This window comes from Phoxinus phoxinus (genome assembly GCF_949152265.1).
Source record: "Phoxinus phoxinus genome assembly, chromosome: 25".
Taxonomy (NCBI): Eukaryota; Metazoa; Chordata; class Actinopteri; order Cypriniformes; family Leuciscidae; genus Phoxinus; species Phoxinus phoxinus.
In genome coordinates, this window is record NC_136900.1 from 3,493,503 (window position 1) to 3,637,681 (window position 144,179).

At 41.4% G+C, this 144,179-nt stretch overlaps 7 protein-coding genes and 1 pseudogene across 12 annotated transcripts; 6 read left to right on the forward strand and 2 right to left on the reverse strand.

The window, feature by feature from the left end:
- Window positions 1-19,824: 19,824 nt before the first annotated feature.
- LOC306993728 (piggyBac transposable element-derived protein 4-like) lies at window positions 19,825-21,084 on the reverse strand (the record flags this gene model as incomplete). Its single annotated transcript, XM_079603724.1, has 1 exon — window positions 19,825-21,084. The coding sequence occupies one exon, from the start codon at window positions 21,082-21,084 to the stop codon at window positions 19,825-19,827; it is 1,260 nt and encodes a 419-aa protein (XP_079459850.1).
- A 3,928-nt stretch (window positions 21,085-25,012) lies between these two features.
- On the forward strand, window positions 25,013-25,383 carry LOC306993465 (histone H4). The gene has a single exon (XM_079603263.1). It carries the CDS (start codon window positions 25,053-25,055, stop codon window positions 25,362-25,364), a length of 312 nt encoding a protein of 103 aa, XP_079459389.1. The 5' UTR covers window positions 25,013-25,052; the 3' UTR covers window positions 25,365-25,383.
- Window positions 25,384-26,187: 804 nt separating this feature from the next.
- On the forward strand, window positions 26,188-26,845 carry LOC306993466 (histone H2B-like; annotated as a pseudogene). Its single transcript has one exon. The product of its transcript is annotated as a histone H2B-like (transcript).
- A 19,426-nt stretch (window positions 26,846-46,271) lies between these two features.
- LOC306993845 (histone H4) lies at window positions 46,272-46,583 on the forward strand (the record flags this gene model as incomplete). Its single annotated transcript, XM_079603979.1, has 1 exon — window positions 46,272-46,583. One exon carries the CDS (start codon window positions 46,272-46,274, stop codon window positions 46,581-46,583), a length of 312 nt encoding a protein of 103 aa, XP_079460105.1.
- A 998-nt stretch (window positions 46,584-47,581) lies between these two features.
- LOC306993940 (histone H2B-like) lies at window positions 47,582-48,394 on the forward strand. The gene has a single exon (XM_079604155.1). It carries the CDS (start codon window positions 47,590-47,592, stop codon window positions 47,962-47,964), a length of 375 nt encoding a protein of 124 aa, XP_079460281.1. The 5' UTR covers window positions 47,582-47,589; the 3' UTR covers window positions 47,965-48,394.
- Window positions 48,395-48,818: 424 nt separating this feature from the next.
- LOC306993257 (piggyBac transposable element-derived protein 4-like) lies at window positions 48,819-79,841 on the forward strand. The gene is made up of 2 exons (XM_079602929.1): window positions 48,819-49,551; window positions 77,139-79,841. Exons 1-2 carry the CDS (start codon window positions 49,397-49,399, stop codon window positions 78,760-78,762), a joined length of 1,779 nt encoding a protein of 592 aa, XP_079459055.1. The 5' UTR covers window positions 48,819-49,396; the 3' UTR covers window positions 78,763-79,841.
- A 1,110-nt stretch (window positions 79,842-80,951) lies between these two features.
- Window positions 80,952-88,005, reverse strand: LOC306994227 (uncharacterized protein). Its single transcript, XM_079604706.1, has 6 exons — window positions 87,936-88,005; window positions 83,030-83,085; window positions 82,724-82,873; window positions 82,246-82,407; window positions 82,073-82,162; window positions 80,952-81,489 (listed from the first exon to the last, which is right to left on the reverse strand). The coding sequence occupies exons 2-6, from the start codon at window positions 83,054-83,056 to the stop codon at window positions 81,160-81,162; spliced, it is 759 nt and encodes a 252-aa protein (XP_079460832.1). The 5' UTR covers window positions 83,057-83,085; window positions 87,936-88,005; the 3' UTR covers window positions 80,952-81,159.
- An 18,131-nt stretch (window positions 88,006-106,136) lies between these two features.
- On the forward strand, window positions 106,137-113,683 carry LOC306993998 (uncharacterized protein). Of its 5 annotated transcripts, none has more exons than XM_079604266.1 (13): window positions 106,137-106,213; window positions 107,133-107,297; window positions 110,632-110,712; window positions 110,826-110,937; window positions 111,044-111,178; window positions 111,263-111,325; window positions 111,443-111,469; window positions 111,570-111,641; window positions 111,734-111,808; window positions 112,412-112,620; window positions 112,777-112,936; window positions 113,031-113,118; window positions 113,295-113,683. In XM_079604266.1, exons 3-13 carry the CDS (start codon window positions 110,632-110,634, stop codon window positions 113,311-113,313), a joined length of 1,041 nt encoding a protein of 346 aa, XP_079460392.1. In that variant the 5' UTR covers window positions 106,137-106,213; window positions 107,133-107,297; the 3' UTR covers window positions 113,314-113,683. The 5 variants fall into 5 exon arrangements, with proteins under 5 accessions (XP_079460392.1, XP_079460394.1, XP_079460393.1 ...); XM_079604267.1 differs by lacking the exon at window positions 106,137-106,213 and adding an exon at window positions 106,233-106,805; XM_079604268.1 differs by lacking the exon at window positions 107,133-107,297 and having other exon boundaries at window positions 106,181-106,213.
- The last annotated feature ends 30,496 nt before the right edge of the window (window positions 113,684-144,179 follow it).

The window sequence follows — 144,179 nt, forward strand, 5'->3', positions numbered from 1 at the left end:
ATAACCTAGATGTGCTGTGTTTAACAGAAACCTGGCTGAAACCAAACGATTACATTGCTTTAAATGAGTCAACCCCACAAGATTACGGTTATAAACATGAACCTCGTCTGAAACGCAAAGGAGGAGGTGTTGCTGTAATTTATAGTAATATTTTCAAAACCACTAAGAAATCTAGTTGTAAATATAATTATTTTGAAGTGTTGGTGCTTAAAGGGCACCTATTATGACATTTAAAATGTTCCTAATGTTGTTTAGGGAGTCCCCAACAACAGTTTTACGTGCATGCAATGACAAAAAACACTTTAGTTGTCGTATAATATGCATTTATTTTTACCTGATTTGCTCACCGACTCCCAAATGAATCGTTCAACGACTCATTTTTCCAAACCCCGCCTTTGCGCGACGCTAATCGTTGATTGGTCAGACGACCCAGCAGTGTTTACAGAGATAATACTTATTGTTTAAAACGGAGTACAATAATGCTTTTATCAATTAAATTGTGTTATAATAATGATTATAGTCCACTGCTTTGTAGTTTGTAGTAAAAAACTAAAAATAAGATAAAGAATTTAATGTTATGCAAGCATAGCCCAGAGTTCATATTGTAAAAGCACAATCAGTCTTTGTTTGCGTTAGCCCGATGCATAAACATAACGTTTTTACAAAAAAAAAAAAAAATACAGTTATGTTACGAGGTATTAATCTATTCTATAAGACAACTCCGAAAACAACGACAAGCACTTCACATATCTCAATACACTTGCCATTGAAGACCTAGAAGCTAAACGGTGCTTACACAACAGACAAAACAATTATTAAGCATGCTACATAAAACATAAAAGCAACAATTATTAATAACACTTACAGGCTGTGATACGGAGGAGGAAGCTGATGCAAATACACTTGGAACTGAACCTTCCTTCAATATCAGGCGACTCGCGAATCCAACTTTGATTGCATTTAAGTTGGTAAAGCAATCGTCTTCAAAATGGCGCGAACAAAGCACAAGGCTCGGACTATATACTTCTGTGGTATAGTTGTATATATGAATTGTAGCCACTTAGTCTTCAAATGCTGACTTCACTTGAGTCGCACTTCAGAACATAGTGTCTCGTCGCCATGACGTTTTCAAGTTTTCCCTGCTGGCCTTGGAGCGCAATAAGTGGGCGTATCGTATTCAAATAACTTGACAAGTTGACGTCATCTAGTAAGAGAAAAAGCTTCGGTCTTCTAACGATTCATAAAAATGACTCAGAGTCGACTCTTACTTTTGAAAGACAATAACTTTATATACGGTGCACTTTCATATTTCAAACTTTGCAGGATGTTTTTGTTCACTTAGATCTATGTTACACACTACATGAAAGGTAAATTTCAAAATTCCATAATAGGTCCCCTTTAATGTAAAAATATCTAGTGTAAACGATAAATCACGTTTGAAAATTATGTTGGCTACTGTATACAGGCCACCAGGGCACCATACAGACTTTATCAAAGAATTTGCGGACTTTCTATCAGAATTAGTATTGGCTGCAGATAAAGTACTAATTGTTGGTGATTTTAATATACACATAGATAATGAAAAAGATGCATTGGGATTGGCATTTAAAGACATTGTAAACTCAATTGGAGTTAGACAACACATGTCAGGACCTACTCATTGCCGTAATCATACTCTAGATCTAATAATATCACATGGAATAGATATTGATGCCGTTGAAATACTGCAGCAGAGCGATGACATCTCAGATCATTATCTAGTCTCGTGTAAATTACTTTTAGCCAAGGCTGCAAAACCGACTCCGTGTTATAAATATTTTAGACCTATCACTTCTGCCACTAAAGATTGCTTTATCAATAATCTTCCTAATCAGTTTCATCATCTCAGCATCCATCCCGGATAGCTTAGAAGCAAGGGCGTCGTAAAGGGGTGGAAGGTTAGGACGATTCTAAGGGCCCAGTCTGATTTAGGGCCCAGAAGAGCAGACCCCCTTTTTCTTTTCTTATTTCTTTTCACTTTTTTATACATACCTTAAAAGTGCTAGGGCCCTTCATGCACTAAATGTGTATTTTGTCCGTTTTGACCATAGATTTAATATTTAAAAAACAAATAATGTATTTACTGTTTCAGATACACCTTTCCCTCTCACAATGGTTCATTCCACCTGCGCTGTCCAAGCTACGATCGCTAGTGTAGCGTCTTGCTTATTGCACTTGCTATGATGCAGCGCAGACAGTGACACACGCAGGCATGTCACATCAAAAGTCAGGGCATTAAAAACGGAAAGAGAAGACAGAGAACGCCGAAGTCGACAGTAGGCTATGTCACACAGTTTTTCAAAAAGAAAGGTAGCTTGCCCTATTCCTGTAATCCAAAACTTTCAAAGTTACTCATTTTTGTTACTACATGATGACCTGCTTTTATCTAGCTAGCATAGTAAAATAATTACTGAATTATGATTTACATCCAACAATAATAACATATCTGCTGTCTCCGGGTTATCAAGTCTCGTAGACACAGATTCAGCGGCTGCTGCACACCCGCGTCCTCCTTTCCCCCACGTCCCCCGCCCCCGTCTCAGCCGAACAAGGTGAGCATGAGCGCGAAACTTCACGAAGATTGAAGCCTCTAAACACGTCTCATCTACTGTGTTCGCCACATGATGATAACTTCACAAAATAAAAAGTAAACTACACGCTTCAAAAATTACAAAAACAGTTTGCCATGACGTGTGTTCTGTGAAGTGACAGACAGTGCTGCTGCTACGATCGATGCTGTCAGATTTGACGTTCTTAATATGAATAAAATGCCCCAGAAAAATAATATAAAATTGAATAAAACATCCCTGTAGTAACCATTGGCTATAAGGAGTTTACAAAATAGATATTTTAATATTATATAGCCTATTAAGAAAACTAAATAGGCCAATAAAAATAATTACGTGTGTGTGTCTGGTGTGTCTTGATTTTGAGCCCTTTTGGCCTAGCTAGTTTTATTCCTGGACTGATTTAATTATGGGTTAGTTCTAGCTGATGTTTCCTGATTGAGCAGTTTGACCCAGCTTGTTCATGTAAAGTATGTCAATATGTGTACATTATGTTCTGTTGTGCTTGCAATTGAAATTGAGACAATACATGTTCTCCCTTTTATGTAAACAAGTACATATTTATATATATTTTTTTCTTGTTTTTCTAGGCTTTGTACTCATCTTTAGACATTTTAACTATGCAATGTGCTAAGTATATTTTTAAAAGTATACAGGGCATGTTTATTGGGTTAAATTGTATCTGTAAAAAATATAGGGGGCCCAGAAATTTTGGTTTCCATAGGGCCCAGAATTTCTGGCGGCACCCCTGCTTAGAAGAACTTGATATTGCAACAGAAACTTTTAACTCTCTCTTTTCCAGCACTTTAGACACAGTTGCTCCGCTGCGCTTAAAGAAGATTAAAGAACATAGTCCAACGCCGTGGTACAACGAGCACACTCAGGCCCTTAAGAGAGCAGCCAGAAAAATGCAGCGCAACTGGAAGAAAACAAAACTAGAGGTATTTCGGATTTCATGGAAGGAGAGCTCGATTGCTTACAGAGAGGCTTTAAAAGCTGCTAGATCTGCTTATTTTTCAACCCTATTAGAAGAAAATAAACATAATCCTAGGTATTTATTTGAAACAGTGGCTAAACTGACGAAAAAGAAAGCTTCAAGCCCAGAAGTTTCCAAGCAACACAGCAGTAATGACTTTATGAACTTCTTCACTTATAAGATCGATAATATCAGGGACAAAATTATAACTATGCAACCATCTAATACAGTATCGCATCAGGAAGTGCATTGTAGTCTCCCTGAGGGAAAATTTGATTAATTCGTTGCTATAGGAGAGGAAGAATTTTGTAAACTCGTCAAATCATCTAAATCAACAACGTGTATGTTAGACCCTATACCGACTAAGCTGCTGAAAGAGATGCTTCCAGATGTCATAGATCCTCTTCTTAATATCATTAATTAATCTTTGTCTCTAGGATACGTACCAAAAACCTTTAAGCTAGCTATGATTAAATCGCTTGTTAAAAAAACAGCAACTTGATCCTACAAAACTAGTCAATTACAGGCCGATCTCTAATCTGCCATTTCTGTCAAAGATATTAGAAAAAGCAGTATCCTCACAACTGTGTTCCTTTCTTGAAAGAAATGATATCTGCGAGAATTTTCAGTCCGGATTTAGACCGTACCACAGTACCGAGACAGCTCTCGTTAGAGTCACAAATGATTTGCTCTTATCATCCGATCGTGGTTGTATCTCTCTATTAGTGTTACTCGATCTTAGTGTTGCATTTGACACCATTGACCACAACATCCTTTTAAATAGACTCGAACATTATGTTGGCATTAGTGGAATTGCACTAGCATGGTTTAAATCATACTTTTCTGACCGTTATCAGTTTGTAGCAGTACATGAAGAGATGTCTTATCAATCACAAGTTCAGTATGGCGTACCACAAGGCTCAGTACTAGGGCCGCTGCTGTTCACTCTGTATATGCTACCATTAGGAGATATCATTAGGAAACATGGAATTAGCTTTCACAGTTATGCCGACGATACTCAGCTGTATATTTCTTCAAAACCTAACGAAACTTACCAATTCACAAAATTAACGGAATGCAAAGCAGATATAAAAAAATTGGATGACTAGTAATTTCCTACTACTAAATTCAGAAAAAATAGAGATTCTAATTATTGGACAAAAAACTTCCACACGTAATAACAATTAGTTCACGCGTTTATGACCTCAAGGCTAGATTATTGTAATGCTCTACTGGGTTGTTGCCCTGCACGCTTAATAAACAAACTACAGCTGGTCCAAAACGCAGCAGCTAGAGTTCTTACCAGAACCAGGAAGTATGACCATATTAGCCCCGTTCTGTCAACACTGCATTGGCTGCCTATTAAACATCGTATACATTTTAAAATATTGCTGATCACTTACAAAGCACTAAATGGTTTAGCTCCGCAGTACTTGAGCGAGCTATTAACGCATTATAGTCCTTCACGTCTATTGCGATCTCAAAATTCCGGCCAGTTAATAATACCTAGAATATCAAAATCGACTGCTGGCGGTAGATCGTTTTGCTATTTAGCACCAAAACTTTGGAACAGTCTTCCTAACATTGTCCGGGAAGCAGACAGACTCTGTCAGTTCAAATCTAGACTAAAAACACATGTCTTCGGCCTAGCATACACATAACACATTATAGACTTCTATAATTCAATGTTAGGCTGCATTGTTTAGAACAGCCGGGACCGGGAACACTTCCTGTAAATCCTGATGTACTTGGTACATCATGAGAAGGATGGCGTCTACGCTAATATTAGTCTCTCTGTCTATCACGAGGTTTACCGCTGTCCACCGGAACCAGGCCGTATCCAGATCTGATGAAGGACCAGCGCCAGGACACGACGACGCCGCCGACCTGAAGTGTCAACCAGTCTCTCTTCCTCTCCACTCCGACTACAACCAACCGGAACTGGACAAATACTCTGATTCATTCTGAACTTCTGACCTGTAATGCTCCTGAATCATAATCATACACTGTTCACTCATTGGCCAGAGGAGAACTGGCCCCCGACTGAGCCTGGGTTCTCGCAAGGTTTTTTTCTCCATTCTGTCACCTGATAGAGTTTTGGTTCCTTGCCGCTGTTGCCTTGCCTTCTGGCTTGCTTAGTTGGGGACATTTAATATTCAACAAAATTATAGATCTGCCTTAAAGGTGGACGGTGATGAAATTGTTTTTTGTATTATTTTCATGTTATCCCTGTGCTTTGATACAATCTGTATTGTAAAAAGCGCTATATAAATAAAGGTGACTTGACTTGACAAGGAAATGGAAGAAAGACAAACTGCAAATATCCTTTATCATACTTAAAAAGTGTCTATGGACATATCAGAGTGCAGTTAAGAAAGCCAAGTCTCTTTGTTTATTTTTATTTGATCGAGGAACATCATCAAACTCCTAGTTCTTTTTTCGATTATTAATACAGTACTACATCCCTCTGTACAGACCTTCCGTAATCCTAATAAATCTTTATGTGACAATTTGTTTACATTTATTTTGAGACTAAAATTATAAATCTAAGAGTTCAAATACAAGATACCAGTGATGATAATTTGATCCCAATGAGTCCATTGGCCTCTTAGACTACTTTTAATTCTATTTCCTTAGAATCACTAAAGGAAATAGTTGTAAAATTCAAAACCTCTTCAAGTCCCCTTGAGATTATGCACCCTCGCTATCTAAAGTTATTAATTGATATTGTAGGACCTGGCCTTGTAACTTTACTTAATAAATGCTTGCAGTCAGGGCTGATCCCTGATAGCTTAAAAAGGGCCATAGTGACTCTGGTGCGAAAGAAACCCACACTTGATACATCTGTATTAGCAAATTTTCAACCCGTGTCTGTCCTTCCTTTTATTTCCAAGGTGATGGAAAGGATTGTCTCTCTGCAACTTCAGTCTTTCTACTAATCGCATTCAATCAGGTTTCAAATCTCTACATACAGTAGTACTGAAATGGCCCTTGTAAGAGTCCTAAATGATATCTTAATGATTACTGATTCAGGAGCTTCTGTCATTCTATAAGCATGAGCCCCGTCTGATTGGTCGTGGCGGCGGTGTTGCAACAATCTATAGAGATATTCTTAATGTTACTCAGAAAACAGGCCACAGGTTTAATTTGTTTGAAGTACTTGTGCTAAATGTTACGCTCCTAGATGTAAGAAAGAAATCCCTATTATCTCTAGCCTTGGCTACTGTATATAGGTCTACAGGTTGACGGAGCGCCTCTTGGTCTGGGCCCAGCACAACCTGCGCTCACTGAGAGCAGTACACGTGCCAGGGCACCTGAACGTAAGCCCGGACAGACTCTCACTGAACAACGTTCCTACAGTGCAACTGCTGTGGAAAACATTCTGCAGAGCAGAAATAGACTTTTTTGCATCTCAGGAGAATGCTCAGTGCCCAAAATTATTTTCAAAGAGCATGAACGCGCTGGCCAGTGCCTGGCCCCGCTGTCCGCTTTATGCTTTTCCTCCTGTCTCACTCCTACCTCAGGTGTTGGAGAGAATCAGAGAAAGCGGATGCCCAGTGCTACTCGTTGCTCCGCTCTGGACGAACCAAACGGAAATTCTCACCTTTTTACAAGAGCTGCTGGATAAGGGTAGAACCCCATCCACGCTCAAAGTCTATGTGGCGGCTATATCAGCGTTCGTTAATCCGACGCTTGGCCGTTCACTGGGCAGGAACGACCTGGTAGTTCGTTTCCTTAAAGGAGCTAGGAGGTTGAATCCTCCCAGACCTCCTTCAGTCCCCGTCTGGGACCTTTCTACGGTACTGAATGCCATGAAGGGTGCCCCATTCGAGCCTGTACACTCAGTTGAGATGAAACACTTGTCTTTCAAGACTGTGTTTCTTCTGGCTCTTGCTTCAGTGAAGCGCGTGGGGAATTTGCACGCACTCTCAGTGAGAGTGTCATGTATGGAGTTCGGGCCTAACGACTCTAAAGTCGTACTAAAACCGAAACATGGGTACGTGCCTAAGTCCCTCAACACACCGTTCAGGGCTCAGGTCATCTCCCTGTCGGCTCTGCCGGCCTCCGAGGACGGTAATAGCTCCTGTGGGCGACAATCTGAAAGCCAAACGAATTTGTCGGCCGAGAGGCTGAGCAGGGGAAACTTAAATTGACAGACGCGCTTGCTCAATGATGATGAATCCAAAGACTTCGTTTTGTAGATTTATTGCAGGAGAAACAAACAAGGTTGCGTATCCAGTAGGCTACGTTCCATAATTGCTTCACAATATGATATGGTGTACAAACGGCATTAAACAGCGTTAGAAGTGCGTTCTACAGCGGTCAACAAAAATAGGACTTCCCCCCGTCACCCCCTCTCTTCCACCCCCGAACCACACAGGTGAACAGATGATATGCTCTACTTCCTCCGCCACCACCAGGTGCCTTAATTACCGTATGTGACCAAAAAGAGTGTTCATAAAAATACAACTATACCTGGCTCTTACATTCCGGTCCCTAATTATTACAGTTATTACCCAGTAATAATTACATACATATACATTACACATGCAGGGGAAAGAAAATAAGTAAAAATTATTTATAGTCCATCATAAAAAGTGAGCCATTCTTCGGTCTTCTCTCAGAAGAAAAAAGTCAAAAAATAGTCCAGTCAATTCAGTCAAAAGTCAAGTACAGCAATCAGGATTCAGCTGACTCCTGAAGAAGGCAGATCTTGGTTACGGGCCTGCATATACGGCTGGTTTGGGTCTTGATCCAGACTTGTCTCACAAGTCCTCTTCTGTCTGGAACCACTTCAGTTATCCTTCCAACGATCCAGGAATTGCGGGGCGCAGAATCATCCACTACAAGAATGATGTCTCCAGGAATGAAATTCCGCTTGAACTTTGTCCATTTTTGTCGTTCCTGCAGTTGTGGTAAATACTCCTTAGTCCACCTTTTCCAAAACAAGTCAGCCATGTATTGGACTTGCTTCCATCTTCGCCGTGCATACATGTCCTCTTTCTGAAATAGCCCAAGAGGTAAACATGGTTTAGTTTTGAGAAGCAGAAGGTGGTTCGGAGTTAGTGCCTCCAAGTCGTTTGGATCTGTGGATTCCTTGGTGATGGGTCTACTATTGAGAATTGATTCCACTTCACAGAGCACTGTGTGAAGTGCTTCCTCGTCCAGACTTTGTGTCCTCAAAGTAGAGTTAAGGACCTTTCTGACAGAACGAATCAACCTCTCCCATGCTCCTCCATGATGTGATCCAGTGGGAGGGTTGAAAGTCCATTTAATTCCCTTTAACGAGAGTGCATCATTGATCTTTTGCAAGTTTCATCCTTCTATGGCTCGTCTCAACTCACGCTCTGCGCCGACAAAGTTGGTACCATTGTCTGACCGCAACTCTTTGACCTGTCCTCTTCTTGCGATGAAGCGTCGCAGTGCATTAATGCAAGAATCTGTGTCGAGTGATGAGGCAACTTCAATGTGCACTGCTCTTATCGCCAAACACGTGAAGATAACTCCGTATCTTTTTACAAGTCTCCTACCACGCTTAACCTCGAACGGACCAAAGTAGTCAACTCCAACATGACTGAAGGGAGGTTCTTCCGAAGAAACTCTGTCTTCAGGCAAGTCTGCCATCTGCTGTTGACCTGCAGCTCCATGTAGCCGCCGACACACCACACATCTTGCCAAGACCTTCCTTATGGAACCACTAACACCAGGGATCCAGTATTTCTGGCGTAGTCTTGACAGCATATCGTTTCTACCTCCGTTGCCAACCTCTCGATGAATATGTTGTAGAATGAGGTCAGAGATATGAAGGTCTTTAGCTAATATGGCAGGATGTTTCGTCTCTTCTGGCATGGCAGCCTTACTCAGCCGTCCTCCAACTCTTAACACACCATCTTTCAATATTGGATTGAGCTTGTACACATGGCTGTTTCTTTTTATACCTTCTCCCTTTAGGAGGCAGGAGAACTCTTCTGAGAACCTTCTTCTCTGACAAAACATAATTATTTCAATATCAGCTTCTCGGATCTCTCCCAGTGAGAGATAACCACCACAGAGCTTATTCTTGAAATCACACATGTCCTTGGTGAGAGCATCTTCCTGTTGAGTTGCATCTGACACAGACTGAGTAGGACATGCAGTGGTCTTCTTCATTTTCCAGAGATTCAAAAACAAAGCCTTGAATCTTAGGACCCAGCCCATCACTCTTGTTAGACGTGTCCAAGATGAGGTGCGATTGATCAAATAAGTCACGGCATCATTTTCATCCCTTATTACAGAAGCTCGAATTGCAGCTGATACCTTGACCTCAGGGTCTACAGGTGGAAGCTCTTGCGATTCATCCGGGTTAACAGGCCAGTCTTCCTCTGATTGCAAGAGAAAGGAGGGACCAGAAATCCAAATTTCGTTATTTAGGAATGGTTCCACCCTCGCACCTCTAGAGGCAAGATCTGCTGGATTGTGTGCAGTGTTCACAAATCTCCATTGAGATGCATCAGAAACCTTGAGAATCTCTGAGACCCTGTTGGCCACAAAGATTCGAAATCTTGAAGTTTCATTTTTAATGTATTTTAATACAGAGGTACTATCTGTCCAAAAAACAGAGTCTTGAAGCTGTAGTCTCAGCTCCTTTCTCCACAGTTTGTCCATACGAGCTGCTACAACAGCAGCTATCAATTCCATACATGGGATAGTAACAGGCTTTAAAGGTGCCACCCTGGATTTTCCCATTATGAAGGCGCTGTGTATCTGAGAGCGTTCATTACGCAGCAGCAGGTAGGTGACAGTACCATATCCTTCCTCACTTGCGTCGGCAAAATGATGCAACTGAGCAGTGGCTACTTCTCCAAAGTTCAGAGGTTTTAAACATCGTCTGATGCTAAAGCCTTTCAACCGATGAAGCTCCTTCAACCAATCTATCCATTCCTGGGCAACTGCTACTGGTATGAAGTCATCCAATCCTAGCCGGCTCCGACACAGATCCTGAAGAATTATTTTAGCTGTAAAAACCATGGGAGCTAGGATCCCCAGAGGGTCATAGAAAGAGCTGACAGTTGAAAGGATCCCTCTGCGGGTCAATGGTCTCTCCTGAATAGTTATGCTGAACTTAGAGGTGTCGTACTGGACACACCAACGCACTCCCAGTGCTCTCTCAACAGGTAGCAAGTCATGGTCCAGATCCAAATCTTTAACTTCCTTTGCTCTCTCATCCTCAGGTATTGAGGCCAACACACTGCGACTGTTGCTTATCCATTTCGTTAGATGAAAGCCACCCTTGGCACAAACAGATTTAAGGTCTTTATAGAGAGATATAGCTTCCTGTTCTGATGCTACAGAAGCAAGGCAGTCATCCACATAGAAACTGTACATGATGGCCTCAATCACTTGCTGGCTGAAGGAGTCTTTGTTGTCTTCTGCGCACCTTCGTAGAGCAAAGTTAGCGCAGCTTGGAGAAGACGTTGCCCCAAACAAATGGACAACCATCATATACTCCTCCAAACACTGAATGAAGGCTCCACTGGACCACCAAAGAAATCTCAACAGGTCTGCATCTTCCTCTGGAACTTGAAACATTGCATCAACATCAGACATCAAAACAACAGGCTCTTTCCTAAACCTGGTCAGGACTCCAATCAATGTACTAGTCAAATCAGGACCATTCAGGAGTCGTGTGTTGAGTGATGCGCCTTGGAATGATGCTGCACAATCAAAGACAACTCTGATCTTTCCTTTCTTCGGATGGTATACCCCATGGTGTGGGATATACCAAACCTTTCCGTCACTGCGTTCCAGATCTGAGGTTGGCACTCTCTCTGCATAGCCACTAGATATAAGGTTATTCATGAAAGCAGTGTAGTCCTTATGGAATAATGCATCTCTGATAAACCTTCTCTTCAGGTTGAGGGTGCGTTGTTCTGCAATGTTACGGTTGTTAGGCATGCTTATCTTTCTATCCTTCAGTGGTAAAGCAATACTGTAATGGCCATCAACTAATTTCACAGTATTGTTAGCCATTTCTAACCTGCAGTCATCCCTTGAAAGTCCTAGCTGTTCCTCCTGACTGCACTCTGGAAAGTCTGTCTTAAACTGTTGTTTCCAGAGTTCATCAAGTGTTACAGCAGAAATTCTGTTGATGGTAAATGCAGATTGATACACATCACAACATTCTCCACCAAGGGGTCCATTTACCGTCCAACCAAGCATTGTCTTGATGGCATACGGCCCTTCATCCACACTCCGGATGATTTCAAGTGGTTCCAAAGCTCTGGGTACATTCATGCCTATCAGAAGCTCCACATCTGTATCTATCTCAGGCAAGTACACATGTTTGTAGCAACAATGACTGCTGCTTTTCAAATTAATGAATCGTGATTCTCTAATACACTTCATTCGTTGTGTGACCAGACGAGAGCGTTGTCTCTTTCGTTCATTCCAACACACACACACACAAAGAGACATGTAACGTGACACCCAAACATTCCTTTCCCAAAGAAGCACACACACACCAAGACACCCACGTGTCTTGGCACAGAGAAAATAACTGCTACCATAGTCACTTTTAAATGTAATAAATATATTCCTTTTTGTGTTAAGATGTGTTTCTAAACCATAGGAAAGCATATATATGTCCTAGTGTAACATCAATCGAACTTTAAATGTCTATACTAATGCATAATAATCAAACGTTTTATTCCTGTAACCGTAACCCGATGTGTTTAGTACCATTTTGAATCTTAAGACCTAACGGAGTTGAATCTCGATAATAGACTGCAATGATATGATTATTACGATATGAATTCTCTTCAGTCGTAGAAATGACTAGTCCCGGAGCTCTGTCATAAACTACACAGACTGGGGTTTTCTGACAAGACAAAGAAAGTCTCCCGCTCCCAGATCACTGAAGGTGATTGGACAATCCGCCAAGAGAAGGCGTTATCCTTACATTCCTTAAAAGCCAAACGCTCTTCCTGCTGCGTTCTCTCGCTTCCTGCCTTCATCGTCTGCTCATCATGTGAAGTCTCCGATACTGAACTCCTCCAGGAGTTTGCGTCTTCTTTTATTTTCTTTATCTCAGTCTTTTGTTTCATTTTCAAATTCTACTTTGTTCGTTTCCACCTACGAGTCAAACGAACGAAGCCTGAATTCCTTCAGTAACATATCACTTCCAAAAGAGGCCTTCTTCAAATCTCCCGCGGACAAGCGCGCTCCGCAAACACGAGCGCGCGCACTCTGCTCCGAGGAGGACACACGCAGGCTGTTCTCAGACACATTGCACACACGACCTTTTGCAAGTATCCACTCTAACGAGTTTTAATGTTTTAAGGTTCGATGCATTTTGATGGCTCAAGGTTTCTGTGATGTCGTTGTCCTATGGTCACTCGTGACCATTCTCTCTCTCTCTCTACAACCTCAGCGCGTGCTTCGGCGCGCGCGCCCCCCCATTCACTCTCTCTCTCTCTCTCCCTCTCTCATCTGACTGTTATCCGTTTCGTCTTGTATTGTTTACTGTAAGCTATGTACATAACTATAATCGGTGTATATTGAGTAGTACTATATTCTATATTCTGTAGTTGTGCATTTATTAAAACCATATATTATAAATGACTGGCGACTGTTTAACGATCATAAAAACGAGTCAATGAGGTTCACGACCCGAGCTACCAGCTCTTATTATTTACTACGTTGAGTAGTTTTAATTTTATAAACACAGGAAAATTAATGTTCACGGCCAGAAAGTTAATATTTCTTGGAGTTTATAAGAAAGGATAGCTTTATTGAGAAATTGATCATTTAATCTGACGGTTGGTCGCTGGACGAACACCGATTTGATAATTGCATTAATTTCCCTTAAGGATTATCTCATCATTGATCTGAAATAAGATTATTGATATATGAATGAGGAATTATAATTCGTTGTGATTGATTATTCATATATTCATATAATCCACTTTCACTTTCGACAAATTTGATGTAACTGTAATATGCAAAATATTAATCATATTCATGATTAGTTATTAAAATTCCCTATGGATCATTTGAGCTAATTCATACGGACCCAGAGTCCGAGGCATATACGCTACATGTTTCAAATGAGGCCATTTATGCAAATCTTCCTGTCGAGGGATGTTACTCCTATTCACAGGCATCCTAGGTTGTGTGAAGATATCTGGCATTTCACAGTACCAGCCACTGTCAAATCCAGCCACTTCCAAGTCCGACACAATGCAACTGTCCACAATTCTTGTCACGGGGTGACAAAAATCAGAATGGGACTAAGTTCCTTGCGAATGCAGTTTGATTGAGAAATCCCCAGTGAATATCCGTCTCTATGCACTACAAATCTGTTGCCATGGCAGCAAGGCCAATTGCCCGATTGACAGCAGGTGTGGATTAATTACAGGGAGCGCTGTGAGAGGGACACGCAGCTACATGGGGCTTTAAAACAGAGAGGAAGCAGACTGAAGAGGGGTTTCTCCTCCCCACCTGGGGGTTCTCCTCCCGTGTGAGACTGTGTTTGACAGCGGGTTGTTCTTTTTATTGAGGCTGGGCTATGGAGTGGTGAAGATTGAAGCTGAGGAAGAGAAAGGAAGGATTGAAGGATTTGTCAGCGAAAACCTAAGGAATATCGTCAGCAGTGGGAAGGACGCGAGTGATGAGTATTGGATCCGTTGTTTATATGCACTAACACTGAAGTGGTGTTGAGAGTTTGGAAAGTGTGTGACACGAGTGAATTATTACACCGAGTGAATTGTTGATCTGTCTGCAACTTCTGTCCTCTCCTTGCCGAATGTGATAATCACTGCACCGTTCTTCTGCTTTTCCTGGAGTGAAGTCAAGCCCTGACCAAAGACGAGATCCGATCTGGTGGGAGAAAGACCGGTGGGTGAGTGCTGGCCCTAACGCACGGTGTGTGAGTGGAATTACAGTGCCTGAAGTGACGATTCACCCGGTTTGTGCTGTGAAGTGAAACTGTTGTGTGGAGAAGTAATAGAAGTCTGCCGTGCACTCTTCCCATACAGTCTTCCACCCGCTGCCTCCAAAGGAAGGTTTTGATAAAGCAAGAGCCCAATTTCCTCTGTGAGCAGATCCGGCTCTGTTAATGCTGAGTGCTTCACACATCGCTGAACTGTTAAAGTCGTGCTGTGTTTGTTCCAGTGTCCAGCCAAGTAGAGCGTTTCGCTCAAGTGTCCTCCCCGCCTGGTGGTCTTCACACGCCCCTGTTGGAAGCCTTTGCCCTGTTCAGAAGAAGAGAGAGGTATATCAGTTGAAGTTTCATGTACTGTTGCAACCGTTAAGACCTTCCTGTACTGATTTAGTGCTCAGCCGAAGTGGAGCGTTTCGCCCAAAGTGTCCTCCCCGCCTGGTAATCTCCACACGCCCTATGGGAAGTCTCTGCCCTGTTCAGGAAGAGAGAAGTGGTCTCCACACGCCCTATGGGAAGCCTCTGTCCTGTTCAAGAAGAAGAGAAGGGACTCGCTGGCCCCCACACCTGAGTACCTACCGAGTGACTTACCTGGACGGCGCGAGGACCTCCCCTGAGCCCCCTTCAACGAGCCCCCGGCCCGCCACGATCGTTCCTCTCCTCCCATCCCAGGAGGTCCAGGGACGCTTGACCTGCGCTGGCGGCAAGAAGAAGTTTTAATTAGGACTTATCCAATTGACCAATTTTAATATAATAAAGTACTGTCATTATTTTTATTCCCTTGTCTGTCTGGTCCTTGACACGTTCCTCGAGGTGGTTCCCGGTTTCCAGGGGTGGGTGCAGTCTGGCTTGGCCCGCCCCGACCTGTGACAATTCTCTCTTGGCCCATGGTGCGCAAAAGAATCTTTGTTTTTCTCCCAGAGAGATTCAATCTATCCATCAAACCCATTGTGCAGAAGAATGCTGAACTGCCCTGGTCCAAAAAGGCATAGGTCTCCACTATACTTTGACCACTCTTTGACTTGACCTTTACTGGTACGATGGCAAGCTTAAAATCTTGTTCGCCGGCCCCAGTAAGACCACTGGTTTGGACTGCAACCAAAAAAAATGGCCACTGCCCTCTCGGAGTTGCTCTTACTTTTCTCTTCATCTGCTCTCTTGTCCTTATTGTGGATGTGAAACATACTAGGGTACCTCAAGCCACATATTTTGCAAGAAAGACGTTTCCTGCACTCCTTACTGATGTGACCAGTACACAAACAGCCAAAACAAACTCCCAGCTTTTTCAGGAAATCAATCTTCTCACTTTGAGCTCTCTTCTCCAGCAGAGTACAACACTCCAGCAAGTGTCTACCTTTACAGTACATGCAAGTCCTTTCAAGTAAATGTCCATCTTTAACCTTATGTTCTGTTAGTGTCCTTTCAACTGTAGTAGCAGCAGTGACAAAGCTACTTCCCTTAGCCCCTGAGCGAAGTGATCTTGTCCTGCTGCCTTCTTTATTTGCCACCAACACTAGTACGACCTGTAGATTTCCAAACACAGGGTCTGTCAGGATCTTCACTTGACGTTCCATAAAACTAACAATATCAGCAAACATAGGTCTCCGGCGATGCGTTTACTGGATGCTACATGACACTGTTCGCCACTTATCTCTCAGTTTGTAGGGTAATCTTTTAATCACGGTGATCATAATGGCAGGTGTATTCAACTCACACAGACTATGAACCTCATCCATGGCATTGCAACATCCACGCAAGAACAGACTTTATGCATGTAAAGCCTTTCCATCTTCTGGCTTAATCACTGGCCATGAAGAGACCTTATCCAAATAGGCAGATGCTATCATATGCTCGTTTCCAAAGTGTTCATGCAGTAAAGTCTTTGCCTTTGCATAGCCTGAGCCATCAGTCAAATGTTGACAGCTCCTGACAAGATGTTGTGGTTGCCCCCTGGTGTACTGTTCCAGAAAATGCAAACCATCTTCAGCATTATCAGTCTTTTCCTAAATCACTTGTTCAAAAGACCGCATAAAAGCATGGTACTGTAGAGGGTCGCCATCAAATATTTGGATATTTCTTTTAGACAGCGATAAAATACATTGCTGATGCACCAGCATTGATGTTATCTCATTCTGTTTTTTCATTATAGACAACATGTGGTTCTGGTCACTGTTAATGTTCGACGATTTTCCTTGCGCCTACGGGTCGGGGATAGGTCTCTCACTGTCGTGTGTGCCTACAGGCCAAACGGCAGTGCAGAGTACCCGGCCTTCTTGGAGTCTCTGGGAGGGGTGCTGGAAAGTGCTCCAACTGGGGACTCTGTCGTTCTACTGGGGGACTTCAACGCCCACGTGGGCAACGACAGTGTTACCTGGAGGGGCGTGATTGGGAGGAACCCTGATCTGAACCCGAGCGGTGTTCAGTTATTGGACTTCTGTGCTAGTTACAGTTTGTCCATAACGAACACCATGTTCAAACATAAGGGTGTCCATCAGTACACGTGGCACCAGGACACCCTAGGCCGTAGGTCGATGATCGACTTTGTGGTCGTTTCATCTGACCTGCGGCCGTATGTCTTGAACACTCGGGTAAAGAGAGGGGCGGAGCTGTCAACTGATCACCACCTGGTGGTGAGTTGGATCAAATGGCGGAGGAGGAAGCTGGACAGACTCGGCAGACCCAAGCGTACTGTAAGGGTCTGCTGGGAACGTTTGGCCGAGTCTCCTGTCAGAGAGATCTTCAACTCCCACCTCCGGCGGAACTTTGACTGGATGCCGAGGGAGCCTGGAGATATTGATTCCGAGTGGACCATGTTCTCCACCTCCATTGTCGAAGCGGCCGCTCGGAGCTGTGGCCGTAAGGTCTCCGGTGCCTGTCGAGGCAGCAATCCCCAAACCCGGTGATGGACACCGGAAGTAAAGGATGCCGTCAAGCTGAAGAAGGAGTCCGGGCCTGGTTGGCTTGTGGGACTCCTGAGGCAGCTGACGGGTACCGGCAGGCCAAGCGAACAGCCGCCCGGGTGGTTGTGGAGGCAAAAACTCGGGCCTGGGAGGAGTTCGGTGAGGCCATGGAAAAGGACTATCGGCTGGCCCCGAAGAGATTCTGGCAAACCGTCCGGCGTCTCAGGAGAGGAAAGCAGTGCCCTACCACTGCTGTTTACAGTGGAGGTGGGCAGCTGTTGACCTCAACTGGGGATGTCATCGGGTGTGTTCCAACTACAGGGGGATCACACTTCTCAGCCTCCCTGGGAAAGTCTATGCCAGGGTACTGGAGAGGAGAATACGGCCAATAGTAGAACCTCGGATTAAGGATGAACAATGCGGTTTTCGTCCAGGCCGTGGAACACTGGACCAGCTCTATACCCTCTAAAGGGTGCTGGAGGGTTCATGGGAGTTTGCCCAACCAATCCACATGTGCTTTGTGGATTTGGAGAAGGCATTCAACTGTGTCTCTCGTGGCGACCTGTGGAGGTTGCTCCGGGAGTATGGGGTCCGGGGTCCTTTGCTAAGGGCTGTCCGGTCCCTGTACGACCGAAGCAGGAGCTTGGTTCGCATTGCCGGCAGTAAGTCAGACTTCTTCCTGGTGCATGTTGGACTCCGGCAGGGCTGCCCTTTGTCGCCGATTCTGTTCATAATTTTTATGGACAGAATTTCTAGGCGCAGCCAGGGGCCGGAGGGTGTCGGGTTTGGGAACAACACGATTTTGTCTCTGCTCTTTGCAGATGATGTTGTCGTGTTGGCCCCTTCAGACCAGGAACTTCAGCATGCACTAGGAGTTTGCAGCCGAGTGTGAAGCGGCTGGGATGAGAATCAGCACCTCCAGATTCGAGGCCATGGTCCTCAGTCGGAAAAAGGTGGCTTGCCTACTTCATGTTGGTGGAGAGTTCCTGCCTCAAGTGGAGGAGTTTAAGTATCTTGGGGTTTTGTTCACGAGTGAGGGAAGGATGGAACGGGAGATTGACAGACGGATCGGTGCAGCTTCTGCAGTAATGCGGTCGATGTACCGGTCTGTCATGGTGAAGAAAGAGCTGAGCCGCAAGGCGAAGCTCTCGATTTACCGGTCAATCTACGTTCCTACTCTCACCTATGGTCATGAGCTTTGGGTCATGACCGAAAGAACAAGATCCCGGATACAGGCGGCCGAAATGAGCTTTCTCCGCAGGGTGGCTGGGCGATCCCTTAGAGATAGGGTGAGAAGCTTGGTCACTCGGGAGGAGCTCAGTGTAGAGCCGCTGCTGCTCCACATCGAGAGGGGTCAGCTGAGTTGGCTCGGGCATCTGTTCCGGATGCCTCCTGGATGCCTTCCCGGGATGGTGTTCTGGGCGCGTCCCACTGGGAGGAGACCCCGGGGAAGACCTAGGACACGCTGGAGAGACTGTCTCCCGGCTGGCCTGGGAATGCCCCGGAGTCCCCCCGTAAGAGCTAGAGGAAGTGGCTTGGGAGAGGGAAGTCTGGGCATCTCTGCTTAGACTGCTGCCCCCGCGACCCGGCCCCGGATAAGCGGAAGAAGATGGATGGATGGGTTTGCATAATATATGTGTGTGTACTGTGCATAATGATTTATATATATAAAAACACACACAATCATGTATATATTTAAGAAAAATTGGTTATATTTATATATAACATATTTATATATAATATTAACTATATAAATGCAAATATTTCTTAAATGAATGTGTGAGGGCTGTCCGGTCCCTGTACGACCGAAGCAGGAGCTTGGTTCGCATTGCCGGCAGTAAGTCAGACTTTTTCCTGGTGCATGTTGGACTCCTTGTCTAAGTGGTACTAAAGGGACCTTGATATCGCGGCTTTACTTCCTGCTCACTTCTGCGCCGAAGCACGGTCCCAAATCTGTGCGAGATGTCAGCGCCATATTAGGACTTTGGCGGCTTCAATCGTTTGTTTTTATGCCCCCTTGTAATTCATCTGTCGACCAGTGGTCAGGTTTTGAAGATAAAATGTTTTATTATTATTCGTGTACAAAATATATATTTTTTTTTTACAAATTGTTGTGTTATACGAAGCAATTGCTTATCCATTACTCGTTTTAAAACTGTTATATTGTTTTTATTAAGTAACAACTATTAAATAAACATTGTTTTAAGAGATATGGCAGTTTAAACTGAATTTATAGATACTTTTATTGTTTTTACACAAGAAAATAACTTTCATTAAACATTAAAAAGCTAAAGAAAAACACAAGATTTTATGTAAAAAAATTGTTTTAGTTTATTTAAAAACATAGTGCACAGTATACACAAAATCAAATTAAAAAGGGTGTGTGTTAAAGGCACATTTTTGTGCACCCAGATTTGAACACACTCACACACCTTTGTGCCATTCCTGGAAACAGTTCCTGTTCAAATGAAGACACAAGTGAACGTCACATCCCTGGCATTTCCATGGAGTTAGTTGCTTCTTTCCATGCACAGCTTTGCAATGAACACACAAGCGGCGACCAGCAGTGGCAATATTTCTGACATCGGAGGTCAGCTCAGCTCCTGGAACCGGCACATGGTCACTACTGGTGTGTTTTGGTGTAACTTTCTGAGACACACCACAGAGCTCTTCAATAAGCTCTTCCATAAACTTCTTGTGCGTCATGTTGCCGTGTAGCTCCTTGTGCAATATGAAAGCGTTGGTGGCAGCAACGTCCAAGAAGTGTAGAAAGACTTTTCTGTACCACTTCATGGTTTTGTGCTGTGCAGTGTAGTACTGCAACAGCTGATCGGACGGGTCAACTCCGGTCATGTGCTGGTTGTACGCGGTCACAGGCGCTGGACATGCAAAAGTCTTTGTCCTCCATGTATCTTGTGCTTTCACTTTTCGTTGCACTCGATCTCCTGTAAAGGCAGCATGGATGGTGGAGCAAATAGACACTACTTGTTTGTCCATCCACTTCACGCACACAAGAGGCCCGTCCCGAATCCACCGGATGGATCCCCTGGTGGACTTTTTGGTCAGTGAATTAGATGAGCTCCGTGGGAAGTCCTTTCTATAGTCTCTGTACGTTCCACAAGCACCAAACTTCATAGCAAACAAGTCTGTTAAGAGCTTTGGACTTGTGTAGAAATCGTCCATGTACACATGGTACCCAGAGCCCAAAACTTTCTTGTCCAGAAGAGACATCACAGCATCATAAGAAAGCCCATGGTCTGTGGGAAAGATGTCATTGCCCGTGAACACAGAGAGGTCCACAGTATATCCATTCGACGAGTCAGTAAGGACAAAACACTTGAAGCCCAGCTTTGTTGGCTTGGCTTTCATGAACCGTCTCATTCCTGCATTTGCTCTGCATGCCACCAGTCTTTCCTTCACAGCTAAATTTCTTCTAGGATGATAGAAGGCTTTGCACGCAAGACGGATAGTGTCCATGAGGGGTTTGACCCTGAAAAGTCGGTCATGTTCAGCTGTGCCGCTCTTCTTGTCATTTTCCGTGTCTGCATCTGGGTGGCTCATGTGCAAATTCCATGAAATGGTGCGGTATCGGTCCCTAGACATTACTGTGGCGGGAAAAGGCACAGAGAAAAGACTGTCCTGCCGCCAGTAGTCAGCGATGGAGCTCATCTTCACCATGGCCATGTAGAAAACGAGTCCAATGTAGCGGTACAGCTCGCCAACACTAACATCTGTCCAACTGTATTTGCGACCCTTTGCAAGTGCCCTGGCAGCCTGAGCGTTTGTGTTGTGGCACAGATTTGACACGGCGCTCTCTGAGAAGAACAGTTTGAACAGACTCACAGGGGAGTGCGAGTCAGCGAGACTCAACTGCGGCCCAGGTTCCCGTGCCGGCAGGAATCTCCGAGGCTTTGGGGCCACGTCGACATCAGTCTCTTCTCGCCATGACAGAGTCTTCTTGGCTCTCTTTGCAACAGGTATCTGGTCATTCTCACATCTGTGGGGGAGAAAACAAAAGCTTTGTTGACATGCTGACAACAGGATCACAACAACATCCATTACTAATACATAGATAATGCTGATATATTGCCCACTCATTAAAGGGTTAGTTCACACACTAATAAAAATTTGTTCCAACCCCGTAAGACTTTCGTTCATCTTCAGAACACAAATTAAGATATTTTGTATTAAATCTGAGAGCGGTCTCACTCCTCAATAGGCTTCTATGGGATTGAAACTCGCCGGCCCAGAAAAGTGGGTAAAGACATTGTTAAAATAGTCAAAGTGACTACAGTGGCTCAACCTTAAGTTTATTAAGCGACGAGAATACATTTGTGCAAAAAAATAAAATAAAATAATGAATTTATTCAACTATTCATGTTCTTCTCTGTGGGTCTCTGAGTAAGTTCACGTAGTGTAACAGTGCAGCGCTTCTGTGTTGTACGTCAGCAGGCTCACTATTGGCCGACACTGGTGATTTGTGTGACGTACAACACAGAATCGCTGCGCTGTTACACTACGTGAACTTACTCAGAAACCCACAGAGAAGAACATGAATAGTTTAATATATATCTTTATATACACAATCACTTTATTTGTAATATTGCACGGTATGTCATCAAAATGAATCTGTCAGTTGTAAAATATCAGATAATGTGCACTTACTCATTAAGATTCTCAACCCGGCTGAAAACTGAACGATGCTTTTGTGCTGCCCCTGTGTGAGGTGCACGTGAAGGAAACACATTCCTGAGAAAAGAAAAGGTACAAGCACACATATTAGTAAACATTTGTTAGCTTAGGATGTCCAAGATGGCACCAGTGCATACATAAGTGATTGGCAATTAATGTATATGGCTGATGCTTTATGCCTGACGATTAGGCATCATTGAAACATTTACACCTCAGCAGATATTGGAGAAGGTGGCACACCAGTGCATGCATAAGTGATTGGCAATTAATGGATATATTATGGTCTCGTGCTTCATGCCTGTTGATGGGGCATTGACGACCTTATGCACGTTCAAAGCATTTACACCTCAGCAGATATTGGAGAACACAGTTAAGCTCCGTTAATGAGCCAGTATTTTACAGTAAACGCAGATGTTCTGCCGAATAATGCTATCAGATTGTGCTACCAACACTATATTTGCATTAAGGGGAGGTAATAAAGCCTCAAACCACATGAATATGATGTAAGCTAACCAAGAGTCTGAATATTTAATTTGATCTCTCTTCACAGTATAGAGAATAAAAGCTTTTTTTTGTAAGACATAGGCTACTAAATGAACACAGGACAATATCACCCATAATATTAAAAACAGTCAGATGTCAGTCTGGACCGCTCTGAAACAGCGATTGAAACGGCTAACTCTAATAACTAATAACTCTAATAACTAAAATAAGAATACATGACTTACTCTTTAGAAAATGTGTCCTGTGCTGGATCAAAGCGCTCCCCAAAATGCAGTTCTTCATCGTCAAGGTCTTCGTCGTCTTCGGACTCTGAGGAGAAAGTGAATTCTTCCTCACTGTCTGTGGTCATCTGGAGATCTTGCTCGCGTGCGTGAAGTGCCATGATGTAAGGTCAATGAAGCCAAACAAAAGTTTGATGCCAATTTTATCCTATTGATAGGGGGCGTTTACCGGTGGGTGTGGCCAGACCAGCGCTCTTTACAAACCCCTCCCCCCACCCCCCAGAATTACACATGTAATGAATGATACAATAGATACAAATATTTCACATATAATGTTCTAAATTATTCCAAAGCATCATAAGATATGAGGAACAAAAATATTAAAGAACATTTGATTCACACATTAAGGGGGAAAAAGGAAAAGAAGACATAACAGAAGTACATGTTAATGTTCTAAATGACAATGATTTTTGTTTAAAACATGGATTGCATGTTTTTTTCCCTCTTTTGTACCAAAACACATGCATTAGCCTGTAAAAGGGATTATTTCACACTCTGTGACATTCTCACATCTCCTTGTCTGGGTGAATTTATTAAAAATCATGAAACAACAAAGAAGTGTCTTCATTGAAAGACTTCATCCATATTATCAAAGATTCTCTTGAAAAACTCTTGTCAATTTTGTTAAATTGATATTAAAACCACTGAAAATATTGTATTTTATTGTAGGCATTATTTAAAGTTGTTTTGGTCTCAGTTGTGCAGTAAAAGGTTGTGTATAATGTGAATCCCCTTGAATACAAACAAATTAAGTTTGGTGAACTGAAGAAAGATTTTTCACAACATTATTGGGTCAATAACCTTTTTTAACTTGCTAAACACTTTATTCAAATGCCACATATATCATGGGAAAATGGAGTATACTGTGTTAATAGGTTAATAAATCAAGGTTTTGGTCTTGTTTAGTGCATGAACATAACTTAACCCTTTAAATGACATCTGTATGCACTGTTATTTTTGTTATTTGCCATTTTGTTATTATTATTTTTTTGTTATAGGCTATAGATATAAATTTTTCTTCATTCTATTTATTTGTATTTATTAATTTATTTTCATTTAACTTTTTGATACACAATGTCCTGGTATGGCTGCACTTTGTTCTGAATTATGTTGCACCACTTTAACCCTTGAGCGTGTTTCGTTTGTGGTTTACAGTCGGTACAGTCTTAGAGACTCCAGGCAACAAAATGTAATTTTGTAACAAAATAAAACTTTTTTTGTTGTTTTTACAATGTAATTTTACTCAGTTTATTAATCTTTTTACTTCACATTTCGACATTTTTACTCCACAAAATGTATATGAATAAATGTAAAAAATATATTTTTAATAGGTTTTTATGTAAAAAAACAACGGGACCGATTGTTATTACATTATTTGAAGTGCTTTTACTTTTCAACTTCAATCACTAGAGAATAAAAATAAAATTGTCTGCACCTCTCACTGTGAGAAAAACAAATCATGGAGGTCTTTAAAAATTCCCCTACATTTTCAGCTTCCCTTGCAGGGCAGAACAGGGGTTGTCCACCATCCTGCAGAGTTCAGCTAAAAAGTGGCATGAATGATGTTTTGCTGATCATTTTCCAGTCTTGGGTTAAACTGTATGCAGTCAGTAATGACGGTATGAGTATCAAACATAATCCTGTATTTTAGCATTACAGTTTTAATACAATCAGTCTCCATCATATATTTTCTCCATTGTTTGTGTTTCCTAATTTCCCACTATTAAAAAGGTGAAAAAAGGAAGAAAAAAAAGAACACTTAAATGTTACATAATACAGACACATTCAGGCATAAACAGAAGATAAAAGAGATGTGCCACTCTATTATTTAATCATTTTACTTTAATATTATGATGTATATTGTGTCCCTCTTCGTTTACCTTGGTGAGCTTGTAGAAAATCACTTTTCATTATAAACCAGTACTGTAAAACATGATCTTTGTGAAATACATTTCACAAATTTTTATATGAAACAATTGGTCAGGGTTGGGATTTAATCACATGTGCTCTTGCTTTTTTTTTGGAGGAGGAGAGGAGGGGGGAGGGGTTGCTATGTGACGCTGCGCTGGTTTCTGTCAGGTCCTGTAAGCGAATGTAAAACGCTTCCTTGTATCATACACAGTATCTATTTGTTGTCTCTCATTGATTGACGGAAGAATCTAACCAGAGCTAAACATGTCTGGAAGAGGCAAAGGCGGTAAAGGACTCGGGAAAGGAGGCGCTAAGCGTCACCGTAAAGTTTTGCGCGATAACATCCAGGGAATCACCAAACCCGCCATTCGCCGTCTGGCTCGCCGCGGCGGCGTCAAGCGCATCTCCGGTCTGATCTACGAGGAGACCCGCGGAGTGTTGAAGGTGTTTCTGGAGAACGTGATCCGCGATGCCGTCACCTACACCGAGCACGCCAAGAGGAAGACCGTCACCGCCATGGATGTTGTGTACGCGCTGAAGAGACAGGGACGCACCCTGTACGGCTTCGGGGGATAAACGCCTAAAACCAGGAGAAACCACACAAACCCAACGGCTCTTTTAAGAGCCACACACTCTGCCACAGAAAGAGTCAATGTTTTGACCGTGTAAATATAATTATTTTAAAACGTGTTGAGTTTGTAATCTAGAATGAAGTAAGGAATCACTAAAAAATCAAGACTTAAGAAAAAAATAATTGTTCTTTAAACATTTGTTTTAATTTTAGTTGTGATTTGTTAAGTGTTAAATGGTAATCAATTTAACAAATAACTGTTTTGGAAAAAAAATAACAATTAAATATTAGATCAAAACAGTTAGGCTACCACAGATGACAGAAGTGAAGATGCAGATGAAAATGTTATTTTAACTTGCACAAATGAGCAAATGAGCTTGTATTTGCTTTTTCTGTCATTTAAACATCTCAACAATAGTTGCACGAGGATAAACGGGTTTTAAGGGGTGTTTGTGTGTTCGTCTATTTTCTCCCAAACTCCCTCAATGGATTTATAAAGGGTTTAAAAATTACTCGATGACGCAAAATATTAGAAACGCTTGTTTTCTCAAAAAGTATTAAATAAAAGAGCGGGAAACGAAACAAATGAAACTTAGGAGAGGGTGTCGTTCAAAATGGCGCAGTGGGCGGGACTATTATTTATCCGCCTGTGATTGGCTCTTTGTCCTCTCGAGTTGTCCAATGAAATATGAGGTTTTGGGTTTGGCCTATGAAAACAGTCAATCAGAAATAAACCATATGGCTTCGAAAATTAGCATAGGGCAGTGAATAAATGCCTCTGTATCGCACTGGAGTTTACATTGATTCGTCTTGTGATCTCGCGTCATCATGCCTGAACCAGCAAAGTCCGCGCCTAAGAAGGGCTCAAAGAAGGCCGTCACCAAGACCGCTGTCAAGGGAGGAAAGAAGCGCAGAAAGTCCAGGAAGGAGAGCTACGCCATGTGTACAAAGTCCTGAAGCAGGTTCATCCTGACACCGGCATCTCCTCCAAGGCGATGGGCATCATGAACTCTTTCGTCAACGACATCTTCGAGCGCATCGCCGGTGAGTCGTCTCGCCTCGCGCACTACAACAAGCGCTCCACCATCACTTCTAGAGAGATCCAGACCGCCGTGCGTCTGCTGCTGCCCGGAGAGCTGGCCAAACACGCCGTGTCCGAGGGCACAAAGGCCGTCACCAAATACACCAGCTCGAAGTGAGGCGTGCCTGACTTCAACTACCCAAAGGCTCTTTTAAGAGCCACACATCTTCTCGGATAAAGAGCTTTTGTGTATTTATCTAATCTTGACCCCATGACAATTTTGATGAATCGCTTAATCCAACGCAACACTTGTCAAACTTTCTCGAGGAGATTTAGGCTGAACACGTTTCATAACCCTAATCTCTTTCAGTCTGTCATTAGTTTAAAAGTGAAGTTGTCTTTTTCTTTCTTGTGTATATGGCCTTCTCGCAGCATTACCCACAGTGTGTAAGTATCACCAACAACATGCCTCATTAAATGAATGCCAGACATTTTAAAGACCAATGAGTTGTTTTCATGGTGAAACCTCCAAACATTTGGTATCTCTGAAAAGCCCTGAATGTGCTCTTTACAGGACACCCAGGTTATGACATGTGGCATGTATGGCTAATGTACTAAAATATAAGATACCTTATACCAATAAAAATGAACTATACCAATGAAAGTAATGAATCCCTGTTTAAGTTTTAAGAGAAAATAAAATATATATACCTGAAAAATAGTCATAAAAGATGGATTTGCAGAAGTACAGCCACAATTGCCATGATGTGCTGACACTTTTTAAAGAATAAAGATAGTGTTTTGTACCTTTTATTTTTTGTACTATTTAAAACTAAAGTCATACACTTTTGTTTTATTGTTTTAATTTCATTAGCTGTGTCCAGATGAAAGTAAAATTTAGAAACTTTATTTCCCTGGATTTTCTATTTATATGTGTGTTTGAGTAAAATTAACATTCTACGGGACCCAGGAATAGACTTTTGTCCACTGTAGTGGACATTATATTTTAGTAAATTTCTCTGACGCCATACATGCCACATGTCATAACCTGGGTGTCCTGTAAAGAGCACATTCGGGGCTTTTCAGAGATACCAAATGTCTGGAGGTTTCACCATGAAAACAACTCATTGATCTTTAAAATGTCTGGCATTCATTTATTGATCAAATGTAGCACCCTTATGGAAATATACTATATTGTAATTATAATTGAAATTGGACTACTTTTCAATTTGTATTTAATAAACCAACATCTCAGGAAAACGTTAAGTTTGATTTCAGAACAGGGCATTGATGTCATGTCCACTGTAGAGGACATCAGGACTTAAATCATGTTTAGTGTATCAGGCATTTTGGGAGACACAAAAAGTGATTATGGAAATAAATTATACATCAACATTCCTATGAAATTTCGGATATTATTATTAAAATGTTGCTAATTTTTACACTTCTTTTTTTCATTAAATGTTGCTCCAAGAACACATTGTACAAATTAGATACAGTGTATAGATACATTACATTGAATGGGAATATTAATTTATTGCCATTTTACCCACATATTACATAAAGTAAAATGGTGTATCAATGCATTCCGTTATATGTTTCATAACATAGTTGATTTTGCCTACATATAATTTCAAGTCATTTTATTTTTTTAAACAACCGAGTTCTGGTGTCCACTACAGAGACACTTTTTTTACCATTTGTTTTTTATGCTCTTATGCAAAAAAAACTAAAAAAAAAAACTAAAAAAAAAAAAAAAAAAAAATTCTGGGTCTCAGGAGGATAAAATATTGACAACATTACTTACAAATTTCAAGTAAGAACATACCTGTAATTTATAGAGCATTTGTTTTTTAGAAAATTAACACTGGTAAAAAAAATTGTACATCGCTAATATAGAGATACTGTAGTTATTATTTAATAATAACTTGAGATACAACATTGAACAAGTAATTGTTTCTATATGAGCAATGACTGTGCTAATAACAATATCTTATTGTTCAATAATTGTACATGCTAAATAAGTTTATAGTATGAGCTTTAGATTTGTATTTGAACTAAATAGATTAGAGGGCCACCACTCCCTTTATAAGTGAATTGTTGAAACTAGTTGAAACTGGAAGGGGATTTACAGTCAAAGACCCAGAACCAGATATAATGAAGGAAGACCCGGAGTCAGAATTATAATAAATTGAAGAAAAGTTTTACTGAAGATAGTTTGCAGTTTCATCAGCAGAAATCAGCTTCAAGACCTACGAGGAGTTTGTAGGCCGCCCCGCTTGAGTAAATTTATTTTATTAGGATAAACCCCTTGAGATGCATCATCTCGTTTTCAAGGGGGTCCTAAAGTACATCACAACCATCACAAAAGAACAAAGTACAATTATACATACTAGACAAACAAATACATACAGAACCACAAACACACACACACACAAAAAAAAAGACAATAATATTAACCGAAATTTACCGAACTTTACAACCACTCGATCAAATGAGCAGAAATACATTTGAAATTGAATGTATAAAGTATATATATATATATATATGTATTTGGATCACAAAATAATAATACAATTAATTTAAATAAAAATAAAAGAAAAATTCACATTGAGTCAGCATCATACATTACAAGAGCACTCAATCACAAAGTAAGAAGACAAGGTATGCTTAAAACATCCCAAATTAAGTGATGGATCTAATATCGGAATAGCCTGGGAAAACCCAGACCACTTCAGGCAAATTTAGATTTGCTCTGCAAGTGGGTCTGGCAAAGAGCCCATTGAAACCCATTTCCAATCCGTCGAAATTGCGGCACCAATCAGAAACGTTGGGGCGGTGTCACAGAGCTGCCCTCTGTTCTCCTTGTTAACCCTTGCTAAAAACACATGCACACATACTTGGGTTTTTAAAAGACACTTTATTTACCTTGATGTACCAGCGAAGGGAGAGATGGATTACACCCACACCCACACAAACATGCACCTAAAACGAGACTGTTGTGTCTCAGACTGGCCACCTGAGCACGCATGCATGGTGGCGGCCATCTTGATTTTAATAAAAGACCGGAATGGACTTCTGTTGTGCTTTTTGTACCTGTGCTGTGTTGCATCATGGGAGTGGGAGATACCAAGTATGGTGTGTAAGGGGTGGAATTAGTTAGTTATGTCTAATTATTGTTGATTGATATAATTATATTTATACTTTTTATAATTATTGTTGAACTGAAGTTTGTGCTGTGTCATTTAAATTTGTGTGTTGAAGGAAATTGGGTTATTTGATCTTTAATACATGTTTATGGTATTTAATACATCCACATTTTATGATTGAGAAATGGTTGTTCCCATGTGTATAAATGCTCACCTGAGGAAGTGGTCAGGGAGTCTAAGACTGGTGGTAGTGAGTGCAATATCTGCTGAGTACTCTGATTGAATTGTGATACCTGATCCAAGGTGATTGTTTTGTATATTGAAGTCTTTTTCTTTATTTATTTTTTTCTTTTGATGTTTCATGTTTTGGCACCTGTGAGCACCTTGCACTTTCCTGGCTTGGGAGAATAAACTGAAAACTGGCATTTAACGTCCTCCATGTGTTGATTTGAAGAACTCTAGATGGTATCCCTAGTTGCTCTTTGACAGGCGGGCTTTACACGATGACGACAGAGCAGAGACGGTGACGCAGATTTTGTACATTACAAAGATGGATGCCGCCGTGGAACATCACAACATCACTCGTTTGAATCACTTATCACGTCTGTTTCAAGCGATTTAAAATGGTCATTTTCGTTAACACAAACAGAGAATTGCTGAGAGTCTCGAAATGTTTCTCCGTCGCTCTGCATACGTCATGTCATTCATCGCTCTGATTAGTTTTAGATCTATCCGACGTCCGTTGGTGACGCCCCTGTGGAAATGAATTGTCTATGGAGCTTTGCCAGACCCTTACTCAGTTACAACTGAGAGTGGTCTGGGTTTTCCCAGGCTAATATGGGAAGGTAAGTTATTCCAGTCTAAAGTGGCTTTAGACATAAAAGCTCTTTTGCCAACTGTCTTCTTGGCTCGGGGGACAGAAAAATAAAGCTGAACAGAGTGCTTCAACTGATAATTTGAAGTAATAGGAACAAAATACTGTTTTAAATAAAACGGGTAATTGAAATGGATACATTTGAATATTAGTTGAAGCCAGTGCCTTTGTCTTCTTATATTTAAAGATGGCCAATTCAGGGCATAATACATTGTGCAATGATGCGTGAGAAAAGGGCATCCAAGGACAAATCTGCACAGTCTGTTATAAGCTGTTTTAAGACTGGAAAGGTCAGATTTTACAGAGTTTAGGTAAACAACATCACAATAGTCAAAAATCGGAAGTATAAGTTGAGAGGCGAGTTTCCTGCGAACACTATAAGTGAAGCAGTTACGAGATCGATATAAAACATTAATTCCATAATTGACTTTACGTAAGATATGACCAATATGAATTTTGAAAGAAAGCTCAGAATCTAGCCATACACCAAGATATTTACATTTTTCAACTTGAGGCAGAGGAGTACCGTCAGAACAAGTTATTGTACAAGAATTGCTTTCAGATTTGAGTTTTTGTCTAGTACCAAAAATCATGAGATATGTTTTAGTTTTGTTAAGCAATAATTTGTTATGAAAGAGCCAATCCTGTAAAATTTTAAAATCATACTGAAGACACGCTTGAATTTGTGGAAGATCATGTTCTCTTACGAGAGTTCTCTCGTACTGCGTCGAAGACGCTACGGGAAAGATTCTTTCTCGAGATATTGAAACCTAAAAATTAATCCTTAATTTTGTTATTAATGTAAAACGCTTTCAGCAGCATACAGCCTTAGGCGGAACAGCTTGCGCGCCCATTGGCTGTTCTGCTGGAAAAGCAGCAGCCTATGCGAGGCCCCTAGTGACGCTTGACCCAATGAGGACGCTTTGCTTTGCTGATCCTTTTATGCTGTGTGTGTTTTTGTGTGTGTGTTCGCCGTTGCGTCACACATTTTTTCCACTCACAAAAGAGCAACGAGCGTCTTTTTAAAGATGCCTCACACCTCCTGCGGCTCGTGTAGAGCCCTACTCAGCGACGGGGACCACGTGCTTGTGCTTCCTGCCTGGGTGAGGATCATGCAGCTTTAGCTCTCATCGATGGCGGCTGCCATCACTGTGATTTGATGCCTACGGTGACTCTGAGGACTCGCCTGGTGTCATTCGCTGAAGCTGCACCTCTGCCCGCTGCAGTGCCGCACTGTAAAAGCGCCGTGCTCAGCGGACCCCGGAACCTCCCTCCACCACGAGGAGCTCACCGCTGCTGCCGCCAGCTTTTTCGCCCACTTCGCTGGACTTTCTACTGACGGACAAGGGCCGCTGTTTGCCGCCACGTCCGTCATGAACGAGGAAGGTGAAGCCGCGTCTGTGGAGGACGACTGCTGTTCTCTCCTCGCTTCGGGTAGTGAGAGATGGGCGAGCTCCGAGGATCTCCCCTCCCCCGCCGCTCGCGAGCGTCGAAGAAGAAAGGCCAGCATCGCTCACGCAGGCCATCGCGAAGCCTCGGCCTCGAGTGATCAGCGCCCGTGGAGCCTGCGCTTTACCGGCTGGATGGCTGCTTTTCTGCAGGGGGACGTACGTTACCGTCCTCACGACTGGCGCTTTTCTTCCTGAGTTCACGAAGAAGTCGCGAAGTCCTGGAAAGCCCCATTTCAGCCAGGATGCGTACTTCTGCTTCAGCTTGAGCAGTCGCCACACCTTCCTAGCCCGCCTAGGAAAGCAACGGTGTTCAAGTCCCGCTGCTGCCGGATTTTCACCAAAACTTTTCGCTCGCACAGTCCCAACACACGCGACCGTGCCAGTGTATACTGCAGTCACCAAACCGGCACCACGGCCCGTTTGCCTGCACTCAAACGTCGTTTTTACGACGTCCCAGGTAAATCTGAAAAATTTATTTTCTGGTGTCCCGGCCACGACCGATGGTGTTATGTGTGTAGCTATAATGCCCACCCAGTGCCCATTCGTACACACAAGCACAGCCCTACACAATACAGGGCTTGCACAAATAAAATTTGTGCATCACATGTAGTGAACGTGCCCGCTTTTCAGTGCCCACAATCACTGCATGTCCCACGTTTTCTGTAAAAACGAAACGAATGTATGTCCCGGCCACGGCCGATGGTGTAATGTGTCTAACTGTAATGCCCACGACTCAGTGCCCATTCGTATACACAAGCACAGCCCTACACAATGCAGGGCTTGCACACATAAATCGACTCATGTCGATTGTGCATCACACGTAGTGAGCGTACCCACTATTCAGTGCCCACAACCACTACACACTGCATGTCCCACGGTTTCTGTAAAAACTAAACCAATGCACGGTCAGTCAGTTCTAACAGACAGTACTCTCAGTGCTATAAATGTGCCCGCTATCACGCACCCACATTTATCCCCAGACATAACGAGCCCTACGGGGCTCGCCCCGTGCGCTCTCTCTCAACCGAGAGAGTTGAGCGCGCGCGGGTTGCCCGCTCGATTAAGTGCGCCCCCCGCCTCCAACGCTGCAAACACGGCGTCCATGTTACAGCACACGGTTGCTCTCGCGTCGCCGCCATTTCGCCATTTTTTGCCCAGAATTAATTCGACCCCTAGTTACTCGTGCAGATGCATGGGAAAAACTTCCCGGGGTTTTTCAGAGTGGGTGCTGAACATTATAAAAGAGGCTATTCGCTACAGTTCTCTCGACGCCCTCGCTGTCACATGGCGAGAGTCGAGACTACGGTAAAAACAGAAGTAGCACACCTACTTCGGGCCGAAATAGCGAAGCTATTGAGCAAAGGGGCCATAGAGCCTTTATCTCAAGCTCAGAGCGAAGGGGGTTTGTACAGCAGATATTTCCTGGTGCCAAAGAAAGACGAGGGTCTCAGACCCATTTTAGATCTGCGGCAGCTGAACGCTTATGAAGCGGAAGTTCAGAATGCTCACGACCAGAAAAATCCTTGCGCAGATTCGCAAAGGAGACTGGTTTATGACAATTGATCTGAAAGACGCGTATTTTCAAATACAAATTGCGTCACGTCACAGGCGATTCTTGAGATTCGCCTTCGAGGGCCAGGCATATCAGTACACAGTCCTGCCATTCGGCCTGTCTCTAGCACCTCGTACATTTACAGTGTGCATGGACGCGGCGCTGGCATCCCTGAGACTCGGCGTACAAATTCTGAATTATTTGGACGATTGGCTGATTCTAGCCCAATCGCGTTCAGAACTCGTACGGCGAAAGACTTTACTACTCGTTCAACCCCGAGTGTTTAGGTCTCAGAGTCAACTGGGAGAAGAGTTCACTATTTCCCAGTCAAAGGATTTATTTTCTGGAAATGGTACTGGACTCGCTGTCTATGACGGCACAGCTGTCATCACAGCGCAGACTGAGAATTGCTGCATATGATAGCATCCTTCCGCAGCGGTCGCATAGTCCCGCTCAGGAAGTTTCAGAGGACGCTGGGCCTTATGGCCTCAGCGTCATCAGTACTACAGCTGGGTCTGCTGCGCATGCGCCCACTGCAGTTCTGGCTGAAAGCGCGAGTGCCGCGCAGAGCATGGGTTTCCGGTCTTTGTCGCCTCAGGGTCGATCAGGTGTGCATGGCAGCCCTGACACCGTGGAGAGCGTCAGACTGGTACCGATCAGGTGTAAGCCTCGAGCGTGAAGGTCCTTCCGGTGGTGTCCTCAGGCTGGGGAGCGCTGCTTGAGGGCAGACCTTCCTTTGGCCAATGGTCAGAACGGGACAGGCTACCACACATAAAATGCCTGGGAATGTTGGCAGTGGACCTAGCATTGAGGCGCTTTTGTCCCCGGATAAAAGGACACCACGTCCTGGTCCGTTCGGACAACATGTTGGTAGTGGCCTACATAAACCGCCAGGGGGGTGTAAGATCCCGAAACCTCTACAGGTTGACTGTACGCCTCTTGGTCTGGGCCCAGCATAACCTGCGGTCACTGAGAGCAGTACACGTGCCAGGGCACCTGAACGTAGGCCCGGACAGACTCTCACGGAACAACGTTCCTACAGGAGAGTGGTCTCTACACCCACAGACAGTGCAACTGCTGTGGAAAACGTTCGGCAGAGCAGAAATAGACCTGTTTGCATCTCAGGAGAATGCTCAGTGCCCGAAATTCTTTTCAAAGAGCATGAACGCGCTGGCTAGTGCCTGGCCCCGCTGTCCGCTCTATGCTTTTCCTCCTGTCTCACTCCTACTTCAGGTGTTGGAGCGAATCAGAGAAAGCGGATGCTCAGTGCTACTCGTTGCTCCGCTCTGGACGAACCAAGCGTGGTTTCCAGTATTGATGCAGCTGACGAGCACTGCTCCATGGCCGATATCGGTGAGGAGGGACCTCCTCTCTCAGGCCAAGGGCTCGATTTTGCATCCTCGCCCAGAACTATTGTCCTTACATGCGTGGGCTATAAACGGGTACCCGCTAACCTCCCGAAGGGAGTGCTAGACACGATCAAGCAGGCTAGAGCCCCGTCCACTAGGCGGCTCTATGCCTCTAAATGGTCTGTGTTTTCGGGTTGGTGTTCAGCCCGGGGTCTATCACCCCTACATTGCGGGGAGACAGAAATTCTCTCCTTTTTACAAGAGCTGCTGGATAAGGGTAGAACCCCATCCACGCTCAAAGTCTATGTGGCGGCTATATCAGCGTTCGTTAATCCGACGCTTGGCCGTTCACTGGGCAGGAACAACCTGGTAGTTTGTTTCCTTAAAGGAGCTAGGAGGTTGAATCCTCCCAGACCTCCTTCAGTCCCCGTCTGGGACCTTTCTACGGTACTGAATGCCATGAAGGGTGCCCCATTCGAGCCTGTGCACTCAGTTGAGATGAAGCACTTGTCTTTCAAGACTGTGTTTCTTCTGGCTCTTGCTTCAGTGAAGCGCGTGGGGGATTTGCAGGCACTCTCAGTGAGAGCGTTATGTATGGAGTTCGGGCCTAACGACTCTAAAGTCGTACTAAAACCGAAACATGGGTACGTGCCTAAGTCCCTCAACACACCGTTCAGGGCTCAGGTCATCTCCCTGTCGGCTCTGCCGGCCTCCGAGGACGGTAATAGCTCCCTTTGTCCAGTCAGGGCATTAAGAGCTTATGTGTCCCGCTCCGCCGCTTTTCGACAGACGGAGCTGCTCTTCGTTTCGTTCAGTGGGCGTTCTAAGGGACGAGCCGCGTCGAAACAAAGCCTGTCTAGATGGGTGGTGGATGCCATAGCGCTGGCCTACGCATCGGAAGGTTTAACATGCCCACTGGGCATCAGAGAACACTCTACGAGGGGCATGGCCTCCTTGTGGGCTTGGTATAGTGGAATCTCGTTGCAAGATATCCGTATGGCGGCAGGCTGGGCCTCCCCGTCTACATTTATAAGGTTCTATAACCTAGAGGTTCCCGCGTTGCAGGCCAAACTACTCTCGGTCTAGAAGACCCAAAACGGTGTTCCTGCCCGCCTTGCGGCCCAGACCACCTAATGTTCTAAGCATCACTCACTGACAACTGCGTCCTATGAGCATGCTATGACCCGCCATATATATTTATTAATTAACGTATATATGCTATTATGTCCTTCGGGGCACTTTTATAAAGGGATGATGCTATTCTAGCCGCTCTCCCTATAAACTCTCTGTGAGTTTTTTGTGTTCAGGCACTTTTATGCCCCGGGCGCGCGCACCCTGGGGTGTCTGTGTCGAATCAGAGCACGCACAGCGTTTTACACGGTGTTCCCGTAGCGTTTTCGACGCAGTACGAGAGAACTCTCGTAAGAGAACGTACTCGGTTACTAACGTAACCTCGGTTCTTTCTAGAAGAGGAACGAGTACTGCGTCTCCGTGCCGTGCATGCCCACTCTGCGTCGTTTCATTGGCGAAAATCAGTGTGTGGCAACCTCGCTCGAGCATTTATAGGCCTAGGCCACGCCCGTTTCGGAGACTAGGGGCCTCGCATAGGCTGCTGCTTTTCCAGCAGAACAGCCAATGGGCACGCAAGCTGTTCCGCCTAAGGCTGTATGCTGCTGAAAGCGTTTTACATTAATACAAAATTAAGGATTCATTTTTAGGCTTCAATATCTCGAGAAAGAATCTATCCCGTAGCGTCTTCGACGCAGTACTCGTTCCTCTTCTAGAGAGAACCGAGGTTACGTTAGTAACCGAGTACGTTTAGATGTATATAAAACGGTGTCATCGGCATAAAGTTGAGCACAACAGTTATTAAGAATTGATGGTAAGTTGTTAACGTAAATAGAAAAAAGGAGTGGTCCCAAAGTTGAGCCCTGGGGCACACCTCTTTGCTGAGTTAGCAGATTAGATTTATTTCCATGTATGATTACACATTGTTTACTATTATGGAGGTATGCGCTTGCAGTTACACAGATCACAGCAGTTATACTCTTCACAAGTCAGTCCATCTCCAATAATGCAGTTGTTCCTTAACCTGTAACCAAGAAGACTAACACACACACCGACACACACACACACCGACACACACACACACACAGTTTTTCCAAGGTTGGATTTGACCAGGCTCCAACTATAAACAGGAGAATCTTCTCAAAACATCAAGATAATACATTCTTTCTCTCAAGGAGAGGACACTTATATAACACAGTAAAGTAAAGCTTTAACAAATAAATGGTACTTTAAACTATTGGTTCCAATGACCCTTATGTGTTTTAACACTTTGAAGAACTTTCTCAAACAAAACAAGTCCATATAATATCTGGAAGCCGGGCTAAATGAGCAAGCGCTGTTACTGCATTCACATATCAAATACAGACATTAGAGAATACATAAAAATAACATTTCAGTGATCACACTGGTAACTTCTAACAAAGTAAAATCTCATAATCCTGAGAAGTAATTCAACTCATGTGATATTTAGAAGGACAAATATTGATTAATACCTTGATTATAATCACTCATTAGATATACAGTGAAGTGGATTCCAGAATGCACCCCATTCGAAACAACAATCAAATATTTATAAGTTATCAACTTATCAATGTGTTTTTGCTACAACTTAAGTTAATCATGTTGTTTGTTGGTTGACGATAATTTAATTAGAAGTTGTGACAAAAGTTTGATTGATGCAAAGTTTGTTTAATTTGTTTTAATAGTGATTTCTGTGGACTAGACAGAAAATTCCACAATACTTTTGCACACAAAAAAAAAAAACACCCGCCAAATCCAATGAGTGGATAATTCCACTGTGAAAAAGTCTGCAGATTATTGGAAAAAACGACTGGAGAGATTAGCAAAATACAGACCATAAGGTTTTTGAGAGACTTTAAACAATGGTCCAATAAAAGATAAGATGTACAGTTTAATAAAATACACTGCAAATATTATGCTAAAAATCAATTACTTATATATATTTTTATACAAATGATTGCTCTTTAAGTTATGGTCTTACTTTGTCAATTCTGAGGTTGGTGTTGTGTCTAATTATGACCATGAAGATGAGAAGCCAGAGGAAGTGGATTTGAGGCAATGTTTATTCATTGGAACAAAATAAAGATAAACAATGTTTACATCCACACCAGTCATGGCGCTGGATGTCTTTAATGGTGGGGGACCATGTTATGCAACAGCTGGTGCAACTCACAGCTGGCAATACAAAGTTGTAGCGGCCTGTAGGGAGCATTCATTAAAATCAATAAATTAAGTAATACTGTTAATTTACCTCAACAGAAGAAGGAAACAGGCCGTTGTTTCTAATTCCCTCTTTCTGATAAGTTTAAATGGTTATAGGAAAAGATTGCAAGAAGATGTTGTGGAAAACACATAATGCACTTGAAATGTAGGTACTGCGACCTTGTCGTGCTCGTACATTACAACAAAATACCGCTTGGAGGATTTTTACAATACTGAACGTAAAATCTTTCAATTGGAACTATCTATTCATCTTATAAGATTATCAAGTGTATATTATATTATCAATTGTCAGGGTTTGTTTTGTTTTGAATGGCTCAGCTAAACAGGCCAATAATTAACTACCATTATTCATTTTATTTATACTAATGTCTAATTAAAACGTCTACAAATGTATAAAACCAGAGCCCGTCTACGGAGAGCCTGGCCACTCCCTATTAAGTCCTATTGTACCGAATTTTGGTTGTATTTCCACCAGAGTTCCACTGGGGGCGATCGCCCGAGTGCAAAATGCATGGGAGTCTATGGAGCTAGACGGCTAAATTTGTCTCTTTCACCCGTTTGCCGTTGAGAAATCACAGATTTGATTGTAGGTTTTGCAAGTTCAACATGGGTTATAGGTCGAAAGTTGAATGAATAGGTGATGAATGAACGCTGATTGGTCAGTGAAGGACTGATTACGACCAGAGATGCTTGATGGCATCATTGCTTAATGGCAACTCTTCTAGCACGTGTATACATGTGTCAGCTGTGTTGTCGATGCCTCAAAAGAAAAGAAAATGCACAGTGCGAAACCACCAAAATGACTAAAGGATTGCCGTAAAGCAGTATCTCTGGTCGTACGATGTGTATGATGTCATTGATATTTTAAAATACTTTTTAAAGCAAATAAGTGACTCCAAAAAAATCTAACACCCAATGTGTAATTTCAACGAATACAACATTCAAATTAGACAAAAAATGATATCCTGAGAAAAGTGGATGTTGAGGAGTATAGCTCCATAGACCTCCATTCATTCTGCACTCGTCCTGTGAGCGCCCTCATGTGGAGCCAGAGTGGAACTGCAACCAGTTCAGAAGCCGGAAGTTTACTGAGAGTGGCAGTTCTCCCATTATTAGACATTCTCTGATAAAACTGATCAGAGATCAGGTAAAATCAACCCGTTTTCTGTCTTTTCACACTCTTATAAACTGGGTGACTGACAGCATTTGAACAGGATGTTTTTCTCCTCTTTGTCTTACCATGAGGCTCCAGTGCTCAGGTTACCTGGACAGTAAATGTGCCACAGAGAACGATGGGAAGATGTCCAATGGATTATGCTGGCAAAAGCAACAACAGTTTTTGGGGAAACTCCTTAATAGAGAATACAGGGAGATGTTACCGGTTCTGAATTTCTCAAAATAGTTCATGAAGGTCTAAAATCTCACATATTTAAAACCCCATAGCATCTGAGGGTTTGGATCCTGAAGATGTTGGACATGCCCTAACATGTGTGCTTCAGCTTCATCATCTTCAGCTATTAACATCAGCTATTTATACCATAAGGCAAACGGCTCCTATACTGCATTCAGCCCAGATTGTATTACAGTAATAAATGATACTTTAATTTTCTTAGAACGGCAGTATGCAAGACAGTGTGGTCATACTGTGCATTAATGCACCCGGGAGATATTGATCCGTTCCCTAATGGGTCTATGAATATGAAAATTGAGAATGTGAGGAGACTTTTTTTTTGTAGTTTATTAAAAAACAGTGCACAGTATACACAAAATCAAATAAAAAAAGGTGTTAAAGGCACATTTTTGTGCACCCAGATTTGAATACACTCACACACCTTTGTGCCATTCCTGGAAACAGTTCCTGTTCAAATGAAGACACAAGTGAACGTCACATCCCTGGCATTTCCATGGAGTTTGCTGCTTCTTTCCATGCACAGCTTTGCAATGAACACACAAGCGGCGACCAGCAGTGGCAATATTTCTGACATCGGAGGTCAGCTCAGCTCCTGGAACCGGCACATGGTCACTACTGGTGTGTTTTGGTGTTACTTTCTGAGACACCACAGAGCTCTTCAATAAGCTCTTCCATAAACTCCTTGTGTGTCATGTTGCCGTGTAGCTCTTTGTGCAATATGAAAGCGTTGGTGGCAGCAACGTCCAAGAAGTGTAGAAATACTTTTCTGTACCACTTCATGGTTTTGTGCTGTGCAGTGTAGTACTGCAACAGCTGATCGGACGGGTCAACACCGGTCATGTGCTGGTTGTACGCGGTCACAGGCGCAGGACATGAAAAAGTCTTTGTCCTCCATGTGTCTTGTGCTTTCACTTTTCGTTGCACTCGATCTCCTGTAAAGGCAGCATGGATGGTGGAGCAAATAGACACTACTTGTTTGTCCATCCACTTCACACACACAAGAGGCCCGTCCCGAATCCACCGGATGGATCCCCTGCTGGACTTTTTGGTCAGTGAATTAGATGAGCTCCGTGGGAAGTCCTTCCTATAGTCTCTGTACGTTCCACAAGCACCAAACTTCATAGCAAACAAGTCTGTTAAAAGCTTTGGACTTGTGTAGAAATCGTCCATGTACACATGGTACCCAGAGCCCAAAACTTTCTTGTCCAGAAGAGACATCACAGCATCATAAGAAAGCCCATGGTCTGTGGGGAAGATGTCATTGCCCGTGTACACAGAGAGGTCCACAGTATATCCATTCGATGAGTCAGTAAGGACAAAACACTTGAAGCCCAGCTTTGTTGGCTTGGCTTTCATGAATCTTCTCATTACTGTATTTGCTCTGCATGCCACCAGTCTTTCCTTCACAGCTAAATTTCTTCTAGGATGATAGAAGGCTTTGCACGCAAGACGGATAGTGTCCATGAGGGGTTTGACCCTGAAAAGTCGGTCATGTTCAGCTGTGCCGCTCTTCTTGTCATTTTCCGTGTCTGCATCTGGGTGGCTCATGTGCAAATTCCAGGAAATGGTGCGGTATCGGTCCCTAGACATTACTGTGGCGGGAAAAGGCACAGAGAAAAGACTGTCCTGCCGCCAGTAGTCAGCGATGGAGCTCATCTTCACCATGGCCATGTAGAAAACGAGTCCAATGTAGCGGTACAGCTCGCCAACACTGACATCTGTCCAACCGTATTTGCGACCCTTTGCAAGTGCCCTGGCAGCCTGAGCGTTTGTGTTGTGGCACAGATTTGACACGGCGCTCTCTGAGAAGAACAGTTTGAACAGACTCACAGGGGAGTGCGAGTCAGCGAGACTCAACTGCGGCCCAGGTTCCCGTGCCGGCAGGAATCTCCGAGGCTTTGGGGCCACGTCGACATCAGTCTCTTCTCTCCATGACAGAGTCTTCTTGGCTCTCTTTGCAACAGGTATCTGGTCATTCTCACATCTGTGGGGGAGAACACAAAAGTGAGCATGCTGACAACAGGATCACAACAACATCCATTACTAATACATAGATAATGCTGATATATTGCCCACTCATTAAAGGGTTAGTTCACCCACTCATGAAAATTAGTTCCAACCCCGTAAGACTTTCGTTCATCTTTGGAACGCAAATTAAGTTATATTAAATGTGTTGAGCGTGCATAAGGTCGTCGATGCCCCATCAACAGGCATGACGCACGGGACCATAATATATCCATTAATTGCCAATCACTTATGCATGCACTGGTGTGCCACCTTCTCCAATATCTGCTGAGGTGTAAATGTTTCAATGATGCCTCATCGTCAGGCATAAAGCATCAGCCATATACATTAATTGCCAATCACTTATGTATGCACTGGTGCCATCTTGGACATCCTAAGCTAACAAATGTTTTTGGAAGGGCAAACTGCCCTTCCAGCGGCTGGTGAGAGAAATCGCTCAGGACTTCAAGACGGACCTGCGCTTCCAGAGCTCCGCTGTCATGGCCCTGCAGGAGTCCAGCGAGGCTTATTTGGTCGGCCTGTTTGAGGACGCCATCCACGCCAAGAGGGTCACCATCATGCCCAATGTTGCCAGGGTGGCGGTTTTCCCGCACAATTGGGCTATTTTAAAAAAGGAGTTGCGGGAAAAATTACGGAGTCGCGGGAAAAATTACGGAGTCGCGGGTTGCGTTTTTTTGGGCTACATTTATAATGTACCGCGGCCGCACAAAAAAAAAAAAATTGACAAAGATAAAATGAAAAGGGAACCTTTTATTAGTGGGTGTTGATTCCGGGAATAAATACTTGGCAACAAACGCTGCAGCTCGCGAGACGCGAGTAAGCGCGTCACATGTGCTTTTGACTCAACATCACAAATCATCACGTCCCTCACATGAGAGCGTTGTAGAAGCATCTTTTGTTGTCCGTGGATGAATAAGCAGCATTCTAAAATGTCAGGTAAATGGGGAAAGTATGGAAAGAACTTAAAGAAGTATCGCAAAGAATGGGAGACAGAGAAAGGATTAAAGGAGTGTATATTGCAAATGTGAAGTAAGAGCTCACCACGGTGATCTAGCTCATGCTGCGACTGAAAAACATTAAAAAAAACTTTCTCAAATATTAATTTAATTTAATAACAAATTATCCTTTCGACAGAAGTGAATCAATCAAAACTAACTTTAGCTGGAAAATAACATTCAAGAACCGCTATAAAGACAAAAAAATATGTTACCTTAAATTATACGTTTATCACTGTAAAGCAGCTTTGAAACTATCTACATTGTTAAAAGCGCTATATAAATGAAGATGAAATGCCAGAACATTATTTGACACTGGCAGTTCCTTTGTAAGAAATAATGTAAAATAAAACAGCCCTGAGATTGTATATAGTTCTGTTCAAAGCTGTAATCAAAATGAGGCTAGACAGTTAGACCATCTAAGAAAATGTTGTGAAAATTTCTGGAAAAAGAGAAGACAAACAACAACAAAAACAAATGGACAAGTGTTCAAGTTCACCCAGTAAGCATATTTGTAATAATATTGATAAAAGCCAGTGTATGTTAATTTAATTTAACAGTGTGTTAATTTTAATATTGATGCTTGTGTGTAAACAGAACAACCGCAGATCTGGAGAGAAAAGCATCAGAGAGAAGTGCTGAGAAGAGAAAAAGTTAGTACAAGTTAGTAATACTGACTAGGGTCAGAAAATATCAGAGAGGACATTATTTTACCTTTATTGTATGAGATTGTGTATAAAAAAAACACACAGTGTGATATTAAGAATTTGTGTAAGGCAAAATGGCAAAACTTTTAACTTAAACGTACATATACATTTATTTTAAGGCCCTTTGTGGGAATCCAGCCGTTGTCTAATCTGATTGGACACTGGAAAATTGGGCTAGTTTTCATTCCATTTGGGCGGGTTTTGAGTTGTCATTGGGCTGGAAATATTTCTGGGACCTGGCAACCCATGCCCAAAGATATCCAGCTGGCCCGCCGCATCCGCGGAGAGCGCGCTTAAACCCACAATATATACCCTGTAGCTGTAGTAGGAAGTCTGCTGCATGTCTGGCAGTGTCTTCAGTCTATGTTTAGACTGTTTCTGGAGAATCAATTCAACCCTGACCGATGGCATCACCTTGCGGAAGACCGAGCAGCTTGTCGTTCTGCGCTGACAGAGGGCACAACTCTGTCCTGCCATGCTTACACCAGCTTTTGCTCAGAAAGACGGCATGTTAGACAGTTCAGATCGGCGCTGCAAAAGGCCTTGGTACTAAAAATTTTTTTCAATGAGACAACTTTACTTGTTCTGTTCTCTCTTTTTTTTTTTTTTTTACACCAGTTGGTGTGAAATAATATAGCATTGCCTGGTTTCACAGACAAATCTTAAACTTAGCCCCAGACTAAAATGTTGGAATTAACATTAGCCAAGCTTAATAAGTGATGAAAAATGTTTTACTGTTACCTTTTGTAAACTACTGTTACACAATACAACATTCAAGTATACAGTCTAGACAACAAATGTTAACTCGTACTTAATTATAGCCCACAGAACAAAAAAAAAAAATAATAATCTGCTCGTGCTCGAGGTTAAAGGGAAACTTCAGGATTTAGCATTAAGCTTTGTATCAATAGAAAACCTGTAGTATTTTCAAATTACCGTACTTCCCTCCTTCATATCCCCCTGAGACCAGAGATTTATGTATTTTTTTTGTCTGTAAAGAATCTTCCGATGACTCAAAAATCGTCATTTTGCATCATCAGATGATTTTTTTGGCAACAGACTAGAGACTACAGCCAGTAGAAGGCGCTAGATCCGCATGTTTTACCAGCCTATAGAGGCATCTTTTACTTGGAAGCTAAGCTAACGGGTTCTTGTTCTGTGGAGAAAGCTGAGTAGTAGCGGTTACCATCCTCTTTTTCCCGGACATGTCCGGCCGTCGAGATCGTCCAAAATGTCCGGGATTCGGCTTTTGCTTTCTGCAGTCGCCATTCATTGTTTACATGCACACCTTTTGTTTCAATCTGACTGAATTAATCCCGATTGGTGAATCTGAATGTAGTGTTTACATTACATGAACGCTAAACAAGTGATGGGTTAATGTGCGTTTTAAAATTGCTAAGAACAAATTCCCGCTCCTCCGTGAGAGATACGAGACCGGTGCGTCTCACAGGTGTCACTCATCAGTAATCACGCCACCGGCCTCGCACCGTTCTCCCGCGGCCGTCAGCCTCGTCCTGCTCGCCGCAGTAAACATGATGAATGGCGACTGACTGGAGAACGCAAAACCGAATCCTGGACTTTTTGGCGATCTCGAAATTCCGGGCAGACTCGTCACGGAGACTCAATAGTAGCCTAGCCTTGTTGTTTAACTGCGCTCTCTTACCGGTAGGCGTGGCTTGGGAGTGGCCTCATACGGCAGTGGAGCAAGTGCATTCTGGGAGTTGTTTTCTTTCATTCACATGAGCCACAAATACATTTTCTGGCCGTTCTCAGTCTAGAAGGCTCCAAATTAAACAATAATTTAACATTTCTACATAAATGACCCATTTTAAATACACATTCCTCTTTACAAGCTGGATTCCACCATATCTTTATGTACACAATATAAATATTTTACATTGTAATCCTTTTATTTGGCATGTTTGTGTGCTGTTGCACGTCCCTGTGCATTTTTAAAATACAAAAATACAGTAGTTCATTTTGATACATGATGTGGCTTCTGTATTTTGTAATTTATTCTGATACACTTAAAATTAAGGTATTTGGTATTTTATTTGAAAATACATTTTGATGTATCTTTGCCCAACCCTGACTGTTATTATCATCGTGATTAAGTCTCTTTTGAGTATGTGGTTCATGACTTGGTTCAAATGTTTTCATGGTGCTGGTGCTGGACATTCAGACTTTGGGGATTTGAGTTTAAAAATTGCACAAATGTTAATAATCACATGTTAAACTGATGTTATTATATTTAGTTGACTATCTTTGCGCTTTCAATGTCATACATGCAGCAAATTTTGCATAGTCCTATTACTTTTTTCTGCACCAAATAAAACAGAAAATGTATGACTTTTATATAAATATATAAACTTATCCTGGGGGATACAACTTATGAAATCTATCAAAATATATATCTAAATATATAAAATATATATATAAAAAACCCTCTAGATTATTGTCTAAAGTGTCATGAAATGATGATTGCTGATAATTTCCCACTCTGGCCCGTTTAAGGGTTAAAATGTATAGGCCTGTTCAATAAAGTTGTGAAAGAGTATCAAACATTTTCCTGCACTTTGCAGTTTTACAAATTAAACAAATTTGAATTTGTCTTTCTCCATTGTTTGTGTTTTCTATATTCCCATTAAGGGAAAATATACACTTAAAATATACATGTACAAACACACACAGGCATAAACAGAAGATAAAAGAGATGTGCCATTCTATTATTTAATCAATTTACTTTAATATTGTGATATGTCGTCTTGTGTCCCTCTTCATTTACTTTGGTGAACCTGTAGAAAATCACTTTTCATTATAAACCATACTGTGATTTATATGATCTTTGTGAAAATACATTTTATGAAACCTGAATTTTGGGATTAAATCATATGTGCTCTTGCTATATTTTGGGGGAGGAGGGGTGTGTGTGTGTGTGTGTGTGTGTGACGCAGCCCTGGTTTCTGTCAGGTCCTGTAAGCGAATGTAAAATGCTTACTTGTATCACAGTCAGTATCTGTTTTCTGTCTTTCATTGATCGACGGAAGAATCAAGACAGAGTTAAGCATGTCTGGAAGAGGCAAAGGCGGTAAAGGACTCGGGAAAGGAGGCGCTAAGCGTCACCGTAAAGTGTTGCGCGATAACATCCAAGGAATCACCAAACCCGCCATTCGCCGTCTGGCTCGCCGCGGCGGCGTCAAGCGCATCTCCGGTCTGATCTACGAGGAGACCCGCGGAGTGTTGAAGGTGTTTCTGGAGAACGTGATCCGCGATGCCGTCACCTACACCGAGCACGCCAAGAGGAAGACCGTCACCGCCATGGATGTTGTGTACGCGCTGAAGAGACAGGGACGCACCCTGTACGGCTTCGGGGGATAAACGCCTGAAACCAGGAGAAACCGCACAAACCCAACGGCTCTTTTAAGAGCCACACACTCTGCCACAGAAAGAGTCAATGCTTTGACCATGTTAACCATATATAATTATTTTAAAACGTCTTGATATTTTAATCTAGGATGAAGTAAAGAATCACTAAAAAATCAAGACTTAAAGTTTTTTTTTCTAAATCGTAAGGTGTGATCTGTTATTGTTAAATGTTAATCAATTTAACAAATCGACTGTTTTGGGAAGAAAAAAAACTATTAAATATTAGATCAAAACCGTTACCACCGTTAGCCCTTTATGACCTGCCATAGAACAATTCCGCCAGATTATATCTTAGTATTTTTACATGCTGTGCTGTCATTCTTTAGAGCATTTTCACATCAAAACAATCCTTACACCCCCAATTTGAAGGCTATCTTTGTAATAAATCAATAGTAACTAGATAAAAAGCTGAAAAGTGCAATAAACCAAAAAATTTGGTTTCTGAAGTGAAGATGCAGATGAAAATGTTATTTTAACTTGCACAAATGGTCAAATGAGCTTGTATTTGCTTTTTCTGTCATTTAAACATCTCAACAATAGTTACAATAGTTTCACGAGGATAAACGGTTTTAAAGGGTGTCTGTGTGTTCGCCTCTTTTCTCCCAAACTCCCTCAATGGATTGATAAAGGGTTTAAAAATGACTCGATGCAAAATATTAGAAACGCTTGTTTTCTCAAAAAGTATTGAATAAAAGAGCGGGAAACGAAACAATGAAACTTAGGAGAGGGTGTCGTTCAAACTGGGGCAGTGGGCGGGACTCTCATTTATCCGCCTGTGATTGGCTCTTTGTCCTCTCGAGTTGTCCAATGAACTATGAGGTTTTGGGTTTGGCCTATGAAAACAGTCAATCAGAAATAACCCGTATGGCTTCGAAAATTAGCATAGGGCAGTGAATAAAAGCCTCTGTATCGCACTGGAGTTTACATTGATTAGTCACTCTTGTGATCTCGCGTCATCATGCCTGAACCAGCAAAGTCCGCGCCTAAGAAGGGCTCAAAGAAGGCCGTCACCAAGACCGCTGTCAAGGGAGGAAAGAAGCGCAGAAAATCCAGGAAGGAGAGCTACGCCATCTATGTGTACAAAGTCCTGAAGCAGGTTCATCCTGACACCGGCATCTCCTCCAAGGCGATGGGCATCATGAACTCTTTCGTCAACGACATCTTCGAGCGCATCGCCGGTGAGTCGTCTCGCCTCGCGCATTACAACAAGCGCTCCACCATCACTTCTAGAGAGATCCAGACCGCCGTGCGTCTGCTGCTGCCCGGAGAGCTGGCCAAACACGCCGTGTCCGAGGGCACAAAGGCCGTCACCAAATACACCAGCTCCAAGTGAGGCGTGCCTGACTTCAACTACCCAAAGGCTCTTTTAAGAGCCACACATCTTCTCAGATAAAGAGCTTCTGTGTTGAATTATCTAACCAAAGAGGATTTTGATGGATCTGCTGAAAACATTATCAGATCTTTAAGGAGCCACTTTAGAGCAGCCTTAACTCGGTTGTATAAAAATGTATTCGTATAATTGAGGGCGATATGCTATTTATTCAAACCGAATATGCCTGATCAAATAATATGGTTTGTGAACATAACCATTTTTATGCTGGTATGTTTGTGTCAGTGTGTAGCTGATAGCTAGCTAGGCGATGCGTTAATGTCATGACATTCTAAACGTTTTAAAGGAGGAATCGCATTTAGCTTTACCCAGTTGGTTCCCACACCGCATATGAGATGAAGCGCAGTGTAGGACTGCGGTCAAGCCAGCTAACCTTACCCCAAAATGCTGTCAATAGCCGTCGCTATATTTCCCGGTTCGAGCATACACCAGCTTTTACGGTAAGACCGTCATATCTCTCTCTCTCTCTCTCTCTCTCTCTCTCTCTCTCTCTCTCTCTCTCTCTCTCTCTCTCTCTCTCTCTCTCTCTCTCTCTCTCTCTCTCTCTCTCTCTATCTGTTATCAATCTATCTATCTTTAAATAAGTCCTCCAAAATTCATAAATATGTTTTGTCTTTACATTCAGATTTTTTTTTTTAATCCTAGTTTTAAATTACCACCAACTCATGTCAACTGCACCGTTTCAAGACATTCTAATGTTGTATTGCAAAAGAAGAGCCCTCCAACATTTCATAAATACGCTGTGGTCTTCATTCATTTATGAATTTTGGAGGGCTCTTATTTTGGAATACAACAGAATGTCCTGAAACGGTGCAGTTCACACTGTGAGAAGGTGTACTCTGGTGAAATTAGTTGGTGGAAACTAATTTCCTATCCTCCTATAGGATTAAAAAAAATGACAACACAAAAGCATAATTTATTAATTTGAGGGCTTTTTTTCATTTATTTTTATATACATCGTAATAACTGCTGTATGCACGAACTACGAAATATAGTGGCGAAATATAAGTTTACAGTGTATTTCGGGATGGCGGCTGGCTTGTTAGCTACAGCAGAACAGATATTGTGGAGAATCAAATTTGAGGTGGGGAAAAGTGTATTTTTATATATAAATGTTTTGCGTGTGACTAAGTATATGATTGTTTTAGTGGGGGATAGATTGTCCACACTCCGGATCAGAAGATGGCGGTAATGCACCAACCACCGTCAAACAAGAAAGAAGAAGAGGTACCAAGCCAACGTTACTCACTCCACACAAGTGGCGCTATGCATCTTTTACGATGGTGTGTAGCCCGCCAAGAAGCTGAACGAAGAAGAAGAGCACCAGCCGCCAAAACCCGAACAGAAGCAGCAGTTTTGTTAATTTTCCATCACGATGGCACGGCGCACACGAAAGCGAGCTCTCCAGGAGAACATAGACAGTGAGGAAGAGTCAACCTTTTCCTCTGAAGAAGACGAAGACTTTGAAGATGAACGCTTGCATTTTGAAGACCGATTTGATCCAGTGGAGGATAACGTTACCAACAACGAGTGAGTTGTTTACGTTCCGTGTCCGTCCACTGACTTCAGCGCGTTATGTGTTGTCCCGAGTTATAGGAAACGCTTCATAACGCTTTTTATACTTTCTATGGTTTAAAATAAATACGAACTGCTTCAGTGGCCTAGTTTAGGCAAGCTTATGTTCGGTGTTACTGTGAAAGCCTGCATCGTGAAAAACATTTAAAACTAATGTTATATTGTTTCATATCCTTCATAGATTGTTCGCGGCTTTGCTTTAACGTTAGCTCTTTACACGAATATATTTAACCAAGTAAAGTAAAAAGCTTCGTTGGAAAAGTTGTAGTAAATCAATGGTAACTTGTACTTAAATAAATAACATAATACAGTTCAATTTGTATTAACATCCTAGAAATTCAATAAAGGTAAAATTATGCTTTTCATATCAAATGAAATATGGGACGCGATTTGTTACGTATTTTACACAGACCTACACACAGCTGAACACCGGGTTGTGCAGTGTGGAGAATGCTAGTAGCGAGAGAGAGAGAGAAAAACTACAACAATAGGCTAGAGAAGCTCACTTGTGCGTGATTGCATTGTAGCGTCTTCCTGATCTCGAGATCAAGTGCCAAAAGCGCGAGTTTTTTTTTAAAGGGGTCATGACATGAGAAACCAAATTTGCCTTGATCTTTTGGTATATAAGAGGTCTTTGTACCATTAAAACGTCCTGCAAGTTTCATAGCTTAAGACGTCCTCCCCATTATAAACGAATCATTTATTTAATCAAGCTCTAAATACAGCTCGTTCTGGATCCATGGTAAGAAGTGACGTCACGGTACGAAGTGACGTACCAGCGTTTGCATATAGACCGCCTCCGGCACAAGACAACTACGCTTTAAGCGCAAGACAACTACGCTCACTTCGTATCGTTGTCGCGCCCGCGCGCCGCGCGCCTCACAAGTGTTCAGTCGACGGACAGCGAGTGGGCAGAGTGGGTCTGTGTACAGGGAGATTACGACGCCGCAGATGTGCTGTTCCTGGCTGTGGACAAACAACATCTTTGAATACGCTGCGACAGATCCAGTCGTCAGGGAAAAATGGATGCACTTTATTTTTTGCGGACGTCCCAGTCACGGCAGTGTTAGTTTAAGCGTTTGTTCTATACATTTTAAGGATGACTGTTTTGAGCTTTGCCAGAAAACTGTTGCTCAAAGATAAGTCCGTGCCGTCTATTCTGGGCTCAACAACGACGACGCAAACTGTAAGTAATGTATTTAAAACTTTAAACTACTTTTTAAATACGCTGAAAGATCCAGACGTCAGGGAAAAATGGATGCACTTTATTTTTTGCGGACGTCCCAGTCACGGCAGTGTTCTATACATTTAAGGATGACTGTTTTGAGGAAAAAATCCCAATATGATGCTTGGCTTTGCCAGAAAACTGTTGCTCAAAGATAAGTCCGTGCCGACTCTTCTGGGCTCAATAACGACGACGCAAACTTACTTTTTACCATGGCTAATAGAGCCCTGCACGGGCTTCAAATCTAGGCCCTAGCCCGGCCCTGGCCCGAGACGCTCAGGCCCTAGCCCGGCCCGTGTCCGACAGCTCATCATAATTATCAGCCCGAGTCCGACCCGAGCCCGGTTTTTTTTTTTTTTTTTTTTTTTTTATATACACAGCTGTAGCCTGGCCTAGGGCAAACTAGCTATTTGCAGCCATTAAAATAGGTCCGTTTTGTTAGTTATGTTTCTTTTCATTTCTTTATTAAGTTAATTTAGACAAATGTTCGGTTTCTTTTTGTTTTTTTATTGACGACCAAGCAGCCGACAGCGAGTTAAACATGTTTGATCCATTTAGCCTCTCAAATAAACACTTTACTTGGCTACAATAAAATCCATAAAACACCTTAAGCATATCACACATACAGTTATAGTTTAAACGTTTATTATCATTTTTTAAAAGCTGAGGCGCTCTGCTCACAGTCGCAACAGCGCTCGCAAACGAAATGAGCTATAGCCTACAATCTAAACAAATCAAATAAATGGCATTAAATTAAAAACAAACATGCAGATTATCTTACCTCAAAAATCAAGTCTTCACTACAGAACATGGCCATTCTTATTTCCAATAGTTTCCAACAGACTGATGAAAATAAAGTCGTTTTCAAACGAAAACCAACAAGACAGCCCCTAACATGGCTAAGAACAGTTTCTTACAGAGCATCGGGAAGAAGAATCACATCAGCCACAGTGGAAGGTTTTAATCCAGTCGTACTTTTTTCTTGAACTATTCCAGCTGTGCTGAAGTCACGCTCGCTATACTTCTGCTGCTGGCGGGGACACTAAAAACAGCGAGCCGGTCGCGCAAATCTTGGGTCGTGCCGCCGGGAAACCTGTGTGTGTGTGTGTGTGTGCGCGCTGCGCGCGAGCAGACTCATGTGTCAGTCATATGTCAGTGTGATAGGTTTAAAACGTCTTTCTATGTTTGTTTTTCCATCTTCAACTTCTCATATTTAATTTTAATACATGTCTGAAATAGGCTATAAAAAGAAGGATACGCCTAAAACAGGCCCGAGGCCCGGCCCGCGTGTGAACTATGACGTGAAAATTGGCCCGAAGCCCGGCCCTAGGGGCGTAAATAAGTCGGGGCCCGTCGGGCTCGGGCTGAAATGCAGGGCTCTAATGGCTAATATAAACACATTTGTATAAGAGAATCTTGAAAATATGTCGCCTTTCTAGTAGGCCTACATGTGATAGAAAATTAAAAATGTTGCCTTTATCAATGCTGCATCTTCAAAGATGGCCTGTCTGTGCATGCATTTTTGTCCGTGGTACACCCTATCATTTCATTGGAATTAGTTAAATAATGTTAAACTGTTAGCAAATTAAGCTATAGGATAATTATGCAACAATAATCCGTTTTCAAGTGTCTCGGGTTATTTTTTTTTATTAATTCAAAATAGTTTCACTTTCCATGTGGACACGGGCTGATCCAGTCTTCGTTGTTGTGGTGATGGTTCATTTTCCTCTGATTCCTCCTCTGATTCCGGCTCAAACATAATAAGGTTTTATCATTGCAAGAGCCATCGCTTCGCATGCATCACCCGCTATTAAACAGTTACGCTGAATCCGCAAACGTTCTGGCTGGGGGCGTTAATAATTGATGCATAGGCACTGACGTTAGCCAATCATAACAGTGGGCGTTAACACTGAACTCTTAAAGGGGAAACACCCCCAAAACAGACTGTTTGAATCAGATGATGAGAAACAGGGTGGGAAAAGGTCATAAATCACTACATTTTAAAAGTTTTTTGTAAAAAAAACTATAGTAATACTATAATTGCACCTAAGGGAACATAATAATAAAATAAAAAAAACCATGTCATGACCCCTTTAACATGTCGAGCTCACTCCCGCCAGTCAAACGCAAGATGAGGCTCTCCAAATAAGTCTGAATCGGGAAAAAGTTATTAATGGATATGTCACGTGACTATACTGAATATTAATGTCACCAATAAATATATCACTAAGTGATTGGTTGTTGCTCAGCGTTACCAGATGCATACATAATTTATTAATATGAAATTCAAATGATGAATAATGATACAACTTTTTTTAGGATTGCTTCAAATGTAACATCATGTAACTGGTTTCTAGTAACATGTAACATGAATCTTAAATCTAAGTAATTGAGTATGATAAAACTAAAGCAAACCATCTTCATTAAGCAACTGAGTTGCCTATTAGTAAATATTCCATGTTCATTTCAGGCCTAGATTATTATTATTTTTTTTCTAACAGTTCTCAAGGAGAGGAGATTTTAGTCTAACGCAGTAAAGACTTTAGCTACGACATGGGCACTTAAACTATTGGTTTCAATGACCCTTGTGACCTATAGGCTTAGTCATGGTGAGCTATAAGAACAGATTTTATGTTTTAACACGGTTAAGACCTTTCTCAACAAAACAAGTCCATATTTCATTTCTGGAAGCCGGGCTCAATGAGCAAGCACTGTTACTGCATTTCACATATCAAATACAGACATTACTGACATGTTCTTTTCATGTATTCTCTAATCACACATGGCAACTTCTATAACAAAGTAAAATCTCAAAAGCTTAGAGAAATCATTCAACTCATTTGATATTTAGAAGGAAACATATTGATTAATACCTTGATTATAATCACTCATCACATTGAAGCAGCAGTGGATTCCTGAATCCCCCCCTTCAACTTTGAAACCGTTAACTACCAATTGCCCTCTGAATGTATGAAATCTGAAAGGTAACATCTGTGTCTGATTTTCAACTGAAGCATTGTGCTTTACTATAAATAGCTTCTCACTCATGATGACACGGACTCAGATAACCGCATTTAGCTGACCCTGAACGGCATTCAGGACTGGTACACTGCATTTTTATAAACTTGTAACAGTTTAATTTTATTATCTATCACGAGCCCAGCTTACGACTTTGCCAGAGATGACATGCGTTTTCAAAAAATAATATATATATTTGTCTTTTACCCACACCAGGGAATTTAGAAGAACAAATTTCCAATCAAATTGAGTCTCAGTTACACTGGCAGTTTCACTTTTGCCATTTAAACCCTCTATGTATGAATGAAAGGCAGGGCTCGATATTAAGCCTTCGGACAAGTAGCCTACATTTGTCATTCAAATGTCAGAGTAAAAAAAGTTGCTTTTCCGAAAAAAGGTGTCTTGTGTAATTTATTCTAAAGAAATATTATCATCAGTGTTCAATCAGCTTATATATATATATTTATACTACAGGAATGTTTGTTAAATGTTGTGGTAAGCATGGATACTGTCATGTAAAAAAAAAAATTCAGACTCTGTCTGACAATAAAGTAAGTAAGTAAGTAAGTAATGCTTGAATCTGATTGGTTGACGAACGTTCTGAGGTGTGCAATTATTTTCAGGGAACCGCACGGCTAAAGTAGTTCCGGCAGGTCTTAACCGCATTACAGTTCCATATCACTGCGCGTACTTAACTGTAATAACGGACAATACGATACAATTCATAACAAGAAAAACCATGCAGCCCCATGCGCTTGATCTGCAATTTTCAATGTCTAACTTCACAATTAATTGAAACATGCAGTTTCATTTTAATAAATAACGTATAGTCCTATATATAATCAATAGAAAATTAAACTGAATATTTCAAATTGATAGTCCTGCTGCACGGGTTTTCGTAATTATTGCAGATAATATAACAAATAAATAATTATTGATAGGCTATAGTCTACTGTCACTAATAGAAAAAAAGAATGAACGAATTATTTAAAACGAATTGAATGAATAAATAAATAAATAATATTGACGCACATCTCTCTCTCTCTCTCTCTCTCTCTCTCTATCTCTCTCTCTCTCTCTCTCTCTCTCTCTCTCTCTCTCTCTCTCATAACTGCATTAATAACTGCATAAAGCCGGGGACACACTTGCTGTAAGGCCGGTTATGAATGTAATTTGATACTTATGACTGATCATGCACGCGTTTTCAGCGCGTTCAGTGTGTGTTCACAGCGGTGTTTAAAATATGCTGCATTCACAGTCAGAGAATGTTTCTAGTCGTTAAGTGTGTGTCCAGCATTACTCTGCTATCAGCGGCTCAAACCTCCGCTAACTCTAAAATGACGTTTTGGAATTAGCAACGGAGCCTGGGTTTAGATGCGCAAGGAATTAGTCCTACATACAAGAGCGTTTTAATGACAAAAACTTTACAAACGTCTTGAAATACATCATCTGAACAATATTTCGAGGTGTGGTAACTGTAGTATAAGCGGAATAATTGACTCCAGGCCGTTGAATTATTATAAAAATAATGCACACCCGAGGTGTAACGGCCACTCCGCTTCGCGTCGTGACCGCATTACCACCTCGGGTGTGCATTATTTTTCTAATAATTCAACGGCCTGTCGTCAATTATTCCTTACATATATATATATATATATTTAAATCTACATATTGTCATATCTACACCTTTTAAGGGCATTTCCCTCCCTAATCTTATTAAATGTATGCTTCATATTTCATTTCAAATTCTATAATACTCACTCATTAGATATATTGAAGTTAGGGATGCACGATGTATTGATTTAGCATCGATATCGCGATGTGCGCATCCGCGATAGTCAGATCGCAGGATATGTGATTGAGTATAGCACTGATTCTCAAAGTGTGAATACATTTTCAACCACATAATGTTTATTTTGGGTTTTAGACATTTAAAGTAAAACAAGTTTGTAAAATGCACATTGCTGTCTATGGAAGCGGCAATACTAATCCTTTCCATTTTAAATTTCTAAATTTAGTATTTTTTTTACATGCATTAGAATATGTCCTGTGTAACTTTATATTTTTCTGAGCAAAAAATAATTAATACCATACATTTTTACTTTGATTTTAACTCAAATGTAATTCAGTGTAACAATATTTTTATGCAAAAAAAAAAATCTTACCAGACATTTTTAGAAAAACTATAATTTGATGACATATTACAGGACTATTTAAAGAGCACAGTGAAGCCTCCAGGCCAAATACTAATTATTTGTCATTTTAAATATTCATACTTCGCCAATATCCTTTGAACCATTAGGTTTTACCCATTTGTCAGCAAGAAGTTTTTGTAAGGAAGTGAAAATCAATTAAAATCCAATAAAATGTTATAGGGGCACATATTCTGAGCTGTACTTATTAAAATATGTCAAATGTATATATATTTTTACATTTTTACAAACATGTATCTGTTACACCGAATAACCATGGTTTGTTACTCTATTTTCTAAATTGTTGTCAAAGTCATTCATTGTCATTGTTCCCATTATTGCAGTACTTTAAATATTATTCTGTATCATTAAATTCCTGAGCAAATCACAGAAGCAGATGCTGAAAAGAACACAACAATTTATTCCACTATGCACTCAAATCATGTAAAAAGATGCTGATTATGCAGTATTACCACCAGTTCAGTTCATCTAATTTCATTAAGAACTTGGAACAACACCAACACACTAGTGGTCGACCGATATTGGTTTGATGACCGATATCTTTAAGAGCAGGGTGGCCGATATATGTATATGTGTGTGTGTGTGTGTGTGTGTGTGTGTGTGTGTGTGTGTGTATATATATATATATATATATATATATATATATACCATTTAATCAATTATATATATATTTATATATATATATATACCATTTAATCAATTATAAGTAAATTAGAAAACAAATCTTTAAAATAAACATGCTTAAACTTTAGATGGCAACTTCTTGAATCTGCAATCCTATTACAGGCAAAATTCGCTCTCGCTGCCTGCCAACGACGCCGTGGAAAGATTCGTGAATACTCTGACATACATCGAATGCTCATCCTTTTTTTTTACTTTATCGTTATTTTTGCAGAAAATTGATAGATGGAAAGAACTTAATTATAGTGACATGTTTGCTAACGAAATAAACCAATTAAATGCCATTTGTGTGGTGTGGCTTTGGTGTTCATGGTTAAGTGCTATTCTAATTTGCATTCCCGCTGAAAAACAAGCGTTCTAGCGTGAAAATGTTGCCTATAATAGTGTTGCGCGCCTTCTTATTAAATTCAAATGATCAACCTCTCCTTTTATTTTGCTTGGGAACTAATGTGGTCAGAACCAAAGTTTACAGGACTGCGTTCCCTGGAATCCTCTCAAACAGCACTTCTTCATTCCGATTGGTTGCCGCCGAACCGCGTCATAGCTCATTACCATAAAGTTGACCTGACTTAAACTCTCCTCGCCGTCCAAGACGCGCCGCCCTCGCCAGCTCTCATTGAAAATGAATGACTTCCGGCCACTTTGACGCTCTCGCCAGTGGCGGTGTGAACGCACGTTTACACGAAGAATAAACGTAGAATGGACCTGGACGGCCAAAGGTGAAGGCTGTCTGGCCGCTTCGTAAGCAAGTGAGATAGCCTCAACTACTCACTTGCTCATTATCTGTTCAGATGCAGGGCAACCTAACTTGGGTAACCCAAAGCAGACAAATAATTGCTCTTACCGTATTTTTTCATAGTTTTGCTGGCTTTTACATTTATTATTTCACATTTAGAAAAGAAATGGAATGATGTCTAAATAAAGTGCTGGCAAAACGAAATATAGGCTAGGCCAGGGTTCCTCAATAGGCGGCCCGCCGGCCAAATCTGGCCCGTGGGAGAAAAATGTTTGGCCCGCGCTTATTTCAAGATTGTCATGGTAACATCAGCGTAAGCACGTCATTAGCATTAAAATTCAAACGCGCAGTATCTGACAGCATTCGCGCACAACGAATATATGCCAAGTGTTAAAAAAAAGAAAAGTGGACACAGAAAATAGACAATTCAAATCTGAATGGACTGAACAATTTTGTTTTATGTTGCCTGACCACCACAACGCAAAGCCAACGCGTTTGTTATGCACGCAGATCGTGCCGTCTGGCTGATAAAAATATCTTCGTCAACGAACCTTTATCGCCTGACGAAAACGAGACGAGACGCAACGTAAATGCTGCAAGTTTAGTTGTAAGTTAGGCTAAAGCGCGTTTGACACGCGCGGGTTATTTTTAGTTTCACTTTCTCTAGCAGCGCAATATCAGACATAGCCTAATTGTCTCGCCCCTGTGGAGGATAAAATTCGCTCTTAAGACCAATTTACATCAAGTAGAAATCATGAAGATATCAGAAAAGAGATCGATGGTCTCTTGCTCGTGTCCCACATCCCTCTCAAAGCTCTCACATAGTGGTAGGCTATATCACGCGTCTTTGTGTGGTAATATAAAAGGTTTTTTTTTTTTTTTTTTTAAACAACCCCCCAACCACCGTCACTAGTTGGTCCATTAACACTGAGGTGGTAAAAAAGACTGCCACCGTCACAGCCCTAAATATAATAAGATAACCTTGTTTGAAATACTATATTGACTGGGTTAAGTGGTGAGTTAAATGGTGAGTACATGCCAGTTAATACTTTTAGTTTGATCCAAGTAAGAACAATAAAATATTAATGCTGATAGGTCTAATAATTGAATCTGCTAATTGGGGAAGTTGATGAGATGAGATCCAGTGTGGTGATGAGCAGGATCAGTGCAGGACTCCCATGCAGACATGGAGATCCAGAGTTGTTGTTTGTTCATTTGTTTTTAATATCCACCATGCAAAGTTCTTTAGTTTTCTGTATCTGAAAAATGCTCATAAAAAAAATGAATAAAACAGACTAATGAGAAAAAGAAAATAATAAATAAACATAAATAAAATCAGAATAATTATATTGTGATTTGTGACTCTTTTAACAAAACAACAACAATAATAGCAGAGCAAACATTGAGGCCATAACATTGTGGTCGGTGGCCCTTGGCTTTATATTGTCGACAGAATTTGGCCCTTGGTAAAAACTAATTGAGGAACCCTGGGCTAGGCTATGGTTTACATTTTTTGCTAGACAGACTTTGTTAAATGTTGTTATCTCAGAAAAAAACAAGCACACTTTGAAATAGTAAAATTTTCATCAGGCAGTGATTAAATGATGTTCCATATTTATGTTTACATAATATAATGTTGTTTTATTATTTTAATTTAATCTATGTTGAGGACCCCTAGAAATCTGGGCGGACGAGAACCGAACTGAATTCTGAAACCCTTTTCTATAGTGTGCAGGACCCACTGTGAAATATGTAGCAGTAGTTTCCACACTGCCAGAAATTCTACTAAGGGCACCAGTCTCTCGAGACTGGCCTCTGGATTTGGTTGAACAGAGTCACTTCGGTGTCCTGAAGCGGCGAACCGGCAGGGAAACCGAACTGGCAGTGTTGCGACCCTCCTCAGAGAGTCGCACCCCAGAGGGCACCGAGGAGAAACAATTTCTCAAAACTAGGGATGTTAACCGATGGCCGTTTGACTGATGGTTGACCGTATCAACGTTAACCGATCAAAGTTGTTGGTAGTCGGTAAAAAACAAACAAAGTGATCTCTAAATTAGTCTATTATAGACAGTGGACTAAACGCTACTACAGTTAGCCGTCACATTCCAAGATCTTTTTGTGTGAAGTGAACAAATCCCTCTAACTCAATTTTTCATAACTCGCCTGTTTGTACTTACCAATAAAAACATTTGGCGCGAGGTCACAGTGTTTAGGTTCACAAGGTTTGCGAAAAGTAAAGGCTACAGGCTAACACACTCGAGGTTAGCGCCAGGGCAGACGACAGGAGGAAGCGTGCAGAAAATAGTAGTGTGTGGGACCATTTCACCAAACAGAATGACACAGATGTAACGTAAGTTGCAACTTGTGTGATACAGTGCTTAAATATGAAAATACATTACAAATACATTTCAGTGGTAACAGATAAGGTGATGATGATCATCATCTTTCTTTATTATTGTTAGCACTAACGTTAACGTTATCCCTTAAATGAGCCGTGGCAATGTTTCAAATGAGCTTCTAATGCTAGACAAACGCCTTTATTTTCAACGCGATCGCCTTGTACCCGAACCATTTCGAAACTAAGGAGCCATTTGTCCGGTGCCGTGTGTGTGTGTGTGAGCGGGAGGCAGAGCGGCAGAGAGATGCGACAGAGTTGCGAAATTGCAGGCGCGGCTCGAAATGGCTGTTATTTCAAATAGTGTAGCATATTTTAAACTAATCGGTTAACCGGTTTCAACTGGCTAATGAGGCTCGGTGGTCGGTCAAGAATTTTTTTAGTTTTCGCCATCCCTACTCAAAACCGTCCCTACCCCGGAGGGGACCACCCTCAGAAGCCTGCAGCCTCTGCGTCAGGGCCAAGCGGCAACCTCCCTGTCTCTCTCTTGAAACCAACACGGAAGTGAATTAAACGGCAGTTCATCGACTGGCCGCTTGAGGCTGGCTGCAGAAGGGAGTCAAATCTGTATCTCCCCCATGTTAAAATGCCCAACTTTACAGCAGAAAAAAACATGTTTACAGCCTGGCTCTCTATGTGGTCTATACAGCTAATTTTGCCCTTCATAACAACTGTGAGGGGGGTGCATTTTTTTATAACTCACCCGTTTAGTTGATTAATATTTAAAGTTCTGCAAAATTAAGGGTGTGTCCACTTTTGAGTGACAGGTGGATTCCCGCTGATGTAAATGCTAGCCGGTTAGCCGTCACTTCACCTCAGCAAATTCCAGCTGCTGAATTTGCCATCTCTGCCGTGTTTGTGCTTTTATTCGGGATTATTTCATATAATTTAATACAGCCATTACTTCGCCCACGGCTTTGGATTCCGCCGTTGTCGTTGAGTGTCGTTCGAGAGAACCAGCGCTGTATTCCAGTTGTTCTCCTCTGTGAACATGGACTAATGGATGTCTGACAATTTCGTTGCTTTTTGGAGTTTTCAGATTTAAATACGTCTATAGATATAAAGGCTACACTCGTTCTGTGGTGCCGTTGCTCTGGAACAGATTATGCTTATGTTCCGTCAGATGAAATCCTGCAGGTGTCTGTGTTTCTCCGTCCATGCAATAAATGCACATCCTTGAATGAGCGCGTATTTCTAGCGCATTTAACGTTACTTGAACTTCACAGGTAATATATCTATGTTTTGACCCATTTGAGAATTGAGATGCGGCCAAAATCAGAATTTAAAATGGACTGAATAATAAAGCTCTCTACGAACTTGACGAGCGATGCCGCGCTGACGGACCAGAGACTGTAATAAAATAGTGACTGACATGTATGCACATAACCACGGTCACACACACACACACACACACACTCGGAGTAATATTGTATTGTAAAGTTACTGCATAATACATTTTCAACTAGCAGAATAGCTGTACAGAATCACGATACACAGTCTCACTTGTAGCTATGTCTTTTAACTATTATAATATTTCGAAGGGCAAAAACAGGACCTTTTAATTGGCAATCTGATTTTAATCATCAACTGTCACTTTAGCGCGAGCCCCTGTGCAGTCGCAGACTTGGTACTGTGAGTAGCATATAGCATTAGCTCCCAAGCTTGAGCTAACCATGGAGCTAACTCCATAACGTCGCGCTAGGTGGGCGTGGCTTCAGATAGCCAGGCTCCTCAGCTCCGCCTCTTTGCCCATATTCTGTTATCCGGGAGTGACAAGCGGTGACGCGAGGCCAAGATGGCGACGGCCGGCTCCGCCCACTTTAGGCTTCAAAAATGCTCTTCAGAAACCTACGGGTGACATCACGGACACTACGTCCATATTTTTTTACAGTCTATGGTCAGGGCTTCTTCTTCCAAGCTTTTTTAGAGATAAAACAGTCCTCAGATCTTGCATATCTCTAACTGGCTAGTCCCTCCCCGGTATAGTTTATCTGTTGCACTACGAAATGAATAGCGTCAGTTAGGGTTGGGCGATATGGCAAAAATATCATATCACAATCTTTTCAGGAAAATCACGATTCACGGTTTTAACACGATTCTTATTCATATTGTTTTTACTATTTTGCAAGTGACTGAGCATTACAGACAAACTAATATCCCTATTTTAAAAACAAAGCCTTATAGGTAACAAAATATTTGAAAAAAGAATGGCAGACATTTAGGCCAAAGTGGCGAAGATAAAAATCTTTGTCATTATTGTCTTTGTTATTAAAATTAAGAACAAAGATACACATTACACATACACAACTTTTTTTTCAGCTACAGTAGGTAACAGTAGCATTGAAGAAAGTAATTAAATGAACAAATATGAAAATAGAACACAACATAGATTTCACTGTATAAATTATATATTGATTCTTATTAAAGCTACTATTAAAGTTCGTAGTCAAAAACAGTGAGTGATTTCCTCTTTGTGTTTTGTTGTTTTATTAACATTAAAGCAATAGTTCTCCCAAAATGTTATATTGTCATCTTTTTCTCTCTCAAGTTGTTTTAAACCTCAATAAGTTTATTTCTTCTGTTGAAAATAAAAGTTATTTGGAAGAATGTGGGTTTTCATTTTTGGGTGAACTATCCCTTTAAGGACAAGCGGTAGCATGTTTACTATTGGGCTACTGTCGCTTTAAGACCAGCACAAAACTCGTCTAATATACACGCATTTGACAAGGAGATTTTCTCTCAATTTTCTCTGTTTGCTTTAACTTTAGACATAACCAACTTTATGTAAACCTTGTGTGTATTTGACAGTGTTAGCGCGCAATAAGACTCGAAAGATAACTTAGTCTAGTAAACAGATGCTGTTAGACAGGTGCATGTGCGCGTCGGTTGTATGTGCTAAGAAAAGCGCATGTTAGAACAGCGCTTCAGCACGTGAATGACATGTTTTAATCAACAAGGCTTTAAAGCACATGCAAATAATGTACTTTTGTGAACTGCAGTGTCCCGTTCCTCTGCGTTAACATTTGATGTGAATATACGTCGTGGTCGTGCTGTACAGTATGTTGAGACGGAGGTGCCAGAACTGCAACTGATAGAATGTACGATACTACGATATTTCTTCAAAGGTAGATCATTGAGACATTTTAATAGACTATGTGCACGTTACCATATGCTACTTCCGGCTGCGAAACCGATAGGGGGGGTCTAGTTTCCGGCAGCCTGATGGACGACGTAGTAGAGGATGTATATTCCGCCAAGAAGGCTACAGTACCCCACGTTGTGTAATCCCCTTTCTCTGGTTGTGCAGTCATTACTGCAGGGGCTCAGTGCAACTTTCACTGTGTCATTGGGAGAGCCCTATTCTCTTGGAGATAATCCTCAGAAAACGTGTAGTGGGAATTCTACTGTAGTGACTGACATTGCAACCTAAAGGATGCAGCGGGACATGCATATCTTCAAAGCAGGGATAACTGCATATCTTCTAACCGGATAATCCAGGCTACGAATAAAAGAGTTGAAAGATGTGTAAAAAGATGGGAAAATTAAAAAGAATAAGAGAGAAAAACGAGTGCTTTAGAAGAGAAAGTGTTTCGTCCAATCATTGATCGTGCTGCATTGATTGACACTCCAACGAGCCAATGGTAGCAGCGCACTGAGACTGCGCCGGCGACACTGCCTGTCAGAGACATTGAGAGAGAGAGCGAGTCAGATGAAGCAGGATCTCCAGACACTCCGTATCAAAGGATAGATGTTGAGAAAGAGAATTATAAATGCAATCAAACGATTACAGTTATGAGTGAAAGTGATAACTTTGAAGAGCTGACGACGAAGTGAGAAGACGACGAGACAGAGAATCGAGAATAAAAGCCGATGTAGATACACGGAGCACCAAAGCACCGCAGATAATCTTCCTATTGAATAAGATGTGACTTTTTTGCCTTGGTGAGTTGTTTTCTTATATTGACTTGACATTTCACAAGTTTTTTTTTGTTTTAGGTCCATTGCGAACGATTAAACTAACTTAACACCGGTCCACTGATGTAAACAAGACGGCAACCGGAAACGAAGTACCCAATTTCCGCCCTCAAGCCGGAAGTTAGCATTTTTCTCGTGCACAGAGCGAATTGTCCACGATCAAAAACCGTGATATCGCACACACCTAGCGCCAGTGCTGTTTTACATCCTCACATTCATCCATGTCCATATACTTTACCGACCAGTGCTGCCTAATAATATTTATCTATTATTTATGATGGCTGGTGGGTAACGTCGGGGTTATGATGACGCTGACTCAAGAGAGAGGTAGCTTGCAAAGCGTCTCTTTAACCAGAGGCTCTGTCATACCATGATACTAAATACCCTTAACATTACTATAGTAGAAGTTTGGGGATTAAACGCATAAAATAGAAACCGGTTTATTCCACGATCTCGACACCTCAGTGTGGAGATAGGGAAAAAACGGGACCCGCGCCTCGGGGAACGCGAACCGAACCGTCCTCCTCGAAGAACGCCCGGCGGGAGCGGACAGTCAGTCCCCTCGACTGAGGGGAGGGGACTGACAGCAATGCGTTGATCGGCTCATGAGGTGCTTAAAGATTCCCATCCATATTTCACAATGATTTATTGCTTGTGTTTGTTGAATAATATAAAAGATAAAGAGCTTAAAAAATAATCGCATATTAAATCGCAATATTGGTAAAAATCATCGCAATTAGATTTTCCAAAATCGTTCAGCCCCTAACGCATACACAGAGTCAGACAGACAGACAGACACACACTCACAGTCACAGTTACACGCACACACACCAACTCACCAATTGCCAGATGTAGCCTATGGCCAAAACATTGGAGCCTGGTCCAGTTGTTGATGGAGATTGCCTTCACTATGTTTGATCCATTTTCTGTTATACATGCCATTTTCTCCTCTTCCAAACTCCAAGATGCTAGGGCATCCTTCAGTCCCTGTGCCAAGATCTCCCCTTTGTGGTCGTCGGGGAAAAAAAGCAGTCTGTAGGCACTTAATCTTAATGGTGAAATCAGTCGCTATGAAGTGGACAGTTAGGCTCATGTACTATTGTTGTACATACAATGGGTACATGAGTATCATGTACTCATGTACCATTGTTCGGCTGGACCATAAATCTGTCGTTGCTGAAAAATAATCTGCTTGCTGCACATCTGCCTCGACTACAGTCCGCACTTTCTTGTATTCTACATTGTATATTGGAACCATATCTTTTTCTAGATGGTAAGCAATGACTTCTGTTGTTTCCTTACTCCTACTGTTATGTGGGTATGGCGTCGCATTGTACAAGGTGTCCGTAATAGATGTCTGCGTTTTTGGACGACTTTCAGACCTCTTGCCTTGTACAGGGTCCCCGCGGATCCTTAAAAAGTATTAAAAAGTCTTAAATTCGATATTTAAAATTTAAGGCCTTAAAAAGTCTTAAATTCTTATTTTTACTTATGAAAAGTCTTATTTTTACCTATGAAAGGTCTTAAATTTTAGATGACACTTTGACGACGTATCTAAATGCTTTCCAAATGAAAACTATCTAATCAGCGTACGTATTATTTTTATTATTCTATCTTTGTGGATTTGCTTGTTCACGTGACAATTCGCGTCATTTACGGCAGCGTATTAGCCTGCGTCTGTCTCCTGCACCCGAGAGGAGAGGATAAGAGAACGAGTAAATGTCAGTTCAATAGTAAGTTCATTCTTTGTGTTTAGGATTGTCTATGAACTATGATGATATTGTAATCATTGTTTTAACTACGTACGAGGCACCGCGAGTTCGAGCTGACATCGCGTTTGTCTCTCATGCTTGCTTTCACTGCGTGATGTGTTAGTGCAGTTATAGATATGTACCCAAATGAGTTTTTGTCTTATATTTCTATCATATTAGGTTGTTATATTAGAATATCACGAGCAAGAGTGCCGTTTTCCTGTGCACAATTGCAAATGTGCTATTTATTTTATACAACAGTTAAATTAACAATAAAGTTAACATTGTGTGTTACTTTTTATATTGTCAATATTGTTTGTTTCCCCCTTTATTTCGCCGACGAGAATTTCATAATGAAACTGTAGTCCAACAGACAGCGATTCTTTTTTAAAACTGAAATCCGCGTTTTGAACGAATCATTTGATTCAATTAATGAATCGGCCGTTTGAACAAATCGTTTGAATAAATGACTCCAACAACTCGCTTATTAAGACAGTGACTTACTGCCACCTACTGGCGGGTTTAGTTGCAAATTTAAAGTACCCTTTAATTAAAATGTTAAAATTATGAATAATTTCATATTTAAATATTGAATAGCTTTATTTATGCAATTGCAAATTAAGTGTAAATATAGTAATGCCAGTCCGGATGCCGTTTCTGTGTCACCTCTGCACTGCAAGGATGGTTTTTAATTTAATTATTTAATTTGACAGTGGTACGGTCTTATTCTAATAGAATTTAATTTGAATGTTAGAATTTGACATAAAAGGTAATGCATACCTCTAAATACGTTTAGAAATAATTTCCATATTTAGGTGAAAATGCCCCTGGAAATCAATTTAAGGTGGCAAATATTGCCCCTTAATAAAAAATGTATTTCAGTCACTACTGTGAACTGACCACTGCATAGATAGAATATGTTAAATGAATATCTTTGTGAGTCTGCTGTCAACAACAGGCCTAAACCAGCCATGGTACCAGTACAAAATCAGTAAAATATCATCTAATTATTATCAACAAAACTTTGAAAATATCGAGATATATTTTTGTTAATATTGCAAACCCCTAATGTACGGTATTAATTTTTATTTCTTCAGGTCTTAAAAAGGTCTTAAAAAGCCTTAAATTTGACTTAAAAAAATGTGCAGATACCCTGTTGTACGTCCATCCATCCATCTTCTTCCGCTTATCCGGGGCCGGGTCGCGGGCGCAGCAGTCTAAGCAGAGATGCCCAGACTTCCCTCTCCCTAGCCACTTCCTCTAGCTCTTCTGGGGGGACACCGAGGCGTTCCCAGGCCAGCCGGGAGAAGTAGTCTCTCCAGCGTGTCCTAGGTCTTTCCCGGGGTCTCCTCCCAGTGGGAGGAGTTCTCTTCCCGGGAAGGCGTTCAGGAGGCATCCGGAACAGATGCCCGAGCCACCTCAGCTGACCCCTCTCGATGTGGAGCAGCAGCGGCTCTACTCTGAGCTTCTCCCGAGTGACCGAGCTTCTCACCCTATCTCTAAGGGATCGCCCAGCCACCCTGCGGAGAAAGCTCATTTCGGCCGCCTGTATCCGGGATATTGTCCCAAAGCTCATGACCATAGGTTAGAGTAGGAACGTAGATTGACCGGTAAATCGAGAGCTTCGCCTTGCGGCTCAGCTCTTTCTTCACCACAACAGACCGGTACATCGACCGCATTACTGCAGAAGCTGCACCGATCCATCTGTCAGTCTCCCGTTCCATCCTTCCCTCACTCGTGAACAAAACCCCAAGATACTTAAACTCCTCCACTTGAGGGAGGAACTCTCCACCAACCTGAAGTAGGCAAGCCACCTTTTTCCGACTGAGGACCATGGCCTCGGATTTGGAGGTGCTGATTCTCATCCCAGCCGCTTTACACTCGGCTGCAAACTCCTAGTGCATGCTGAAGTTCCTGGTCTGAAGGGGCCAACACGACAACATCATCTGCAAAGAGCAGAGACGAAATCATGTTGTTCCCAAACCCGACACCCTCGGCCCCTGGCTGCACCTCGAAATTCTGTCCATAAAAATTATGAACAGAACCGGCGACAAAGGGCAGCCCTGCCGGAGTCCAACATGCAACGGGAAGAAGTCTAACTTACTGCCGGCAATGCGAACCAAGCTCGTACAGGGACTGGACAGCCTCAGCAAAGGACCCCAGACCGCATACTCCCGGAGCACCCTCCACAGGCCGCCACGAGGGACACAGTCGAATGCTTTCTCCAAATCCACAAAGCACATGTGGATAGGTTGGGCAAACTCCCATGAACCGTCCAGCACTCTGTAGAGGGTATAGAGCTGGTCCAGTGTTCCACGGCCTGCACGAAAACCGCACTGTTCCTCCTGAATCCGAGGTTCTACTATCGGCCGTATTCTCCTCTCCAGTACCCTGGCATAGACTTTCCCAGGGAGGCTGAGAAGTGTGATCCCCCACACTTGCTTTGTACGGTTTCATAATTTTGCACTTTGTTGTTTGAGCTGCTGGTAAAGATTTGTGGTGTTACCTTGCGGTGCTGCAAAAAGGGCATTTTCACATCAGACTGACCCTCGTCTTCTTGCTTGAATCCAAAATACTTCCACACCACCGAATGTGAGCCTTTTTCGGAACAAGTTCGGTTTGAGACTGAGTGGTTGGCTGATTCTCGTCACTAGGACCTGGGTTTTCATCAATATCCATTTTGTTTATTTCCGAACTACCGTGCTCGCTCGACGAGTGAAACACGTGACTAAAAGGTGCTTTATCATTGCCTGAGGGTGAAGCCCTGAACTATGTGAGAGCTGTCCTTTCAAAATAAAGCCAAAATTATTATTATTTTTATTTTATTTTTTTATCGAAGTGATTTAAAAATTAAATCGTGAACGGGTTGAATCGAGATCGCGATTTTTATAACGATTTATCGTGCAGGACTAGGTCTAACATATTTGTAACACCGAGTCTGCTTTGCAGCCTGGGCTAAATTAAGCATATACGAGACTAGATAATTTAATTTATAGTTATTTTTCATTCTTGTTCTGTTCTTAGCCTAAATTTAAAGGATTTGTTATGGAGTGAGGGGAAAATAGCCTAGGCTAATGTTTAAAAATGTTTTGTTTTATTTAGGCCACCGGTATTTAGGATGCATAAATTAATGGAATTGTTTACAATTACGGGGTTAGCGGGTGTTTTTGGAGTAGGATCAATTTCTATTTCATGAGATTTAGGGCTAGGTGATAAAACGGTATCGGTATTTATCGACGGTACACCATTGTCGGTAACGATATAAAATGTTTTTGATATAGTGCTCGATATTTTCATTAAAGCAACACCAAGTAGCTTTTGCTCTCGGGGTCCCCCTACAGTTAGGAAACAGTATTGTCTTCTACTACTGTCGCAAAATCTGTCATGGTTACACCAGGGGATATACGTGCATTTGTTGACAAGCCGATACCCCCGAACTCTGCAGTAGTTCTCACGTCTTGGGCAGACTGCCTGCGTTGCGTGTGAAATGTCTTCATCCCAGGTACAGTGGCATATGGCAGCATGTCATATGAACAATTTCATGGGTTTTATTTTTTTCAAACGCCAAAAGATCGCGTAGCTCACGTTTACAAGCCAGCGTCATTATAGTAGCCTATTGGCTACTGTTTTGCATAATGAATATGCTAATTCAATTCAATGTTTGTGTGGTAGGTAATAGCCATATTTCGTCAATATTATAATATCAATGAGGTATGCCGTAAAGCAGTCGAATATTGTAGTTCTGTTTGTGCTCGGGTTACTACCCGAACCTCCTTGGTGCCAGTAAAAGCGATACAGACCCCGTCAGGCTATGGCAGACGTGTCATTCAACCTATTGTAAGTCGATGTACCATCACAAGGGTCTTGGAAATATATTATGAAGGTTGAAAAACTACTTGGTGTTGCTTTAAAATGCTTGCGCATCGCCCGTAGATCGCCCGTTCACATATCGCGTCTAAACGCGTGGAAAGCACGGCTGTGTCGCTGTCTCCTTCTTTCCAGAGCGCTTGCGCTCCCGTCGTGTCTGTCGTTGCTATGCAACCATGAACTGCGCTCTACACATGTTGACTGAAGGTGCGTTCCATTCGACCGTAAGTGGGCTGCAAAGTTAAAGATGGCGCGACCACCACAACGTTGCATCAAATGGTAAACGTACTGAAAGCAGAACGAAACTGCCCTTCTCATTATGTTGTGCTTCATGGACCGTTTATCAGTTTGGACCATCAATATCAGTGCAGCGTGAGACTATCTTGTTCAAGCGACACTGTTATTACACAGCGCTAAGAGATCCAGTAAAGAAAGCATTTGAATTCGCCACTGAAGTAATAACATTGCTGCGAGATCTAGTGAGAAGCATTCAAATGTCTTTGTTATTATAAAAGACATAAATAATGTTTGTTTACATTTTATTTAGTTTTTGACTGCTAAAACGAATATAATTTGTTGTTTGCCTTTAATGTCGATAAAAAAAAAACTGGTTTAAATTCAAAATAAAAAAAGGTTATAAAAGAATGTCAACAATTATCGATACTGAACGATATGAAAAATTATATACTGAGAATTTTTTTAGCTATATTGCACAGCTCTAATGAGATTACTTCCTCTTCTTGTACGGGTTATGTTTCTCCATGTCGTAAACTAGGGACTAGGCTTATAAACCCTGAATTTGTAGGGGTGTGATATTAAAAGACGATTGTTCTCTTACGTAGAGTTCTCTCCTACTGCGTCAAAGCGACGCTACAGGAAAGATATTTCTTTTTCGAGATTGAAGCCTAAAAATTAATCCTTAATTTTGTAAAATATGTAAAACGCTTTTCTGTAGCATACAACCTTAGGCGGAGCAAATCGTGCGCCTATTGGCTGCTCCGCCAGAAAAGCACAGCCTATGCGAGGCCAGTGACGCCGACCAATGAGGGCGCCTCGCGCCCTCTGCGTCACCTCCCGCCGAAACGGGCGTGGTCTAGGCCTATAAATACGAGCATAGCTGTCTCCACTCTGATTTTCTATTCTTCACGAAGCTACATGCATCGTAGGACCGGATTCGAGCCACCACAGCCGTCTGAAACAAGCACCTCAGCAGGACGCGCCTCTTACCTGAAGCCGCTGGTCATCGCCGCCTTCAGACGCCGTTCCCTGCTGCGCTTCTCCGGCGTGGAATATCCTTTACATTATGTGTGTGTGTTTTGTGTGTGTGTTCGCCGTTGCGTCACACAGTTTTTCCACCACTAAAAGAGCCGAGCGTCTTTTTCAAGATGCCTCGCACCTCCTGTGGCTCGTGTAGAGCCCCGCTCAGCGACGGGGACCACGTGCTTGTGTTTCCTGCCTGTAAGGATCACGCAGCTTCAGCTCTCGCCGATGGCGGCTGCCATCACTGTGATTTGATGCCTACGGTGACTCTGCGGACTCGCCTGGCGTTCATTTACTGAAGCTGCATCTTTCCGCCCGCTGCAGTGCCGCGCCGTGAAAAGCGCCGTGCTCAGCGGAGCCCGGAACCTCCCTCCACCACGAGGTGCTCGCCGCTGCTGCCGCCAGCTTCTCCGCCCGCTTCGCTGGACTCTCTGACCGACGGACAAGGGCCGCTGTGTGCCGCCGCGTCCGTCATGGACGAGGAATGTGAAGCCGCGTCTGTGGAGGACGACTGCTGTTCTCTCCTCGCTTCGGGTAGCAAGGGATGGGCGAGCTCCGAGGATCTCCCCTCCCCCGCCGCTCGTGAGCGTCGACGGAGAAAGACCAGCATCGATGCGCTTACCGGCTGGATGGCTGTTTTTCTGCAGAGGAACGTACGTTACCGTCCTCACGGCCCGCGCCTTTTTCTTCCTGAATTCACGAAGAAGTCCCGGAAAGCCCCGTTTTCAGCCAGGATGCGCACTTCTGCTTCGAGGAAAGCTACAGTGTTAAAATCCCGCCGTCGCCGGATTTCACTAAAATGTCTCGCTCGCACAGTCCCAACATACGCGACCGTGCCAGTGTATTTTTGCAGTCACCAAATCGGCATCAATGCCCGTTTGCCTGCACACAAACGCCGTTTTCACAACGCCCCAGGTAAATCTGAACATGTATTTTCTGGTGTCCCGGCCACGGCCGATGGTGTGATGTGTGTATCCGTAATGCCCACGACCCAGTGCCCATTCGTACACACAAGCACAGCCCTACACAATACAGGGCTTGCACACATAAAATCGACTCATGTCGATTGTGCATCACATGTAAGTTAGTGAACGTGCCCGCTTTTCGGTGCCCACAATCACTACACACTGCATGTCCCGTGGTTTCTGTAAAAACGAAACGAATGCACGGTCAGTCGGTTCTGATAGACAGTACTCTCTGTGCTACACGGTGTCCCGGCCACAGCCGATGATGTAATGTGTGTAACTGTATGCCCACGACCCAGTGCCCATTCGTACACACAAGCACAGCCCCACACAATACAGGGCTTGCACACATAAAATCGACTCAATGTCGATTGTGCATCATATGTAGTGAGCATGCCCGCTTTCAAGTGCCCACAATCACTACAAGCTACATGTCACATGGTTTCTATGAAACGAAACCGATGCACGGTCAGTCAGTTCTAATAGACAGTACTCCCCAGTGCTATAAATGTACCCGCGTTCACGCACCCACATTTATTCTCAAACATGCCGAGCCGTACGGGGCTCGCACCGCGCGCTCTCTCTCTCTCAGCTGAGAGAGCTGAGCGCGCGGGCTGCCCGCTCGATTAAGCGCGCCCCCGCATCACGCTGCAATGGCGCCCATGTTACAGCACACGACTGCTCTCGTGTCGCCGCCATTTCGCGACCAGAGCCCGGTTTTTCAACCCGTGCAAGCACAGCCCCGTACAACACAGGGTCTGCACACATAAAATCGACTCATGTCGATTGTGCTTTACATGTAGTGAGCGTGCCCACTGTCCAGTGCCCACAACCACTACACACTGCACGTTCCGCAGTTTCTGTAAAAACGAAACCAACGAACGGTCAGTCAGTTCACAAACACAGTATTCCCGGTGTTATAAATGTGCCCGCTACCACGCGCCCACATTTATTCACAAATATAACGAGCCCTACGGGGCTCGCCCCGCGCGCTCTCTCTCAACTCAGAGAGTCGAGCGCGCGCGGGATGCACACTGTGTTAAGCATGCCCCCCGCCTCAGACGCCACGGCGTCCATGTTACAGCACACGGTTGCTCTCGTGTCGCCGCCATTTCGCGACCAGGGCCCAGATTACATTCAACCCCTAGTCACGCGTGCAGATGCATGGGAAAGACTTCCTGGGGTCTCAGAATGGGTGCTAGAGACAATAAAAGAGGCTATTCGCTACAGTTTTATCGACGCCCTCCCCGTCACACGGAGAGAGTCGAAACCACGGTAAAAACAGAAGTAGCACATCTACTTCGAGCCGAAATAGCAAAGCTATTGAGCAAAGGGGCCATAGAGCCTTTATCTCAAGCTCAGAGCGAAGGGGGTTTGTACAGCAGATATTTCCTGGTACCGAAGAAAGACGGGGTCTCAGACCCATTTTAGATCTGAGGCATCTGAACAAAGCGCTAACAAAGCGAAAGTTCAGAATGCTCACGACCAGAAAAATCCTCGCGCAGATTCGCCGAGGAGACTGGTTTATGGCAATAGATCTGAAAGACGCGTATTTTCACATACAAATTGCGTCACGTCACAGGCGATTTTTGAGATTCGCTGTCATCACAGCGCAGGCTAAACAACCTGCAGATGGCGAAATCCTTCCGCAGCGGTCATATAGTGCCGCTCAGGAGATTTCAAAAAATGCTAGGCCTCATGGCCTCAGCCTCGGCAGCTCTACAGTTGGGCCTGCTGCGCATGCGCCCACTGCAGTTCTGGCTGAAAGCGCGCGTACCGCGCCGAGCATGGGTTCACGGTCGTTATCGCCTCAAGGTCAATCAGGAATGCTTTTCAGCCCTGACACCATGGAGAGCGTCAGACTGGTACCGGTCAGGTGTAAGCCTGGGGACTTCCTAGAGCCTGAAGGTGGTGTCCACGGACGCGTCCACCTCAGGCTGGGGAGCACTGCTCGAAGGCAGACCGTTCTTTGGCCAGTGGGCGGAACGAGTCGAACTACCGCACATAAACTGCCTAGAAATGATGGCAGTGGACTTAGCGCTGAGGCGTTTTCGTCCTCGGATAAAGGGACAACACGTCCTGGTCCGTTCGGACAACACGTCGGTAGTAGCCTATATAAACCACCAGGGTGGCGTGAGATCCCGGAACCTCTTTAGGTTGACGGAACGCATACTGGTATGGGCCCAGCACAACCTGCGCTCGCTGAGAGCAATGCATGTGCCTGGTCATCTGAACGTAGGACCAGACAGACTCTCACGGAACAACGTTCCGACGGGAGAGTGGTCTCTACACACACAGACAGTGCGTCTGTTGTGGAAAACGTTTGGCAGAGCGGAAATAGACCTGTTTGCAAACCAGGAAAACGCTCACTGCCCGGAATTCTTTTCGAAGAGCACGAACGCGCTGGCCAGTGTCTGGCCCCGCCGTCCGCTCTATGCTTTTTCACCTGTCTCACTCCTGCCTCAAGTGCTGGAGCGAATCAGGAAAAGCGGATGCTCAGTGCTTCTTGTCGCACCATACTGGACGAATCAACCTTGGTTCCCAGTTTTGATGCGGCTGAAGAGTACTGCCCCGTGGCCGATCCCAGTCAGGAGGGACCTCCTCTCGCAGGCCATGGGCTCGATTTTGCATCCTCGCCCGGATCTATGGTCCCTACATGTGTGGGCCATAAATGGGTACCCACTAACCTCCCTAGAGGAGTGTTAGACACGATCGAGCAGGCTAGGGCCCCGTCTACTAGACGGCTCTACGCTTCCAAATGGTCGGTGTTCTCTGGTTGGTGTTCAGACCGAGGTCTGTCACCACTTCAGTGCGGGGAAACGGAGATTCTCTCCTTCCTGCAGGAGCTATTGGATAAGGGGGGAACCCCATCCACGCTCAAAGTCTATGTGGCAGCCATATCAGCGTTCGTTAATCCAACGCTTGGCCATTCACTGGGCAGAAACGACCTGGTGGTCCGTTTCCTTAAAGGAGCCAGGAGGTTAAATCCTCCGAGGCCTCCTTCAGTCCCCGTTTGGGACCTTTCTACGGTGTTGAACGCTATGAAAGGGGCCCCTTTCGAGCCTATTCACTCAGTTGACATGAAGCACCTGTCTTTCAAGACCGTGTTTCTTTTGGCTCTCGCTTCAGTGAAGCGTGTGGGGGATTTGCAAGCGCTCTCAGTTAGAGCCTCTTGCATGGAGTTCGGGCCAAACGACTCTGTAGTCGTGTTGAAACCGAAGCATGGGTACGTACCTAAGTCCCTCAACACACCGTTCAGGGCTCAGGTCATCTCCCTGTCGGCTCTGCTGGCCTCTGAGGACGGAAATAGCTCCCTTTGCCCGGTCAGGGCATTAAGAGCTTATGTGTCCCGCTCCGCTGTTTTTCGACAGTCGGAGCAGCTCTTTGTTTCGTTCAGTGGGCGCTCTAAAGGGCGAGCTGCGACGAAACAGAGTCTATCTCGATGGGTAGTGGACGCCATTGCGCTAGCCTACGCATCTAGAGGTTTGGAATGCCCTCTGGGCATTAGAGCACATTCTACGAGAGGCATGGCCTCTTCGTGGGCTTGGTATAGCGGAATCTCGTTACAAGATATCTGTATGGCGGCAGGCTGGGCCTCCCCGTCTACATTTATAAGGTTCTATAACCTAGAGGTTCCTGAGTTGCAGGCTAAACTGCTCTCGGTCTAGAAGACTATGTATAGTGTTCCTGCCCCGCGCTGCGGCCCAGGTCACTCCTATGTTTTAAGCATCACTCACTGACAATGTGTCCCATGAGCATGCTATTACCCCTCATATATATATATATATATCTATTATTACATATATATGTTATTATGCCCTTAGAGGCACTACTATAAAGGGATGATGCTAATTTTTAGCCGCTCTCCCTATACATTCTTGGTGTAGGCGCTTGTATACCAGGGCGCGAGCGCCCTCGGGTGTCTGTGTCGGTCCAAGAGCACGCACGGCGTGTTACAAGGGTTCCCGTAGCGTCGCTTCGACGCAGTAGGAGAGAACTCTACGTAAGAGAACGTACTCGGTTACTAACGTAACCTCGGTTCTCTCTAGGAGAGGGAACGAGTACTGCGTCTCAGGCCGTGCGTGCCCACACTGTGTCGCTTCAGTGACGAAAATCAGAGTGGAGACAGCTATGCTCGTATTTATAGGCCTAGACCACGCCCGTTTCGGCGGGAGGTGACGCAGAGGGCGCGAGGCGCCCTCATTGGTCGGCGTCACTGGCCTCGCATAGGCTGTGCTTTTCTGGCGGAGCAGCCAATGGGCGCGCGATTTGCTCTGCCTAAGGTTGTATGCTACAGAAAAGCGTTTTACATATTTTACAAAATTAAGGATTAATTTTTAGGCTTCAATCTCGAAAAATAAATATCTTTCCCGTAGCGTCGCTTCGACGCAGTACTCGTTCCCTCTCCTAGAGAGAACCGAGGTTACGTTAGTAACCGAGTACGTTTTCTGCCACCACATTCGTACGATGGGATTGGTGGAGGGGATATTTATTTATGCCTCATATGTTGATTAGAATCCCCATTGGATCGCAATAAGAAATTATTTCTGGTATTTTTACATTGATGTGAATAATCATTATTTGATATATTTATATATATTTTTAAATTATTTTATTCAACCCAAATTTGATTTAAAATGATTAAATGTAACCAAACAACACATCATTTTGATCTATTGTCTGCATCAATCCTCACTACTTTGTAAAATTGGTCTCCAAGGTCTGCCCAAGCTATCTCTAAAATCCAACACGGAAGTGACACGGAGAGTGAATTTTTTTATTTATCTTTTTATATATCTTATCTGTTTAAATTATATTAAGCCTTAAAGTTCTGCATAGCCTAATTAAGGACTTGGTCACTTGAGGGACAGGTGGATTGCCGCTGCTGTGACTACTAGCCGTTTTTCTGCTGTCTGTTAGCAGTCAACTCAGCTTGTCCCGCCTTCTTGCACATTTTCGTTAATCCAAGAGTGAATCGGGATGACATGTTGCCAAGATGGCGACGGGCGGTCACAGACACTACATCCATATTTTGTTTGCAGTCTTTGGCTGGGACCTGATTGGCAGGGGTGTCCTTGAAGGGAACTATCCTGCAGAGTTTATCTCTAGTACTAATTAAACACCTGAACCAGCTAATCAAGGTCTTTAGAATCACTAGAAACTTCCAGACAGGTGTGTTGGAGCTAAACTCTGTAGTAAAGTGGCCCTCCTGGAGCAGGTTTGGACACCCCTGTGCTAGGCCAAGCTAATAGCAATCTGGCCAACCTATGGACCAGCTTGGCTAAGACAATGGCAATCTGTCCAAGCTGGTCCACGAACTCAGTCAAGCTGGTCCAAGCTGGTGATGCTGATGACCAGCTAATGGTCAGGACCAGTCACCAGTTAAGGCTGATATTAGCTGAAATTTCCAGTACATCTATGTTCTTGTCAGCATTGTTGTTGTTGTTTTTTTGCAGATGTGAGGATGACAGTGACAAGATACCTGCTGCAAAAAGAACCAAGAAGTCTTTGTCATTGAAAGCAGAGACTGTTGTAAAGAGAGCCAAGAAGACTCTGTCATGGAGAGAAGAGACTGATGTCGACGTGGCTCCAAAGCCTCGGAGATTCCTGCCGGCACGGGAACCTGGGCCGCAGTTGAGTCTCGCTGACTCGCACTCCCCTGTGAGTCTATTCAAACAGTTCTTCTCAGAGAGCGCCGTGTCAAATCTGTGCCACAACACAAATGCTCAGGCTGCCAGGGCACTTGCAAAGGGTCGCAAATACAGTTGGACAGATGTCAGTGTTGGCGAGCTGTACCGCTACATTGGACTCGTTTTCTACATTGCCACAGTGAAGATGAGCTCCATCGCTGACTACTGGCGGCAGCACAGTATTTTTACTTTGCCTTTTCCTGCCACAGTTATGCCTAGGGACCGATACCGCACCATTTCATGGAATTTGCACATGAGCCACCCAGATGCAGACACGGAAAATGACAAAAAGAGGGGCACAGCTGAACATGACCGACTTTTCAGGGTCAAACCCCTCATGGACACTATCCGTCTTGCGTGCAAAGCCTTCTATCATCCTAGAAGAAATTTAGCTGTGAAGGAAAGATTTGTGGCATCCAAAGGAAATGCTGAAATAGCACGGTACATGAAAGCCAAGCCTACTAAGGTGGGCTTCAAGTTTTTTGCCCTTACTGACTCGTCGAATGGATATACTGTGGACCTCTCTGTGTACACGGGCAAGAACATCTTTCCCACAGGCAATGGGCTTTCTTATGATGCTGTGATGTCTCTTCTGGACAAGAAAGTTTTGGGCTCTGGGTACCATGTGTACATGGACGATTTCTACACCAGTCCAAAGCTCTTAACAGACTTGTTTGCTATGAAGTTTGGTGCTTGTGGGACTTACAGAGAATATAGGAAGGACTTTCCACGGAGCTCATCTAATTCACTGACCCAAAAGTCCACCAGGGGATCCATCCGGTGGATTCGGGACGGGCCTCTTGTGTGCGTGAAGTGGATGGACAAACAAGAGGTGTCTGTTTGCTCCACCATCCATGCTGCCTATAAAGGAGACCATGTGAAAAGGAAAGTGAAAGCACAAGATACATGGAAGAAAAAGACTTTTCCATGTCCAGCGCCTGTGACCGCGTACAACCAGCACATGACCGGTGTTGACCCGTCCGATCAGCTGTTGCAGTACTACACTGTCAAGCACAAAACCATGAAGTGGTACAGAAAAGTCTTTCTACACTTCTTGGATGTTGCTGCCACCAACGCTTTCATATTGCACAAGGAGCTACACGGCAACATGATGCACAAGGAGTTTATGGAAGTGCTTATTGAAGAGCTCTGTGGTGTGTCTCAGAAAACCGCACCAAAACACACCAGTAGTGACCATGTGCCGGTTCCAGGAGCTGAGCTGACCTCCGATGTCAGAAATCTTGCCACTACTGGTCGCCGCATGTGTGTTCATTGCAAAGCAGTGCATGGAAAGACACAGCATACACCTTGGAAATGCCAGGTATGTGACGTTCACTTGTGTCTTCAGTTGAACAGGAACTGTTTCCAGGAATGGCACAAAGGTTTGTGAGTGTGTTTTGAACAGTATTGGAAGATCAGCCCCAAAAAGAGCTCATGATATCTATTATTTTGTTTATTGTAACACAGAATATGTGGTGTATTGTTTATGTAGGGGTGGTGGTTTTTAAATTGGAGAATGAAGCAGTGTATGAAAAATAGTATCTCGGATCATAAAAATGTCGTTAGAAAATGAAATGAGGATTATCCAATAGTGAGACAGGTTGCACACAACAGCAATCTAGCCTCGTAGTGGAAGCATTAGAAACAGTAGGTAACACACACACACATCTATACATTTACTTACTTTTATTTCACTTCTGGAATTATGGAATTACTAGATTGTTCGTTACTGCACTATTTTGGTCTGCATGTTGTCTGTTAAAAAAAAAGAAGAAGAAAAAAGAAACAGTAGGTAAAAATATAAGAGGTGGAGTCTGTTTAAAGTTATTATTGCAATGAGAACTATTGCCTTCATCTGATGTGTATGTATATGTATACATTTCAATGTGGTAAATATATAGTTTTTTTTAGTGGTGTACTTGAGTTCATCATCATTTTTTTTTTTTTTTATAATATTTTTAAATGTTTTCCTTATGAATTATCCAGTTGAATAAATAATTTGTTTTAAATAATTTGAATCTGGAGTGTGCCTTGGTCTATTGTTTTTGTGTGAGTATTCTGCCCTCGCAATACAACGTCTGCTTTGTACGGCTAGACAGATAGTTAACAGCAATGAAGAAGAGATACTCCAGAAGTCTTGTTGAGGATTGATGTTTTATCTTTTGTTCTTTTTTCTTCCTCAGTTTTATTTCTTAAGTTTTTCTCCATTTTAAGTCTGTAAAGCCCCTTTCACACAGAGATTCTGGAAAAAACACGGATAATGTGACCTGGGATTTGTCCTGGGATCGTTTGATTTTGGTTCATTCACACTGCCAGTGATTTTCCGGGATCTGTGAGCTCCGCTGCCTCACCATTGGTGTGTTGTATTACTCTGCACGAACCAATGGGCGTGCAATTTACTGCATGATTAAAAAGGCTTCAGAATTCAGAGAAAAAAATTAGTTTTCCCCATAACAGCGTCTAGCGACGCAGTACACTGTAAAAAATATCTACTTGGTTCTACTTAAAAGCATAAGTTAAGCAGCTGCCTCAAAATTTCAAGTAAAAACAAAATGGATTAATGAATTGTTTCAACTCATTATTTTGAGTCTTGTTAAGCTGTGAATTGCCTTCTGCGAGTCAACATGACTAAACAATTATTGTTGTTTCAACTTTGCTATGCAAGTTCAAAATAAAGTGAACTCATTAATGAGCATTCTGTTCACTTATCCCCATTAGTGGGTTCAACTTAGTAATTTCAATTAAGTAATGTCTTTGAATTAGGGTATCAAGTTAAGATGATCTAAAATAATTTCTTGTTTTAACTTAACAATTAATTATAAACACACACACTTGTGTACAAAACATTTTTTTTATTAAAACCAATGTTAAGCCAATACAGCCAATACAACACTATTCATATTCACCCAATAGAAAATACTTTCCATTAAACACATTAGCTTTTCCTTACACAACACTCTTTGTCTCTGGTAAGTTTAATATCAGTTTCAACTGTTTTATATTTTAATCAGCACAAAGATTCATTTAAATTTTACTTTTATAAATCATTAATCGTCTTAATCTGTGATGAACCCTGTTTCTGTGTGTATTTGTTTGTGGTGTGTGTTTGTATGTATGTGTATGTGTGGTGTTTGTTTGTATGTGTGGTGTTTGTTTGTATGTGGGTGTGTGTGTTTGTGGGTGTGTGTGTTTGTGGGTGTGTGTGTTTCTTTGTGTGTGTGTGTGTGTTTGTGGTGTGCTTGTTTCTTTGTGTGTGTGTGTGTGTGTGTGTGTGTGTGTGTGTGTGTGTGTGTGTGTGTGTGTGTGTGTGTTTGTGTGTACAAAACATTTTTAAAAAATTTTTAAAACCAATGTTAAGCCAATACAACACTATTCATATTCACCCAATAGAAAATACTTTCCTTTAAACACATTAGCTTTTCCTTACACAACACTCTTTGTCTTTGGTGAGTTTAATATCAGTTATATTTTAATCAGCACAAAGATTCATTTAAATTTTAAATTTCAATATTTATACTTTTATAAATCATTAATCGTCTTAATCTGTGATGAACCCTGTTTCTGTGTGTGTGTTTGTTTGTATGTATGTATGTGTGTGGTGTGTGTGTGTTTGTGTTGTTTTTGCGTGTGGTGTGTGTTTGTTTGTGTGCGTGTATGTGTTTGATTGTTTGTGTGTGTGTAAAACTTCAGACTGCAGCTGGTTGTTTTCAAATATTTGAGACTTGATACATGTCAACAGAAACAAAGCAAAAATGAATTCCAATCGTATTCTTGGGTGGGGCATGGTTTACAAATTGTACCTCAGGAGCTTGTTTCGGATGCCGTGGACTCTGGCAGAGGCTTGATCTGGTTTGATCTTCATCACTACCCTCTGAAGGAACTCAAAGGAATACTTCATGGCTCGTGGATACTCAAGGTTAACGCAGTAGATGATCCCCAAATGCATGGCAAAGCTGGATGGCACATCCTTAAAGTTGTGAAGCACAACAGTCTCCTCAACCACAACTGCCTCATTGAAGACCTCACGTGGAAATACATCCTGGTTTTCACCTTCATAGCCTATCAACAGGCCAAGTTGCATCCCCTCCATGGCTGCAGTCAGAGTCTCACCATGGGCCTTGAAAAGCAGAAGAAAAAAATAGTGTGAATGTTTGGGTCAAGAAGTGCATGCTCTGCAAAGCTACTTAAGTCTCAGTGATCATAAGCCTTGTTTTCAAACTAATAAAATAGTCTTGGTTGTGAGTGTGCATGTTTGTAGGGGCAATGTTGCAAGGTTACTGCAAGGGTGAAAACTTCAGTGTCCTCTCAGATCTGGGTTAAGTGTATGTTGCACTGGGTTCTCTCCCCATCCCTATTCTACCCCCCCTTTCTCCTCCCCCAACATTGTTCTACCTCTCCCTCCTCCCATCACCACTATTCCACCCAACCCTCATCCTCCCCATCCCTATTCTGCCCCTCACCCCTCCCTGCATCATCACTATTTTGCTGCCACAGGACTTTATCAAGACCCATGAGTGTATCTAATCCAAGCTCTGTGTTAAAGGTTGTGTGTGTGTTTGTTTGTTTGTTTGTGTGTGTGTGTGTGTGTGTGTGTGTGTGTGGGGTGTAGTGAGGTGAGTGGTGTGTGTGTGCACGCAAGTGTATATGTGGGTGGGTGCGTTCGTATATGGGCTGTTATGCATGACAGAAAAAGGTCTTACGTCACACATCCTGATGATGTCTGATGGCTCTTCTCTTAGGTAGTGTGGCAGACCCAGCAGAGCAGCAGTCCTTCTCCTTTCGTTTGTGTCCTACAAGACAAAAATAAGCAGTGTTGAGATTTTATTGCGAACATCTGGTGCCCAATTTTACAATTCTCAGCTCGTCTACTCACGTCTTTCTTCAGACAGTCCAAAATGGCTTTCAGTGCAGGCTTCTTTGCCGACTTGGTCGCAGCTTCGTACACTTCCAGCAGTCTTGGTGTCAGGTCATCAAGTCCATCGAGGAACGACTCAAGAAGGTCTGTGCTTACGACTCTTTTGAACTCTGCCCGAACCTGAGGAGACAAAAAAGACAAAAAGGTTAAGAAATTAGAGAAAAGATTTTTCAAAGCATAGAGTCACAATTTAGTAAGATAAGGTGGTCTGTTGTCAAAGGCTTTCATCCACTCAGTAAAACTAAACACAATCCTCTCACTTATCTGTATGCACATTCACGCCACCATTCGGACTAAAAAAAAACATTTCTGAACGGACCACAGTACAGTATCAGACATCTCTCTAGTACTTACTGGAGAGAATCTCATACATTGATATCCAGTCATTGGATTATGGTAAGTGATTAATCTTAGGCTGTGTTGTCTATTGTTATACCTGTCTCTCACAGAACATGGCCGGCCATCTAGCTATGACATCCCCAACGAGAGGTTGATCCCCTACGATCTCCTTTCTGCGCTTGGAGAACGTGGCAGACATCAGCTCATCTATCTGCTGGTGATCTGGGTCTTTTTTCAGCACTTCCATCTGAATTTGATTGCACAAGAACAAAGGGCACATACTAAGACAAAATAGTAGGCTTCACAGACACAAAAGCAAAGTGTAGGTAGTTAGTATAATATAGGCAGGTATGTATGCAGTAATATTAGACAGGTATGTGTGATGTGCATGTGTGTGATGTACCTCCATCATCCTCCGCTTTTCTTCCATGTCTTCATCACTCAGTCCTTCAGGGGGATCTGGACAGTCAAAAAGTATTGATTTATTTTATTAATAAATTTATTTATTTCCCCAAAAAATAAAATAAATATTCTTAATGACCCCAAACTTTTGAATGGTGTTTAATGTTACAAAAGCTTTAGATTTCAGATAAATGCTGTTATTTGTAACTTTCTATTCATCAAAGAATTTTGAAAAAAAATTGTACACAACAGTTTTCAACATTGATAATGATCATGAATGTTTCTTGAGCATCAAATCATCATATTAGAAGGATTTCTGGTGGATCATGTGACACTGAAGACTGAAAATTCAGCTTTGATCACAGGAATAATTTACAGTTTAAAATATATTAAAATAGAAAACAGCGGTTTTAAATTGGAATACTATTTCACAATATTACGGTTTTTGTTTGTATTTTTAATCAAATAAATGCAGCCGTGGTGAGCAGAAGATAAAAATCTGACTGACCCCAAACTTTTGAACGGTAACGTTAGTGTAACTTAACGTTATTTGGCCTTGACATACGGTCTATCAGAAATGGTGTTTTCTACAACAGTTTACAGTGAAAACTGGTATTGTCTCAGATGAAGCTTTATCAACCGTCTCTGACTGAACTAAAAGACTGCAAACGTGTTCTAGCTAATAGGCAGTGGGCCAAGTCTGTTTTTCTCCTTTAGTTTTCGATTTGATAGATCTCCTCCAGGGAACTGGTTAATTTTTTATAACTGGCTTTATCAATTGTTGTTGAGCACATTACTGCTTGTTTCCAACGTCAATTGTTGCACATTAAAAATATAACGTAGATATAATCTCGCTAGCTAACCACAAAATGTTAGCCGGAGTAAGAACCAATCAAAGCTCGTGTTGTTACCTTGTCAACTTGAGTTGACCAATCACGTCATTATTTGAACCGGTGCCCGAAGACCCGGATGTGAACTGAACTCGCGGGCGCGGCGGCCGGTCAGTGGCGACTCTGGCGAGTCCTCCGTTTTTTGGCTACAGTGTATGGCTGCACCACACATCGTGGAAACGGTAGGTAACTGATTAGCACTAGCATTATCCGAAACATTGTAAAAAGTCTGAATGCATTGGTATTGGCATATGTTCGCCGAATGCTACACACGTGGGTAATGCTAAGCTATTTGTCGTTTTAAATGTAGTATACGGCAAGTTGGCTAGTGTTGGCACCTGAAGTAACTTTGTATGGTAGGATCAGCTTTTTTTTCTGTGGATACCACAAGCTAATTATTTATTTAACTGTGTGTTGTAAAGAGTTTATCAAGGGCTTATTTGCATTTGTCTTAAAATGTTGATTATGACGCTGAAGTTTTTTTTTTTCGTCCAGAAGAAGAAAGTTTTAAAGTTTTTTTCCATCGTTCAGCCCCTTCCGTGTAACTAGCTAACAGTTATATGAATTTATCTTATTTGAAGTGAAGCTTATGTACTGCGAGAGTATTTCCCAAACATCTCCAGGAGTAAGTTACAGGATACACGTTGTCCTGCCTGTTTTAGACAACTCCCTGCTCCAACACAGATGATTTAAACAGCTTCCATAGTTCATAATGAGTTGACAGTTTGAATCCGCTATGTTGGGGCTGGGAGATTTCTAAAACACACACGGTTATATAGTTAGCTTACGTTATCTCCTGATTCCTGTCTAATCGCACATTGTATTTTGTATATTTTGCATGCGTTTCCTCTCCTGATGGTGAAGCCGGCATCTGTAGGGCAGAAGGCAGACGCTCTTGGAACACCTCACTTGGGTGAAGTAGGCAACGTATTAACGGTATCTCCATGAGGCAACGTCCAGGTTGGATTTATTTTGTATAGTTGGCTAATGTTATAGTAAGGCAAACATTAGATAAGGGGTTTTCAAAGTCTGAGACTGCGTGCCTTCAAACAAAGCATGGGAAACGACGTGCCCCCCACCACATTTTTAGTTTACTTGGTAAGTTTCGCTCAATTCCTGGATGCCTTTGGGATCATAATTATATATTTTTTATCCCATAGGCACTCAACATTTGAGCCAAAATAGCCTAATATTGCTGAACATAACTTCTTACTGCACCAAACAGTTATAAACAAAGGTCTGTCCTAAGGCATTTATTAGTTTCAGCCTGATGAGGGGAAAACAGTTCCCAAAAACTACTGTATCTGAACTCTCACACATGTGGGCTATTCTGTGTGATCTCCTTTTGATAACTAATGCAAGTAATGAAATAGTTTCACTTCCATTGATCCTCCCCTGACACTGTTTGGAGCCCCCCTAGGGAGGCCCGCCACACACTTTGAAAACCCCTGAGTTAGATTATCAACGGCTAACTAGGGCTATTTAGTGAATTTACAACACCAGACAAAAACGAACTTGAACCAGATTAACTTTTATTAGTGTCATGTTATTTAAAGATGTACTCAGGCCATGGCTGCACGCTCACAATGTTGTGTGTTTCATCCTTAGACAGCGTTGGTGCAGTTCCTACATATGGCGCTTTTCCACTGCATGGTACGGCACGGCACGCTTTGGTGCTTTTCCACTGCATGGTACGGCTCGGTACGGCACAGCACGCTTTGGCGCTTTTCCACTGCATGGTACGGTACGGCTCGGTACGACACAGCACGCTTTGGCGCATTTCCACTGCATGGTACGATACGGCTCGCTTTAAATGGTACCACCTCTGTTGAGGTTCCAAGCGTACCGTACCGATACTAAATGTGACGTGAAAACACTGCAGATCACTGATTGGTCAGACAGAATAGTCACTTCAGCGTCATTGAATTTGCGACACGAGACACTAAACCCGCTAGATGTAAATAGCCAGACAACAGCCAACGCGGTAGCACCTGTTTTTAGAGTATTTACTTGACAAAAGAGGTAAAAAAAAAAATCAAACAAGAAATGGCTGAATCGTGGTCAGTGGACGAGGTGCAGACGTTCCTCTCGTTGGTTGCCGAGGAGTGGATCCAGCGAGAGCTGGATGGGGCAACACGGAAGGAAAAAGTGTTCCAAGAAGTAGCACAGCTCTTAGCCGCACACGGCTACCACCGGACCTACAAACTTAAAAATTGTAAAAAAACTAAAAAGTGACTACCGAGCCAGTAGAGGCGGCAACTATTAACGATCAGTCCCACCCACTTTGAAGCGGTACTAACTGCAGTGGAAAAGCAACCGAGCTAAAGCGAACCGAACCGTACCGAGTCGAGTCGTACCACGCACTGGAAAAGTGAAGCGAGCCGAACCGTTCCGAGCTGAACCAAGCCGTACCATGCAGTGGAAAAGCACCAATAGACACATGTCTGTGCATGGTAGCTGGTGCTTTCTACATGTGCAGTTCCCCCCCACACATTGTAATGCTTTGCACTGGCAATGCACAAGCTCCAAGACACTTTTTGGTGCTGGTGGAAATGTCATCCAATGAACTGCATAGAATTCCCCCTCGATCCTCCATCCATGCTGCATTGGGGGAGGTATGTCTGGCAGGCTTTGCAAACTTCTCCTGTAGAACAGAGGAATAGAAAATATTTTGGTATATATTCCAGTATGAATAGGATGAATTGTCAGGTAGACAAATATGACAAAGAATGTGTTTATCAAAGGTGGTTACTTTTAATCTAGTAATCTCACTGTTTAGATTTGTAAGAATACCATGTAATGTCTTTGTTTCAAATAAAACATTCCTTTAAAAAAATGACTTTTGTGTTCAATTCATTGTCAACCTTACACTATTCACTGTAATCTTATATTGAATATGCTTTTTGCCCTTGTTAAATCTCCAGCTTTTCAATAAAATGTTTAAGATAAAGTGTTCAAAAATATACATGAATAAAAAATCACTTTGTGTAGTTAAGATTCACTGGTAGTGTGAGGTTTATTTAACATACTTTCTTAAACTAACTACAATACACACATACATAGCCAAAGTTACATGATCAATACACAATTATTTTAATAGAAAATTTGCAGAATTTATGGATTTGATACATACCTTCAGTATCTTTGGCTGCCATTTCTCTCCTCCTACATGCTCTTGCAATGTGATCTTTATTGGTGAAGAGCATGTAGCATTCCCTATGGAAGCCCACATTAACTGGCACATCTTGGGCTCTCCAGGTTTCTGTTAAATTGAATGTTGCTATGGCTTTTTCAGCTATTAAACTCTCAGCAGTGTTGAGGTTAACCCATTTCTGGGCACACTGAACAAATGATGCCCAACTTGTTTGAGAAAATAAGGTTATTGGGCTTTTTGCCCTAGAAGCAACGTATACAGCACTTCATATTGTCGCACACCGGCTGTCAATCGCGTCCCGCTTTGTTGTTGTGCGGTCTATGTAAATTTCTATGTATGTCACGGGTGATCAATAACCTTAGAGGTCTTCTGACGGTAAGTGCACAATGTATAGTATAGCTCGTGCAGACAAAAAGTATATAAAGACTATTTAAATCGCAGGATTTCGTTATAAAGAGAGCAAAGTTACTGTATCAAATATGTTGGTTGTCAAGGAGACGGGTGATTTGTTTACGTTTTCTGGCGCTACGATTTAGTAGTTCTACAAATTTGCCCGTTTAAAAATGTAAGCGTTTAAATCGATATCTTCATAAAATGTGCACACATCAACGTTGGAAACAATGATTACACTACTTATAATAATTTTTACATGCCATCTGTAAACAAATCACTTAGTTCCTTGGCAGGGATCTGTGAAATTCACAATTTCGGGGTCCGGCCCACGGCCTATAACATTAACGGCCGCTGAAATGTGCCTCGCTTAAATGACATCACAGTTGCCGCACATATCAAAAGGTAACGTTAATCGTGTTATTGGTTTCATCAACGCACATTCATAATATCTACAAAACACGAACACTTACCAATAGCGAAGTTGTTCACGCCAACCCGATCGTCTTGTCTGATGGAAAAATGAGGCACCTGGCCGTTTGAAGTGTGACTGCTTGCAGGCGCGAAAAACGTGCTTGTCGTGGCCTCGTCGTCTGTAGTCTCCCGCACATGCGCAAAGAGCTGTCCTCCGCTTAATTTAAAATGGCAAGTTCATTCAATCACCTGTAATTTGTGATTCATTGAAGTCAGGGCCGGATTAAGAGTTCAGAGGCCCCTGGGCACAATGACTTGTAGGACCCCCTCAGCATCCTCCCCCCCCCCCCCCCTCAGCATCCTCCCCCCCCCCCCCTTTAACTTAATATACAAATGAAATAAACAGTGCTTTATTTTTTCAGCTACAGTATGTGTATTTTACAGCATGGAAGAAAGTCATTAAATTATATGAAATATGAAAATAAAACACAACATAGACTATTTTTTTTCCTACTATGGTCAATGGGGACCAGCAACCGCCCAGTTAGCCACACTCCTCAAAATATCTTCTTTTGTGTTTAGCACAAGAAAGAAATTAATACAGGTATGGAACAACATTAGAGTGAGTGAGTAAATAATGACATCATTTTTATTTTTGGGTAACCATCCCTTTAAGGACAAGCGGATGCATGTTTACTATTAGGGCTACTGTCTCTTTAAGATCTGCCCGCGACGAGTCTAATATACACGCAGATTTGTTTCTTATTTTTTTCTACTGTTCTTTCACTTTAGACATAACCAACTTTGTTTATGTAAACCTTGTGTGTATTTGACAGTATTAGAGCAATAAGACTCGAAAGATAACTTAGTCCAGTAACGGGCGCTGTTATACAGGCTTTAGTGCATGTGCGCGTCGGGGTGTAACGTTATTGCGCTCAGAAAAGCGCTCGTTAGAACAGCGCATCAGCAGCGAACGACATGTTTAACCGGCAAGGCTTTAAAGCACATGCAAATAATTAATTTTTATAAACTACAGTGTCCCGTTCCTCTGCATTTCATGTGAATATACGTCGCGCTGTACAGTATGTTGGGACGGAGGCGCCAGAACTGCAAACTGATAGAATGCACGATCCTACGATATTTCTTCAAAAGCAGATCGTGGAGACATTTTAATCCTGATATTTGACATAATATTTGACGGTGCCCAGGGCCCCTTAGATGTCCTGGGCCCCTGGGCAATTGCCCAGTTGCCCTAATGGTTAATCCGGCCCTGATTGAAGTAACTTATGAACCTAAATTGAAAGATTGAAAACTCAAACAATTGAGCTGAAATTTCATAACACATTATGTTATGTCTGAGTTAATGACATATATAAGTTATCATAACTTTTTGATCAGATTATTTTTTACAGTGTACGAGTAAGTATCAAATGGGAACTATTGTAAAATATATAAGCGGCTGAAATAAGCTAGACAAACATTTTTCACTCCTCATAGTGGATCAGACAACTACGAGATCAAAGGTGGATGATATGTGCTGTCGTCATCAGTTTTCTTTCTTTATTATCCCCAAGGAGGGGCAATTTGTTCGACAGTAGCCATTGGCACAGCCAACACATAAATACAGTAAAAGATACAAAAATAACACAATTAACCCATAATGTCATCCTGGAAAAATTACAAATTGCGATGTTTAGAGCTGGTTCAAGTATTTAACAGCTAATGGTATAAATGATCTTGTGTATCGATTTGCCTTTGCCTTTCTAGAGAAGGCAAACCTTCTCCTTGACGGCAAGAGCCGAAACTCGCGTGTAGAGGGTGATAAGGGTCTGCCAAAATGGCATTTGTTCTCCGAACACACCTAATCTGGTAGACACCAATGATCTTCCGACACTGTTTAACAAAACTTCCCAGCCTATTCTTTGTAATCAAATTAAGATTGCCGAACTAGCAAATCATTGAAAATGTGAGAATTGACTCAACAAATGATGAATAAAACATTTTCATAAGGGAACTTTCAACATTAAAACTCCTCAATTTCCTTAGATAAAACCGTTTTTGATTGACCTTTTTGCAGATCCTATCTGTGTTGGCCTCAAAGGTCAGTTTATCATCCAGTATAATTCCCAGGTACTTATACTGACTGACAGTCTCCACTGCTGAGCCATTTATAATGGTACATAGCAAGGCAGATGGTTTCCTACGGAAGTCAAACCACATGTCTTTAGTTTTAGCGACATTTAACAGTAGGAATGACTCCTCGCACCATTCTATAAAACGGTCCACGACTGGACCATGGCCCACCTCATGGTCCTGCAAAAAACTAAGTATCACTGAATCATCAGCATATTTAATTATGGATGATGATTCAGAAGTACTACGACAGCAATTTGTATACAATACAAATAACAATGGTTAAGACACACCCCTGGGGTGATCCAGTAGAGCAAACTAGGGCCTCAGACAAGGTGCCATTTACACGTACTCTCTGTGGCCCCCTTGTCAGCCAGCCAACCAACCAACATATAGTACCAACATCTATTGCAGGAATTTCAGAGAGCCTCTGAGCAAGAATATGGGGCTGCATGCAATTAAAAGCTGATGAGAAATCAATAAAAGTAGCCAGTACATTTGTCTTTGTGCCCTCTAAGTGCCCCGTAACATGGTCCAGCAGTGTTGCTGTGGCATCCTCCACCCCTTTGCCTGCCTGATATGCAAATTGGAGTGGGTCAATAATATTATGTGACATAGCAAGCAAGCTCTTCTTTACAATCTTTTCTAGCCCTTTCATGACTAATGACGTAAGAGCCGTTCTTCAAGTCATCAAGTTGTTTTTCCTATCCTACCTTTTGTCAGTGCAGTCGGTTGACATCTGCGCAACTCGGACGCATTTCTAACCGGCATGCATCTCGCAGTGATCGATTCTGTGCAGACTTTTCCAATCCACATTATCTTTAAAATATACTGTTCTGAATATTTTCAGAATATGTAGAACTGAATTGACAACTTTTATGGTTTGTATGCACTCTGTTTTAAATAAAGATTGTGTTCAGAGTACGAAGTTTATGATTTATTTGTGTAGTCCAATTCTTTTATGGTTTATATGTATTTATATATGATTAAAAAAACATCTCTACATTCATTTGTTCTAACTTCAACACAACTGACGTAAAAACCCAACATTTTCAGGGCAGGCATTTGCTGTTGGATAATCGCCCTCTAGTGCCAAATCATCACAATTTCAAAATGCAGTTCGAAAAAGGTATGACTTACTAAAGTCTTGTTTGTTGAAATCACGTGACAGGTTAATACGGGCTCCAACGCACCAATATGAAACAATGGGCTGAAATTGACCCTTCGCTAAGCCCCGCCCTCCTTAGTTACTGTCGCTACGCCTGGCAAGCTTTTGCGCCTGGCACGTCTATTACAGTGTGTATGCACCGGTGCCAGACATTCCCAAGGAGATAATTAGTCATTTTTGGCAAACAGGTGAAATATCTGAGAGAGGAAGACAAAAGGGACTGCAGTGTGCATTCGAGGAATATATCCAAGACATAATATGCAACCGATTAGAGAATAATTTAATCAAAATTGAAGCTAAAGCCTAACGTTAGTCCCAGTGCAAGCAGCAGCCGCCTCATTTGCCGACCATTCAAATGGGAAACACACAAATTGAGGAACAGCTGTTCATGCACAGCAGGGCAAGTGAAATTTTAAAATAAATTATAATCTAATAATTCTAAATCAAACAGTTTATCCATAAATCTTGTGGAATAACACTAACACCGGGAGAGCTGCGATCGGATTGGGGTAACGTAACCTTAAAGTTACTCGGGTAGTAAGCCGTCAATTAACAAAATGCTTAAATATATTTTATAATATATATTATAAGTATGTCAGTGAGCCTCCGTCTTGCCTTTAATCGTCTTATTTTAGTTAAACTTTATTGTCCTTAAAGGCAATTATTTGTGTAGACAGCAGTAGTAGCAGTAGTATTCACATAATAACAACACAACACATAAATTATTTTATGTTCAAATATATGCATAATGAACAAAGAACCGTCATTATTTCCAAGCAATAGGTGTTTTTGTTAATCCTGTCGACATTTAGTTGTGAATGGGGCGTCCCACACTGCCTGATCCACGCCAGCATTTCTCCCCTCGGCTTTTAGGTTTCTGGAAGGAAAAAAATTCCACCCCACCGTCCAAACTTTTAGGATACCAGGTATCAGATTTGCACAATCCATACGCACAACGCTTCGGCATGTTTCCCTCGCTCGAAAGCTTGACAGACCTCCCGCGCCTAGTTACAGTTGCTAAGCCACGATTTGCCAGTGGCGGTTTACGGGCGTGGCTTAGCGAAGGGTTAAGCAAAAAATGGCCATGTTTTATAAAAAGGTTGACAAAACTAAATAAAAACATAGAAATTATGTAAGATAACGTTAATTTAGTTGTAGATTAATTACATTACATTAGAATACATTAGAAAAAAAAAATGGATATAAGAATGTAATCTACAACTAAATTAACGTTATCTTACATAATTTCTATGTTTTTATTTAGTTTTGTCAACCTTTTTATAAAACATATCCATTTTTTTTTTCTAATGTCACAAGGAATAATCTGTTTTACTGCTTTGCACGATTCTTTTGTAGTGTGGTTTTGGTGTAGCTTACTAAAGTGTACTAAAATAAACATTCACGAGTGTACCTGACTTCTTCTCACCGCTGATTCCTGATGGTTTAGAGGACAATTACACCGAGTCGCACCCTGTCTTTTCAAAGAATAGTACACCGGCGAGCGCGAAGTATAAATGCCTCGTGGGGAGGCGCGCGCGCAGTCAGCAGAGGCGCGCGCATGCGCAAACCCATAGACGGCTCTGACAGCGCATAGACTGCTTCTTTTTCCGTTCTGATTGCCGCGCTTGACTTTTAGGTGTGTAACCTTTATTATTGTTCGGTCTGAAACGGCGCCCAGTGACGGATGGTGTAGCAATATTGTTGTCCAGGTGGAAATCGGGAGAAATTCGGGAGAAAGGTCGGTCCGGGAGATTTTCGGGAGGGGCTTTGAAATTCGGGAGTCTCCCGGAAAAATCGGGAGGGTTGGCATGTATGCTTCGAACTAGCTCATCACCCGCATGCCGAATTTACTGATTATCTGCTGTCTGGCTTAAAAAACGGCTTTAAACCCGGCTTAGAATGCCCGCTTTCCCAAAATATCATATGTAATAATCTCCAATCCACCCTTATAGAACCTGAAGTTGTAGACAAACTGATCAAAAAAGAAGTTGAGTCAGGCTTCATGATCGGTCCTTTCGACAATCCTCCATTTAATCTGTTTCGTATCAGCCCCATTGGAGTGGCTACAAGGAAATTATCGGGTATCTGGATTCAGACAAATTCCAAGCATTCCTCCCCAAAGAAAAAATCGACCGAATAATCCTCATCTCTTCTACTTTCCTTGAAAAATCTATTTTTTCAAAACGCGAACTCCTGTCCCTGCTCGGTCATCTAAACTTCGCAATGCGCATCATCCCGCAAGGTCGCCCCTTCATCTCGCATCTCCTCTCACTCGCGTCCTCTGTCCACTCGCTAGAAGACTGCATTTCTATAACTCAAGCATGTCGCGACGAACTCAGGCTATGGTTAACATTTCTAAAACAGTGGAACAGTCTATCCTTTTTCTACAACAACCTCGTTTCTTCCCCCACTGACATCATATTGTTCACAGACGCCGCCCCGTCAATCGGGTTCGGGGGATTCTATCAAGGTCGTTGGTTCGCGGCTCCGTGGCCACCACAGCTCCAGGACATATCTCAATCCTCAGCTCTATTCGAGCTTTACCCATCTCGTAGTAGCAGCTTTCATGTGGGGAAAAGAATGGGCCGCTAGTAGCGTTTTAGTGCATTGCGACAACGACGCAACAGTGCATTGCATTAACAAAGGCCGTTCCCATTCACCCGCTCTGATGCCACTCTTAAGGCGTCTCATCTGGATTTCAGCTTGTGACCAATTCATTATTATTGCTAAACACATCCCTGGGTCAAAAAAACAAATCGCTGACTCTCTGTCTCGGTTTCTGTTTCAGAAATTCAGGATGCTGGCTCCAGAGGCGGATCAATTCCCAACTCCAGTTCCTCGCTATTCAGAACTAATATTCCCGTAACCCACCCGTTAAAACCCTTGCTTGACGCAGCACTCAACACTATCCTCCAAGCAGTATCTCCCAGGACCCTTCAATCCTACGTTACTGCTTGGAGATGTTTTGAAACATTCCATGTCTCTTATAACTTGCCTTTCTCTGATTTTTCTCTTCTTTCAATCACCTCTTTTATCTCCTACCTTAACATCATTAAGGGTCTACAAGTCGGGTCCATTAAAGGTTATTTGAGCAACATCCAGTTTTCAATCTCAATCTCCTCTTTCCTGTCTCCTCTTTCTGTCCAGCGAGCATTGGTCTCACAGCGGACGGAGTGAGAACTTTTCCAGTAGAGCACTTACGTTTTCTCTTTCATCCAATGAGCATTTGGTCTCACAGCGGATGCAGTGTGAGAAAATCTCCTGGGCAAGCACTCAATTTCCTGTCTCCTCTTTCTGTCCAGCGAGAATTGGTCTCACAGCGGACGGAGTGAGAACTTTCCTAGTAGAGCACTTACGTTTTCTCTATCATCCAGCGAACATTTGGTCTCACAGCGGATGCAGTGTGAGAAAATCTCCTGGGCAAGCACTCATTTTCCTGTTTCCTCTTTCTGTCCAGCGAGCATTGGTCTCACAGTGGACGGAGTGAGAACTTTCCCGGTAGAGCACTTACGTTTTCTCTTCCCAGCGAGCATTTGGTCTCAGCGGATGCAGTGTGAGAAAATCTCCTGGGCAAGCACTCATTTTCCTGTCTCCTCTTTCTGTCCAGCGAGCATTGGCCTCACAGCGGACGGAGTGAGAACTTTCCCGCGAGCATTTGGGCCTAGCGGAAAGCTCAAATTCTCCTGATCGTTCATTGTAAAAACTACAACCGCTCCCTGTTCGCAGACCAACAGGGGCCGTCAGTCCAGGCAGTGAGCCACCATCACGGGCCTCCCCGGTCAAGCATCCAGGCTGCCAAACTCGGCACTCATTTGGGGGGTCTTTAGTCTGGCGGCTGTCCTCTGCTCTTTAGCCTTTGGGGGGAGTACTCTGGGTTCGGGCCAAACTCTGAGCTCGGAGCCCTCCCTCCGGACAGCACGCCAAATACGCATTAAACCTTACCCCTTCAAATTATATGTAAGTGTGAACTCGTGAATTAGTAGTTGTGATGTGGGTGTGTCCAGCGACATGACAATAGTTGAGTGAAGTTTAACGTGCTTCGATCATCTTACTGTGGCGTCTGGGCTATGTGGCTAACAGAAATGAAAGTGCTGTTCAGTATCGATTTGCAATTCGTGAGGACATTTTCTTCTTTATTGATGATATTGAGAAGACCTGAGAATCTCCCACTTACTGACAGATTCTCATATTCAGAAGAGTCTGACTGGTGAACAGCAGGTCTGGGATGGACAGTCTTTCATTACCCGAGAACATACTCTTTTGCACATGTAGTTTATGGTATTTCACTTTCTGTGAGTGTGTCGTATAGGTCAGATGCTCTGGACTTGAGGTCAAGTGAGGTCAACACACATTAATTGAATTCTGTAGTACTTTGATCAGCTCACCTCATACTTGTGTATTCCAGATCGTCTGTTCATTATTTTCCTTGCACTGTCAAAAAAGGAAACAATTTAATTCATATATAGATAATGATATCCTTCTGCATTAGTTTGAAAGTAAATGATATGTATACTCCTTTATTATTTCATTTACATTATAAATAGTGTGTGTCAGGGTTCTGCCCTGACAGTCTTGTCTCTGTTTAATGTTTCTTTGTCTTGTGACTGAGCACATGGCTTTGTCTTTGTTTGTGTTGGTCACTCCCACCTCCTTGTTTCCCTTTACCACGCCCCCTTGTCTAATTGTGCTTACCTGAATCCTCATGTGCTCTGGTTCCTTTATATTGTGCTCCTTTCCCTCATGTCTCGGCTGGTTCGTTTCGTGTGTATGTAGTGTGTGAGAAATGATTGCTTGTCTACTGATCTGTTTAGACTGCGTTATTAATTTGTAGATTCTGGTGGTATATAATTATTGTATAACAACTGCACTTTCAAGCATTTTCAGACCATATTAAGCTCTACAAAACCACCTTAAATACAACTCACTCGTCCTATATCGCTAAAATGATCAATAACGCAAACAACAGGCCTAAAACACTATTTAGCATTGTAAATAAGCTTGTTCAGGCACCCGCGCACAATGCCTGTCTACAAGAATCTGACGACTTGTGCTGTTCTTTTCTGCAACATTTTCAGGGAAAGCTGGATGCTTTACATGGGACTTTTAGTGATGAACCGACCACTTCTAGTTGTGAGCAAGCTCAGATACAAACACTTAACCTCATGTTGACCAACCCCATCTTGATTAGTGAATTGATACAGAAATCCAATTCTTCTTCTTGCCGGCTGGATTCTGCACCTACAACCCTTCTGAAACGCTGTACCTCTGTCATTTCTGCACTTATCTCACATCTTGTAAACATGTCTCTTCTCTCTGCCTCTGTTCCAGTCTCACTAAAGACGGCTGCAGTTACTCCTATTCTTAAAAAAAACAAATCTGGACCCAACTGACTACGCTAACTATCGCCCAATCTCTAATCTACTGTATGTCTCAAAAATTATAGAAAAGGTTGCCGCCACTCAATTGCAGTCATACATATGTCTCAACAATAGTTTTGATTTATTTCAGTCTGGTTTTCGCCAAAACCACAGTACTGAAACTGCATTAGCAAGGGTTATCAAAGACCTCTTACTCTCTGGTGACTCAGGAAACCTTTCCTTACTTTTACTACTCGACCTCAGCTCAGCTTTCGATACTGTCTGCCATAAAGTCCTACTCATGCGCCTCTCAGAGATTGGTATCTCAGGAGCCGCGTATCCTGGTTTTCCTTATCTGACAGATAAGGGTGTCACGATTTTAAATCGAAATCGATCGAAATTAAGTCACACCGGACGAGAAGCGCCGCGTCTTTGACCCTCAAGGTATCGCACACACCGGACAAGAAGCGTCGCGTCTATGACAACTCGAGGTATCGCACACACCGGACGAGAAGCACTGTGTTGCGTCTATGACAACTCAAGGTATCGCACACCGGATGCGCACTTTCTCAGTTTATGGCCTGCAATATTATGTTTAAGAACATTATGGAATTAAGATCATTTCTATGTTATGAGGCTACTGTACAATTAAATACGTTGCTTAGTCTTCAGTCTGAAGCACTTTATCTCAGAGAGCGTCTGTTAACTGAATGTAGGCTATCCTGAAAATCTGATAACATCAGCAATTTTCATTCAACCAGCTGATTTCTGTAAATGAATGTAAAACATGTATATTGCAGCACAGTGTAAAAAAAAAGAAGAAGTAAAAACCGAGAATCGAATCGAACTGTGACCTTAGAATCGAAAAATGTAATCGAATCGAGGATTTGGAGAATCGTGACACCCCTACTGACAGATAGGAAATACTACATCACTATGCACAATTACAAATTTCCCACTGTCACTCTAAAACAAGGTGTGCCACAGGGATCAGTTCTTGGCCCGTTACTATTTATTATTTACATTTTGCCTCTCGGACAAATTATTCGCCGCCACGGTTTTCAATACCACTACTACGCCAACTATATCCAAATATATACTGCTTGCCGACCGGATTCTATTCACCAGACCACATCACTATCATCATGTATTAATGAATTAAAGACCTGGCTCAACTCCAATTTTCTCAGTCTGAATCTGACTAAAACAGAAATATTTATCACTGGCCCTCCTTCTCAAACAAAAAATTTAAGTAATATCCCCAGACTTGACCTTGAATCTACATCAATATTTCCATCTGCCACTGTCAAAAATTTGGGTATCATTCTTGACCCTGCACTGACGTTCGACGCTTACATTACTCAACTTTGTAAAGCGTCCTTTTTTCATATGTGCCGTATTGCCAAACTCCATCCCTATGTCAGCCCAAAAGACGCTGAAACGCTAGTACACGCGTTCATCACATCTCGTCTCGACTACTTTAATGTTATTTTTTCTGGACTACCAGCACACTCTATCTCACGTTTGCAATATATTCAAAACTCTGCCGCAAGACTACTAACTTACACTAAAAAAACTGCCCATATCACTCCAATTCTGTTTAAACTGCATGCACTGGCTACCTGTGCTATCCCATATCACTTACAAAATTCTTCTGCTTACCTTTTAAGTCACTCAATGGTCTTGCTCCAGCATATCTCTCTGACTTACTCTCTCCTTATATTCCCCCTTGAACTCTCCGATCTTCTGGCTGTGAACTCCTATGTGAGTGGAGATTTCGTCTATCGTCTATGGGTGGCAGGTCTTTCTCTGTTATAGCCCCTATATGGAACTCTCTTCCGTTGGCTCTCAGGACAACAACCACGTTGCATGAATTTAAGTATAAACTCAAACCACATCTATTTAATCAGTATTTCCAGTCATGAAAATGTTAACTTGACATAACACAGTCACTATGTTAACTTAGGTACCAATCTATTACATCTTTACTCCGACTGCTCACCATGCTGTCTGTAGCTAATGTTTGTTTGTTGCCTCTGTTTTTATGTTTGTATTGCAATGTAATCCAATCTGCAACTGCAATCGCTCATTACTTGGACTGGGCAAATGTCCATTGTCTGTTTATGTGTAAACTGCTTGTTATTTACTATTGTGAAGCGTCCTTGAGCTTGGGAAAGGCGCTATATAAATTAAACTTATTATTATTAACTGTGTAATAAACGTATTGGCTTTAAATAAATGGGGGCTATCAAAAGTGTGTAAATCAATACTTTGGTCATAATAGGAGGGACAATATTTGTATTCTAAAACTGGCTGGATTTAAACCATGGGTTTGTATATCTCTCAAAATGTCACGCCAAGATTCAAACCACTTCCTGAACCAGTCTGAAAGCTCCCGGGATTTCTCGACACAGGTTATGAATCATCGGCACAGAATGTAACATTTTTCCTGGCAGTGTGTATTTTATTCTTTTGAGTTTGCTGTAGTCTAGTTCGTCTTTTGGTCTAGTTTCTAAAGCCTTATTTTTTGGGTTCTATTTTGATTTTCTCTGTTTGTAGTTCCAGTTATTTATTCCTAGTATTTTCCTTTTTGTTTATATATATATATATATATATATATATATATATATATTATTATTATTACATAATTATTTTTTCTCTAGTGACTAGTCACTGTGCTTTTATTTCTGTTTTGCTTTTTCTTGTTGTTCTCTCTTGTTGTGTTTTATCCGTTCCTGTCCTCCATCCTGATCCTCCCTGGCTGCTGTTCTCAAGACCGGACAATGAGACTGATGCAGCTCAAAGTTTCCAACCTCTGGTTCTTCCAGCTACTGCATGTTGTCGTTATCTGGTGCTACTCATCTCCTCAGTTCCAGCTTTGCCCGGGTCGGATCTCATCTGTCTTCGCTTTCTCCTGTTGACTGCCCTGTCCTACTGTTTGGATCGTCCTCACTTTTAATCCCTATTGTTCCCCATGTCTTGTCAATAAAATGCAATCCCTTGGTCATTCTGCATCTGGGTCCTCTTTCTCCATTAGACTGACAAAACCGTGACAGAATGGTGATGAGGAATAATCCTCCAGATGCTGCTGTGTTCACAATCACATTCCTACCAGCACCATGATGAACTGAAAGAGGAAGATCATCATAATTGACTTTCCAAACTGATGAATGATGTGAAGATACACGAGTGTGCTAATAAAACCTTCACCTGTGACAGTAGCGTCTGATCTTTGAGATCCATGTTGATTGTGTGCCTAACAGTTGAAGCGTCCACTTTGTAGTGCATTGAAACTCTGTCCAGATCCAACAGTTGAGGTTTCATTCTCCTTAAACCAACTCAAGTTCAGTTGGTTTGATTCATTGCTGCAGCTCAGAGTCACTGAATCTCCCTCCACTATTACACCAGATACACCTATCAACATATGTTCCTGAGAGGGTCTACAATTTTAATCTTTAAATAATGTCATTTAAACACAATGGGTCTCATTCATGAAACAAGAGCAGAACGATTTTTTTGTGTAAATCGTGTATAAAGTGGTTTTGGCGTAAATTTTTGGATTCATTAAAATGTTCGTATTTTCCAAATGTTAGTTGGTACGAAAGAAATCTACACCTGCTCCCAGCCACGCGTAAATAGTGCGTTTAACATTCAAACTTTTGCTCATTAATAAGGCTGCATTTTAATTCACCTTAATCGGGTACATATTTACACAGCATTTTGAAAAAATATTATATATAGTAATTACATACGGTTTTTCTTTTTACTTTTATTATGAGAGCCAGTAATAGCATCTGCAAAGGGAATACTTTAATCAAATAATTCATTGCTTTCAATAGGGCTTGGCAAACTAATAGCCCCCTTAATTGTTACGGAAATGGTTTCCTATAAAATGGCCAAAATCAGGCATAACAAGAAACATTTACGATTGTTGATATAGCGCTTTTGCTAGATTTGGCTGATAGAGTGCAGCGCAAAAGGCGTATTTTCAGAGACCGCGCAGACTTACTTGCCGAGAATGATGACTGGTTAATTAGTCGTTTCATGCTACCCAGACCAGTTCTTTTGCATTTATGCAATATATTGGAGGCCAATCTTAGAAGGCAAACTAGAAGATCCCACAGCATTCCAGCACACTTGCAGGTGTTGTCCGTGCTTGTTTTTTTGGCAACAGGAACATTCCAGCGGGAGATTGCAGACAGGTCAGGGATATCTCAGTCACCCATGAGTCGCATCATCCCAGATGTTCTTGATTGCATAATGGGGCTAATGCCCCAATTTATCAAATTCCCCTATAACCTTGTCCATCAGTTGGAGGTGAAGCAAAGATTATTTGCTATTGCAAACCTGCCAAACGTAATAGGAGCTATTGATTGCACACACATATGCATCAAGGCGCCATCACATGATGCATTACCATTTCTGAATAGGAAAAACTATCATTCCATCAATGTCTGTTTGTCAATCACTGTTATACAGACGAGAAAAGGTTTGCAAAATAATATTGGCCTGCTCCGTTCTACACAACATTGCCATGGAACATGGTCTGCCAGACCCAGAGGGTATAATTAGACCTGATCATGGTATGGCGCCTCCAAGGTTGCCTATCCGACACATAGACCTCTTGTTGCAATTGCAAAGCGACAGGAACTAATTCTACATTTCTAAGAGTATGTATGCATGCATTAAAAAGCAAGCGCACAAAATAGTTTCAGTAAACTTTATTTCTTATGTTTAATAGCATCACATATTTCTGATAGGCTTACATTTATTTATTTAAATGTGTCATTTATTGCCAGCACAGCACTTCCTGACTGAAAGCCGTCTTCTGTGCAGAGGCAACACTGCGGGATGCTGCTGGATATACCGGTTCAGGGGCCGTACGATGAACGGATCCGGTTGCCGCTTCAGTGGTCTCATGGGCGGACACAGTTGGCATTTGTCTGTCTTTACAAAAAAGTAAAATCTGCTCAAATGTAAACTGCTTTGTGTATTTCCTCTAAAATTATATTTTTTATTTTACCATGTCAGCTGGCCCAAAAAAAAATAATGAAATGTAGCCTTACCATCTGATTGTGCTGAAGTGCTTTCCTGCAAAGGGGTTTCATCACTGTCACCATTGGGAATTATACCCGACAGAAAGGTTTTGCCAATTATGCTAATGATGCGTTCATCACATGTAGATTTGCTCGTTGATGATGGTGTCCTCCTCCAGTTTGAATACGATTTTTTCGAAATGAACTAATTCGTTTTTTTGCAGTCAAGCTTCATGTCGAACCATTTTCTTTTCACTTCTGGGACTGTTCGATTAACAGATGAAACTTCATTAACTGCATCTGTAATATGCTGCCAAGCTTCCTTTTTTTTTAGGACCTGAAACACCACTATGTACGCTTGAAAATAAAATGTGGCGTTTTGAATGAACTTCTGATAATGAAACTTCAATTTCTGCATCTGAGAAATTTTTCTTTTTCATTCGCTTTTGAGAAGACATGTTGAAATCTTTCGTTTGGTGTCATAAGGATTTATGCCAATATATAGGGCATATATAGGGCATATATAGTTGCCCATATATAGTTTAATGGGCGGGATTTATGGTAATTGAGAATGAGCATGCACGCATGTCCCATTTACGACTGATTGGAATTCATTAACACACACATTTCACTATCACATCTGACGTTTACGAAGTATTTGTGAATCAGGAGAAGAGTTTTCGCGCTTCTCTTTAGGCGCAAATCACTCAAATATTTACTCGTATATTTACGAATGTTTCATGAAACCCAATCTCTGGATTTTAAAAAGAACAAATGAATCAGTACTCACACATGACATACAGCAGGAGAAATGTGATTGTGTCCGTCTACAGCACAGTTATATCTGCTTGCATCCTCTCTTCTGACTGACTGCAGTAGTAGCTCATTGTTTCTGTCTCTTCTCTCAGTTAATGGCTGAGTTTCTGCACCAGAAGAATGTTGCTCTGTCAGTCAGAGCGCAGCTGCTTTTACATGTCAGATTGACTGAATCTCCCTCTATCACTCTCTCAGGAGACTCCACCTGAAGATCTGAACACAACACACACATTATCTAGTGCTGAGATTTTTTTTCAGAAAGAGTAAAAGAAATTCACTCACAACATCCTCAAACCATGCCATAAAATATCAACATGCAAAACTGTTCCATTGTCCATTCTATTGTCCATCCAATATTTGTCTTTGAAAGTAAGAGAATTGTAAAGCTACAATGCCTGTTACAAATAGTCATGGTCAATGAGAAACTCCTCCAGGAGAGACACCTCTGCAGACACCATGGTCCCCCCTCATCCTCTGTGGCCATGATGTCACCAACCCCAAGACATGTTGTGAAGGATGGCACAGGCTGTTGTGACCTGAAATTATTAAAAAGTAGATATATATTTTTAAAAAATGTATTTACTGTATTCTTTTCTGTATTTTTCAAATGTCTTTTGAATTCACGTATGTGAGGTACAAAGGTGTAGGAAGCTTTGCAGGAAGATGGCCCTCATCATCACAAAAGCACGCTCTATAATGCAGCGTGCCCGGGAATGATGAAGATTAAAGCGCTGGGCTCCCACACAACTGGCCTCAGGGAGGGATGAGAGGGAGTGGGTGTCGGAGACATGGGTACCCTCCGTCTGCGAGGATAAAGTGCCCCGGAGGAGGGTAGTGTGACCTGTAGAGTGGGCTGTGGCGGTGCACTCTTGCATCATGGACTGACCCAAGTCAGCCCACGTAGGTGTCAATGAAGCGGCCCTGATGGTCATTACATGCACAGTGAGATATTTCAAGCCTTTATTTGTTATAATTTTGATGATTATGGCTTACAGCTTATGAAAACCTTTTCACTATATTCTAATTTTGAATTTCGGGTTTTCGCAAGCTGTAAGCCATAATCATCAAACTTATAACAAATAAAGGCTTAAAATATCTCACTTTGCATGTATTGAGTCTATATAATATATTAGTTACACCTTTTAAAGTTGAATTGCTGAAATAAATGAACTTTTGCACAATATTCAAATTTTTTCGAGTTTCACCTGTATTTCAAACCTTAGTTAAGCAAAATTATCTTGCATACTTTAATATACTTAAGGTATCAAGAGTAAAATTAAAGGTAGGTTATGTATTATGCAGGGAAAAAAAACTCCTTGTCAGGGTTTTTATGATGGTTTTGCATTTATATTAAGCTACTGCATTACTGTGTATGTTGCATTTTACTTCTGAATCTTTTCAAGGTTAAACTATAACTTAAAAGGTTAAACTATAGGCTACTTGTGTGTAGTTTAAGTAAGGGTTAATGCCGACGAGGTGTCCATTGTCAGGTTTTAATGGACGACGGCGAGGTGTGAACCGGCCGACGCGCAGCGGAGGTCCACTCCGCCGAAGTCCACTCTTGCCTCCGCCGAAGTCCATTAAAACCTGACAATGGACACCTCGGAGGGCATTAACCCGCTTATACCATGGTCACTTGCCAAATAAAATATTTTTAAAACATTAGTTTATATTTTAATAAGGCTAAATCTAGTTTTTACAAATAATAACTTGCCTGACGGTTTATTTAGCAACCAGAGATATTTATAGTCCGCTCAGCTTGTAGAACCCTTCAGGTTCAAAAATGCTTTTTTTTTTCATGAAACACAAAGGTAGGCATAGTTATTTTTTTATTACACATAAAACAATTAATCAACCGCACCGTGGAATCAGCGGTGTAATTTTCAAAGCTGGAGTCCATTTCTTTTTGAACAATAAAGTCTCTGAGTGTATTTACTGCCCATTTCACACTTCACTGCTCCAGGATCGATTGCTCCTGTCTGCCTCGCTGTGACTGCTGCTGCTGTGAGTTTGTTTGCTGCGTCTACGCCTCGTATTAGCTTCGTATTTCTTTCTGTTTTGAACCATCATTTATTATCTTTTCTAGTTGTTTATACTACTAAATACAGCTTACCCAACATCTCAGATTAACCTGACATTGCTAGCTTCCGTTATTGTCAGCACAACACGCTAACTCGCTAACCTTTTAACGCACCATCCGTGCGCTCAGTTATTTATTTTTCTCTCGCGCGCTTTGAGTATTTATTTTTCTCTCGCCTTTGAGGTCATAAAAGCCCAGGTGAGTAAGAATCAGTCAACAAACACGGTGAGTAATGTCTTCTCCTGTTATTGTCACCTGCACTTCATGTCACATGTTTACCATAGCCAGGGCAGGACCTAGGGTGCTGGGGGCCCCTGGGCTTGAGTTTATGTTTGGGCCCTACTATCGCTACAATGCACACCAGCCCACATTACCCTCCCAGCTCCCACAGTCCCACCCACAGACACTGGTATTCAAATGTGAAGTTAGGGGGATTTGGGGGCATGCCCCCGAGAAAATTTGTATTTCTCTGACCTACATGCGCACAGGTGGGCGAACATGCCGTCTGGGACGTCCACCACTAGCATCATACTCTGGATGTAATTCCATCTCTGACGTAAACCCAGTGATCCGGCTCGAAGGACCATCAATGAAGTGAAGATAATGGGTAGACGCTCAGTCTAGGTGCTAATTCTGGGTTTATCACCAGGTTCACTCAGATGTGTCGGCCAGAACACCACTTAAGGCCAAATATTCCAGAGTATGAAAGGAAGAGCTGAGAGAAAGTTCTTATTATTCTGTTTATTCTTCGCTTTTTCTTGTGTGAGTGAGATTGAGGGTGAATGTAATTTTGAGTGTATGTGGTTTCTATAAAGAGAGAAACAAAATACAGATGAATAAAGGAAACATGCATACACTCATTCCTCCTTAAGCACTAATATACATTACAAACATAAAATAAATAATAGTCAGAATATGACTATATATCTCTTAAACTCTAAGAATGTAAGCAGAAAGAAAGGATTCAAACACTTATATGGGATTCTCAGATTTCCTACCATAAGTTACCAATAACGTAGATATAACCCCACTAACACAGAACGTTTAGGGAACGTTAGGGAACGTTAGTTTATGGTTCTCTAAAGGTTAGTTTGAACCAAACCAAAAACGAACGTTTAGGGAACGTTCCCTCAGGGTTATAACGTTCCCTAAACGTTAAGGGAACCAACCAACTAAAACGTTCTCCTGTGGTTGCACTGTACCTCCACACAACGTTCCCGTTTGGTTGTTTTTGGTTGTTTTTGGTCATGTTTATTTAAACAAGCTCCATTTAAGTTTTTGACGTAGCATATAAAAGGTTTGCAGTCAGTTGATTTAATTCACTCAAAAATGATTGGTCTTATGAAATCCAAGTAAAATAAGCAGATTATCAAAAGAATATATTTAATTTTAGACTGATCAATTTAGCAAACAATACTTTTGTGCCTGATTTCGTTTTTTTTAAACTGTATTAGTTGAAAATACTTCAAACAAGAATCTATCAATCGAACGATTTTCACAAATAAGAAAATTCACTTCCAACAAAGTAGCTAAGTTCAGTGTACAAATTCAACCGTTACACCCCCACGCCAGTAGGGGCAAGTGCCTCTGTTTTCAGGTGACCGACTGAAATCCTGTCCTGTGTACTGACTTCCGTGTTCTGCGATTTACACCAAAGTCCTTCTGGATACACAACTTGCCTGGGAATCTGTCTTCTTTCAGTGGCTTTCGTGTAAATGGACGCTCAAGATAAATTGTTTGAGCACAGGTATGGAGCCCTTAACGTTATAGTGCTAGTTCATTTTTTCGTCTCTTTAGAAATACACACGTTGCACCCATTGTTTGTGATTTTCACGTAGGATAATAATAGTTCGGTAAAATATTTGTCGAATACTTTTCTGCTATCACTGTTAGAATACATTCAGAACATGTTTAATTTATTCCTGTACCGTTGGCATTTTACACTCACTTATTTGCATGTATGCAAAGCAAGGCTTCTGATTAGGTGGCAATGGCGTCAATGCGTCTCTATTCAGTCATTTTCAGACATTCCAATGCCTTGTTAAATGTGCTAACGTTATAGCATTGTGTGTCTGATCGCTCCTCTATTAGCTTTAGAAACTGGTCAGACAATAACAGCTATAGTCTACATAATCCTATTACTGAAATTGACAATCTAAAACAGTGAAATTAAAAAAGCCATTTCACTACATGCTAATCTTGAGCAATTTCATTTTCAAAGAACAAAGACCTTTTCTCACACCAAACAACGACGTACGACGTCATCAGAAAGCGCATTTTGGGAAATGTGTGGATCCGTCCGTTCGCATTTCTGTGTTTCTATGCATGTAGACATTGTGGTACGTGTATGTTTTTACGTATGTTTGCCTGAACCATGTTTGTACAACTAAACGTAGCACAATTTGTGTGTATATATTATAAAATAATCTGTATAGTGGATGTAATGTCCGTCCGTAATGCTCGAACCATGATGCATCTGTCTGCTTACTCGAGCACATACGGATGTGTAATGTCACACACTGTAGCATACTTTTACGTTTAAACAGTGCATTAAAAAAACAAACTCCATATCTAATGTTTAAGAAAGAAATAACATATATTCGTGGTCGGAGATAGCAACACTCCATTTTAGTTTAAAATTACCCTCTAAAATGCTGATTGGCCAGGTTTGCTGACGTCAAGGCATGTGACGCAACACGGACGTCCCTGATTGGCTGGAGGAAATGGATAAGTTACGTAGAACTCAGTAGACCGTTCACTATCAGGAAGTCTTGGAAAAACAACCAACAACGACCAACAACAGCAACCATCGAGCTTCACATTCTCAAAAAGTAAGTGAAATACGTTACAGTTTCATGGTTGTAATGCAAGGGTTTGGGGTTTAACTTTAAGCCGTCTTTCTCGTGGGGCTTTGTTATATTGCGGTACTGCGCATGTTCATATGACTGTTCTGGGTCCTGTAACGTTAGCCATGGTATTATCTTATGATACAGCCGAGGGATGTATGTAATGTTATGTATGCTGAAAAGCCTGTTACATGGATGTAACGTTAACGCCATTAACGGTAGCGTTTCCCAAAACTGCCGGGGCTATTGGTTCAAGGTATAATGGAGCTAGGTAGAGAACGTTAACTTAATATCTTATATGTCCCTAAGACTATAAGAGCCGATGTGGGTTTAACGTTAGGGTTTAACACTTATCTTACGATACATCTGAGAGCTGTATGCTGTAAAGCCTATAACGGATATATTGTAACGTTAATGTATTATGTATTGTAATATTGTATGTTGTATTAAGAGAAGCTCTGTTCACGAAACTGCAGGCTAACCTGACTTTACTAGCTAGTAGAGCGACAAAGATTTCATCTCCTTGGTTGTCTAAATATATCCATCGTTTATTTAAATAAGCATGTAAACGACCAGTAACAACATTAGTGAATATTTTAGACAATGAAACGCCGAGTTCATGAGTTCGCTATGTTTACCGTGGATGTTTACCGTGGATGTAAGAGACACGAGAGACAAGCTCATGAACGCGCATGTTTTCCAGTTTTGTCGAGAGTAACGCTTTAAATAGACTGCATAAAATTGTTTTATTTATATAGCGCCTTTCCAGGGCTCAAGGAAGCTTTAAAATAAACAAACAACAATAAAGGCAACGAAATTATTTCATGCACAAACTATAGTACATTTACACGCCTGACCAAACAGTGGTTATTATTAAAGCAAACCTGTACGCACTGAATTGACTGTGATATGAACGATGTAAATTCTGAGTGAGTATATATTATTCTAATGTTTTTTCTGTGCATTGTCCCTGATCAAAAAAAAAAAAAAACTTAAACTTAATTGACAAAGAAAGCAGACAATTGTGCTTTGCATATATATATTACGCTTTGCGTATATATTGGGATTTGTTTGAGTCTTTGTTTCATTTCACCAGGAACTCCTAGGTTACATTCAATTTGTATACAATGAGTTCAAGGACAGAGCGGCAGGCCTACACAAAGCGATGGAAGAGGGCACGACGAGAACAAGCACGACTGGTAAAGACGGAGCAAGAATTGTCACGCCTTCGCCAACATCAAGAACCACAGCTACAATTGCAAGATGAGTGTGAAGAGGAGCCAGAGCTCATGGCAATGCCAGCAAGTTCTGTCAGCAGCTCTGAGGAGGACAGCAGCAGTGTTGCTTCTGCAACTTGGCAGTGTTTTTCAGACCTGGAAATGTGGGACACGCCCATGGACAAACCTATGGATGAGACCAGTGACTCCTGCAGTGAGGAACACAACCCACAAGGTTCACTCAGGAACTTCTTACAACACTGGGCCTTACAACACCAGATTCAACACTCTGCTCTTGATGATCTTCTTGTGGGACTGAAAGCAAGTGGACATCCAGAGTTACCGTCAACAGCCAGAACCCTTCTATCAACCCCGAGAGATATCAGGTCAACCACAGTATCGGGAACGGAGTATGTCCACTTTGGTTTAAGGAGAACTCTGGAAGGACAACTCAACCAGTACCCAGGGGAGGCGCTGAAAAAAATAAACACACTGGAGTTGTCTCTCAACATTGACGGACTTCCGCTATTCAAAAGTAGCAAGATCAGTCTGTGGCCTGTCTTGTGTGCCATCCATCTGACTCCAACTCGTATTTTTCCTGTAACTCTAACTTCTGGTCCTTCAAAACCTAAGGATTTGGATTTTCTCAATGGTTGCAGAAGTGCAGGATCTGCTTGTAAATGGAATTCAAGGAAAGAAGGTTTTGATGCGTTGTGTTGTATGTGATGCTCCAGCCAAGGCAATGGTCAAAGCAATCAAACTGTGCACTGGATACAATGGATGTGACAAATGCACACAGAAAGGGCTATGGGTGGATGGCCGTGTAACATACCCTGAGGTTCAAAACACCCTGCGAACCAATGAGATGTTTAGAAGAGAGATGGCTGCTAAGGAAACAGAGGGGCTTACAGTTTCCCCGTTTCTGCAACTTCCCATTGATATGATCAAAATGTTTTCCATTGACTACATGCACCAAGCTTGTTTAGGTGTAATGAGGAAACTGCTGGTGGAATGGGTGAGGGGGAACAGGCAGGTCAGACTGTCTGCTGGACAAGTTCAAGAAGTCAGCAGAAGATTAGCTTGTTTGAGAAAATCTATTCCAAGTTGCTTTACCAGGAAGCCACGGGACTTGGAAGAAGTGGACCGATGGAAGGCTACAGAGCTGCGTCAGTTTGCCCTGTACACAGGAAAAATTGTGCTCAAGGACATTCTGTCAAGCCCGCTGTATAAGCATTTCATGACTTTCAGCGTGGCACTGAATATTTTGGTTTCACCCAATCTGGCACGCAAACACGCCGACTACAGCAGAAGTCTGATGGTGTACTTTGTGTCAAAGACAGCAGAGCTGTATGGCAGGCACTTCATGGTGTATAATGTTCATGCCATGCTCCATTTAACAGATGAGGCAGAAACTTTTGGATGCCTGGATGCATGCAGTGCCTTTCGGTTTGAGAACTACTTAGGACAACTGAAACGTCTGGTCCGATCGGGAAGAAGACCACTAATTCAAGTGGCAAAAAGGCTCTCGGAGATTGAACGGTGTCAGAGCCGCACCATTCCAGCACAAAGAAGGAAAATCTCAAGACCAAACAATGCATACATCTTGGAAGGTGACACATGCTGTGAGGTCATTGAGGAGAGGAAGGACATGGTTTTGTGCAATGTGTTTGAGAAGCTGGAGCCTCTGTTCACAGATCCTTGTGATTCAAGAATCACTGGGTGCTTCAGGGTGAAAAAGAGGGACTGTTTTGTGAAGCTGGTGCCAGCATGTGAACTCACAAGACAGGCTATTATGATTGAGGAGCCACAGACCAACATTTTCTTGACAGTCCTGCATGATTTTTAGGACATATGCAAACAACTTTAGCCCCATATCTGTCAACAGCACAACCATGAACCATGACAGGGTACATAATGTACATGCATATCTCTATATGGTTCATACTGAATATTCTTATATTTCTGTTTTTCTAATATTACTGTTCACTGAAATTAATTTTTTTTTTTCATTGTGTGTATTTGCTGTATACACTTGAAATTAATCTTAATGCAATCTATGTTGTTCTCTTTGCCATGCCAATAATGCTGTTGTCTCTTAACAGATGAAGAACTTCACGATTGTTGAGTTTTCAGACAGTGCTATGGAGGTTGTGCCATCTTCATGGGTGGACAGATCTACAGGGGTATGGAGTTGTTGTGTAGATTTCTTTTTCTTCATCATTTCTTTTACCATTCTAAATGTTCTCCTCACCACATTGTAAGAAATTATCTGAAATAAAGTACATTTTTCCAAAAGGCCATCCTCTGCTACTGGACTGCACATAATGTGAGGGCCCAAGTCAGCGCCTGCCATTTGCCCAACAAAAGCTGGGCCAAATATGCAGTCAAGAAAATCTGGCTGTGTACAGGTGACTTATTGGTGCTATACTATATATAAATAAATACGTTTTCTCTGTATGGAAATACTGCTTTGTTCGGCTACTGTCTCACAAAAACTTTGTTCTCTTAATGTAGATTCCTACGACAAAGCCATGAAAAAATGTCGGCGACTGATGGACACTTCCAGCATTGAGACGGAAGACGATGCGAGTGTCCACAAAAGGCAGTGTAAACGCCCAAGGAGGTTCATGACGGATTCTTCAAGTGATGGTAAAACCTTAAGTACAGACATTATTTACACAATGAAAATTTTCTTTTAGCAATCTGTAAAAAAAATTTGGTCTTTTATTTCAGATGAATCTGTTCCACAAATGAGAAAGAGTGTGAGAACGGAGTGTGTGTCTGGAAGCCCTGTCTGTAAGTTAACATTTAAGAAACCTGAGTCATATTTCCTACCATGGAACTACTGACATTCAACCTAGTGCATATCATGTGACTATTCTGATGTGTTTGTCTCTTCCTGCCTGTTTTCAGGTCCGCAGCTGCCTCCACCACCTGCATGTAAGTTTTTTTTTTCTTTTTTTTTCTTTTCTTCCTCCTCCATTTGCAAGAAACCTACCATAAATGAAGTGACCAATATTCATATCTACTTTCTTTTTAGATGAGTCAACACCACACAGAAAACCAGCCGGTCGCCCAGAATTGGATGGGTCTATTATGACGCAAGCTGAGGGTACAGTGGCTTTGTATTTTCCATTTCCAATTAAATACTATTTCATGACAAGGAACTTGAGAGTAACTTGACTTTTTTGTTGTTGTAAACAGCAGAACTCATCACACAGAGGGAGGTGAGACATCACACAGAGGGAGGTGGCTCAGCCATGGAGACGGAAATGAGAGGTAAGAAGACTCACTTAAAGGAACACACCGACTTTTTGGGACTTTAGCTTATTCACAGTATCCCCCAGAGTTAGATAAGTCCATACATACCCTCTTCATCTCTGTGCGTGCCGTAACTCTGTCTGACGCACCCACCGCTAGCCTAGCTTAGAACAAATACTGGAAGTAAATAGTTCCAGCTAGCATACTGCTCCCTATAAGTGACAAATAATGGCAACATTTTCCTATTTACATGTTGTGATTTGTATAGTCACAGCGTGTACAAATAACAAGGTCACATGTGAGACAGCCATCTTCTAATCATATACATACTCTGAACTATATTCTCAGAAGGCCGAAGCACTGCTACTTCTGCGGAGTGATTTACTCCAACTCTGAGCGAACTCTCTGCTCCTCACCACGGGGCTTCTCAGGGGCTACAAGCAAATCACTCCCCAGAAGTAGCAGTGCTTCGCCTTCTGAGAATATAGAATATAGACTTAGCTAACTCTGGGGGATACGGTGAATAAGCTAAAGTCCCAAAAAGTCGGCGTGTTCCTTAAGTTGTTCACATATTCAAGTAATGTATAACAACTAAAACTAACATAATTAATTTTTCCATAGCCATGTGGACATCCATTACCCGTATGGCACAGCGAATGGAAAAGATGGAGCAGAGGCTGGATGAGGTGCTCATGCTCTTAAGGAGCTCCCAGTCCCAGTCACCTCCCTCTGCTCCTGTCGATGATATGTTGCTGTCGCCCTGCTCAACAGTCACAGAGCTGGAGGAGTTTGACAGGAGTCTCGGGCAACAGGAGAGGAGGGAAAAAATGGTAATTAAGTTGCCATAGTCCTGCCCTAAGATTAACACTAAATAATTGCATAACTTCAAATATCATTATAACTGAACTGACAGCTCTTACAAAATGAGATTGTACAAGCTCTCCACTTTGTTCTACATGTATAATTTGTATTTCTATGTTTTACAGCAACTTTTCCTGACAACTCTTGGAGGTTCGACCAGAGGTACTGCCATCCGTCGCATGCTACGGCGAGTGGCAACCAATGACGTCCTCAAACAGTTTAGTCTGCGGGGCAGAAAGGCAAAGAAGGCCTTCCAGGACCTGACAATCTGCAGGGTTATAACAGGCAGGTGTTATTTTATTGTTCACATCAGTATTATGCTTAGCTTGGAGGTTTTAATTTGACTTGTAACTTTACTTCATTTTGACTTCTACTCTAGCGGCCTTCCAGAAAAACTTCCCGGGGGTGACTGCAGCAGAGACGGAGGACTTGATTGGGCAAGTGCTGAAGTTTGCCCCACACAGACGGTAAATTAGAATACTTCTATGTGATGTTCATAATTATCAAAGTAATGGGAAAACTATCAATATTTGTCATAATAAAAAAAACAGGGTTGTTAGTAAGGCAATTTGGTAAGGCAACGTTGCGTTTGTCACCGTGTTCATTCTCAGTATGACATATCAAACTTTTGTTTATTTTTTAGGCCAGCTGAGAAGGACTGAGAAGGGCTGATCGGTCAAGACAATGGAGCTCTTTTTTTATTTATTTTTTATTAAACAATTGTATTTTTGCCACTTTGGCCATTCACTTTATTGTCCCTTTTCAATGTGAAATTTGTCTTGGACTCAAAGCTGCATTTATACACAACATATATACATACACACAACAACATATGCACAACAACAAATGCACATTACATTATCATTCCAATATGCATCTTGCACTCTTCATCACACTCTTTGTACTTAAATTTCTGTTTTATTTGTATAGTTGTAAAACTGATTCTATTCTTGTATATATATTTTTTTAGGCCTTTTATATTTTTTGTATTTTGTAATTTTATATTGTCTATATTAAAGTTTTAAATCCCATCAAGTTTGCCTGTTCATTCATTCCTGCTAACATATAAATTCATTTCTGCTTGTATAATAATTAATTCCTGCTTATGCACAGACAGTTTAAAGTAATAATAAAATTGGTACCATTGTTAGATTTTTAAAGGTTAGTGGAATGTAAAAAATAACCTTAGGGGAACGTTCTAGGAACGTTCCCTAAACGTTGCAACGTTAGGGGAACGTTCTCGGAACGTTCCCTAAAGGTTGCAACGTTAGGGGAACGTTCTAGCAACGTTAGGGGAACGTTCTAGGAACGTTCCCTAAAGGTTGCAACGTTAGGGGAACGTTCTAGGAACGTTCCCTAAAGGTTGCAATGTAACCAAAAACGAACGTTCCCGGAACGTGAAGAAAACTTTCCATGGGAACCAAAACCTAACCTTAAGGGAACGTTCCCGCAACCAAAAACGAACGTTCCCGCAACCAAAAACGAACGTTCCCAGAACGTTCTGGGAACCATAAATTGTTACCTGGGAACCTTCTGTCGTCTATGATATATTTCAAAGCCTCAATAGCGGTCCAGATAATATTTAACACCACTTCATATTTGCTCAACCAAAGTACTGAACATTCATAACAACAAATAGTAAAGTATAAGCATGTCTAAACACGATGCTGTGACATATTTTGACCCGACGTACTGAATCAGATGGACCGAAGCTAGAAAGTAACGTACGAACGTGGATATAATCAACACAACGGTCGCGTAGCGACCCTTAAACTCCTAACTCTCATCCATAGCAAATAGCAGAAATAACAGCAGACAAAGAAATACAATCACGAGTAGGGGAGAGTGGGGTAAAATGAGCCAGTGGGTAAGTTGACCCACCCCCTGTTTCTAGGCAAGTATGCACATTTGGTGTCATGGGACCATACATTTTGAAAGGCTCCATCATTTATATATTGCTGTGAAGATGTGAAGCACATGGGACAAAAGGGAAGTTGTCTTTTCCACAAAAACACCTTTTTTGCTTGATAAAGTAAATTTTCTGCATTTCAGGTATATTAGCCGTTTTGTCACAGCAAATTGATCTAGGTCTAAAGTTGTGTATGGTACATGTTAGTGATTTGACAACATTTAAAACCATGTGAATCATTAAGCTAAAGGTTATCCAGAATTGCTAAGCTAGGTCGTTTTTACCAAAAATGGTGACTATGGGGCAAAGTGAGCCAGATGATGTGGGGTAAATTGAACCAGTGGTTCAACCTTTTTGAAATGGAGAAAATCGACTGAAATGTGTTGAAATAAAATGTCTTTGTATAAGCAACATATTAAACTGCAATTAACATTTATATGCCCTAATATTTCATAAAAACGATAGCCTACAGTCGGCCGAAATATGAAAGACAATATTTTGTTGACTGGTTTTGGATAAATTATAAAGTTTTTTAAAAATAGACTACTGCTACATCAAATAAGGTTAGCAATTTCTGCTCATATGCCTATATATACAATATATATAGCCTATATTATATATATATATATACACAGTATTTTTTTTTTTTGTCAAAATAAAGTCATCAACTAAGATGTTACTATAGTAGCCTATTTGTTCCAATGTAGGCTATATTCAAATAAATTAATACATATACTAAAATGTAGGCCTATAATTTATTTTTTACAAAGAAAGAGTACACTTGAAATATTGTTGAAATTGTAACTGTTGTTGTAATTGTAATCTTTTTAATAAAATAGCAAAACATATATTTACAAGGTAGATGTAAGCTAAATCTTAAAAGGTCAATATAAGCCTTCTTTATTATTTGTATTGTGCTTTATATGAGTGACACATTTGGGGAGAAGATTTTGTTTTTTTAATAACCATGCATAAACATTATTCTCTCAAAAATACGAACATGTACATACATGTTGCTCACATATTATGGTAGCCCTGTTTTGTGCTAAATAGTGCATTTCCACCTTTGCCATTAATATGTGTATAAGCAACTGAAAAAAGCACAAATGTCAGGGCATTTCAAAACATCCCAAGGGCCCCAAAAACACCTCAGACCCCAGAGGGTTAACATTGTTTAGAAAGGTAAGTGTGTTATTAAATTATTATTTTAAAGAGGCAAGTTTTTTTATATTATTATGCTTGCATAAAAAAGTGAAAGATAGGATGGTCAATTTACCCCCAGACGGCTCAATTTACCCACTGACTGAATCAACTTACCCCTAACCTGGGGTAAGTTGATTCACATGTACACTTTTTTTTCTGAGGTCATATTTTCAAGGCTCTTTGTCATAGGTGCATTTTTTATTTTTCAGTTTATAGGCAACATCCCAAATTAACAGTGGATGTCTTCATTGTACTTCTGTCTCAATTTCCCTTGCCTTGAGATCCACATAAGTAAAAACTGGCTCATCTTACCCCACTCTCCCCTAATGCAGCAGATATACTTACTTTCCTCATTTACGCACACTCTGAAGAAAAGTGTCCCTCACAATTATCATCCGACCGACGATCTCTATCTTACAGCATAACAACTGTGACAACCAACCGTCGATCTCTATCGTACTGCATACTAACTGTGCAACGTCAGATATACTATACAAACCAGCGCGCGCTTTACCGTCACAAGCACTGAATACACGGGAGTAAACATGAAACATAAAGCACAATATGGTCTGAATCCTAAATAATTAGTACTAAATAAAAGCAAAACTGACATAACTTTGGGGCCTTTTCTACATGTGTGCAATTTAAGACTTTTGAAGGCCAAAAATTAATGGATAAGAAACAGCTTTAAAACCATGTCAGTGGGCATTAGATTATTTGTCAATACCTGCTCTCTCCTCATCTCGCATCTTTCTTTTTCTCTCAGTCTCCTTATCCTGCCCTATTTCTTCCCCTCCTAAAGCTGAACTTTGACTGATAGTCTTTTTATTTTCGTCTGTGTCAGTGAAGAAAGTAAACATAAATAGGCTCAACTGATATTTATGTTTTTTATGAATACTTTTCTTAGACAAGTTAATTTACTCAAGGCTACCAGGAAAGCTGTAGCCTAAGTCAGTATTGCCAATAGGAACCTTCTACAAGCTTTGGAATTTGAAAACGTCTGTTTTTAAATGTTAAAAGGATTTTAAATAATACAAATTATGCTACGTTTAATGTGGTTGGTGTAATTGGCAGACGCGTTCCCTTGGGCATCATGCGCTGTGGAAACGCGTCAAAGCAGCTATAGCGCACGTAGGTGATTTTGAATGAATATTTTATGTCCATATACAATGATTAGTTACTGTTAAAACTAATTAGCGGGGTAAAGTTAGTTTTAGGTTCGATATTCGCCAGACATTCGTTTTTCCATGTCACTGCTCTATAAAGTCGGCAGTCTTACAGATATATCAATACCAGGATTACTTTTAACAGTAGTCAATCAATGTATGTCGACATGAAAAATTCGTTAAAAATAACCTTACGTGCATTATAGCTGCATATTTATACCTGAGAGTGCTTTAACGCGCTGTCACGGCTCATAATGCTTGAGGGAACGTCTGCCAATTACACCAACTGCGTTAAAACGTATAATTTTTACTAGTTAAAATTACTTTTTATACTTAAAAAAGGACATGTTTAAATTCCAAAGCTTGCAGTGGGATACAATTAGTAACATCGACTTACCAGTGACATTTTGCCAATACCTCCCATACTGTACAATATACAAATATGAATATGAAAATATTACTGTAATTCACCTAAAGTGTTTTTTCATGTTTCAAATGTTATAGTAATTCTCTAATGACCAGACTGACTTACTACAGATGACATTTTAACAATACATCCCTTACTGTACGTACAGTACACAAATATTGATCATAAAAGATAACTGTAAATCACCTACATATTTTTTATTATATTTCAAAGGTTGTAGTAATTCCCTAGTGACCAGACTAACTTACTACAGGTAAAATTTTAACAATACATCCTTTACTGTACGTACAGTACACAAATATTGATACTAAAATATTACTGTAATTCACTTACTTTTTTTTCATATTTCAAAGGTTGTAGTAGTACCCTAGTGACCAGACTGACTTACTACAGGTGAAAATTTAACAATACATCCTTTACTGTACGTACAGTACACAAATATTGATATGAAAATATTACTGTAATTCACTTACTGTTTTTTTTTCATATTTCAAAGGTTGTAGTAGTACCCTAGTGACCAGACTGACTTACTACAGGTGAAAATTTAACAATACCTCCCTTACTGTACGTACAGTACACAAATATTAAAATGAAAATATTACTGTAATTCACCTATAGTGTTTTTTCATGTTTCAAAGGTTGTAGTAATTCCCTAGTGAGCAAACTGACTTACTACATGTGCAATTTTGACCATACCTCCCTTACTGTACGTACAGTACACAAATATTAATATGAAAATATTACTGTAATTCACCTATAGTGTTTTTTCATGTTTCAAAAGGTTGTAGTAATTCTCTAGTGACCAGACTGACTTACTACAGGTGAAATTTTGACCATACCTCCCTTACTGTACATACAGTACACAAATATTAATATGAAAATATTACTGTAATTCATTTAAAGTGTTTTTTTTATGTTTCAAAGGTTGTAGTAATTCCCTAGTGACCAGACTGACTTACTACAGGTGAAATTTTGACCATACCTCCCTTACTGTACGTACAGTACACAAATATTAATATGAAAATATTACTGTAATTCACCTATAGTGTTTTTTGAAGTTTCAAAGGTTGTAGTAATTCCCTAGTGACCAGACTGACTTACTACAGGTGAAAATGTAACAATATGTCCCTTACTGTACGTACAGTACACAAATATTAATATGAAAATATTACTGTAATTCACCTATAGTGTTTTTTCATGTTTCAAAGGTTGTAGTAATTCCCTAGTGACCAGACTGACTTACTACAGGTGAAAATTGAACAATAAGTCCCTTACTGTACGTACAGTACACAAATATTAATATGAAAATATTACTGTAATTCACCTATAGTGTTTTTCAAAGTTTCAAAGGTTGTAGTAATTCTCTAGTGACCAGACTGACTTACTACAGGTGAAATTTTGACCATACCTCCCTTACTGTACGTACAGTACACAAATATTAATATGAAAATATTACTGTAATTCACCTATAGTGTTTTTTGAAGTTTCAAAGGTTGTAGTAATTCCCTAGTGACCAGACTGACTTACTACAGGTGAAAATGTAACAATATGTCCCTTACTGTACGTACAGTACACAAATATTAATATGAAAATATTACTGTAATTCACCTATAGTGTTTTTTCATGTTTCAAAGGTTGTAGTAATTCCCTAGTGACCAGACTGACTTACTACAGGTGAAAATTGAACAATAAGTCCCTTACTGTACGTACAGTACACAAATATTAATATGAAAATATTACTGTAATTCACCTATAGTGTTTTTCAAAGTTTCAAAGGTTGTAGTAATTCCCTAGTGACCAGACTGACTTACTACAGGTCACATTTTGACCATACCTCCCTTACTGTACGTACAGTACACAAATATTAATATTAAAATATTACTGTATTTTACCTTTAGTGTTTTTTCAAGTTTCAAAGGTTGTAGTAATTCCCTAGTGACCAGACTGACTTACTACAGGTGAAAATTGAACAATAAGTCCCTTACTGTACGTACAGTACACAAATATTAATATGAAAATATTACTGTAATTCACCTATAGTGTTTTTCAAAGTTTCAAAGGTTGTAGTAATTCTCTAGTGACCAGACTGACTTACTACAGGTGAAATTTTGACCATACCTCCCTTACTGTACATACAGTACACAAATATTAATATGAAAATATTACTGTAATTCACTTAGTGTTTTTTTATGTTTCAAAGGTTGTAGTAATTCCCTAGTGACCAGACTGACTTACTACAGGTGAAATTTTGACCATACCTTCCTTACTGTACGTACAGTACACAAATATTAATATGAAAATATTACTGTAATTCATCTATAGTGTTTTTTGAAGTTTCAAAGGTTGTAGTAATTCCCTAGTGACCAGACTGACTTACTACAGGTGAAAATGTAACAATATGTCCCTTACTGTACGTACAGTACACAAATATTAATATGAAAATATTACTGTAATTCACCTATAGTTTTTTTTTCATGTTTCAAAGGTTGTAGTAATTCCCTAGTGACCAGACTGACTTACTACAGGTGACATTTTGACCATACCTCCCTTACTGTACGTACAGTACACAAATATTAATATTAAAATATTACTGTATTTCACCTTTAGTGTTTTTTCAAGTTTCAAAGGTTGTAGTAATTCCCTAGTGACCAGACTGACTTACTACAGGTGAAAATTGAACAATAAGTCCCTTACTGTACGTACAGTACACAAATATTAATATGAAAATATTACTGTAATTCACCTATAGTGTTTTTTCATGTTTCAAAGGTTGTAGTAATTATCTAGTGACCAGACTGACTTACTACAGGTGAAATTTTGACCATACCTCCCTTACTGTACATACAGTACACAAATATTAATATGAAAATATTACTGTAATTCACTTAAAGTGTTTTTTTATGTTTCAAAGGTTGTAGTAATTCCCTAGTGACCAGACTGACTTACTACAGGTGAAATTTTGACCAAACCTCCCTTACTGTACGTACAGTACACAAATATTAATATGAAAATATTACTGTAATTCACCTATAGTGTTTTTTCATGTTTCAAAGGTTGTAGTAATTATCTAGTGACCAGACTGACTTACTACAGGTGAAATTTTGACCATACCTCCCTTACTGTACATACAGTACACAAATATTAATATGAAAATATTACTGTAATTCACTTAAAGTGTTTTTTTATGTTTCAAAGGTTGTAGTAATTCCCTAGTGACCAGACTGACTTACTACAGGTGAAATTTTGACCAAACCTCCCTTACTGTACGTACAGTACACAAATATTAATATGAAAATATTACTGTAATTCACCTATAGTGTTTTTTCATGTTTCAAAGGTTGTAGTAATTATCTAGTGACCAGACTGACTTACTACAGGTGAAATTTTGACCATACCTCCCTTACTGTACATACAGTACACAAATATTAATATGAAAATATTACTGTAATTCACTTAAAGTGTTTTTTTATGTTTCAAAGGTTGTAGTAATTCCCTAGTGACCAGACTGACTTACTACAGGTGAAATTTTGACCAAACCTCCCTTACTGTACGTACAGTACACAAATATTAATATGAAAATATTACTGTAATTCACCTATAGTGTTTTTTGAAGTTTCAAAGGTTGTAGTAATTCCCTAGTGACCAGACTGACTTACTACAGGTGAAAATGTAACAATATGTCCCTTACTGTACGTACAGTACACAAATATTAATATGAAAATATTACTGTAATTTCCCTATAGTGTTTTTTCATGTTTCAAAGGTTGTAGTAATTCTCTAGTGACCAGACTGACTTACTACAGGTGACATTTTGACCATACCTCCCTTACTGTACATACAGTACACAAATATTAATATGAAAATATTACTGTAATTCACCTATAGTGTTTTTTCATGTTTCAAAGGTTGTAGTAATTCCCTAGTGACCAGACTGACTTACTACAGGTGACATTTTGACCATACCTCCCTTACTGTACGTACAGTACACAAATATTAATATTAAAATATTACTGTATTTCACCTTTAGTGTTTTTTCAAGTTTCAAAGGTTGTAGTAATTCCCTAGTGACCAGACTGACTTACTACAGGTGAAAATTGAACAATAAGTCCCTTACTGTACGTACAGTACACAAATATTAATATGAAAATATTACTGTAATTCACCTATAGTGTTTTTTCATGTTTCAAAGGTTGTAGTAATTATCTAGTGACCAGACTGACTTACTACAGGTGAAATTTTGACCATACCTCCCTTACTGTACATACAGTACACAAATATTAATATGAAAATATTACTGTAATTCACTTAAAGTGTTTTTTATGTTTCAAAGGTTGTAGTAATTCCCTAGTGACCAGACTGACTTACTACAGGTGAAATTTTGACCAAACCTCCCTTACTGTACGTACAGTACACAAATATTAATATGAAAATATTACTGTAATTCACCTATAGTGTTTTTTGAAGTTTCAAAGGTTGTAGTAATTCCCTAGTGACCAGACTGACTTACTACAGGTGAAAATGTAACAATATGTCCCTTACTGTACGTACAGTACACAAATATTAATATGAAAATATTACTGTAATTTACCTATAGTGTTTTTTCATGTTTCAAAGGTTGTAGTAATTATCTAGTGACCAGACTGACTTACTACAGGTGAAATTTTGACCATACCTCCCTTACTGTACATACAGTACACAAATATTAATATGAAAATATTACTGTAATTCACTTAAAGTGTTTTTTTATGTTTCAAAGGTTGTAGTAATTCCCTAGTGACCAGACTGACTTACTACAGGTGAAATTTTGACCAAACCTCCCTTACTGTACGTACAGTACACAAATATTAATATGAAAATATTACTGTAATTCACCTATAGTGGTTTTTTCATGTTTCAAAGGTTGTAGTAGTACCCTATTGACCAGACTGACTTACTACAGGTGACATTTTGACCATACCTCCCTTACTGTACGTACAGTACACAAATATTAATATGAAAATATTACTGTAATTCACCTATAGTGTTTTTCAAAGTTTCAAAGGATGTAGTAATTCCCTAGTGACCAGACTGACTTACTACAGGTGAAATTTTAACAATACCTCCCTTACTGTACGTACATAACACAAATATTAAAATGAAAATATTACTGTAATTCACCTATAGTGTTTTTTCATGTTTCAAATGTTGTAGTAATTCCCTAGTGACCAGACTGACTTACTACAGGTGAAATTTTGACCAAACCTCCCTTACTGTACGTACAGTACACAAATATTAATATGAAAATATTACCATAATTCACCTATAGTGTTTTTCAAAGTTTCAAAGGTTGTAGTAATTCCCTAGTGACCAGACTGACTTACTACAGGTGAAATTTTAACAATACCTCCCTTACTGTACGTACAGTACACAAATATTAAAATGAAAATATTACTGTAATTCACCTATAGTGTTTTTTCATGTTTCAAATGTTGTAGTAATTCCTTAGTGACCAGACTGACTTACTACAGGTGAAAATGTAACAATACGTCCCTTACTGTACGTACAGTACACAAATATTGATACTAAAATATTACTGTAATTCACTTAATGTTTTTTTCATATTTAAAAGGTTGTAGTAGTACCCAAGTGACCAGACTGACTTACTACAGGTGAAAATGTAACAATAAGTCCCTTACTGTACATACAGTACACAAATATTAATATGAAAATATTACTGTAATTCACCTATAGTGTTTTTTCATATTTCAAAGGTTGTAGTAGTACCCTAGTGACCAGACTGACTTACTGCAGGTGAATTTTTAACAATATATCCTTTACTCTAGGGGAAGTACACAAATATTGATACTAAAATATTACTGTAATTCACCTAAATATTTTTTTCATATTTCAAAGGTTGTAGTAGTACCCTAGTGACCAGACTGACTTACTACAGGTGAAAATTTAACAATAAATCCTTTGCTGTACGTACAGTACACAAATATTGATACTAAAATAATACTGTAATTCACATATAGTGAAAAAACACTATAGGTGAATTACAGTAATATTTTATTATCAATATTTGTGTACTGTATGTACAGTAACGGATGTATCGTTAAAATTTTACCTGTAGTAAGTCAGTCTGGTCACTAGGGAATTACTACAACCTTTGATACATGAAAAAACACTAAAGGTGAATTACAGTAATATTTTCATAATAATATTTGTGTACTGTATGTACAGTAAGGGAGGTATGGTCAAAATTTCACCTGTAGTAAGTCAGTCTGGTCACTAGGGAATTACTACAACCTTTGAAACATGAAAAAACACTATAGGTGAATTACAGTAATATTTTCATATTAATATTTGTGTACTGTACGTACAGTAAGGGACTTATTGTTAAATTTTCACCTGTAGTAAGTCAGTCTGGTCACTAGGGTACTACTTCAACCTTTGAAACATGAAAAAAACACTATAGGTGAATTACAGTATTATTTTCATATCAATATTTGTGTACTGTACGTACAGTAAGGGAGGTATGGTCAAAATTTCACCTGTAGTAAGTCAGTCTGGTCACTAGGGAATTACTACAACCTTTGAAACATAAAAAAAACACTTTAAGTGAATTACAGTAATATTTTCATATTAATATTTGTGTACTTTATGTACAGTAAGGGAGTTATGGTCAAAATTTCACCTGTAGTAAGTCAGTCTGGTCACTAGGGAATTACTTCAACCTTTGAAACATGACAAAACACTATAGGTGAATTACAGTAATATTTTCATTTTAATATTTGTGTACTGTACGTACAGTAAGGGAGGTATTGTTAAAATTTCACCTGTAGTAAGTCAGTCTGGTCACTAGGGAATTACTACAACCTTTGAAACATGAAAAAACACTATAGGTGAATTACAGTAATATTTTAATTTTAATATTTGTGTACTGTACGTACAGTAAGGGAGGTATGGTCAAAATTTCACCTGTAATAAGTCAGTCTGGTCACTAGAGAATTACTACAACCTTTGAAACATGAAAAAACACTATAGGTGAATTACAGTAATATTTTCATATTAATATTTGTGTACTGTACGTACAGTAAGGGACTTATTGTTCAATTTTCACCTGTAGTAAGTCAGTCTGGTCACTAGGGAATTACTACAACCTTTGAAACTTGAAAAAACACTAAAGGTGAAATACAGTAATATTTTAATATTAATATTTGTGTACTGTACGTACAGTAAGGGAGGTATGGTCAAAATGTCACCTGTAGTAAGTCAGTCTGGTCACTAGGGAATTACTACAACCTTTGAAACTTGAAAAAACACTAAAGGTGAAATACAGTAATATTTTAATATTAATATTTGTGTACTGTATGTACAGTAAGGGAGGTATGGTCAAAATGTCACCTGTAGTAAGTCAGTCTGGTCACTAGGGAATTACTACAACCTTTGAAACATGAAAAACACTATAGGTGAATTACAGTAATATTTTCATATTAATATTTGTGTACTGTACGTACAGTAAGGGACATATTGTTACATTTTCACCTGTAGTAAGTCAGTCTGGTCACTAGGGAATTACTACAACCTTTGAAACTTCAAAAAACACTATAGGTGAATTACAGTAATATTTTCATATTAATATTTGTGTACTGTACGTACAGTAAGGGAGGTATGGTCAAAATTTCACCTGTAGTAAGTCAGTCTGGTCAATAGGGTACTACTACAACCTTTGGAACTCGAAAAAAACATTAATTATAGGACTTCGGTTTGCACAGTGGGCTGAATTTGCAGACGGTCCCTAAAGCAGCCTATGTGAATATGCAGCGAATATCGAACCTAAAACTAACTTTACCCCGCTAAACTAATTCTGCTATTGATATATCTTTGCAAGACTGCCGACCCTATATAGAACAGTGGCAAGGGAAAATAAATGTCCGGCGAATATCGAACCTAAAACTAACTTTACTGCGCTGCAACTAACTTTACTTGATCGTTTGCTCCTCAGAGATCGATTGCTCCTGTCTGCCTCGCTGTGACTGCTGCTGCTGTGAGTTTGTTTGCTGCGTCTAAGCCTCGTATTAGCTTCGTATTTCTTTCTGTTTTGAACCATAATTTATTATAAATTCTAGTTGTTTATACTACTAAATACATCTTACTCAACATCTCAGATTAACCTGACATTGCTAGCTTCCGTTATTGTCAGCACAACACGCTAACTCGCTAGCCTTTTAACGCACCACCCGTGCGCTCAGTTATTTATTTTTCTCTCGCGCGCCCGCGCCTTTGAGTTCATAAAAGCCCAGGTGAGTAAGAATCAGTCAACAAACACGGTGAGTAATGTCTTCTCCTGTTATTGTCACCTGCACTTCATGTCACATGTTTACCATAGCCTTCTCTGTCGGCAATATAGGATTTATATGTGATAAATGCAAGGAGACAGTCAGGCTGACGGAGAAGATTTCAGAACTAGAGACACGCATCCAAACTTTAATCGAGAATAGTAAGAAGAGTGCTAGAGCTTTAGATACTATTTTGGATGCGCCTAGCCTAGTGAACTCTTTACATGAGTCGGTTCCGGCTGAAGTAGAGCCCGTGCAGCAGGGCAGATGGGTGACAGTGAGAGATCGCTCTAGTCGCGGATCAAAAAACCACTTTTCCGTTCCGATAACAAATCGATTTGCCCCACTCAGTGAAACACCCACTGAGAATTATTCTGATTGTGCCCTAGTTATTGGCGATTCTATTACACGGAACGTGAAAATAGAGACACCAGCCACCATAGTCACATGTTTGCCGGGAGCCAGAGCGCCTGATATCAAAGCAAATTTGAAAGTGCTGGCTAATGCTAAACGTAAATTCTCTAAGATTATTATTCACGTCGGCACTAATGATGTTCGACTTCGCCAGTCGGAGATCACCAAAATTAATATTAAAGAGGTGTGTGAACTTGCAAGTACGATGTCAAGCACTGTAATTTGCTCTGGCCCCCTTCCTGTTCGGCGGAGTGATGAGATAGTTAGTAGATTGTGTTCACTCAATGGCTGGCTGTCTGGGTGGTGTCCACGAAATAATATAGAATTCATAGACAATTGGAAAAGTTTTTGGGGCAAACCTGACCTGTTGAAAAGAGATGGTATTCATCCCTCCTGGGATGGTGCTGCTCTTCTCTCTAGTAATTTGGCTCATAGTCTTAGAGATAAAACATGACAATCTGGGCCTCAGGTCAGGAAGCAGACAGACTGGCTTAACCGACCGTCTGCTAGCGGCCTCACGTCACCAAGGTCAGATAAATCCCATCACATAGAGCCTCTTTCACCTAGATATCATCATATAGAGACTGTGTCTGTTCCCCGAACTTGGAAATCCAAAATACGTTCAAACCCATCTAAGGTTAAAAATTTAATTGATCTTCAACAAATAAAAAACAGATATAATACAAATGAGCAAATGATAAAGCTTGGGTTGCTGAATATTCGATCTCTTACTTCAAAAGCGCTAATAGTTAATGATATGATTACAGATTATAACCTAGATGTGCTGTGTTTAACAGAAACCTGGCTAAAACCAAACGATTACATTGCTTTAAATGAGTCAACCCCACAAGATTACGGTTATAAACATGAACCTCGCCTGAAACGCAAAGGAGGAGGTGTTGCTGTAATTTATAGTAATATTTTCAAAACCACTAAGAAATCTAGTTGTAAATATAATTCTTTTGAAGTGTTGGTGCTTAATGTAAAAATATATAGTGTAAACGATAAATCACGTTTGAAAATTCTGCTGGCTACTGTATACAGGCCACCAGGGCACCATACAGACTTTATCAAAGAATTTGCGGACTTTCTATCAGAATTAGTATTGGCTGCAGATAAAGTGCTAATTGTTGGTGACTTTAATATACACATAGATAATGAAAAAGATGCATTGGGATTGGCATTTAAAGACATTATAAACTCAATTGGAGTTAGACAACACGTGTCAGGACCGACTCATTGTCGTAATCATACTCTAGATCTAATACTATCACATGGAATAGATGTTGATGCCGTTGAAATACTGCAACAGAGTGATGACATCTCAGATCACTATCTAGTCTCGTGTAAATTACATTTAGCCAAGGCTGCAAAGCCGACTCCGTGTTATAAATATGTCAGACCGATCACTTCTGCCACTAAAGATTGCTTTATCAATAATCTTCCTAATCAGTTTCATCATCTCAGCATCCCGGATAGCTTAGAAGAACTTGATATTGCAACAGAAACTTTTAACTCTCTCTTTTCCAGCACTTTAGACACAGTTGCTCCGCTGCGCTTAAAGAAGATTAAAGAACATAGTCCGACGCCGTGGCACAACGAGCACACTCAGGCCCTTAAGAGAGCAGCCAGAAAAATGGAGCGCAACTGGAAGAAAACAAAACTAGAGGTGTTTCGGATTTCATGGAAGGAGAGCTCGATTGCTTACAGAGAGGCTTTAAAAGCTGCTAGATCTGCTTATTTTTCAACCCTATTAGAAGATAACAAACATAATCCTAGGTATTTATTTGAAACAGTGGCTAAACTAACGAAAAAGAAAGCTTCAAGCCCAGAAGTTTCCAAGCAACACAGCAGTAATGACTTTATGAACTTCTTCACTTATAAGATCGATAATATCAGGGACAAAATTATAACTATGCAACCGTCTAATACAGTATCGCATCAGGAAGCGCATTGTAGTCTCCCTGAGGGAAAATTTGATTCATTCATTGCTATAGGAGAGGAAGAATTTTGCAAACTCGTCAAATCATCTAAATCGACAACGTGCATGTTAGACCCTATACCGACTAAGCTGCTGAAAGAGATGCTTCCAGATGTCATAGATCCTCTTCTTAATATCATTAATTCATCTTTGTCTCTAGGATACGTACCAAAAACCTTTAAGCTAGCTATGATTAAACCGCTTGTTAAAAAACAGCAACTTGATCCTACAAAGCTAGTCAATTACAGGCCGATCTCTAATCTGCCATTTCTGTCAAAGATATTAGAAAAAGCAGTATCCTCACAACTGTGTTCTTTTCTTGAAAGAAATGATATCTGCGAGGATTTTCAGTCCGGATTTAGACCGTACCATAGTACCGAGACCGCTCTCGTTAGAGTCACAAATGATTTGCTCTTATCATCCGATCGTGGTTGTATCTCTCTATTAGTTTTACTGGATCTTAGTGCTGCATTTGACACCATTGACCATAACATCCTTTTAAATAGACTCGAACATTATGTTGGCATTAGTGGAATTGCACTAGCATGGTTTAAATCATACTTATCTGACCGTTATCAGTTTGTAGCAGTAAATGAAGAGATGTCTTATCAATCACAAGTTCAGTATGGCGTACCACAAGGCTCAGTACTAGGACCGCTGCTGTTCACTCTGTATATGCTACCATTAGGAGATATCATTAGGAAACATGGAATTAGCTTTCACTGTTATGCCGACGATACTCAGCTGTATATTTCTTCAAAACCTAACGAAACCTACGAATTCACAAAATTAACGGAATGCATAGCTGATATAAAAAATTGGATGACTAGTAATTTCCTACTACTAAATTCAGAAAAAACAGAGATTCTAATTATTGGACAAAAAACTTCCACACGTAATAACGTCTCTGGTTACGTATGTAACCTTAGTTCCCTGAGAGGGAACGAAACGCTGCGTTTACGCAATGGGAACACTTCCAAGTGTGTCGTCATGAAGCACATGTATAATCAATCCAATGAATGAGCGGGACGTCAGGTGACGTCATAGACCAGGAAACTATAAATCACCCCTTAACGCAGAGCGTGACAGCTTCTGAAAAACCTGAAGCAAGTCGATCAGGGCATGCAGGAAGTATGGCAGGCGAACGCAGCGTTTCGTTCCCTCTCAGGGAACTAAGGTTACATACGTAACCAGAGACGTTCCCTATCAAGGGAACTCCCGCTGCGTTTACGCAATGGGAACCCCATACCCACTACGCCATAATTACAAGTGCCCGTTCTGTGTGAGTCCTGCGCACACTAAGAAGCGAGCAACCTCGCCCCCGGAGTGGAGAGGTCTAAATCATAAAATTTGACAAATGTATGCGGTGAGGACCAGCCTGCCGCATTACAAACGTCATGAAGGGAAACTCCCGAAATCAAAGCCGTAGAGGCAGCCATACTCCTTGTAGAATGAGCACGGACAGCCAAAGGTGAAGGCTGTCCGACCGCTTGATAAGCAAGTGAGATAGCCTCGACTACCCACTTGCTCATAACCTGTTTCGATGCAGGGCAACCCTTCTTGGTTGAACCGAAGCAGACAAATAACTGCTCTGATCTACGCCACAGGGCAGCTCTGTGAACGTAGGCATCCAAAGCCCGAACTGGACACAACAGATTTAGTCTTTCCTGATCTGGGGTATTAAAAGGTGGAGGACAGAAGGCCTGCAGCACAATTGGGCCTGCAACATTAGTCAGTATTTTAGGAATGTAACCCGGCCTAGGGTGAAGAAATGCCTTAACCATACCAGGTGCAAATTCTAGGCATGTTGGAGCAACCGACAGGGCCTGCAAATCTCCAATTCTCTTAATTGAAGAAATGGCAAGAAGGAATAAAGTTTTTAGTGTAAGGAACTTTTCTGAAACCTCTTCAATAGGCTCGAAGGGAGCCAGGGCCAGACCCTCAAGTGCAATGGCCAAATCCCAAGCCGGTGCTCTAGAGTGCAGTGCAGGCCTCAGCCTCAATGTGCCACGGAGAAAACGGTTAACCAAAGGATCTCTCCCCAGAGAAGTAGCCCCCAGAGGGGTGAGATATGCCGATATAGCTGCTACGTACACCTTTAAGGTGGAAGGAGATAATCCAGCAGAGAAACGGTCTTGAAGGAAATCGAGAACTGTACCAACCGGGCAGTTAACAGGATCCAAATTACGTTCTCCACACCAGGTAGAGAATAATTTCCATTTCAAAGCATAAAGTTTTCTCGTGGAGGGAGCTCTGGATTGCAGGATGGTCTCCACGACCTCAGTCGAGAGACCGGATTCTATGAGCTGGGCCCCCTCAGAGGCCAAGCCCACAGTCTCCACAACTCTGGGTGAGGGTGAAATATTGTGCCCCTTGCTTGGGACAGCAGGTCCCTCCTGACAGGAATCTCCAATGGAGAGCCGTCCAGAAGAGACACTAGATCCGAGAACCAAACTCGGGCCGGCCAATACGGGGCTACTAACAATAGATGAGCCCCTTCCCGGCGAACCCTCTCCAGAACTCCCGGGAGCATTGATACCGGGGGGAAGGCGTACAGGTGTGACCTCGGCCACACCTGTACCATGGCATCCAGTCCGAGAGGAGCTGGATGAGTGAGGGAGAACCACAGCGGACAATGGGTTGTATCGTGCGATGCAAAAAGATCGATCTCTGCTCGACCAAAGTTCTCCCATAGGAGCTCCACCACTTCGGGGTGAAGTCTCCACTCCCCGGGCCTCAGCCCCTGCCTCGACAGGATATCTGCACCCACATTCAGATGCCCTGGAATATAAACTGCCCTGAGAGACAGCAATTTCCCCTGGGCCCATAGGAGGATCTGATGAGCCAGTTTGCACAGTATACGAGACCTCAGACCCCCCTGATGGTTGATGTAAGAAACCACCGACATGTTGTCTGACCGGACAAGCACATGGTGGCCTTTCAGGTCCGGCAGGAAGTATTTGAGAGCATGAAATACCGCCATCATTTCTAGCCGATTTATGTGCCAAGAGAGCTGATGGTCCTGCCAAAGACCCGTCGCCGAGCGGCCACTCATGACCGCCCCCCATCCTGTGAGGGATGCATCCGTCGATAGCGTTAAGCGTCGACAAGACGCCCCCAACACTGGGCCCTGGGCGAGGAACCAAGGCTTCTTCCACATGACCAAGGCACGTAGGCAGCGCCGCGTGACCTTGATCATGCGGAAAGGATTTCCCCTCGGAGAAAACCCCTTGGTCCTGAGCCACCACTGCAGGGGTCTCATGTACAGAAGGCCAAAAGTTATCACGTTGGACGCAGCTGCCATGAGACCCAACAATCTCTGAAACTGTTTCACAGTGTGTGACTGGCCTAGTTTTACTCTTTTTACGGCTGTGAGAATCGCAGAGATACGTGCTGGAGACAATCGTGCTTGCATGGTTGTCGAATCCCACACCACCCCTAGATAAGTGGTCCTCTGAGCTGGGAGGAGCACACTTTTCTTGGCGTTTAACCGTAACCCCAACAACTTTATATGAGACAGAACGACATCTCGATGCCGAACTGCCAACTGCTCGGACTGAGCTAGAATCAACCAGTCGTCGATGTAATTTAATACGCGAATGCCCTGGAGTCTCAGAGGAGCCAGAGCTGCATCCACGCATTTTGTAAATGTGCGGGGTGATAATCCTAGGCCGAACGGAAGAACCCGAAATTGGTATGCTTCGCCCCCGAAAGCAAACCTCAGGAACTTCCTGTGATGAGGATGGATAGACACATGGAAGTACGCGTCCTTCAAGTCTATTGTGACAAACCAGTCCTCGGACTGAATCTGTGACACAATCTGTTTTAGCGTAAGCATTTTGAACTTGAGTTTCTGAACTCTGCTGTTTAAATGACGCAGGTCTAGAATCGGACGCAACCCTCCATCCTTCTTCGGAACGATGAAGTAACGGCTGTAAAACCCTGACTCTCTGCTGGTAGGAGAAACCTTCTCTATAGCTCCCTTTTGAAGAAGCGTCAGTACTTCCTGCTCCATGACCAGAGCCTGCTCTGGGCCCACTACTGTGGAGAGGACCCCTAGAAATCTGGGTGGACGAAAACCGAACTGAATTCTGTAACCCTTTTCTACTATACGCAGGACCCACTGAGAAATATTTGGCAGAAGTTTCCACGCTGCCAGAAATTCCGCTAAGGGAACCAGTCTCTCGAGACTGGCCTCTGGATTTGGTTGAACAGTCACTTCGGCGCCCTGAAACGGCGAACCGGCAGGGAACAACCGAACTGACCGCTCCACGACCCTCCTCGGAGGATCGTATGGGGACGCTGACACCACGGTGCCCTGTAACGGCGAACCGGCAGGGAACAACCGTTGTGGCAGCGCTGCGACTTTCCTCAGAAAGTCGCCCCCCAGAGGGCGCCGAAGAGGAACGATTTCTCGAAACCGTCCCTCCCCGGAGGGGACCACCCTCAGAAGTTTGACACCACAGGCGTCAGGACTTCTTCTTCTTAGACCAAGCCTTCTTAGATATGACAGTCCTCAGATCTTGCCTATCACCAGATGGCCTGGCCTGCGACCGCCACCCAGACCCCCCAGGTTGTGGAGGAGCCCGAGCGGCGACGCTACGTTTCTGTTGCACTCTGTGCTGTGAGGAGCTCGTAGACGGCCGAGGCTGCTCTGATTTAATGATTTTACGAAAAGCAGTCTCGGGGGCATCAGATCGGCGAGGAAGAAACTTCTGGAACGCTGCAGATTGCTTTTTTGTTTCTTGAAACCTATCAACGACACAATTTATAGCATCGCCGAACAGACTTGTAGGAGAAAGTGGGGCGTCCAGAAGAACAGATCTATCTTTATCTTTGATTTCAGAAAGATTTAACCATAAATGGCGCTCCGTGGCCACCAGGGCTGCCATAGACCGGCCCACTGATTTGGCCGTCTCCTTGGTGGCACGGAGAGATAAATCTGTCGCGCGACGCAATTCTCGAATTGCGTCAGCACTAACTTCCTCACTTTGATCGATATCCCTCAGCAGGTCGGCTTGATAAGCTTGCAAAATAGACATTGTATGCAAGCACGCTGCTGCCTGACCTGCTGCCGAAAACGCTTTACCCACAAACGATGATGTAGCTTTTAATGGTTTAGTGGGTAATGTCGGGGCTTTCAGTGATGACGCTGACTCGGGAGAGAGATAGCTCGCAAGCGTCTCTTCAGCCTGAGGCATTGTCACATAACCAAAATCTTTAATACCTTTAACATTACTATAAATAGATGTTTGGGGATTAAAAACTCTGAAAGATACCGGTTTATTCCACGATTTCGACACCTCAGTGTGGAGATCGGGAAAAAACGGGAGTTCCCGACGGGGAGGCTGTGATCTAGATGGAAAATAGCGATCATCTAGTAAACTCTTTTTAGAATCACATTCAAAATCATCGGCTGGCCAGTCAATATTTAATTTAGCTACAGCGCGAGATAAAACCTCCATAAGCTCCTCATCACCAGAGGTATGAGCTGGCGAAAACTCATAATCCCCTGTATCAACACTGACAGCGTCCAATTCCTCGGAACTGGATAGCTGCGGCATTGGTGCCTCAACCCGGGGAGAAGAAACCGCAGGGCGGGCTTCCCCCTGGGCAGAGACACTGGATCCAGCAGGTAAAGGCTGAGATAGGGCGGTGCCCGTCTCAAACCCCGCTGCTAGATCCATCTGCGAACCCCAAGATACGTTTCGCCGCTGTGCCTCGGCAGCAGCGGGACCCGTACCTCGGGGAGCGCGGACCGAACCGTCCTCCTCAAAGAACGCCCGGCGAGAGCGGAGCGTCCTCACGGACAGCAGCTCGCAATGCTCACAGTCAGCTCCCTCGAGAACTGACTGGGCATGCTCCACTCCCAAACAAGCAACACAAAGCTGATGTGTGTCCCCACCCGTGATGTAACGAGGGCAGGGAACAACACAACGCTTGAAATCTTGCTTGCTCGCCATAATATATATATATATTGAGTGTGTTTGTAACAGACAACAATAAATCAGACAAAGGACAAATACAGAGAGCGCTTCGCTGAAGAAACAGAAGCTGTCACGCTCTGCGTTAAGGGGTGATTTATAGTTTCCTGGTCTATGACGTCACCTGACGTCCCGCTCATTCATTGGATTGATTATACATGTGCTTCATGACGACACACTTGGAAGTGTTCCCATTGCGTAAACGCAGCGGGAGTTCCCTTGATAGGGAACCTAGAGTACTGTCTAACACTTGATGGCTGCTCTGTTAAATCATCGTCGTCGGTTAGGAACCTGGGTGTGCTCTTTGATACCAATCTTTCATTTGAAAGTCATGTGTCTAGTATCTGTAAAACCGCTTTCTTCCATCTTAAAAATATATCTAAATTACGTCATATGCTCTCAATGAATAATGCAGAACAATTAGTTCATGCGTTTATGACCTCAAGGCTAGATTATTGTAATGCTCTACTGGGTGGTTGCCCTGCACGCTTAATAAACAAACTACAGCTGGTCCAAAACGCAGCAGCTCGAGTTCTTACTAGAACCAGGAAGTATGACCATATTAGCCCTGTTCTGTCAACACTGCATTGGCTGCCTATTAAACATCGGATAAATTTTAAAATATTGCTGATCACTTACAAAGCACTAAATGGTTTAGCTCCGCAGTACTTGAGCGAGCTCTTAACGCATTATAGTCCTTCACGTCTACTGCGATCTCAAAATTCCGGTCAGTTAATAATACCTAGAATATCAAAATCGACTGCTGGCGGTAGATCCTTTTCCTACTTAGCACCAAAACTTTGGAACAGTCTTCCTACCATTGTCCGAGAAGCAGACACACTCTGTCAGTTCAAATCTAGACTAAAAACACATCTCTTCGGCCTAGCATACACATAACACATTATAGACTTATATAATTAGGCTGCATAGTTTAGAACAGCCGGGACCGGGAACACTTCCCGTAATCCTGATGTACTTGGTACATCATAAGAAGGACGGCGTCTACGCTAATATTAGTCTCTCTGTCTATCCCGAGGTTTACTGCTGTCCACCGGAACCAGGCCGTATCCAGATCTGATGAAGGACCAGCGCCAGGACGACGCCGCTGACCTGAAGTGTCAACCAGTCTCTCCTCCTCTCCACTCCGACTTCAAACAACCGGAACTGGACAAATACTCTGTTTCTTTCTGAACTTCATACACTGTTCACTCATTGGCCAGAGGAGAACTGGCCCCCGACTGAGCCTGGGTTCTCCCAAGGTTTTTTTCTCCCTTCTGTCACCTGATGGAGTTTTGGTTCCTTGCCGCTGTTGCCTTACCTTTTGGCTTGCTTAGTTGGGGACATTTAATATTCAACAATATTATAGATCTGTCTTAAAGGTGGATGATGATGAAATTATTTTTTTTGTATTATTTTCATGTTATCACTGTGAAGCTGCTTTGATACAATCTGTATTGTAAAAAGCGCTATATAAATAAAGATGACTTGACTTGACTTGACTTGCGCTCAACCACCGTGAGTGCATTTCATGTAGGCTGCCTATTCCTGTATTGTGATGGCAGTGGAGAGAGCGCTCAAAACTCTCCAGAAAACATAATTTAGTGAAAAAAATAATAGAAAGTATCATTCTCAAGCAATGAGACGTGAACATATGATAATTTATTCAGATGTTTCTAAATGTGTGCTCTTTTGGACTAAAAGCCTAATTGAAGCTGTTAAGTAGCCGATCGCAATGGAGCAGCATGCATGTTATTCTTTGTGAAATTAAGATAAATATCAGGTTGCGCCATTTGATTATGGCCTCGAAGCTCTCAGTCGGAGGATATTAAGGCCAGGGTATTTTATCCCGTGCTCCCCTCCGTCTTTCAAACTTTCAAACTACTCCGTGACCGCGGAAAGACGCGTTCGGCGCGTGCGCACGCACTATAGTGTATTGGATTTTGTTTTCAAGCGCTCAAGTCACTACTTTGGGCTGACTATAGCCCTCGCTCGCACATGGCCAGACAGTGGAAATACGGCTAATAATTTCTGGATATCTGGCATACAAGTTAACCGAACAAAACAAACGAACGAAAACAGGTAAGGGAGGGGGCCCCCTACTGGGCAAGGCCCATGGGCTGCAGCCCAGTCAAGCCCAATGGTAAGTCCGGCTTTGACCATAGCCTTCTCTGTCGGCAATATAGGATTTATATGTGATAAATGCAAGGAGACAGTCAGGCTGACGGAGAAGATTTCAGAACTAGAGACACGCATCCAAACTTTAATCGAGAATAGTAAGAAGAGTGCTAGAGCTTTAGATACTATTTTGGATGCGCCTAGCCTAGTAAACTCTTTACATGATTCGGTTCCGGCTGAAGTAGAGCCCGTGCAGCAGGGCAGATGGGTGACAGTGAGAGATCGCTCTAGTCGCGGATCAAAAAACCACTTTTCCGTTCCGATAACAAATCGATTTGCCCCGCTCAGTGAAACACCCACTGAGAAATATTCTGATTGTGCCCTAGTTATTGGCGATTCTATTACACGGAACGTGAAAATAGAGACACCAGCCACCATAGTCACATGTTTGCCGGGAGCCAGAGCGCCTGACATCAAAGCAAATTTAAAAGTGCTGGCTAATGCTAAACGTAAATTCTCTAAGATCATTATTCACGTCGGCACTAATGATGTTCGACTCCGCCAGTCGGAGATCACCAAAATTAATATTAAAGAGGTGTGTGAACTTGCAAGTACGATGTCAAGCACTGTAATTTGCTCTGGCCCCCTTCCTGTCCGCAGGAGTGATGAGATAGTTAGTAGATTGTGTTCACTCAATGGCTGGCTGTCTGGGTGTTGTCCGCAAAATAATATAGAATTCATAGACAATTGGAAAAGTTTTTGGGGCAAACCTGACCTGTTGAAAAGAGATGGTATTCATCCCTCCTGAGATGGTGCTGCTCTTCTCTCTAGTAATTTGGCTCATAGTCTTAGAGATAAAACATGACAATCTGGGCCTCAGGTCAGGGAGCAGACAGACTGGCTTAACCGACCGTCTGCTAGCGGCCTCACGTCACCAAGGTCAGATAAATCCCATCACATAGAGCCTTTTTCACCTAGATATCATCATATAGAGACTGTGTCTGTTCCCCGAACTTGGAAATCCAAAAAACGTTCAAACCCATCTAAGGTTAAAAATGTAATTGATGTTCAACAAATAAAAAACAGATATAATACAAATGAGCAAATGATAAAGCTCGGGTTGCTGAATATTCGATCTCTTACTTCAAAAGCGCTAATAGTTAATGATATGATTACAGATTATAACCTAGATGTGCTGTGTTTAACAGAAACCTGGCTAAAACCAAACGATTACATTGCTTTAAATGAGTCAACCCCACAAGATTACGGTTATAAACATGAACCTCGTCTGAAACGCAAAGGAGGAGGTGTTGCTGTAATTTATAGTAATATTTTCAAAACCACTAAGAAATCTAGTTGTAAATATAATTATTTTGAAGTGTTGGTGCTTAATGTAAAAATATCTAGTGTAAACGATAAATCACGTTTGAAAATTCTGCTGGCTACTGTATACAGGCCACCAGGACACCATACAGACTTTATCAAAGAATTTGCAGACTTTCTATCAGAATTAGTATTGGCTGCAGATAAAGTACTAATTGTTGGTGACTTTAATATACACATAGATAATGAAAAAGATGCATTGGGATTGGCATTTAAAGACATTGTAAACTCAATTGGAGTTAGACAACACGTGTCATTGCCGTAATCATACTCTAGATCTAATACTATCGCATGGAATAGATGTTGATGCCGTTGAAATTCTGCAGCAGAGCGATGACATCTCAGATCATTATCTAGTCTCGTGTAAATTACATTTAGCCAAGGCTGCAAAGCCGACTCCGTGTTATAAATATGTTAGACCTATCACTTCTGCCACTAAAGATTGCTTTATCAATAATCTTCCTGATCAGTTTCATCATCTCAGCATCCATCCCGGATAGCTTAGAAGAACTTGATATTGCAACAGAAACTTTTAACTCTCTCTTTTCCAGCACTTTAGACACAGTTGCTCCGCTGCGCTTAAAGAAGATTAAAGAACATAGTCCAATGCCGTGGCACAACGAGCACACTCAGGCCCTTAAGAGAGCAGCCAGAAAAATGCAGCGCAACTGGAAGAAAACTAAACTAGAGGTGTTTCGGATTTCATGGAAGGAGAGCTCGATTGCTTACAGAGAGACTTTAAAAGCTGCTAGATCTGCTTATTTTTCAACCCTATTAGAAGAAAATAAACATAATCGGTAACGCTTTAGATTACAGCCCGGAAAGTACTGCGTAATTACAATGAAATTACAGTGTAACTTTCGGTAATTACAGTGTACCTATAAAGTACTTATGTGTAAGTATAGGGGAACAATATGTAAAGTCTTGGGAATAAAGGGGTAACAACCAGGAAAATACTGCGTAATTAAAACTAAATTACAGTGTAACTTTCGGTAATTACAGTGTACCTATAAAGTACGTACGTGTAATTATATAGGGGAACAATGTAAAGTTTTGGAATAAAGGGGTAACAACCAGGAAAAAAAAAAATTATTTAGGCAAATTATTTATACTGCAAGTATTTTAGAAATAAGTACTTGTTTCTTGTAGTACAGGGTAAGTATGACATTGCGGGCCGTAAATTAAAGTGGTGCTTCTTACCCTCTTGTTTCATGTAGTTACAGGGTAAGTACAATAAAAACACATGTAAACACACAATCTGATATCACTTGGAAAACTTTATTTGAAAAACAACTTATTTCAAAAAAGATTTACAACATATTACACTTATTATTCTTTATTCCTTTTTTAAAATCAACTTTTCATTTCAAATACTAAAGTCCTGACAGAAAGTATACATTTTTGAATGGCTTCCTACTTCCTCCTCCTCCTCTTGTTCCTCTTCTTCTTTTTCTATCATTCCACTGATTAGCCTAATCTTAAGAATGAGTCTTTTGCTATTCTGTATTATGTATTAAAAGAAAATACAGTACACCCAGAAATGTTCTCGTAATTTACTCATCTTTTCACTACCGACCAACTGTCACCAGTGTCCAGCGAGTGCATGAGAGTCGGCTTGGCTTCGTGTTTGGTGAAGCTTCACGCGTTCATTACGTTCTCGCGGGAGTTAGATGTGAAACTCGCGCGAGAACTGCCATCTCTGTTCTTCTGTATTGTTTGTTTTTCATTATTATTATGTGTTATTGTTTGTATTTTGTTGTGAGCATTAATAAAAAAAATAAAAATAAAAAAATCGACATTCGGTTTCTCGGCGCGCTTACGTCACGCGTGTCAAGCGTGAACTCAACCCTCTCATGCACGCGCAAGTGACAGTTGGTCGGAACGGAAGCGATAGTCTTTAAAATGTTTAAATATTTGGTATTTCTCTTACAAACACTTATCGTCTCACTTCAGAAGACATTGATTCATCCATTGGGGTCGTATGGATTACTTTAGTTATTGCTGTATGTGCTGTTTGATGTCAACTTTTAGGAACACATGGGCTTGCATTATGCATTCACAGAGATTATATATTTTTCTAAAAAAAAATTTTGTGTTAATCTGAAGAAGGAAATTCATATACATCTCGGATGACATGAGGGTAAAAGATGAGTAAATGGTGAGGACATTTCTGTACTGTATTTTCTTTTAACACATAATACAGAATAGCAAGAGACATGGGATTCCTTCTTAAGATTTATCAGTGGAAAGAAAGAAGAAGAGGAACAAGAGGAGGAGGAAACCAAGCAAGAGAAACTGTTGTAAATCCGTTTTAAAATAAGTTGTTTTTCAAATAAAGTTTTCCAAGTGATATCAGATTGTGTGTTTACATGTGTTTTTATTGTACTTACCCTGTAACTACATGAAACAAGAGGGTAAGAAGCACCACTTTAATTTACGGCCCGCAATGTCATACTTACCCTGTAACTACATGAAACAAGAGTATATTTCCCCAGCATTTAAAAAAAAAAAAAAGTTGCAATAGTTTTACTTGCCTTGAAACAACTTAATCAGTGCACCTTTGCAATAAAAACAAATTAGCCTACTTTGTAAATGCACTGATATATAGGCTACCCCGTAATTTGAAAAAAGCCTTGTATTTGTATACACTATTATTACAAAAAGGTGTATGTAGCCTACTCGCTAAATTGCTCCCAAAAGTAAGATTGTATTATAGTATAAGTACCCCGTTGTTCTAAAATACTTAATAATTTGCCTAAATAATTTTTTTTTTTTCTGGTTGTTACCCCTTTATTCCAAAACTTTAAATTGTTTCCCTATAAACTTACACGTACGTACTTTATAGGTACACTGTAATTACCAAAAGTTACACTGTAATTTAGTTTTAATTACGCAGTATTTTCCTGGTTGTTACCCCTTTATTCCCAAGACTTTACATATTGTTCCCCTATACTTACACATAAGTACTTTTTAGGTACACTGTAATTACCGAAAGTTACACTGTAATTTCATTGTAATTACGCAGTACTTTCCGGGCTGTAATCTAAAGCGTTACCACATAATCCTAAGTATTTATTTGAAACAGTGGCTAAACTAACGAAAAAAGAAAGCTTCAAGCCCAGAAGCTTCCAAGAAACACAGCAGTAATGACTTTATGAACTTCTTCACTTATAAGATCGATAATATCAGGGACAAAATTATAACTATGCAACCGTCTAATACAGTATCGCATCAGGAAGTGCATTGTAGTCTCCCTGAGGGAAAATTTGATTCATTCATTGCTATAGGAGAGGAAGAATTTTGCAAACTCGTCAAATCATCTAAATCGACAACGTGTATGTTAGACCCTATACCGACTAAGCTGCTGAAGGAGATGCTTGCAGATGTCATAGATCCTCTTCTTAATATCATTAATTCGTCTTTGTCTCTAGGATACGTACCAAAAACCTTTAAGCTAGCTATGATTAAACCGCTTGTTAAAAACAGCAACTTGATCCTACAAAACTAGTCAATTACAGGCCGATCTCTAATCTGCCATTTCTGTCAAAGATATTAGAAAAAGCAGTATCCTCACAACTGTGTTCCTTTCTTGAAAGAAATGATATCTGCGAGGATTTTCAGTCCGGATTTAGACCGTACCATAGTACCGAGACAGCTCTCGTTAGAGTGACAAATGATTTGCTCTTATCATCCAATCGTGGTTGTATCTCTCTATTAGTATTACTGGATCTTAGTGCTGCATTTGACACCATTGACCACAACATCCTTTTAAATAGACTCGAACATTATGTTGGCATTAGTGGAATTGCACTAGCATGGTTTAAATCATACCGTTATCAGTTTGTAGCAGTAAATGAAGAGATGTCTTATCAATCACAAGTTCAGTATGGCGTACCACAAGGCTCAGTACTAGGACCGCTGCTGTTCACTCTGTATATGCTACCATTAGGAGATATCATTAGGAAACATGGAATTAGCTTTCACTGTTATGCCGACGATACTCAGCTGTATATTTCTTCAAAACCTAACGAAACCTACCATTCACAAAATTAACGGAATGCATAGCTTATATAAAAAATTGGATGACTAGTAATTTCCTACGACTAAATTCAGAAAAAACAGAGATTCTAATTATTGGACAAAAAACTTTCACACGTAATAACCTAGAGTACTGTCTAACACTTGATGGCTGCTCTGTTAAGTCTTCGTCGTCAGTTAGGAACCTGGGTGTGCTCTTTGATACCAATCTTTCATTTGAAAGTCATGTGTCTAGTATCTGTAAAACCGCTTTCTTCCATCTTAAAAATATATCTAAATTACGTCATATGCTCTCAATGAATAATGCAGAACAATTAGTTCATGCGTTTATGACCTCAAGGCTAGATTATTGTAATGCGCTACTGGGTGGCTGCCCTGCACGCTTAATAAACAAACTACAGCTAGTTCAAAACGCAGCAGCTCGAGTTCTTACTAGAACCAGGAAGTATGACCATATTAGCCCCGTTCTGTCAACACTGCATTGGCTGCCTTTTAAACATCGTATAAATTTTAAAATATTGCTGATCACTTACAAAGCACTAAATGGTTTAGCTCCGCAGTACTTGAGCGAGCTCTTAACGCATTATAGTCCTTCACGTCTACTGCGATCTCAAAATTCCGGTCAGTTAATAATACCTAGAATATCAAAATCGAATGCTGGCGGTAGATCCTTTTCCTATTTAGCACCAAAACTTTGGAACAGTCTTCCTAACATTGTCCGGGAAGCAGACACACTCTGTCAGTTCAAATCTAGACTAAAAACACATCTCTTCGGCCTAGCATACACATAACACATTATAGACTTATATAATTCAATGTTAGGCTGCATAGTTTAGAACAGCCGGGACCGGGAACACTTCCTGTAAATCCTGATGTACTTGGTACATCATAAGAAGGATGGCGTCTACGCTAATATTAGTCTCTCTGTCTATCCCGAGGTTTACCGCTGTCCACCGGAACCAGGCCGTATCCAGATCTGATGAAGGACCAGCGCCAGGACACGACGACGCCGCTGACCTGAAGTGTCAACCAGTCTCTCCTCCTCTCCACTCCGACTTTAACCAACCGGAACTGGACAAATACTCTAATTCTTTCTGAACTTCATACACTGTTCACTCATTGGCCAGAGGAGAACTGGCCCCCGACTGAGCCTGGGTTCTCCCAAGGTTTTTTTCTCCATTCTGTCACCTGATGGAGTTTTGCAGGCACGTGCAGAGGGGGGGGCTTTGGGTGCTCGAGCCCCTGCCCTTTTTCAAAATTAATCAAAAGTGCCCTTCTCAAACAAATATCATTGATAATATTTGTGGTCAATAAAACAAAATGCATTTGCTTATAATTTACATGACAATGTGTACAAGACTAAAGTAGCCTAAATTCACGTTTATTTTTACGTTTCTGTCAGTCTGAGGTGTTGTTGCTATAACGCGTTGCTATGGGTTGCGTCACTTGCGTCAAGTTGTGCGTGTCGGTGACGGTCTCCATTTTCGAGGGTCTAAAACTCCGGAGTAGTGTGTGGGCGGCAGGCATAACCGTAGCAAAAGTTATGCGTTTTAAAATGAAAATGTACTAGTGTACACGTAGGTATCCCACACAGTCTGCTTGGGAACCGATGCTCTCGAGCGTCTTTCAGTGAGTATGGCTCGACGGCAGAAAAAAAAAGGTTCTTTTTTTTTATTATTATTACTTTTTATAATAAAAGGTTGCGTGTCGATTCAATTAAAAATCCACATAAGACATATTTTAAAATATTACTTAATTCGCTGAAGCCTGTTTGTCATGCATAATACACCGACCAATCGTCATCTGGCACAAGAAGTTCAAATATCATTGCACGGTCATTTATAAATAAATCATTTGAAAATTACATGGACAGACGAATTGACATTGAAGTGATCTGAATCTCCGTCGTTGACCTAATGGATGTTAATTGATTACAAACCAGCACCAAAAGTAACATTAATGGTAAGTATAGTACTCAAGTCACTTGTATTTAGTCTATATTGATACACCGTTTACCATTATGAAACTATCATAGTTTGTTAAATGAAGCCCAGGCCTACTGCAGGCCTATTATGTGAAGTGTGGCTGCCTGACAACAACACGCGAAATGGTGACTGTTGGAGCTATTTTTCGCTTTGTTTATTTTAGGCTTAAAGGATTAGTTCACTTTTAAAGTGAAAATTCTGTCATCATATACTCACCCTTAAGTTGTTTCAAACCTGTATGAATTTCTTTCCTCTGCTGAACACAAAGGAAGATATTTAGAAGAATGTCAGTAACCAGACAGTTTTTGGTTCCCAATGACTGCCATAGTATATTTTTTTCCTACTATGGCAGTCATTGGGAACCAAAAACTGTCTGGTTACTGACATTCTTCTAAATATCTTCCTTTGTGTTCAGCAGAGGAAAGAAATTCATACAGGTTTGAAACAACTTAAGGGTGACTATATGATGACAGAATTTTCACTTTAAAAGTGAACTAATCCTTTAAGTTAATTTATAGCCTAATTTATTTTCTTTATTTTCTTGTTAAAGTTAATTTGTTTATGTTGTATTTATGCTTATTTTTTGTTTTCTTATGTTGTTG

Excerpts from the sequence above, each read along its gene's own strand:
- LOC306993465 (XM_079603263.1), top strand. The coding sequence starts at position 25,053 with ATGTCTGGAAGAGGCAAAGGCGGTAAAGGACTCGGGAAAGGAGGCGCT.
- LOC306993940 (XM_079604155.1), top strand. The coding sequence starts at position 47,590 with ATGCCTGAACCAGCAAAGTCCGCGCCTAAGAAGGGCTCAAAGAAGGCC.
- LOC306993257 (XM_079602929.1), top strand. The coding sequence starts at position 49,397 with ATGGCACGGCGCACACGAAAGCGAGCTCTCCAGGAGAACATAGACAGT. Across the intron at positions 49,552-77,138 it reads GATAACGTTACCAACAACGA|ATGTGAGGATGACAGTGACA; the intron begins GTGAGTTGTTTA and ends GTTTTTTTGCAG.
- LOC306994227 (XM_079604706.1), bottom strand. The coding sequence starts at position 83,056 with ATGGAAGAAAAGCGGAGGATGATGGAG. Across the intron at positions 82,408-82,723 it reads CCATGTTCTGTGAGAGACAG|GTTCGGGCAGAGTTCAAAAG; the intron begins GTATAACAATAG and ends TTGTCTCCTCAG. Across the intron at positions 82,163-82,245 it reads TGGACTGTCTGAAGAAAGAC|GACACAAACGAAAGGAGAAG; the intron begins GTGAGTAGACGA and ends TTTGTCTTGTAG.
- LOC306993998 (XM_079604264.1), top strand. The coding sequence starts at position 110,365 with ATGATTTTTAGGACATATGCAAACAACTTTAGCCCCATATCTGTCAAC. Across the intron at positions 110,713-110,825 it reads GGGTGGACAGATCTACAGGG|GCCATCCTCTGCTACTGGAC; the intron begins GTATGGAGTTGT and ends TTTTTCCAAAAG. Across the intron at positions 111,470-111,569 it reads GCTGCCTCCACCACCTGCAT|ATGAGTCAACACCACACAGA; the intron begins GTAAGTTTTTTT and ends CTTTCTTTTTAG.